At 36.6% G+C, this 131,894-nt stretch overlaps 5 protein-coding genes and 1 long non-coding RNA gene across 10 annotated transcripts in view; 4 read left to right on the forward strand and 2 right to left on the reverse strand.

Moving 5' to 3' along the window:
- The first annotated feature begins 56,838 nt into the window (after nt 1–56,838).
- Nucleotides 56,839–61,625, forward strand: LOC131602931 (ferrochelatase-2, chloroplastic-like). Of its 2 annotated transcripts, none has more exons than XM_058875157.1 (11): nt 56,839–57,077; nt 57,168–57,319; nt 57,744–58,044; nt 58,135–58,278; nt 58,449–58,550; nt 58,697–58,800; nt 58,900–59,026; nt 59,911–60,063; nt 60,569–60,669; nt 60,780–60,981; nt 61,073–61,625. In XM_058875157.1, exons 2-11 carry the CDS (start codon nt 57,222–57,224, stop codon nt 61,295–61,297), a joined length of 1,557 nt encoding a protein of 518 aa, XP_058731140.1. In that variant the 5' UTR covers nt 56,839–57,077; nt 57,168–57,221; the 3' UTR covers nt 61,298–61,625. The 2 variants fall into 2 exon arrangements, with proteins under 2 accessions (XP_058731140.1, XP_058731139.1); XM_058875156.1 differs by having other exon boundaries at nt 56,840–57,072.
- Nucleotides 61,626–61,828: 203 nt separating this feature from the next.
- On the reverse strand, nt 61,829–67,081 carry LOC131602932 (TOM1-like protein 5). Of its 2 annotated transcripts, none has more exons than XM_058875160.1 (11): nt 66,746–67,081; nt 66,514–66,568; nt 65,986–66,086; nt 65,240–65,318; nt 64,911–65,009; nt 64,707–64,820; nt 63,999–64,159; nt 63,484–63,559; nt 62,967–63,052; nt 62,400–62,558; nt 61,829–62,286 (listed from the first exon to the last, which is right to left on the reverse strand). In XM_058875160.1, exons 3-11 carry the CDS (start codon nt 66,084–66,086, stop codon nt 61,941–61,943), a joined length of 1,221 nt encoding a protein of 406 aa, XP_058731143.1. In that variant the 5' UTR covers nt 66,514–66,568; nt 66,746–67,081; the 3' UTR covers nt 61,829–61,940. The 2 variants fall into 2 exon arrangements, with proteins under 2 accessions (XP_058731143.1, XP_058731141.1); XM_058875158.1 differs by having other exon boundaries at nt 65,986–66,094; nt 66,746–67,079.
- Nucleotides 67,082–83,776: 16,695 nt separating this feature from the next.
- On the forward strand, nt 83,777–86,295 carry LOC131602933 (serine/threonine-protein kinase SRK2A). The gene is made up of 9 exons (XM_058875161.1): nt 83,777–84,085; nt 84,383–84,457; nt 84,582–84,683; nt 84,769–84,822; nt 84,927–85,019; nt 85,127–85,219; nt 85,313–85,417; nt 85,513–85,611; nt 85,825–86,295. Exons 1-9 carry the CDS (start codon nt 83,966–83,968, stop codon nt 86,155–86,157), a joined length of 1,074 nt encoding a protein of 357 aa, XP_058731144.1. The 5' UTR covers nt 83,777–83,965; the 3' UTR covers nt 86,158–86,295.
- A 1,773-nt stretch (nt 86,296–88,068) lies between these two features.
- Nucleotides 88,069–91,196, forward strand: LOC131607651 (uncharacterized). 3 transcript variants are annotated; one of them, XR_009285373.1, is made up of 5 exons: nt 88,069–88,425; nt 88,579–88,620; nt 88,787–89,162; nt 89,327–89,385; nt 90,006–91,196. It is a non-coding gene; the product is annotated as an uncharacterized LOC131607651 (long non-coding RNA). The 3 variants fall into 3 exon arrangements; XR_009285374.1 differs by having other exon boundaries at nt 89,037–89,162; nt 89,973–91,196; XR_009285372.1 differs by having other exon boundaries at nt 89,037–89,162.
- Nucleotides 91,197–106,951: 15,755 nt separating this feature from the next.
- LOC131602934 (uncharacterized) lies at nt 106,952–108,602 on the reverse strand. The gene is made up of 3 exons (XM_058875162.1): nt 108,314–108,602; nt 108,166–108,235; nt 106,952–108,080 (listed from the first exon to the last, which is right to left on the reverse strand). The coding sequence occupies exon 3, from the start codon at nt 107,854–107,856 to the stop codon at nt 107,002–107,004; it is 855 nt and encodes a 284-aa protein (XP_058731145.1). The 5' UTR covers nt 107,857–108,080; nt 108,166–108,235; nt 108,314–108,602; the 3' UTR covers nt 106,952–107,001.
- A 20,763-nt stretch (nt 108,603–129,365) lies between these two features.
- Nucleotides 129,366–131,894, forward strand: part of LOC131602935 (patellin-3-like) — a 3,361-nt gene continuing 832 nt past the window's right edge. Inside the window, exons 1-3 of the mRNA XM_058875163.1 lie at nt 129,366–130,683; nt 130,777–130,901; nt 130,997–131,132. Coding sequence (XP_058731146.1) covers nt 129,472–130,683; nt 130,777–130,901; nt 130,997–131,132 — 1,473 coding nt within the window. The 5' untranslated portion in view covers nt 129,366–129,471. The remainder of the gene's footprint in view (nt 130,684–130,776; nt 130,902–130,996; nt 131,133–131,894) is intronic.

Below are 131,894 nucleotides of genomic sequence, written 5' to 3' on the forward strand. Positions count from 1 at the left end.
GGAATGCGGACTCCCACGCGAGTTTCTTGTAGCCTGTTTAAGATCTTGGCTAAATTCTGGTCGGCCGTTTACTCGTCGTTTGTTTTCCTCGCCCCTTCACTTGGCTTGCGGTGGAAGGGTGGATTTGACCCGTCGAATTCACTATTTCCTCTGCTTTTTAGGTAAATGGCCGACGACGCCTCTTATGATGATGTCTTAGACGTATCTGACGAGGAGGAAGCGATGGGTCGAGCTCAAGAGGAGCATACCCCCGTCGTGGAGACCACTCCGAAGAAGCTCGAGGATTGGGTGGTTGTGGCGCCCAGGAGTATCGCTTCGCGTTTTACGACGCACCCCAAGGAGGTTTTTAATGTGGTCGAAGACCTTGAGCCGGACGCAGAGCCGTCCTGGGGGGCCTTTGCGCCGAAGCCACATCAAAGGATCTGTTCAGCTTACTCAGGTCCTTGTTTCGCCATGTATGAGTTTGTGTTTAAGGAGGTCGGCTTGAGGCTTCCCTTTACTCACCTACAGCGGAGTGTTTTTAGATGGTTGCAGCTGTGCCCGTCTCAGCTTCATACTAACGCTTTTGCCTTCTTAAGGGCCGTCGAGATTATGTGTGATTTTTTGGAGGTGGAGGCCACCCTTCCCCTTTTCTTTTGGATTTTCCATCTTCAGAGGCTTCGTGATCCGGATGGTAAATTTAGTTGGGTTTCTTTCAAACAGCCGAAGAAGCTGTTCGCCATCTATCAGGACTCCGTCAAACACTTCAAGAGTCGTTACTTTGTGGTTAAGCCTTATACCTCCGCTGCCGAGGACCACCTGTTCGAGATCGCTGGATATGTCAGGGATGGGGTGAAGGTGGTAGGACCTTCTGCTCGGTTTCCCTTGGAATGGGAGTATAAGCATTTCGAGAAGGGGACAAATGCTTATATTTTCAGGGATGAGGATTTGAACGAGCGAGATTTGATGGGCTATAGGAGATCCGTCTCCTTTGTTGACGGATTCAGGCCGGCGACGTGCACGCTGCCTAACGGGGATATTCTGCTTGGGGATGACAGGGAGCCTCAGATGGAGACTCGTCATATCAATGTCAAGGCTATCCTTGAGTGCGAGAGTGTCGGGGACGCCATGATTTTGCTCGGTGAGACATTTCTTGATTGCTTAATTTGTGCTCACTTTCGTTGCTAACTTTTAATTCTTTCTTGCAGGGCAAATGGCTGATTTGCACGACAAAGTTGTGAAGATGAGGGCGAAGAACAAGGCGGCCGCCAAAGTGGCCGTGAAGAGGACTCGCGTCGAAGAGATTAAGGCTGCTGCTGTGGCCACTGCTGGTGCTGGTGGTAGCTCCCCCTCCTCGGCCGGAACAACGTCAAGTGGCTCTCCGGTTGAGAAGAAGCAAAGAACTGAGGGGGTTTCGGAAGTCCATCCCCTTATCAACGACAACCCTACTGATGATGATATTGTGCTGCCCCCTTGTACTTTGCACCGGGGGCTTTTCTCGAGGAAGAATCTTCTGCTCGAGCGCGACGAGGTGAGGCATATCATCAAGCGGGACAGGGTGTCCCGGGGGAATGACTTGGCCGAGGATGTCGAGGGGATGATGAGGGTGGCCGCTCTGGCTATGGCTCTTAATGCTCAGAGGGTTTGTCCCCAGAAGGACTACGATGCTTTGCTGCACAAGTACGAAACGCTGGAGCATGAGTTCAAAAATTACAAAGATAAGTATGAGATTCAAACCCATATCGTCGAAGAGCTTTGCAAGGCGCAGGACAGAGTTAGGGCCCTGGAAGCCGAGGAGAAAAGGCTGCGAGAGCGGGTTAGTGACTTGGAGGAGTCTCACCTCCCTACCGCCGAGGAGGCTGAGGACGAGAAGGCGTTGGAGACTCGCTCTCAGCTGCTGGGCAAGGTGAGGGAGCTCGAAGTTGATTGCGTTGCCACACTGGGGGTTGGATTCAAGGCGGCTGTGGATCAGCTGCGGGTCCTTAACCCGCATTTGGTGACGACGGGGATCAGTCCGTTTAATAAGGTTGTGGACGGGAGGATCGAAGCGAACCCGGAGTTCGATGATTGCGAAGATGGGAAGGACGTCTAGGGTGGTGAAAGCAACGGGGCCGAGGACGATGATGGTGATGTTTGATCGACTTGTTTTCCGGCCTGTGCGCCAAGACTTTTGTTTGTTATGTGGCCTGCGTGCCGAAGTTTTTTGTTTGTTGGGCTATGCCCGGATAATTTTTGGGGCCTGCGTGCCCTTCATATTTGTAATATTTGGATATCACCGGCCAATTTGGTCGGCCTTTAATGCTTTACTGTTTTGATTTTCTCAATGCGTGTTTTAGAATGTTTATTGTTGCAGATTTTTGAGTCCGGATTATGTTTGTATTCCGGGGAGGTATTCCAATACTTAGGAATATTTTGTTTTTGGATTGTGCTCCGCCGAGGTTAATCTCCCAGGCGTGTAGGGTACGACCCGGGTGCATAGAGCAGGTGTGCGCTATGAGAGAGCACGAGACCGCAGTTGGGGGCCAAGTGCTTGCGGCGTGAACGTTCCCATCGCGAGCTGGGGTTCTGCCATGCAGGTACTGCCACGGTGGATTTAGGCGTAGATTCCGCCGCGTAGCCGGTTCTATTCCTCGATAGGGAGTTCCGAATGTCGCTGTCGTGGAGTGCTCGTGTTCGTACCATGACGCGAGTCCGTGCCCGGTTCCCCCTCGTGTTCGGGACGAGCGGCCGGGGAGTGTTAGGGTGTGTCTAACTGTAATAGCGTCTGAGTTTTTCATCATTCCAGGGTCGAGCAAGTTTTTCTCCGAGGAGGTTCTCGAGATAATAAGCGCCGTTCTTGGTTTTATCGTAAACTCGGTACGGGCCTTCCCAGTTTGGGGCGAATTTGCCCTCGCGTGTGTCCTTCATGTTTCTGCGGAGCACTAGGGCGCCGACTTGGAACTCGCGTTTGATAACTTTGGCGTTATGGCACAGAGCTATCTGTTGTTTCAATTTTGCTTCTCGGAGGGAAGACCCTGTTCGGATCTCTTCGACCATGTCGAGTTCTTCCCTCATAGCCTCGTCATTAAGTTCTTCCTCGAGAGGCGATTCGGTCCGCCGAGAAGGTTCTCGGATTTCCACGGGGATCACGACTTCGGTGTCGTAGGTTAACCTAAACGGGGTTTCGCCCGTGCTTGAATGGGGCGTCGTCCTATATGCCCAAAGTACACTGTGTAGTTCCTCGACCCAAGCCTTCTTAGCCTCGCCGAGTCTCCTTTTCAATCCTCGGAGGATGACCCGGTTGGCCGCTTCGGCCTGTCCGTTTGTTTGGGGGTGTTCCACCGAGGTGAAGTGCTGTTTCGTGCCGAGCTTGGCTACAAACTCTTGGAATTTCCTATCAGTGAATTGGGTGCCATTGTCGGTTATTATCGCTTGTGGTACCCCGAACCGAGCAAGTACGTTCTGTTTATAAAAACGGAGCATGTTTTGTGACGTGATCTTGGCGAGCGCTTCGGCTTCTATCCATTTAGTGAAGTAGTCTACGGCGACCACCAGATATTTGTTTTGGTATGACCCGACCGGGAATGGTCCGAGGAGGTCCATTCCCAGGTGGAGAAGGGCCAGGGTGATGATAGAGACTTAAGCTCGTTTGGGGGAGCCAAGTGCATGTCGGCGTGACGCTGACATTTATCGCATTTCTGGACATGCTCTTTGGCGTCTTGCTGCATGGTCGGCCAGTAATACCCGGCCCTGAGGGCCTTTCTTGCCAATGATCAACCGCCGAGGTGTTGGCCGCTGATCCCCTCGTGAAGTTCCTGCAGTATCTCGAGTGCTTGTGAGGCGTCGACACATTTGAGGAGAGGAATGGAAAATCCTCGCTGGTACAGCTTGTTTTCGATGATGGTGTACGAGCAGGCTCGTCTTTTGATCGCTGAAGCCTCCTTCGCGTCGGTCGGAAGTTCGTCCTTCGCAAGGAAGTTGTACACCGGGGTCATCCAACAGTGGTCGTCGCCTATGGCGAGCACTGGTAGGGGGTCGCGCTCTTGTCTATGCTCGGCCTTGATAGGATTTCCTGGATCACCGACTTGTTTCCGCCTTTCTTTCTCGTGCTCGCGAGTTTGGATTAGACGCCGGCTCGGGAGTTGTGTTCTCGGGGGATATGCTCGACTTCTGCCTTTGCGAAGCTTTTCATCCTATCTTTGACGAGCGTGAGGTACTCGACGAGCACGTCGTTTTTGGTTTGGTAATTGCCGTTGATTTGGGATGCAACGAGTTGGGAGTCGGTGTAGATCTTAACCTCCCGAGCACTCACATCTTCGGCGAGTCGTAGGCCCGCTAGGAAGGCTTGGTATTCGGCCTGGTTGTTAGATGTGGTGAAAGACAAAATTAGGGATACTTCGATGATAAGCCCTTCGTCGTTTTCTAGGATAATGCCGGCCCAGCTTCCCGAGCTGCTTGAGGCGCCATCTACGTAGATGGTCCATTTATTCTCGACGGGGGGCGGGGAGTTGGCGATTAAGGTCATCTCGGCTATGAAATCTGCGAGTGCTTGAGCTTTTAGTGCCTTTCTGCTTTCGTACTGTATGTCGAATTCGGATAGCTCGAGGGACCACTTTAGCATTTTCCCGGCCATGTCCGGTCGGCTGAGAAGTTGCTTAATAGGTTGATCGGTTCGAACGACGATGGTATGGGCGAGGAAGTAATACCTCAGCCTTCTGGCTGCTGTTATTAGGGCCAGTGCGACTTTCTCGATTTGTTGGTAACGCACCTCGGGTCCTTGTAGAGCTTTGCTGGTAAATTATACGGGCTTCTGCCCGTCGTCAGCCTCTTAGATTAGGGCCGCGCTGACTGCTTCGTTCGAGACGGCCAGGTAGAGATACAGGATCTCGTTGTCTCCAGGTCGGGAGAGGACGGGTGGCTCTGAGAGGACTTGCTTAAGATGGGTTAGTGCTTGCTCACACTCCTCGGACCATTCGAAGGTTGCTTCCTTTCGTAGTAACTTAAAGAATGGGAGGGCGTGTGTTAAGTGCCAAAATGTAGTTATTTTGTGTTTGTAAATAGTGGCACTTATCGATACTTTTTGTTAATACCGTTCGAATAATATCCCGTTTTGTGTATAAATACGTATACTTTGTGAATAGATGTATTTTCATATACTTTTATACTTTTTTATAGTTTTCTATTCATTTTGTAGGTATTGAGGAGTATTTGGAGCATGAGCAATAACGTGGCGAAGACACGGCTTCAAAGGCGCAATTTTGAGCGGCGGAATCAATTCATTCGGCGAATAAAGCTCAAAACCAAAGAATAATAAATCACCAATTTGGTTGATATGTTGTCATTGTTAGATGGGAAATTGAATAAGCTTTCCAACGCTTCGAACCGGACGAAAATCGGAGTTACGGTTCTCAAGTTACGCCATTTTTTCTAAATGTTGTTTTTTCATGACAGCATGTTGCGCGCGACGCGCGCTGTACCAGAACTAGAATTGTATAAATAGGGGGAAAATAGATTTTTTTAGGTCATGGTTGGATATTTTAGAGCTCCAATTCATCCAATAGCATTTTTTGAGTGGAAAGATGCTAGAAAACACATTGGAGCTGTCAAATGGATGATCCGGGGTTGAATATTTCATCAATCGGAGCCGACAAACCGTGAGATTTTTAGGTTTTTCTTCTTTTCTTCTCTTTGTGGTTTCATTTGTGGGTTTTGCATATATATACTTTGATCTCATGTATATTTGTTAACTATTATGTTATATAAAGCTTGCTTTCATATTTTTATGGATTATTGTCTTAGATTGTTGCTTTGTGGCTATGTGTTTGAGTTGCTATAAAGATGTAGGGCTCTAATGCTTATCTAGGATGATTTTCTATTAACTTAATTGCAGAGATGGATTAGGTTGATAATCACTTAGTGTTAGTGCTTAATGCGTCTGAGTGGTCGTGTTTGTCTGAGAGATCGACATTTACGGGAAGCTCGGATTTCTCATGTGTTGTTTAGGTGTCTGAGAGATCGTCACTTACATAATGTTGTGGGTTGTGTTGTTGACATGTGGTAATATTGATAGGTTACAAGTTGAGTATATTCGGTCAATAAGTTTAAGTTTGTGAAGAGTAGATTATATGCAATACTTGATGGTTTCTTCTATTTGAAGAATGAATTCTTTTTATGTTCATAGTTACTTTTCAGTTTTTACCGGCTAAACCCATTGAACCCAAACTCAAGAACTAAGAATCCTTCGAACGGCAGTTCAATAGCACTAATCTCTGTGGACACGATAATTTCCCGGATAAATATTTTCAAAACTTTTGTTGCTTGACGCTTTACCGCCTCAACAAAATGGCGCAGTTGCCGGGGATTGGTGTTTCTATTGAATTCGCATTGCGATAGTTTCTTTGTTTTTTAGTTTTGTGAATATCGTATATTTTGTGCATATTCTCATACTTGTATATTTTCGTATATTGATACATGTTTATATTTTCATACTTATACATGTTTGTGTGTTTGATTTTGTTCCTCTTCACTTTTGCTATTTAGCAAGGTGAAGTTGGCTAAACAAATTGAACTCGGATAGTTCGTAAATTTTAAATCTTCACTTTTCAATTTGTTTAGCCAATTAAGGATTTTGTAAATATTGTGTTTTATGTATATTTGTGTTTTACACATACTTGTGTATACTTTTGATTTTGATTCGTTTGTTAAGTGTTTGGGCAGGTCGCTTTCTTTAGGTTGTGTTTGAGGCGAAAGCATTGGTGTACCGCGGGGAAGTTACTTACCATTCGCGAAACAATAAAGGCGTCGAGATAACGACGTTAAACGAGCGCTTGTTGGGAGGCACGCCAATGGTTTTATTTTTCTGTTTTAGTTTTCTGTAAATGAGTAGTGTAGGTGTTAAGTGGTGGCGCACTTAAATTCTGTTTTTCTGAGTTGGTTCTGTTTTTCTGGTGTAGCGCGCGTCGCGCGGCCTGGGAGCTGAAGAGCTTGGTTAGGCAGAACTGCGCTCGCGTCGCGCGGTCTTAAGGGCGCGTCACGCGCTGTGTTGCTTTTGGCTAGTGAATTCTATTTAATTGTTTGCTTGACCCGCCTTTTTCTCACTTACACCAATGCTTTATAGTATAGTATTTTATAGTTTTATTTTTAATTCTTTTATTTGTGTTTAGATTCAAATTTTAGCCCGATCGCTTGGAGTCTCATTTGGTAATTATCCAATTGTGATAGATTCAACATGCCGGTTGTGCGGTAATGATTGTTCAAATTTGTACATAGTAAGGTACTCGTTTATCGCTTTCTATAGCCTAACATGTTTATGAGACTTTTCATTTGTACAATTTTCATATTACTCATTCTTTTTGCATAACTTGCTCATGACTTGAATCACAATTAGTTCCCCTTTTTACCATAAATGTGAGGTAGCTTTCCACTGTATATATATGCGAGAGACCGACATTTCTTGTTTTAACTGGATATTATTATGTTTAATCTTTCGTTTGTATTGATTTTGTGAATGCACGAAAGTGACCAAGGCACTTGTTTGATTTTGAGCACAACTACCATAGTCAAATATTCAATTCAACTTATGAGTGTGTGATCATTAGTATCCCTTTTGAGCCTTTTTGTCATTGTCCATATTGTTTTTGATAAATGCTTGTTTATGAGTGTTTGGTTCTCATTCGTGTATGGATGTTGATTCTTTGTTTTCTTGAACCCTCAACCATGACTTTTGGTTTGAATTTTTACCTTGCCTTAGAAAGTAGGGAGTATTCACACTTTGATAATATAGTTGAATTCAAGTTGGGGAGAGAATGTTTACTTACTTTTTGGTTGATTGATTATGAGGTTGTGAAAAGAAAAGAAAAAATGTGAAAAAGAAAGAAAAGAAAAAGAAAGAAAAAAGAGAAAAAGTTTGAAAAAGAACATAACAAAAAAGAGTTTGGAATAAGATTTGTGTTAATAAGTTTTGTGTTTGGTGTAAAACTTGTGATGAAGAAGAGAGTTTGATTGAAATTCCTTTGTTTGAAACTTTGTGGAAGTAATTACTCCCTTAGGTTTAGGCAAGTTTTTGTTTCGATTAACTTTAGGACTTATCATTTGTTTGTTAACCGAGCCACATTACAACCTTTAAAGCCCTTGTGATTCGTGTCGTTGCATTTTCAATACTATTTTTAGATGAACGCATAATTTTGTCTTTTGTTTGCAAGATTGTTGGATGAGTGTTCAAAGTCCTCACCTTTCGGTGTTTTTCATCTACCGATGAGTTTTTGCTATGCGTGATTCATTATTGAGCTTGTTTTGTTTTAGAATGTTTTATATGATTTTTTTTACTTAGGATTCGTTTCATTTTCATGTTCGTTGTAGGATTGTGGTAAGTGTTTACTTTGTTTGTGCGTTTTTGTTTGAACCGTGCAATTGTTTTGTTTTCTAAACTGTGTTGATTCTTGATTCTTTGGATTTTTACTTTTGATTCTTTGAGTGTTTGGCCTTGTTTGAGGACAAACAAATTCAAGTTGGGGAGAGTTGTTAACTGCCAAAATGTAGTTATTTTGTGTTTGTAAATAGTGGCACTTATCGATACTTTTTGTTAATACCGTTCAAATAATACCCCGTTTTGTGTATAAATATGTATACTTTGTGAATAGATGTATTTTCATATACTTTTATACTTTTTGATAGTTTTCTATTCATTTTGTAGGTATTGAGGCGTATTTGGAGCATGAGCAATAACGTGGCGAAGACACGGCTTCAAACGCGCGATTTTGAGCGGCGGAATCAATTCATTTGGCGAATAAAGCTCAAAACCAAAGAATAATAAATCACCAATTTGGTTGATATGTTGTCATTTTTAGATGGGAAATTGAATAAGCTTTCCAACGCTTCGAACTGGGCGCAAATCGGAGTTACGGTTCTCAAGTTACGCCATTTTTTCTAAATGCTGTTTTTTCATGACAGCATGTTGCGCGCGACGCGAGCTCCCGCGCGCGACGCGCGCTGTACCAGAACCAGAATTCTATAAATAGGGGGAAATAGATTTTTTAGGTCATGGTTGGATATTTTAGAGCTCTAATCCATCCAATAGCATTTTTTGAGTGGAAAGATGCTAGAAAACACATTGGAGCTGTCAAATGGATGATCCGGGGTTGAATCCTTCATCAATCGGAGCCGACAAACCGTGAGATTTTTGGATTTTTCTTCTTTTCTTCTCTTTGTGGTTTCATTTGTGGGTTTTTCATATATATATACTTTGATCTCATGTATATTTGTTGACTATTATTTTATATAAAGCTTACTTTCATATTTTTATGGATTATTGTCTTAGATTGTTGCTTTGTGGCTATGTGTTTGAGTTGCTATAGAGATGTAGGGCTCTAATGCTTATCTAGGATGATTTTCTATTAACTTAATTGCAGAGATGGATTAGGTTGATAATCACTTAGTGTCAGTGCTTAATGCGTCTGAGTGGTCGTGTTTGTCTGAAAGATCGACATTTACGGGAAGCTCGGATTTCTCATGTGTTGTTTAGGTGTCTGAGAGATCGTCACTTATATAATGTTGTGGATTGTGTTGTTGACATGTGGTAATATTGATAGGTTACAAGTTGAGTATATTCGGTCAATAAGTTTAAGTTTGTGAAGAGTAGATTATATGCAATACTTGATGGTTTCTTCTATTTGAAGAATGAACTCTTTTTATGTTCATAGTTACTTTTCAGTTTTTACCGTCTAAACCCATTGAACCCAAACTCAAGAACTAAGAATCTGTCGAACGGCTGTTCAATAGCACTAATCTCTGTGGACACGATAATTTCCCGGATAAATATTTCCAAAACTTTTGTTGCTTGCCGCTTTACCGCCTCAACAGCGTGCTGGGCGAATTTTGCGACGAAACGGGATAGTGCCGTGAGCATCCCGTTTAGGACTTGGATGGATTTTTTATCGTTAGGAGTGGGGAGTTCTGAGAATGCTCGACATTTATCCGGGTTGGCCTCTATTCATCTCTCGATCAAGTAGAAGCAGGGGAACTTGCCTGCCCGAACGCCGAAGGTGTACTTCTATGGGTTGAAACGCATCTTGCAGGACCTGGCCTGCTCGAACACTCGCTCGAGATGCGTGGTGTGGTCGGTGTCTTCTCGAGATTTGACGATCATGTCGTCCATATATACCTCGAGGGTGTCACCAATCTCTCCTCGAAACACCTTGTTCATCATCCGTTGGTAAGTGGCTCCGGCGTTTTTGAGTCTGAAGGGCATCACGTTGTAATAGTAGTTGCCCGACTCGGTCATGAACGCCGTGCACTGCTTGTCGCACTTTGTCATATCCCAAAATTTACCCAATATAATTCACATCTTTTAATTTATTAAGGGTGTTAAAAATTAAGAGCCGTATGGTTTAATATATCTATTATTAAACTCGATCTCTTATAAAATTCCCTTATAAATTGTTTAAAATAAAATTGAGGTGTGAATAGCAAACATGGAAATCCAATTTGTTTTGGGCCCAGTCATTCGACCCATCTGTTCTATTTTCGAGATTTTTTAGTCCGGATTGTTAATCTCAATATTGGGTTTAAATCACCTTTTTATTATTTATAAAAATTACTATTGTTAGGATTAATATTATTAAAACTATTAGTATTAATTTAAATATTAGTATTATTAGGATTTTTTTTTTCTTTTTATAATTTTTAAGCTAATTGGGTAATGGGCCCATTAGGTATAGAAAAACCTAATTTAACTAAATATAAATAATACTGATTCTAACAATTAAAGGGGGGAGAAATTTGGCTAACCCTTATGGGTGGTCACCGAGCTTTTTATTCAAAGAAAAGAGTTTGATACACGATGGACATCAATGGATTTTTTCTGATTTTTTACAGTACTTTTGTTGTTCATACTATCTTATTTTGTTTCTAGTATAAACAAAAGATGTTTCAGTAAAATAATTGCTGCACTAAGCTATCCAAACAACACAGCTTTGTCAATTTTCATCATTCTGAAAAATTGCTATCATACATCAAGAAACCCATTCAAATTCCAAGAGATATCATAATACTTTAAAGTAATTGAAACAGAGATTTTTAAAATAAGTTATCACTATCATTCTTGGGTTGCTGTGTGTTTTTTTTGTTTGTTGTTCTTGTTTTTGCAGGGAAGGAGAAAAGGAGAAGTGGTAACAAGGTCGATAACGGATTCAAAACAACAAAGATAAACTGCTCCGAAAATCACTCACCGCGACACCGCTGCACCACCAAACCGCAAACTCACCGCGACCAACTCCCTCCACTCCGACCTCAACCGCGAAGCCACCATCACAACACCTTTCCGCAGCAATCCGGCGGACCCCCATCCCCTTCGCCTCCGCGAGAGTCATGCCGGAATAACCCCAATATCCTCCGCGACGCAAAGCTTTTTTTACAACAATCCACTCCGAATAGTTTCAATTTTATTTCAGTTCATAAATTACACCTGCATATGTGTTGATAATAATCACTGTGTTTTCTGGAAAAAAGAATTCCATGAGAAAGATGAAGACGCATGGGTTCTTGTTCATCATTTGATTTCTATGGTTTTGTTTGGTTTAAATTATATTGGCATCATGAGTGTAACAGGTTGTAGTCACAGCGCGAATGGCAAGAATTATTGCTGGCAAGCATGAGAGCCTGGGATCGATTCCCCTTGGCTACAATAATTTTACCAAATTGTCTGTTTACAAATCCAGTGCTGCTCATCAATGAAAGGCTACCGTACGCCCTTACCATCTGGCCGTTAGATCTCCCACAACTCAGATCCGACGCATACAAGGATGGAGGTGCATCATGGAGCTTCAAGGGTTCACCACATAGGATTGAAGCCAGGTTATTTCATAATATTTTTTATTATTCTATTATCTAAGGATTTAGATTAATTAGTTAATTTTGTTTGATTTTCTTAATTTATTAGAATATTGAAATTAGGGTTAGGCTAATGGGTTAGGGTTTAGAATTATTTAGGATCATCCCGATTATTCGATTATGTCGACTATTCGACTTAATTAATTTTAATCAATTTTAATTAATATAAAGGTGTAAGTATTAGGGTTTGCCGAATCCCATTGCCATTTGGCAAAATATTAATCCTCAATTAATTCTCTCCTCGACCTGACTAAATCTATTAGTCGCATTAGACGAGAGATAAAAAATACATAAAATTAAAATACATTTTAATTTGCTGCCCGCGACGATCAATCTATCGATCTGAGTAACCAGCAATGCCCCATAATCCGTTAGCTATACTGACCAAATCTATTGGTCATCGCATCTAACGGTGCCATATCAAACTAGGGTTGTACGCCCAAAAACTTCAAAACACACTAAACCACGATACTACGGATTTTCATCCTTTTCAATCAGGCAATTCAAAATGTCTTTCAAATCACAACTTCTAAAACTACGATAGGCCATTCAAAAAGCCTTCAAACACCTCCATAATCAATTTTAAGGCGTACAACCCTGTGCCCGAACTACGTTGACTCTGATTCTCCCTAAGGAGATACGTAGGCACTTGGATAACCAAGGCGAGTCCCCTCCCTAAAATCTCAATTTTTCCCCTATTCAATTCCTTAGCTATTAACCTTAACTTTTAGCCAAAAAACTTGACCCTTAGATTCAAAGCCAATAGGAAAGGGTTGAGGGTGCCTAACACCTTCCCTCGACCTGATTATAATAACTTACCCCGATCTCTAAACTGCGTAGGGTTTCCTATTCGCCCTTCAGAATAGGTGGCGACTCTAAAACTTTAATTTTTAGAGCAGGTTGCTACAGCTGGCGACTATGCTGGGGATTAGTGATAACAAAACTGTAAATTATTATGCTCCTTTAGGTTTTGACAGGGTTTAGGTTTTGGCGAATCAATTATGGTTTGGCGAATTATTTTTAGGGTTTGGCTAATTTGCCAAAACTAGGGTTGTGAATTAGGATTTGGTTTTTTTTTCTCTTTATTTAAATATTTAATTTAATTTATTTTATTTATTTATGGTTTTATTTACAGTAATTATCTTTTACAGTAATTTTTAAATGTTTATTTAATTATTACCTATTTTACTGTATTTTCTGGGATATATATATTGCTGTTAAGCCTAAGCGTGGGAATTATAATAATGACCAGAGGGGAATTACATCGCCTACGAGTCTTATTATAATTTCACTCAGAGTGGGTTGAATATCCGGGAAGGTCTGATACGAGGCTTGACCTTGTTGAGGGCTGGACTTGGTATTTGGCTGATCTCTCTGGGAACCTACCCCTAAAACTCGAACCTCATGGACCAATGCGTTGTTCCAAAATCCAAGGAGACAAAAAGTCTCGGCGGCTACGAACGATCCCATGAGACCTTTTAGAACATACCAATGGGAAGGGTAGGCACCCAAAGCCGTTACGTCGAACCTATGAACCTAGGGCTTTTGTGCTTACGTGCTTATCATATATGTGCAATTTATATACTGCAAATGCCTTGCATTTTAATTTATGCAGGTATCCCTACGCGTTCCCTGGCCTGCAGGGACTCCATTTCTAAGACCATGTCCTTCATACGAAGGATACTTTCATTTATGCACGTTGATTGGCCTCTCGATGGCCATGAGACCTAGTGACTGTCATGAATGGTCACTCCGCGCCTGTATCTACGCACTCCCTAGCCTGTAGGGACTTTCCTTATATATCCTTGTATTCTTACAACTACGTGTCCTTCCCACGAAGGACATCTTCGTTTATGCACGTCAATTAGCCTCTCGATGGCCATGCGATCTAGTGACTGTCTTGAACGGTCACCCCGTGCTTACATCTATGAGTTCCCTAGCCTGTAGGGATTATATTTCTAAAAACATATCCTCTCGATGGCCATGTGATTCGGTGACTATCTTGAACGGTCACCCAGTGCTTACTCCTACGTACTCCCTAGCCTATAGGGATTTTCTTTTACATCCATGTGTTTTCACAACGACGCGTCTTTCCCCGAAGGACAACTTCATTAGCATGCGTTCGATTGGCCTCTCGATGGCTATGCGATTCAGTGACTGTCTTGAACGGTCACTCCATGCTTGTTTCCGCGCACCCTCTAACTTGTAGGGTTTGGGATTCCCATCTTTACATCTTTCATCCCTAGCCCGCAGGGATTTCATTTCATCCGATATCGTCCTTAGATAGGTTGTTTTCCGCATAGAGAACCTTCCCACGAGGGACAACTTCATTGGTACAAGTCGAACGGCCTCTCGATGGCCATGAGATTTGGTGACCGTCTTGAACGGTCACCGGCCGCTACCTTCTGCGTACTCCCTAATTTAAGGGATTTCTATTGGCGCGTCATAGCCTCTAGCTTGCACGGATTTCACTAGGGTATATTGTCATCCCTCAATCCGCCTAGGCTATCCTTAGGATTATATTCGTCGCACGTCTGCATGGCATCACATACAAGGAGTCATAAATACATAAAAAAAAGAGGAGTCTCTTGCATACGCATGCGCTTGCATTTTCATGCATTCATACATTTACATTCGCATCTTCGCCCGCATCCAAACTTTTCGTGCTAGCCGATTTCCCAAGACTCGCGAAAAAAAAAACTAAAGGATCGTAAGCTACGGAGAAAGGAGAATTAATTAATGGGAATGAGCTTGGTCTCACAAAAGGAATAAAAAGGTTGCCTTTCATCATGCCAGCCGCATGTCCATGCCTTTCCGTAGCGGGTTTGTAAATACAATAAAGGTTGTCATCGAGAAAGGATTAGTTCAACAAAAGAGTTCCCTCATAGATACACACAAGGGGTATCTAGTCATAAAAGGGGTTCATCTTAGAACATATCAAACTTACAAGGACGCTCTACGATAACCTGGGGGCAAGGATTAGTCCAACTGGGGCAATATCCTAAACAAATACGCATAACTACGACGGAGGGAATGCGACATATGTTAACTCCTCACCAAGGGGCAAAAGGGTCATAGGTGTTCTCTATCAATCTACGGGCTCTGAAGGTTACAAACGGTGATACTATCCTTAGAAAAAGCAAAAGAGGTTCAGTCAAAGGAAACTCATGAAGTTCCGATACAACGAAAACCCACCGCTAACAATTTATTCTCGACAGGTTTGACGTGCCCAAGGAAAATTCGAGGTTGCCCTCACTTCTACAAGTCTAAAGAACTAAGGAGTGAAACAAGGTCAGTGGATCTACAAAGGAGATTATCCCTAGGATCAATGGGTGTTTACCATTCTCACAATTTCAACCCTTACAACCGCTAAGTGTTACTCAGGATAGAAGTTGTACCTTCGGATTTAGCAATTCTAATGGGATGACTACACGGGTTTTGGAATCGATTCACTCGCACGCTTCTATTCTATTCTATTTCAAATTTGGGGTTATTAACAAATTTAAGGGAGAATGACGAATACAAATAACTAAGTCCAGCTAGACATATGCTTTCAAGGTAGACCGAGCCGAGGATGTACAGGCATTGTTTCAATTCTCAAAACAGTGGAGATATAAGGATGTTAATCCCTCGTCACCCCCTCGAGCCAAGAGTTGGAGTTTGTTTTTACTTTCTCAAATAAACCTTGATTTCAACCAGGGGCAGGGTAGATTTCGATTAATTCAATGGTGTGTTTTGGTTGTCAAGAGAATCAGTCAATCCAAGCAAAGATTCAAGCATAAGGATCAAGCAAAGGTTAAAGCATATCTTATTCCTCGCGTTCATCCAAGATTGAGGAAGCAATGGAGATAACATTCACAACATCTTCTTCCTCAATACATCATTCAAGATCGAGGACGTATCAAAGACGAAGCTTACAAATCAAAGTCGACATGGCAGTCACAATATTCAAAATCCAAGGATCAAAAAGGAGAATTCAAAAAGGAGGAAAGCGTCCGCTAAGTCAAAATGGAAAATTCCATAAAAGAAAACAAAAATGACTTAGGCAAAAATCAGGGCGTCCCGATGGATCAAATTCAAAAGAATTGGTTCATGCAAAAATAAGGGATACAAAGGCGAAATACAAAAGATAATCTTGTGACTGCCACATCATCGAAGCTTCTCATAAACACTTGGATCTTTACAACATTTTAGTGCTTGGATCTCTACTAAAGCTTCTGCTCAACACCAAAACTGATTCTCTTACAAACAAAGCACATTCATTGAATTAGGCGAAATTTAGGATCTGGAGAACATCAAGGAGAAAAGGGTGGTGTAACTCGGTGAACTGACTTTTATTTTTAAGATGCAACAATGTTGCGGTAAGCATGAGTCGCCACCGACTTTTATTTTGTCCAATGTTAGGAAAGGTAAAAAGTACAGAAAAAGACCTTTTGAAAAAGAAAACGGGCTCGGGGGGTAAGTTATGAAAAGGGAAGGTGTAAGCACCCTTTTCATCCGTAGTTTTCTACGGGCTCTTAATTTGCTTAGCTCATGTTTGTTTGTTTTGAAAGGAGCATAAGGACTTTAGCGTAAATGCGTAGCCTTAGTTTTTTTTGAAATAGTAGTGAAAAGATGTTCTTTTATTGAGCTAGGCAGGTTAAGAGCACTACCCTAACTACTTGGTCTTTTTCTATACTTTTTACGATTCCCAAGATTATCCATACTATATAGAAGTAGGAAATCCTAGTTATATTAGACGTGCGGGTCATCGAAGGGTCATCGAGGTCGTTTGAAGGTGTGGGTGTTGTAGAAATTGTGAGGAGTTTGTAAATCTTTTTTATTGATATTGGTGTATGGTTGAAGAAGATAAAGGGGAGATTTTGTACGGATAAAAAAAAAAGGCTGTGTAAAATTGGTTTATTGTGTGTATATGTACATGAGAGAATGAGAGTATAAGTGAGTGATATTGAGGGAGGTGGAGTTTGTACGTGAATGTTAGGATTGGTGCGGCTACTGTTAGTTTGAAGTGGGAGACGGTGGTGATACCGTAAGTGAATAGGTTAGGATTAGTTTATATAGTGAGCAAAATTAAACCTAAAACTAAAAAGGTAAAAATCAAATATATTAAAAACTTTAACTGAACATTATTGAGATAGGTGAAAAAAAATATTTGAAATTAATTGAAGAATATTTTTTATTCCATGCAAAAACTAATATGCTGGAAATATAAACAAATTATATTAAAATTTTCTTTTTTTGGATTTTGAATATTTTATGATTTTTTTTGGTTATTTTTTGAATTATAATGGGAAAATATTATTTTTAAAAAATAAATAAATTAAATACGAAAATAATGTTTAAATATTAAAAAAAACTTATTTTTGTGATTTTTTGAATAATTTAAAATAAAAATAAAGTTAGTAACAAATAAAAGGGAAAATATTGGTAAGTGAGATTCGAACTCGGGACCTCTCGCCCTTGCACCTGTTACGCTCAAATCCTTACCATCTGGCTATGTCAATTACTTGAAATAAAATGACATTTCCAAATATATGAGGGCAAATTTTGGGGTATGACAGCTGCCCCTGTTCAATCTTCTTAAATCTGAGGATGTAGATTGGCATGTGTGCCTATCGGAATCTGAAGGTGGAAGAGGATTGAACACTATAATACCCAGAAATTTGCCCTTGTTGTTGCAGGGACTTTTGTATGAGATGGGCTTAAAGATGCCATCCGGAGGTTGACAGAGAACTGTCTGAGATGGGCTTAGAGATGCCACCTAACTGAGATGCTTGTCAGCAACCTGGGGGGTCATGCTTCCCATGGTGTGTATATGATAGATCTTCAGAATGTTTGGGGTTCAAGCTTCCAAACGTATATCTGGGATAGAGATTCATAGATGTTCGGGGTTCGAGCTTCTGAAACATTTCTGTCGTAGATTTCAAATTATCCGGGGTTCAAGCTTCCGAAATATATCTGTTGTAGAATTCGGATCATTCGGGGTTCAAGCTTCCGAAACATATCTGCCGTAGATTTCAGAACCTCCGGGGTTCGTGCTTCCGGAACGTTTCTGTCGTAGATTTCAGATTATCCGGGGTTCAAGCTTCCGGAACATATCTGTTATAGAATTCAGATCATTCGGGGTTCAAGCTTCCGAAACATATCTGCCGTAGATTTCAGAACATCAGGGGTTCATGCTTCCAGAATGTTTCTGTCGTAGATTTCAGATTATCCGGGGTTCAAGCTTCCGGAACATATCTGTTGTAGAATTCAGATCATTCGGGGTTCAAGCTTCCGAAACATATCTGCCGTAGATTTCAGAACATCCGGGGTTCATGCTTCCGGAACGTTTCTGTCGTAGATTTCAGATTATCCGGGGTTCAAGCTTCCGGAACATATCTGTTGTAGAATTCAGATCATTCGGGGTTCAAGCTTCCGAAACATGGCTGTCGTAGATTTCAGAACATCCGGGGTTCAGGCTTCCGGAACGTTTCTGGCATAGAATTCAGATCATCCGGGGTTCAAGCTTCCGGAACATATCTGTTGTAGAATTCAGATCATTCGGGGTTCAAGCTTCCGAAACATATCTGTCGTAGATTTCAGAACATCCGGGGTTCAGGCTTCCGGAACGTTTCTGGCGTAGAATTCAGATCATCCGGGGTTTAAGCTTCCGGAACATATCTGGCGTAGGACATCAGAACGAGTTATTCATTGAACCATATCTGAAGAGGAATACCAGAACGGGTCGTACATTAGACCATATCTGGAAGTATGACATCAGAACGAGTTATTCATTCAACCATATCTGAAGAGGAATACCAGAACGAGTCGTACATTAGACCATATCTGGAAGTATGACGTCAGAACGAGTTATTCATTAAACCATATCTGAAGAGGAATACCAGAACGGGTCGTACATTAGACCATATCTGGAAGTAGGGCATCAGAACGAGTTATTCATTAAACCATATCTGAAGAGCAATACCAGAACGGGTCGTACATTAGACCATATCTGGAAGTAGGACATCAGAACGAGTCATTCATTAAACCATATCTGATGAAGGATGTCAGAACGAGCCGTACATTAGACCATATCTGATGAAGGATGTCAGAACGAGTCGTACATTAGACTATATCTGATGAAGGATGTCAGAACGAGTCGTACATTAGACCATATCTGATGAAGGATGTCAGAACGAGTCGTACATTAGACCATATCTGATGAAGGATGTCAGAACGAGTCGTACATTAGACCATATCTGAAAGAGCCATACTTTAGGTTGTATTTAATTTTGTTGATGATAGTTGCCCGACCGATTGGTCGACCTGAAAGATAAAGTTGGTTTTATGCAATGTCATGATGTATGTATTGTATCGTAGTATGAAACTCTCAAAATAAATGAGAATCTTCGCATGTTATGTTTGTGTTCACCATGATACAATATATGAGGCATGGAGTTAGATGCATGATGTATGGATGCAAAATGTTGTTAATGACGCCAACAAATTGTAGCAATGTTTGGCGGGGAAAATAAATCCATGTCTGTTCAGCGCCTTTGAGAGATTATTTGAATCTCGACTTGACTTCCCCAGATGAATTGAATAATAACATGTCATGCCCCTTGTACACATTGGCGTTTTAGCCAACTGAGTCAGTCGTGGGAAATTTTTCTTGCTTTTCGGAGCATTACTGAAGCATGCCTGTCGGGAGGGCTTCCTGAGATTTGTGATGTTATAAGCAACATGCCCAAGTATCATGAAATTAGGAACAATGCCCTTGATTAATCCAAGTCGGAGGTAATTTTCAACTATGCTTGGGTGCATGCCCCTGATTGTTCAACACTTTTGAGAGATTCTTCAAATCTTGACCTGATTGCCCCAGATTGACTGAACCATTACTCAACGGAGTATCCAACTGCTTTTGTGCCCCTGAGGGTGATCAGAACTTGAGGTATTCTCGCTCGAACTCAACGGAATTCTGAAGACAACTTGTCCCTTGAAAGGATTAAACTTTTCATCTGCAGCTCATGATGGAAGCTTTCCTGGTATCAAGTACTTGTTCATATGCAAAGAATGTTTAAAATGAGAAATATAATTCTAATGCAAAGTTCATGTTTGTCTTGAAGTTTTAAAGAGGAAATTTTTGAAAACATCTATTTTTGTGAAAGGTGGTGTGATACCAACTCAAGCGTTTTAGCAGAACTCCTAGGAGTCAGTTTACCGTATTCTCGTTTACAGTATGCTTTCGAATTAACCCTGCTTCAATTAGGACTTTTGAGGGTTGTAACATGGTCAGGTTCACGGTTTTTTTTTATAGAAAAAATGGATGTTTAGGCTCAAAATTTTATTGGTGCCCACCCCCTTTCGTGATGTTCTCCAACCTAAGTTCAATTAACTCGATGCGAGTATTCATCCTTCACGAGGAGTTTGAGACGATTGAGGAATCAGTGAGGTGTTTGGACAAGTAAGTCACTTTACCTTTTGTATTTGGTGTCTGATCACACGATCGATCTTTTTTTATTCTTTCGTTAAGGATCTTTTTGTTTTGCAATCCTTTCTTTTCAAGCTTTTCATTTTTTCTCTTAACTTTTGCCTGGGCAAATTCTTTTGAATTTCGGGTTTGCAGTCCAGCAGGATGCCCTAATTTTTGCCTAAGTCACTTGCTTTCAAGTTTGTTAACTTAGCGGGCTTTCTTTTCTCTTCCTTTTTTATTCATTTTTTCTTCTTTTGAACCAGTCGTATGATCCTGAGATGTCTTCGATTCTTTGGAGAGATAGTGACTGCCTCATTTCTTGCTTGATGAAGGATAACCATTGTGGTATTGGCTTTCCTCAACCTTTTGAAGGATAACCATTATTGTATCCTTAGATTCGAGCTCCTGGTGAATTTTGAACGCTCGATCAGGTTAACTGAACACTACCCTGCCCCTGGGTTACATGAGGGTTTTTCATAAAGAAAAGAAACTCCTACTTCCAGGCTCAAAGGGGTTGACAAGGGATTATCTTCCTTATATCTCCAGTATTTAGGGATTTGAAACAATGCCTGTACATCATCAACAGGGTTTTACTCGAAAGCATACTATTTGAGATTATGAGTATTATGTGTTCGTCATTCTCCCTTCAGAGTCATCATGCTTTATCACCGAGAGTTTGGTATCACAAGCAAAGAAAACATGTTAGAGCGAGAGCGAATGAATTTTTTCAAGACAAACATATCCAATGCATCGTTATTATAGTTCAAAAACAAACAAGTATTGCATATAGACAGTATTGAACAAGAACAAGAAAGATTACGCATGAAAATGCATGAGAAATTACGAATTGCCAACATTGAGGAGATTTTCTCCGTATGGACTTATTGCTTCAGAAGGTCCATTGAGTCGAAGGAGAACTTCAAATCTGGCCTGCAAGTGTGAATATGATAGCCTTTGCATCAATCAGGTCTTGTACCTTATCTCGGACTAGTTGGCAATTATCGATCGACTGACCAAGTGCCCCAGAGAAGAAATCAAACCAAGTGTTCGTATCTGAACTACAGATTACTTCTAAGAAGAAGATTCTGACGAAGCCACAAAGGAGTTGTAAGTATCAAGCTTTAGGGATTTGAGGCAGAAAATGATAAGCTCGTTGTCTGGAAACCTGTTATGCAATGATATGTATGCAAATGCATATGCAATGTTTTCAAGGATCTTTCTGGAACCCAATTTGCAACATTGAAATGTAGTTGCAGCTTTGTTGAAGAACTACGACTTCCATCTTTGAACGTCCTTCTTTAAGAATCAGGCTCACCATATCCAGTGGGTCATAGCCTCTGATTCAGGGTATGGTACTTTTGAGCTTAAAAGCATGTGGCTAAAGGAAAATAAATCCTCTTGCCCCTTGATAGGGACTGTACCCTTGAGTTTAAAGGTATCTGGCTAGAGGAAAATAAATCCTCCTGCCCCTTGTTAGGAATCTGGCTCTTGATGATGGCAACTGGAATTGCGCGCCCTAAATACTTGAGATCCTTGAAAAAGGTTAGTTAGGTGATGAGGACGAGTAAGTCCTACAAAGAGTTCAAGTTGTTAGTGTATACACAAATCCTGCAAGAAAACCAAACGGCCAGGGTATAAACAAATCCTGCGAGGAAACCAAACGGTTAGATAATGAATACAAACAAGTCACACAAGTATCCTTAGGTTTAAAGGCTTGCATGAGGTTCAAAGGTAAATACCCTCCCCACTGAAGTTTAGTTGGCTCAACCTGTCCTATATAAAGATCGGGTTCTAGGGAGCTCATATCATTGACCTTTCTCGAAGGCGCTTATCTCAGTTTGGCAATCGAATCGCCAACCGAAAAGGTCCCGAAAGTCCAGTCCATATGAGTGTAGCTTCGAGTATCAACCAACTTCAGTCGGAACCAAAGCCAGCCATCTCGCTACTTTCTAAAAGGCCAAAGTTTAGTTCAACTAAGGTTCTAGGGGCGAATTAGTGCTTAATGACACCACGCGGTAGCCAAGCATTTCCTCGAGTCGGATCCCAAGGAACACCAGGACAAACCAATATGTCACACTAACGAATGGCCATCAGATCAACCACATCAGTATACGCTGTGCAGTCTCCTTGATCTCATGCCATTTACCTAAGGTACTCAGATCCGGGTGTAGGATCTTTCACACAATAACAAACCCAAGCATAAAGCATACAAACAAACAATTAAAACATTTACAATGAACTAAGCCCTAAGGTAAACCCCTCTTAAAGACTCCCCAGCAGAGTCGCCAGTTCTGTAACTCGGTGAACTGACTTTTATTTTTAAGATGCAACAATGTTGCGGTAAGCATGAGTCGCCACCGACTTTTATTTTGTCCAATGTTAGGAAAGGTAAAAAGTACAGAAAAAGACCTTTTGAAAAAGAAAACGGGCTCGGGGGGTAAGTTATGAAAAGGGAAGGTGTAAGCACCCTTTTCATCCGTAGTTTTCTACGGGCTCTTAATTTGCTTAGCTCATGTTTGTTTGTTTTGAAAGGAGCATAAGGACTTTAGCGTAAATGCGTAGCCTTAGTTTTTTTTGAAATAGTAGTGAAAAGATGTTCTTTTATTGAGCTAGGCAGGTTAAGAGCACTACCCTAACTACTTGGTCTTTTTCTATACTTTTTACGATTCCCAGGATTATCCATACTATATAGAAGTAGGAAATCCTAGTTATATTAGACGTGCGGGTCATCGAAGGGTCATCGAGGTCGTTTGAAGGTGTGGGTGTTGTAGAAATTGTGAGGAGTTTGTAAATCTTTTTTATTGATATTGGTGTATGGTTGAAGAAGATAAAGGGGAGATTTTGTACGGATAAAAAAAAAAGGCTGTGTAAAATTGGTTTATTGTGTGTATATGTACATGAGAGAATGAGAGTATAAGTGAGTGATATTGAGGGAGGTGGAGTTTGTACGTGAATGTTAGGATTGGTGCGGCTACTGTTAGTTTGAAGTGGGAGACGGTGGTGATACCGTAAGTGAATAGGTTAGGATTAATTTATATAGTGAGCAAAATTAAACCTAAAACTAAAAAGGTAAAAATCAAATATATTAAAAACTTTAACTGAACATTATTGAGATAGGTGAAAAAAAATATTTGAAATTAATTGAAGAATATTTTTTATTCCATGCAAAAACTAATATGCTGGAAATATAAACAAATTATATTAAAATTTTCTTTTTTTGGATTTTGAATATTTTATGATTTTTTTTGGTTATTTTTTGAATTATAATGGGAAAATATTATTTTTAAAAAATAAATAAATTAAATACGAAAATAATGTTTAAATATTAAAAAAAACTTATTTTTGTGATTTTTTGAATAATTTAAAATAAAAATAAAGTTAGTAACAAATAAAAGGGAAAATATTGGTAAGTGAGATTCGAACTCGGGACCTCTCGCCCTTGCACCTGTTACGCTCAAATCCTTACCATCTGGCTATGTCAATTACTTGAAATAAAATGACATTTCCAAATATATGAGGGCAAATTTTGGGGTATGACAGGTGGGTTAAATAAATTTTGAGCCTTGTATCCATTGTTTCTTAAAACCGTGAACCAGGCCAAATTACAACATTCAAAAGTCCTAATTGAGGCAAGGTTAACCACGAGAGCATACTAAGCAGGATTCTGTTATACTGACTCCTGAAGTTTGTTAAAACTATTTCTAACCGCTACGCTTTTTCAAACATTCATTTCTAATCATCCAGTCCTAATTCATAACGGACTTCGATTCCAAAACTTGCACACGCATCACATTGGAGTTACTTCTCAGAGGGTACAACGTCATCTGTGAATAAACACTTAGCACTCAAGGCGATCTCGAAATTGGTTTAACCAAAGGCGATCATTTCTGATAAAGACTCTGGAATGGGGGAACCACATCTAGGGGGTTCTCCTAAACAGGGGCAAAATTTCAAGGATCACAGGGGCATGCAATCAAACATCCTATTCACTAGGGGGCATTCTTCCTAAGGTTCGATCAACTGGGTTCACATTTCGAAGTAATCTCAAACATGGGCATGTCAAACATGGGAAGAATTCAAATTCAAAGGATAGAACACTATGGATAACCTTCCATAACCTGGAGATCAGGGGCATACCCTTCAATCTAAACGTCAAAGCATATGACAAGGTTATTTCCCGGGGCACTTCCTTCATAGCTTGGAGATCATAGGCATCTTTTCCACTAAATAGTGGGGCAATGGATAGCAAATCCATACGGTAAACAATTCAAAGGTTAAAGGCGTGGAGAACCTCAAAAGGTTAAAGGCATGGAGTAATTCAAAGGGGCAAACTGGGGCAAGGCGCACAACAAAAGAAAAAGGTGTTCCCACATTTTACAGATCTTTCTCCTAACTACGATCTTCAAAAACAGGTATCGGGGAATCGCGCTAGCATCACACCCCATCTTATCAAACAAACCTACAACTCCAGCGAGCTATATACGCTTTGGTTATTAATAACCTATCATTGGGGCATCATGCAAGTATATATAAATCATGCATTACATACATTGGTTGATACATTACACCACACCTTTTTTAGGTAGTCTTCTTTTGGACAATTCTTACGATCCTTTATAGGAACCTCTTCAGGCAGTCTTATTTAAGACGAATCGTCATCCTTTCCAGGAACCTCTCCAGGTGGTCTTCTTTAAGACATTCTTTTTCTAAGAACCTCTCTAGGTAGTCTTTTCTAAGACATTCATCATCCTTTCCAAGAACCTCTTCAGGTATTCTTCTTTAAGATAAATCTCACGATCCTTTCTAGGCACCTCTTCAGATAGTCTTCTTCAAGATATTCTCTCTTTAAGAACCTTTCTAGGTAGTCTTCTTTAAGACGAATTATCGCCATTTCCAAGAACCTCTTTAGGTAGTCTTTTTCAAGACATTCTTTTCTAAAAAAAAACTTTTTAGGTAGTCTTCTTTAAGACAATTTGTCATCCTTTTCAGGAACCTCTTCAGGTGGTCTTCTTTAAGACATTCTACGAACCTTTCTAGGTAGACGTTTCTAAGATATTCATTGTCACTCCGAGAACCTTTTCAGGTAGTCCTTTTTAAGACATCTCTCAGCCTTTCCAGGCGGTCTTCTCTAAGGCAAATTGCTATCATTTCTAAAAAACCTTTTCAGTAGTCTTCTTTAGGACAAATTTTCATATCCATGCCAGAAACCTTTTCAGGTAGTCTTATAGAAGACATTGCTTCGTTTCACCCATTACATCAACCAACATATGCATAAGCATTATACACATACATAAACATTACCAAGCCGGCATTAGCATAGCCGAGGTATAGGTGCAAATATGGTTTAAACAAAGTTCAATGGGTTTAAGGAGATAAAGTCTTGGGATTGCATCAGCATTAGCATACATACATACGCATTAGCATTAGCATTAGCATATACATATCACGAAAAGCCCAATTTTTATTGGCAATCCAAACCATTTTAAAACCCAGTTCTCGTCTTGGCAAATCACTTCAGAGTCTAGTGCTCGCCCTAGAAAATCATTTTTAAAGTCAGTTCCCGTCTGACTGTTACCTCAAAATCCAGTTCCCGTCTGGTAGTCAGTTCCCGTCTGACTATTACATTATATCCAATTCTCGCTTGGTAGTCAGTTCCCGTCTGACTGTTACATTAAATCCAATTCTCGTTTGGTAGTCGGTTCCCGTCTGACTGTTACAACAGCCCAGTTTCCAACCCTCGTGTTGTGATAGGTGTGTTTTCCGACCCACGTGTCGTGAATATTCGACCCTCGAGTCGTGAATCTCCAAACAAGTGAATCTTTTCCATGCAGGTACGCTTGTCAGAACCATGGCAGGCAATTCCTTTGGTACAAGTAAGTTTGCTAGAACTATAGCAAATGATTCCTCTTATGCAGGTATGCTTGTCAGAACCATGGCAGGTAATTCCTTCGGTGCAGGTAAGTTTGCTAGAACTATAGCAAATAATTCCTAATGGTGCAGGTAAACTTGTCCGAACCAGGGCAAGTGAACCCAAATGGTGCAGGTGAGCTTGTCAGAACTATGACAGGTAATCCTAATGGTGTAGGTGAAATTTGTCCGAACCAGGGCAAATGATCCAAATGGTGCAGGTGAAATTTGTCCGAACCAGGGCAAATGATCCAAATAGTGCAGGTGAAATTTGTCCGAACTAGGGCAAATAATCCAAATGGTGTAGGTGAAATTTGTCCGAACCAGGGCAAATGATCCAAATGGTGTAGGTGAAATTTATCCGAACCAGGGCAAATGATCCAAATGGTGTAGGTGAAATTTGTCCGAACAAGGGCAAATAATCCAAATGGTGTAGGTGAAATTCGTCCGAGCCAGGGCAAATGATCCAAATGGTGTAGGTGAAATTTGTCCGAGCCAGGGCAAATGATCCAAATGGTGCAGGTGAAGTTTGTCCGAACAAGGGCAGATGATCCAAATGGTGCAGGTGAGCTTGTCAGAGCTATGACAAGTAATCCTATTGGTGCATGTGAACTTGCTAGAACTACAGCAAGTGATCCTTTTAGAGCTAAAAAAACTACAGAAACTTACTAGAACTATAGTAAGTGGGGGTCACAGACTACAGAAACTTACTAGAACTATAGTAAGTGGGGTCTACCAAATGGTTTCTTCAAAGGGGTTTATCACGTTAGTCCCTCAGCAGTGATCTACTTCGCAAAAACAAAGGGGTTCCACAAAGGGTTTTACAACCAGGTTTTCAAAGGGTTCATCAATTGGGTTTATCACGTTAGTCCCTCGGCAGTGATCTTCTCCAAAGACATCATCAATAACAAACAAAGGTGTCATTTCTCTTTTACTTCAACTAACATAACTAACAGTCATGCATCATTCAACTAACATATCTCATTCATACATAGTGCATATACATACATGGCTCTCATTTATTTTGAGAAGCTCACTGCATCATACATGCATCATAACATTGCATAAAACCCAGGTTGCCTTTTTAGGCCGTGATACAACTAAAACACAGTGGTCCCTTTCAAAAGCGTTTGCTCCACACTCTGAAAAATGGTATTCACCTCGGGTGGCATCTGTAAGCCCATCTCCTCCAGAACTTCTTCCCAACAAGTGCAAATTTTGGGGCATTCAATATTCAATCCTCTTCTACCTTTAGATCACAATAGGCAGACGTGCCTATGTGCCTCTTCAGGTTTAAGAAGATTGAACAGGGGCAGCTGTCATATCCCAAAATTTACCCAATATAATTCACATCTTTTAATTTATTAAGGGTGTTAAAAATTAAGAGCCGTATGGTTTAATATATCTATTATTAAACTCGATCTCTTATAAAATTCCCTTATAAATTGTTTAAAATAAAATTGAGGTGTGAATAGCAAACATGGAAATCCAATTTGTTTTGGGCCCAGTCATTCGACCCATCTGTTCTATTTTCGAGATTTTTTAGTCCGGATTGTTAATCTCAATATTGGGTTTAAATCACCTTTTTATTATTTATAAAAATTACTATTGTTAGGATTAATATTATTAAAACTATTAGTATTAATTTAAATATTAGTATTATTAGGATTTTTTTTTTCTTTTTATAATTTTTAAGCTAATTGGGTAATGGGCCCATTAGGTATAGAAAAACCTAATTTAACTAAATATAAATAATACTGATTCTAACAATTAAAGGGGGGAGAAATTTGGCTAACCCTTATGGGTGGTCACCGAGCTTTTTATTCAAAGAAAAGAGTTCTGCTAACCCTTATGTTTCAGTAAAATAATTGCTGCACTAAGCTATCCAAACAACACAGCTTTGTCAATTTTCATCATTCTGAAAAATTGCTATCATACATCAAGAAACCCATTCAAATTCCAAGAGATATCATAATACTTTAAAGTAATTGAAACAGAGATTTTTAAAATAAGTTATCACTATCATTCTTGGGTTGCTGTGTGTTTTTTTTGTTTGTTGTTCTTGTTTTTGCAGGGAAGGAGAAAAGGAGAAGTGGTAACAAGGTCGATAACGGATTCAAAACAACAAAGATAAACTGCTCCGAAAATCACTCACCGCGACACCGCTGCACCACCAAACCGCAAACTCACCGCGACCAACTCCCTCCACTCCGACCTCAACCGCGAAGCCACCATCACAACACCTTTCCGCAGCAATCCGGCGGACCCCCATCCCCTTCGCCTCCGCGAGAGTCATGCCGGAATAACCCCAATATCCTCCGCGACGCAAAGCTTTTTTTACAACAATCCACTCCGAATAGTTTCAATTTTATTTCAGTTCATAAATTACACCTGCATATGTGTTGATAATAATCTCTGTGTTTTCTGGAAAAAAGAATTCCATGAGAAAGATGAAGACGCATGGGTTCTTGTTCATCATTTGATTTCTATGGTTTTGTTTGGTTTAAATTATATTGGCATCATGAGTGTAACAGGTTGTAGTCACAGCGCGAATGGCAAGAATTATTGCTGGCAAGCATGAGAGCCTGGGATCGATTCCCCTTGGCTACAATAATTTTACCAAATTGTCTGTTTACAAATCCAGTGCTGCTCATCAATGAAAGGCTACCGTACGCCCTTACCATCTGGCCGTTAGATCTCCCACAACTCAGATCCGACGCATACAAGGATGGAGGTGCATCATGGAGCTTCAAGGGTTCACCACATAGGATTGAAGCCAGGTTATTTCATAATATTTTTTATTATTCTATTATCTAAGGATTTAGATTAATTAGTTAATTTTGTTTGATTTTCTTAATTTATTAGAATATTGAAATTAGGGTTAGGCTAATGGGTTAGGGTTTAGAATTATTTAGGATCATCCCGATTATTCGATTATGTCGACTATTCGACTTAATTAATTTTAATCAATTTTAATTAATATAAAGGTGTAAGTATTAGGGTTTGCCGAATCCCATTGCCATTTGGCAAAATATTAATCCTCAATTAATTCTCTCCTCGACCTGACTAAATCTATTAGTCGCATTAGACGAGAGATAAAAAATACATAAAATTAAAATACATTTTAATTTGCTGCCCGCGACGATCAATCTATCGATCTGAGTAACCAGCAATGCCCCATAATCCGTTAGCTATACTGACCAAATCTATTGGTCATCGCATCTAACGGTGCCATATCAAACTAGGGTTGTACGCCCAAAAACTTCAAAACACACTAAACCACGATACTACGGATTTTCATCCTTTTCAATCAGGCAATTCAAAATGTCTTTCAAATCACAACTTCTAAAACTACGATAGGCCATTCAAAAAGCCTTCAAACACCTCCATAATCAATTTTAAGGCGTACAACCCTGTGCCCGAACTACGTTGACTCTGATTCTCCCTAAGGAGATACGTAGGCACTTGGATAACCAAGGCGAGTCCCCTCCCTAAAATCTCAATTTTTCCCCTATTCAATTCCTTAGCTATTAACCTTAACTTTTAGCCAAAAAACTTGACCCTTAGATTCAAAGCCAATAGGAAAGGGTTGAGGGTGCCTAACACCTTCCCTCGACCTGATTATAATAACTTACCCCGATCTCTAAACTGCGTAGGGTTTCCTATTCGCCCTTCAGAATAGGTGGCGACTCTAAAACTTTAATTTTTAGAGCAGGTTGCTACAGCTGGCGACTATGCTGGGGATTAGTGATAACAAAACTGTAAATTATTATGCTCCTTTAGGTTTTGACAGGGTTTAGGTTTTGGCGAATCAATTATGGTTTGGCGAATTATTTTTAGGGTTTGGCTAATTTGCCAAAACTAGGGTTGTGAATTAGGATTTGGTTTTTTTTTTCTCTTTATTTAAATATTTAATTTAATTTATTTTATTTATTTATGGTTTTATTTACAGTAATTATCTTTTACAGTAATTTTTAAATGTTTATTTAATTATTACCTATTTTACTGTATTTTCTGGGATATATATATTGCTGTTAAGCCTAAGCGTGGGAATTATAATAATGACCAGAGGGGAATTACATCGCCTACGAGTCTTATTATAATTTCACTCAGAGTGGGTTGAATATCCGGGAAGGTCTGATACGAGGCTTGACCTTGTTGAGGGCTGGACTTGGTATTTGGCTGATCTCTCTGGGAACCTACCCCTAAAACTCGAACCTCATGGACCAATGCGTTGTTCCAAAATCCAAGGAGACAAAAAGTCTCGGCGGCTACGAACGATCCCATGAGACCTTTTAGAACATACCAATGGGAAGGGTAGGCACCCAAAGCCGTTACGTCGAACCTATGAACCTAGGGCTTTTGTGCTTACGTGCTTATCATATATGTGCAATTTATATACTGCAAATGCCTTGCATTTTAATTTATGCAGGTATCCCTACGCGTTCCCTGGCCTGCAGGGACTCCATTTCTAAGACCATGTCCTTCATACGAAGGATACTTTCATTTATGCACGTTGATTGGCCTCTCGATGGCCATGAGACCTAGTGACTGTCATGAATGGTCACTCCGCGCCTGTATCTACGCACTCCCTAGCCTGTAGGGACTTTCCTTATATATCCTTGTATTCTTACAACTACGTGTCCTTCCCACGAAGGACATCTTCGTTTATGCACGTCAATTAGCCTCTCGATGGCCATGCGATCTAGTGACTGTCTTGAACGGTCACCCCGTGCTTACATCTATGAGTTCCCTAGCCTGTAGGGATTATATTTCTAAAAACATATCCTCTCGATGGCCATGTGATTCGGTGACTATCTTGAACGGTCACCCAGTGCTTACTCCTACGTACTCCCTAGCCTATAGGGATTTTCTTTTACATCCATGTGTTTTCACAACGACGCGTCTTTCCCCGAAGGACAACTTCATTAGCATGCGTTCGATTGGCCTCTCGATGGCTATGCGATTCAGTGACTGTCTTGAACGGTCACTCCATGCTTGTTTCCGCGCACCCTCTAACTTGTAGGGTTTGGGATTCCCATCTTTACATCTTTCATCCCTAGCCCGTAGGGATTTCATTTCATCCGATATCGTCCTTAGATAGGTTGTTTTCCGCATAGAGAACCTTCCCACGAGGGACAACTTCATTGGTACAAGTCGAACGGCCTCTCGATGGCCATGAGATTTGGTGACCGTCTTGAACGGTCACCGGCCGCTACCTTCTGCGTACTCCCTAATTTAAGGGATTTCTATTGGCGCGTCATAGCCTCTAGCTTGCACGGATTTCACTAGGGTATATTGTCATCCCTCAATCCGCCTAGGCTATCCTTAGGATTATATTCGTCGCACGTCTGCATGGCATCACATACAAGGAGTCATAAATACATAAAAAAAAGAGGAGTCTCTTGCATACGCATGCGCTTGCATTTTCATGCATTCATACATTTACATTCGCATCTTCGCCCGCATCCAAACTTTTCGTGCTAGCCGATTTCCCAAGACTCGCGAAAAAAAAAACTAAAGGATCGTAAGCTACGGAGAAAGGAGAATTAATTAATGGGAATGAGCTTGGTCTCACAAAAGGAATAAAAAGGTTGCCTTTCATCATGCCAGCCGCATGTCCATGCCTTTCCGTAGCGGGTTTGTAAATACAATAAAGGTTGTCATCGAGAAAGGATTAGTTCAACAAAAGAGTTCCCTCATAGATACACACAAGGGGTATCTAGTCATAAAAGGGGTTCATCTTAGAACATATCAAACTTACAAGGACGCTCTACGATAACCTGGGGGCAAGGATTAGTCCAACTGGGGCAATATCCTAAACAAATACGCATAACTACGACGGAGGGAATGCGACATATGTTAACTCCTCACCAAGGGGCAAAAGGGTCATAGGTGTTCTCTATCAATCTACGGGCTCTGAAGGTTACAAACGGTGATACTATCCTTAGAAAAAGCAAAAGAGGTTCAGTCAAAGGAAACTCATGAAGTTCCGATACAACGAAAACCCACCGCTAACAATTTATTCTCGACAGGTTTGACGTGCCCAAGGAAAATTCGAGGTTGCCCTCACTTCTACAAGTCTAAAGAACTAAGGAGTGAAACAAGGTCAGTGGATCTACAAAGGAGATTATCCCTAGGATCAATGGGTGTTTACCATTCTCACAATTTCAACCCTTACAACCGCTAAGTGTTACTCAGGATAGAAGTTGTACCTTCGGATTTAGCAATTCTAATGGGATGACTACACGGGTTTTGGAATCGATTCACTCGCACGCTTCTATTCTATTCTATTTCAAATTTGGGGTTATTAACAAATTTAAGGGAGAATGACGAATACAAATAACTAAGTCCAGCTAGACATATGCTTTCAAGGTAGACCGAGCCGAGGATGTACAGGCATTGTTTCAATTCTCAAAACAGTGGAGATATAAGGATGTTAATCCCTCGTCACCCCCTCGAGCCAAGAGTTGGAGTTTGTTTTTACTTTCTCAAATAAACCTTGATTTCAACCAGGGGCAGGGTAGATTTCGATTAATTCAATGGTGTGTTTTGGTTGTCAAGAGAATCAGTCAATCCAAGCAAAGATTCAAGCATAAGGATCAAGCAAAGGTTAAAGCATATCTTATTCCTCGCGTTCATCCAAGATTGAGGAAGCAATGGAGATAACATTCACAACATCTTCTTCCTCAATACATCATTCAAGATCGAGGACGTATCAAAGACGAAGCTTACAAATCAAAGTCGACATGGCAGTCACAATATTCAAAATCCAAGGATCAAAAAGGAGAATTCAAAAAGGAGGAAAGCGTCCGCTAAGTCAAAATGGAAAATTCCATAAAAGAAAACAAAAATGACTTAGGCAAAAATCAGGGCGTCCCGATGGATCAAATTCAAAAGAATTGGTTCATGCAAAAATAAGGGATACAAAGGCGAAATACAAAAGATAATCTTGTGACTGCCACATCATCGAAGCTTCTCATAAACACTTGGATCTTTACAACATTTTAGTGCTTGGATCTCTACTAAAGCTTCTGCTCAACACCAAAACTGATTCTCTTACAAACAAAGCACATTCATTGAATTAGGCGAAATTTAGGATCTGGAGAACATCAAGGAGAAAAGGGTGGTGTAACTCGGTGAACTGACTTTTATTTTTAAGATGCAACAATGTTGCGGTAAGCATGAGTCGCCACCGACTTTTATTTTGTCCAATGTTAGGAAAGGTAAAAAGTACAGAAAAAGACCTTTTGAAAAAGAAAACGGGCTCGGGGGGTAAGTTATGAAAAGGGAAGGTGTAAGCACCCTTTTCATCCGTAGTTTTCTACGGGCTCTTAATTTGCTTAGCTCATGTTTGTTTGTTTTGAAAGGAGCATAAGGACTTTAGCGTAAATGCGTAGCCTTAGTTTTTTTTGAAATAGTAGTGAAAAGATGTTCTTTTATTGAGCTAGGCAGGTTAAGAGCACTACCCTAACTACTTGGTCTTTTTCTATACTTTTTACGATTCCCAAGATTATCCATACTATATAGAAGTAGGAAATCCTAGTTATATTAGACGTGCGGGTCATCGAAGGGTCATCGAGGTCGTTTGAAGGTGTGGGTGTTGTAGAAATTGTGAGGAGTTTGTAAATCTTTTTTATTGATATTGGTGTATGGTTGAAGAAGATAAAGGGGAGATTTTGTACGGATAAAAAAAAAAGGCTGTGTAAAATTGGTTTATTGTGTGTATATGTACATGAGAGAATGAGAGTATAAGTGAGTGATATTGAGGGAGGTGGAGTTTGTACGTGAATGTTAGGATTGGTGCGGCTACTGTTAGTTTGAAGTGGGAGACGGTGGTGATACCGTAAGTGAATAGGTTAGGATTAGTTTATATAGTGAGCAAAATTAAACCTAAAACTAAAAAGGTAAAAATCAAATATATTAAAAACTTTAACTGAACATTATTGAGATAGGTGAAAAAAAATATTTGAAATTAATTGAAGAATATTTTTTATTCCATGCAAAAACTAATATGCTGGAAATATAAACAAATTATATTAAAATTTTCTTTTTTTGGATTTTGAATATTTTATGATTTTTTTTGGTTATTTTTTGAATTATAATGGGAAAATATTATTTTTAAAAAATAAATAAATTAAATACGAAAATAATGTTTAAATATTAAAAAAAACTTATTTTTGTGATTTTTTGAATAATTTAAAATAAAAATAAAGTTAGTAACAAATAAAAGGGAAAATATTGGTAAGTGAGATTCGAACTCGGGACCTCTCGCCCTTGCACCTGTTACGCTCAAATCCTTACCATCTGGCTATGTCAATTACTTGAAATAAAATGACATTTCCAAATATATGAGGGCAAATTTTGGGGTATGACAGCTGCCCCTGTTCAATCTTCTTAAATCTGAGGATGTAGATTGGCATGTGTGCCTATCGGAATCTGAAGGTGGAAGAGGATTGAACACTATAATACCCAGAAATTTGCCCTTGTTGTTGCAGGGACTTTTGTATGAGATGGGCTTAAAGATGCCATCCGGAGGTTGACAGAGAACTGTCTGAGATGGGCTTAGAGATGCCACCTAACTGAGATGCTTGTCAGCAACCTGGGGGGTCATGCTTCCCATGGTGTGTATATGATAGATCTTCAGAATGTTTGGGGTTCAAGCTTCCAAACGTATATCTGGGATAGAGATTCATAGATGTTCGGGGTTCGAGCTTCTGAAACATTTCTGTCGTAGATTTCAAATTATCCGGGGTTCAAGCTTCCGAAATATATCTGTTGTAGAATTCGGATCATTCGGGGTTCAAGCTTCCGAAACATATCTGCCGTAGATTTCAGAACCTCCGGGGTTCGTGCTTCCGGAACGTTTCTGTCGTAGATTTCAGATTATCCGGGGTTCAAGCTTCCGGAACATATCTGTTATAGAATTCAGATCATTCGGGGTTCAAGCTTCCGAAACATATCTGCCGTAGATTTCAGAACATCAGGGGTTCATGCTTCCAGAATGTTTCTGTCGTAGATTTCAGATTATCCGGGGTTCAAGCTTCCGGAACATATCTGTTGTAGAATTCAGATCATTCGGGGTTCAAGCTTCCGAAACATATCTGCCGTAGATTTCAGAACATCCGGGGTTCATGCTTCCGGAACGTTTCTGTCGTAGATTTCAGATTATCCGGGGTTCAAGCTTCCGGAACATATCTGTTGTAGAATTCAGATCATTCGGGGTTCAAGCTTCCGAAACATGGCTGTCGTAGATTTCAGAACATCCGGGGTTCAGGCTTCTGGAACGTTTCTGGCATAGAATTCAGATCATCCGGGGTTCAAGCTTCCGGAACATATCTGTTGTAGAATTCAGATCATTCGGGGTTCAAGCTTCCGAAACATATCTGTCGTAGATTTCAGAACATCCGGGGTTCAGGCTTCCGGAACGTTTCTGGCGTAGAATTCAGATCATCCGGGGTTTAAGCTTCCGGAACATATCTGGCGTAGGACATCAGAACGAGTTATTCATTGAACCATATCTGAAGAGGAATACCAGAATGGGTCGTACATTAGACCATATCTGGAAGTATGACATCAGAACGAGTTATTCATTCAACCATATCTGAAGAGGAATACCAGAACGAGTCGTACATTAGACCATATCTGGAAGTATGACGTCAGAACGAGTTATTCATTAAACCATATCTGAAGAGGAATACCAGAACGGGTCGTACATTAGACCATATCTGGAAGTAGGGCATCAGAACGAGTTATTCATTAAACCATATCTGAAGAGCAATACCAGAACGGGTCGTACATTAGACCATATCTGGAAGTAGGACATCAGAACGAGTCATTCATTAAACCATATCTGATGAAGGATGTCAGAACGAGCCGTACATTAGACCATATCTGATGAAGGATGTCAGAACGAGTCGTACATTAGACTATATCTGATGAAGGATGTCAGAACGAGTCGTACATTAGACCATATCTGATGAAGGATGTCAGAACGAGTCGTACATTAGACCATATCTGATGAAGGATGTCAGAACGAGTCGTACATTAGACCATATCTGAAAGAGCCATACTTTAGGTTGTATTTAATTTTGTTGATGATAGTTGCCCGATCGATTGGTCGACCTGAAAGATAAAGTTGGTTTTATGCAATGTCATGATGTATGTATTGTATCGTAGTATGAAACTCTCAAAATAAATGAGAATCTTCGCATGTTATGTTTGTGTTCACCATGATACAATATATGAGGCATGGAGTTAGATGCATGATGTATGGATGCAAAATGTTGTTAATGACGCCAACAAATTGTAGCAATGTTTGGCGGGGAAAATAAATCCATGTCTGTTCAGCGCCTTTGAGAGATTATTTGAATCTCGACTTGACTTCCCCAGATGAATTGAATAATAACATGTCATGCCCCTTGTACACATTGGCGTTTTAGCCAACTGAGTCAGTCGTGGGAAATTTTTCTTGCTTTTCGGAGCATTACTGAAGCATGCCTGTCGGGAGGGCTTCCTGAGATTTGTGATGTTATAAGCAACATGCCCAAGTATCATGAAATTAGGAACAATGCCCTTGATTAATCCAAGTCGGAGGTAATTTTCAACTATGCTTGGGTGCATGCCCCTGATTGTTCAACACTTTTGAGAGATTCTTCAAATCTTGACCTGATTGCCCCAGATTGACTGAACCATTACTCAACGGAGTATCCAACTGCTTTTGTGCCCCTGAGGGTGATCAGAACTTGAGGTATTCTCGCTCGAACTCAACGGAATTCTGAAGACAACTTGTCCCTTGAAAGGATTAAACTTTTCATCTGCAGCTCATGATGGAAGCTTTCCTGGTATCAAGTACTTGTTCATATGCAAAGAATGTTTAAAATGAGAAATATAATTCTAATGCAAAGTTCATGTTTGTCTTGAAGTTTTAAAGAGGAAATTTTTGAAAACATCTATTTTTGTGAAAGGTGGTGTGATACCAACTCAAGCGTTTTAGCAGAACTCCTAGGAGTCAGTTTACCGTATTCTTGTTTACAGTATGCTTTCGAATTAACCCTACTTCAATTAGGACTTTTGAGGGTTGTAACATGGTCAGGTTCACGGTTTTTTTTTTTTAGAAAAAATGGATGTTTAGGCTCAAAATTTTATTGGTGCCCACCCCCTTTCGTGATGTTCTCCAACCTAAGTTCAATTAACTCGATGCGAGTATTCATCCTTCACGAGGAGTTTGAGACGATTGAGGAATCAGTGAGGTGTTTGGACAAGTAAGTCACTTTACCTTTTGTATTTGGTGTCTGATCACACGATCGATCTTTTTTTATTCTTTCGTTAAGGATCTTTTTGTTTTGCAATCCTTTCTTTTCAAGCTTTTCATTTTTTCTCTTAACTTTTGCCTGGGCAAATTCTTTTGAATTTCGGGTTTGCAGTCCAGCAGGATGCCCTAATTTTTGCCTAAGTCACTTGCTTTCAAGTTTGTTAACTTAGCGGGCTTTCTTTTCTCTTCCTTTTTTATTCATTTTTTCTTCTTTTGAACCAGTCGTATGATCCTGAGATGTCTTCGATTCTTTGGAGAGATAGTGACTGCCTCATTTCTTGCTTGATGAAGGATAACCATTGTGGTATTGGCTTTCCTCAACCTTTTGAAGGATAACCATTATTGTATCCTTAGATTCGAGCTCCTGGTGAATTTTGAACGCTCGATCAGGTTAACTGAACACTACCCTGCCCCTGGGTTACATGAGGGTTTTTCATAAAGAAAAGAAACTCCTACTTCCAGGCTCAAAGGGGTTGACAAGGGATTATCTTCCTTATATCTCCAGTATTTAGGGATTTGAAACAATGCCTGTACATCATCAACAGGGTTTTACTCGAAAGCATACTATTTGAGATTATGAGTATTATGTGTTCGTCATTCTCCCTTCAGAGTCATCATGCTTTATCACCGAGAGTTTGGTATCACAAGCAAAGAAAACATGTTAGAGCGAGAGCGAATGAATTTTTTCAAGACAAACATATCCAATGCATCGTTATTATAGTTCAAAAACAAACAAGTATTGCATATAGACAGTATTGAACAAGAACAAGAAAGATTACGCATGAAAATGCATGAGAAATTACGAATTGCCAACATTGAGGAGATTTTCTCCGTATGGACTTATTGCTTCAGAAGGTCCATTGAGTCGAAGGAGAACTTCAAATCTGGCCTGCAAGTGTGAATATGATAGCCTTTGCATCAATCAGGTCTTGTACCTTATCTCGGACTAGTTGGCAATTATCGATCGACTGACCAAGTGCCCCAGAGAAGAAATCAAACCAAGTGTTCGTATCTGAACTACAGATTACTTCTAAGAAGAAGATTCTGACGAAGCCACAAAGGAGTTGTAAGTATCAAGCTTTAGGGATTTGAGGCAGAAAATGATAAGCTCGTTGTCTGGAAACCTGTTATGCAATGATATGTATGCAAATGCATATGCAATGTTTTCAAGGATCTTTCTGGAACCCAATTTGCAACATTGAAATGTAGTTGCAGCTTTGTTGAAGAACTACGACTTCCATCTTTGAACGTCCTTCTTTAAGAATCAGGCTCACCATATCCAGTGGGTCATAGCCTCTGATTCAGGGTATGGTACTTTTGAGCTTAAAAGCATGTGGCTAAAGGAAAATAAATCCTCTTGCCCCTTGATAGGGACTGTACCCTTGAGTTTGAAGGTATCTGGCTAGAGGAAAATAAATCCTCCTGCCCCTTGTTAGGAATCTGGCTCTTGATGATGGCAACTGGAATTGCGCGCCCTAAATACTTGAGATCCTTGAAAAAGGTTAGTTAGGTGATGAGGACGAGTAAGTCCTACAAAGAGTTCAAGTTGTTAGTGTATACACAAATCCTGCAAGAAAACCAAACGGCCAGGGTATAAACAAATCCTGCGAGGAAACCAAACGGTTAGATAATGAATACAAACAAGTCACACAAGTATCCTTAGGTTTAAAGGCTTGCATGAGGTTCAAAGGTAAATACCCTCCCCACTGAAGTTTAGTTGGCTCAACCTGTCCTATATAAAGATCGGGTTCTAGGGAGCTCATATCATTGACCTTTCTCGAAGGCGCTTATCTCAGTTTGGCAATCGAATCGCCAACCGAAAAGGTCCCGAAAGTCCAGTCCATATGAGTGTAGCTTCGAGTATCAACCAACTTCAGTCGGAACCAAAGCCAGCCATCTCGCTACTTTCTAAAAGGCCAAAGTTTAGTTCAACTAAGGTTCTAGGGGCGAATTAGTGCTTAATGACACCACGCGGTAGCCAAGCATTTCCTCGAGTCGGATCCCAAGGAACACCAGGACAAACCAATATGTCACACTAACGAATGGCCATCAGATCAACCACATCAGTATACGCTGTGCAGTCTCCTTGATCTCATGCCATTTACCTAAGGTACTCAGATCCGGGTGTAGGATCTTTCACACAATAACAAACCCAAGCATAAAGCATACAAACAAACAATTAAAACATTTACAATGAACTAAGCCCTAAGGTAAACCCCTCTTAAAGACTCCCCAGCAGAGTCGCCAGTTCTGTAACTCGGTGAACTGACTTTTATTTTTAAGATGCAACAATGTTGCGGTAAGCATGAGTCGCCACCGACTTTTATTTTGTCCAATGTTAGGAAAGGTAAAAAGTACAGAAAAAGACCTTTTGAAAAAGAAAACGGGCTCGGGGGGTAAGTTATGAAAAGGGAAGGTGTAAGCACCCTTTTCATCCGTAGTTTTCTACGGGCTCTTAATTTGCTTAGCTCATGTTTGTTTGTTTTGAAAGGAGCATAAGGACTTTAGCGTAAATGCGTAGCCTTAGTTTTTTTTGAAATAGTAGTGAAAAGATGTTCTTTTATTGAGCTAGGCAGGTTAAGAGCACTACCCTAACTACTTGGTCTTTTTCTATACTTTTTACGATTCCCAGGATTATCCATACTATATAGAAGTAGGAAATCCTAGTTATATTAGACGTGCGGGTCATCGAAGGGTCATCGAGGTCGTTTGAAGGTGTGGGTGTTGTAGAAATTGTGAGGAGTTTGTAAATCTTTTTTATTGATATTGGTGTATGGTTGAAGAAGATAAAGGGGAGATTTTGTACGGATAAAAAAAAAAGGCTGTGTAAAATTGGTTTATTGTGTGTATATGTACATGAGAGAATGAGAGTATGAGTGAGTGATATTGAGGGAGGTGGAGTTTGTACGTGAATGTTAGGATTGGTGCGGCTACTGTTAGTTTGAAGTGGGAGACGGTGGTGATACCGTAAGTGAATAGGTTAGGATTAGTTTATATAGTGAGCAAAATTAAACCTAAAACTAAAAAGGTAAAAATCAAATATATTAAAAACTTTAACTGAACATTATTGAGATAGGTGAAAAAAAATATTTGAAATTAATTGAAGAATATTTTTTATTCCATGCAAAAACTAATATGCTGGAAATATAAACAAATTATATTAAAATTTTCTTTTTTTGGATTTTGAATATTTTATGATTTTTTTTGGTTATTTTTTGAATTATAATGGGAAAATATTATTTTTAAAAAATAAATAAATTAAATACGAAAATAATGTTTAAATATTAAAAAAAACTTATTTTTGTGATTTTTTGAATAATTTAAAATAAAAATAAAGTTAGTAACAAATAAAAGGGAAAATATTGGTAAGTGAGATTCGAACTCGGGACCTCTCGCCCTTGCACCTGTTACGCTCAAATCCTTACCATCTGGCTATGTCAATTACTTGAAATAAAATGACATTTCCAAATATATGAGGGCAAATTTTGGGGTATGACAGGTGGGTTAAATAAATTTTGAGCCTTGTATCCATTGTTTCTTAAAACCGTGAACCAGGCCAAATTACAACATTCAAAAGTCCTAATTGAGGCAAGGTTAACCACGAGAGCATACTAAGCAGGATTCTGTTATACTGACTCCTGAAGTTTGTTAAAACTATTTCTAACCGCTACGCTTTTTCAAACATTCATTTCTAATCATCCAGTCCTAATTCATAACGGACTTCGATTCCAAAACTTGCACACGCATCACATTGGAGTTACTTCTCAGAGGGTACAACGTCATCTGTGAATAAACACTTAGCACTCAAGGCGATCTCGAAATTGGTTTAACCAAAGGCGATCATTTCTGATAAAGACTCTGGAATGGGGGAACCACATCTAGGGGGTTCTCCTAAACAGGGGCAAAATTTCAAGGATCACAGGGGCATGCAATCAAACATCCTATTCACTAGGGGGCATTCTTCCTAAGGTTCGATCAACTGGGTTCACATTTCGAAGTAATCTCAAACATGGGCATGTCAAACATGGGAAGAATTCAAATTCAAAGGATAGAACACTATGGATAACCTTCCATAACCTGGAGATCAGGGGCATACCCTTCAATCTAAACGTCAAAGCATATGACAAGGTTATTTCCCGGGGCACTTCCTTCATAGCTTGGAGATCATAGGCATCTTTTCCACTAAATAGTGGGGCAATGGATAGCAAATCCATACGGTAAACAATTCAAAGGTTAAAGGCGTGGAGAACCTCAAAAGGTTAAAGGCATGGAGTAATTCAAAGGGGCAAACTGGGGCAAGGCGCACAACAAAAGAAAAAGGTGTTCCCACATTTTACAGATCTTTCTCCTAACTACGATCTTCAAAAACAGGTATCGGGGAATCGCGCTAGCATCACACCCCATCTTATCAAACAAACCTACAACTCCAGCGAGCTATATACGCTTTGGTTATTAATAACCTATCATTGGGGCATCATGCAAGTATATATAAATCATGCATTACATACATTGGTTGATACATTACACCACACCTTTTTTAGGTAGTCTTCTTTTGGACAATTCTTACGATCCTTTATAGGAACCTCTTCAGGCAGTCTTATTTAAGACGAATCGTCATCCTTTCCAGGAACCTCTCCAGGTGGTCTTCTTTAAGACATTCTTTTTCTAAGAACCTCTCTAGGTAGTCTTTTCTAAGACATTCATCATCCTTTCCAAGAACCTCTTCAGGTATTCTTCTTTAAGATAAATCTCACGATCCTTTCTAGGCACCTCTTCAGATAGTCTTCTTCAAGATATTCTCTCTTTAAGAACCTTTCTAGGTAGTCTTCTTTAAGACGAATTATCGCCATTTCCAAGAACCTCTTTAGGTAGTCTTTTTCAAGACATTCTTTTCTAAAAAAAAACTTTTTAGGTAGTCTTCTTTAAGACAATTTGTCATCCTTTTCAGGAACCTCTTCAGGTGGTCTTCTTTAAGACATTCTACGAACCTTTCTAGGTAGACGTTTCTAAGATATTCATTGTCACTCCGAGAACCTTTTCAGGTAGTCCTTTTTAAGACATCTCTCAGCCTTTCCAGGCGGTCTTCTCTAAGGCAAATTGCTATCATTTCTAAAAAACCTTTTCAGTAGTCTTCTTTAGGACAAATTTTCATATCCATGCCAGAAACCTTTTCAGGTAGTCTTATAGAAGACATTGCTTCGTTTCACCCATTACATCAACCAACATATGCATAAGCATTATACACATACATAAACATTACCAAGCCGGCATTAGCATAGCCGAGGTATAGGTGCAAATATGGTTTAAACAAAGTTCAATGGGTTTAAGGAGATAAAGTCTTGGGATTGCATCAGCATTAGCATACATACATACGCATTAGCATTAGCATTAGCATATACATATCACGAAAAGCCCAATTTTTATTGGCAATCCAAACCATTTTAAAACCCAGTTCTCGTCTTGGCAAATCACTTCAGAGTCTAGTGCTCGCCCTAGAAAATCATTTTTAAAGTCAGTTCCCGTCTGACTGTTACCTCAAAATCCAGTTCCCGTCTGGTAGTCAGTTCCCGTCTGACTATTACATTATATCCAATTCTCGCTTGGTAGTCAGTTCCCGTCTGACTGTTACATTAAATCCAATTCTCGTTTGGTAGTCGGTTCCCGTCTGACTGTTACAACAGCCCAGTTTCCAACCCTCGTGTTGTGATAGGTGTGTTTTCCGACCCACGTGTCGTGAATATTCGACCCTCGAGTCGTGAATCTCCAAACAAGTGAATCTTTTCCATGCAGGTACGCTTGTCAGAACCATGGCAGGCAATTCCTTTGGTACAAGTAAGTTTGCTAGAACTATAGCAAATGATTCCTCTTATGCAGGTATGCTTGTCAGAACCATGGCAGGTAATTCCTTCGGTGCAGGTAAGTTTGCTAGAACTATAGCAAATAATTCCTAATGGTGCAGGTAAACTTGTCCGAACCAGGGCAAGTGAACCCAAATGGTGCAGGTGAGCTTGTCAGAACTATGACAGGTAATCCTAATGGTGTAGGTGAAATTTGTCCGAACCAGGGCAAATGATCCAAATGGTGCAGGTGAAATTTGTCCGAACCAGGGCAAATGATCCAAATAGTGCAGGTGAAATTTGTCCGAACTAGGGCAAATAATCCAAATGGTGTAGGTGAAATTTGTCCGAACCAGGGCAAATGATCCAAATGGTGTAGGTGAAATTTATCCGAACCAGGGCAAATGATCCAAATGGTGTAGGTGAAATTTGTCCGAACAAGGGCAAATAATCCAAATGGTGTAGGTGAAATTCGTCCGAGCCAGGGCAAATGATCCAAATGGTGTAGGTGAAATTTGTCCGAGCCAGGGCAAATGATCCAAATGGTGCAGGTGAAGTTTGTCCGAACAAGGGCAGATGATCCAAATGGTGCAGGTGAGCTTGTCAGAGCTATGACAAGTAATCCTATTGGTGCATGTGAACTTGCTAGAACTACAGCAAGTGATCCTTTTAGAGCTAAAAAAACTACAGAAACTTACTAGAACTATAGTAAGTGGGGGTCACAGACTACAGAAACTTACTAGAACTATAGTAAGTGGGGTCTACCAAATGGTTTCTTCAAAGGGGTTTATCACGTTAGTCCCTCAGCAGTGATCTACTTCGCAAAAACAAAGGGGTTCCACAAAGGGTTTTACAACCAGGTTTTCAAAGGGTTCATCAATTGGGTTTATCACGTTAGTCCCTCGGCAGTGATCTTCTCCAAAGACATCATCAATAACAAACAAAGGTGTCATTTCTCTTTTACTTCAACTAACATAACTAACAGTCATGCATCATTCAACTAACATATCTCATTCATACATAGTGCATATACATACATGGCTCTCATTTATTTTGAGAAGCTCACTGCATCATACATGCATCATAACATTGCATAAAACCCAGGTTGCCTTTTTAGGCCGTGATACAACTAAAACACAGTGGTCCCTTTCAAAAGCGTTTGCTCCACACTCTGAAAAATGGTATTCACCTCGGGTGGCATCTGTAAGCCCATCTCCTCCAGAACTTCTTCCCAACAAGTGCAAATTTTGGGGCATTCAATATTCAATCCTCTTCTACCTTTAGATCACAATAGGCAGACGTGCCTATGTGCCTCTTCAGGTTTAAGAAGATTGAACAGGGGCAGCTGTCATATCCCAAAATTTACCCAATATAATTCACATCTTTTAATTTATTAAGGGTGTTAAAAATTAAGAGCCGTATGGTTTAATATATCTATTATTAAACTCGATCTCTTATAAAATTCCCTTATAAATTGTTTAAAATAAAATTGAGGTGTGAATAGCAAACATGGAAATCCAATTTGTTTTGGGCCCAGTCATTCGACCCATCTGTTCTATTTTCGAGATTTTTTAGTCCGGATTGTTAATCTCAATATTGGGTTTAAATCACCTTTTTATTATTTATAAAAATTACTATTGTTAGGATTAATATTATTAAAACTATTAGTATTAATTTAAATATTAGTATTATTAGGATTTTTTTTTTTCTTTTTATAATTTTTAAGCTAATTGGGTAATGGGCCCATTAGGTATAGAAAAACCTAATTTAACTAAATATAAATAATACTGATTCTAACAATTAAAGGGGGGAGAAATTTGGCTAACCCTTATGGGTGGTCACCGAGCTTTTTATTCAAAGAAAAGAGTTCTGCTAACCCTTATGTTTCAGTAAAATAATTGCTGCACTAAGCTATCCAAACAACACAGCTTTGTCAATTTTCATCATTCTGAAAAATTGCTATCATACATCAAGAAACCCATTCAAATTCCAAGAGATATCATAATACTTTAAAGTAATTGAAACAGAGATTTTTAAAATAAGTTATCACTATCATTCTTGGGTTGCTGTGTGTTTTTTTTGTTTGTTGTTCTTGTTTTTGCAGGGAAGGAGAAAAGGAGAAGTGGTAACAAGGTCGATAACGGATTCAAAACAACAAAGATAAACTGCTCCGAAAATCACTCACCGCGACACCGCTGCACCACCAAACCGCAAACTCACCGCGACCAACTCCCTCCACTCCGACCTCAACCGCGAAGCCACCATCACAACACCTTTCCGCAGCAATCCGGCGGACCCCCATCCCCTTCGCCTCCGCGAGAGTCATGCCGGAATAACCCCAATATCCTCCGCGACGCAAAGCTTTTTTTACAACAATCCACTCCGAATAGTTTCAATTTTATTTCAGTTCATAAATTACACCTGCATATGTGTTGATAATAATCTCTGTGTTTTCTGGAAAAAAGAATTCCATGAGAAAGATGAAGACGCATGGGTTCTTGTTCATCATTTGATTTCTATGGTTTTGTTTGGTTTAAATTATATTGGCATCATGAGTGTAACAGGTTGTAGTCACAGCGCGAATGGCAAGAATTATTGCTGGCAAGCATGAGAGCCTGGGATCGATTCCCCTTGGCTACAATAATTTTACCAAATTGTCTGTTTACAAATCCAGTGCTGCTCATCAATGAAAGGCTACCGTACGCCCTTACCATCTGGCCGTTAGATCTCCCACAACTCAGATCCGACGCATACAAGGATGGAGGTGCATCATGGAGCTTCAAGGGTTCACCACATAGGATTGAAGCCAGGTTATTTCATAATATTTTTTATTATTCTATTATCTAATGATTTAGATTAATTAGTTAATTTTGTTTGATTTTCTTAATTTATTAGAATATTGAAATTAGGGTTAGGCTAATGGGTTAGGGTTTAGAATTATTTAGGATCATCCCGATTATTCGATTATGTCGACTATTCGACTTAATTAATTTTAATCAATTTTAATTAATATAAAGGTGTAAGTATTAGGGTTTGCCGAATCCCATTGCCATTTGGCAAAATATTAATCCTCAATTAATTCTCTCCTCGACCCAACTAAATCTATTAGTCGCATTAGACGAGAGATAAAAAATACATAAAATTAAAATACATTTTAATTTGCTGCCCGCGACGATCAATCTATCGATCTGAGTAACCAGTAATGCCCCATAATCCGTTAGCTATACTGACCAAATCTATTGGTCATCGCATCTAACGGTGCCATATCAAACTAGGGTTGTACGCCCAAAAACTTCAAAACACACTAAACCACGATACTACGGATTTTCATCCTTTTCAATCAGGCAATTCAAAATGCCTTTCAAATCACAACTTCTAAAACTACGATAGGCCATTCAAAAAGCCTTCAAACACCTCCATAATCAATTCTAAGGCGTACAACCCTGTGCCCGAACTACGTTGACTCTGATTCTCCCTAAGGAGATACGTAGGCACTTGGATAACCAAGGCGAGTCCCCTCCCTAAAATCTCAATTTTCCCCCTATTCAATTCCTTAGCTATTAACCTTAACTTTTAGCCATAAAACTTGACCCTTAGATTCAAAGCCAATAGGAAAGGGTTGAGGGTGCCTAACACCTTCCCTCGACCTGATTATAATAACTTACCCCGATCTTTAAACTGCGTAGGATTTCCTATTCGCCCTTCAGAATAGGTGGCGACTCTAAAACTTTAATTTTTAGAGCAGGTTGCTACACACCTCGCCATGGGGATTTGGTTGTAACCTGAATAAGCATCCATAAAAGATAACAATTTATAGCCGGCCGAGTTGTCGACCAGCCTGTCAATGTTGGGCAATGGATAAGCATCTTTGGGACATGCCCGGTTAACATCAGTATAATCAACACACATTCTCCATTTTCCATTAGATTTTTTGACTGGTACAACGTTTGAGAGCCAAGTTGAATACTTGGCCTCGGAAATAAAATTCGCCTCTAAGAGGTCTTTTACAGCTTTCTCAGCAGCCTCCGCTTTCTCGGGAGACTGCCGACGCCTACGTTGAACTACTGCCTTCGCGGCTGGATAAATGGAGAGATGGTGGCAGGCGACCTCATGGTCGAGTCCGGGCATTTCAGCTGCGCTCCAAGCGAACAGGTCGGCGTTGGCTCGAAGGTCTGGGATATCCTTGCCGATCTTCACCGCTTTGTCGGGGATGTCGCCCAGCGGGACGAGCTCGAAGTCCCCATCTGGGATAGGTCGGACGGGGTGAGCTGTCTTCGGTCGCGTCTCTTCGCCATTCTTTAGTTCTTCTTCCTTAAAGAAAGCGTCGAGGTTGACTGAGCTGACGTTGGTCGGTTGATGCTGATCTTCCCGAGGAGGCTTGTCTTCGGCCCTTGGTTTCTTGTTGGAGCTGGAGGGAGGGGCGATTAGCTGCAACCCCTTCATCGACGCGTCGAATATCCTTCTGGCCGCTTCGATATCGGCGTTGATGGTGGCCACTCGTCCCCTTTTTGTGTAGAACTTCATTTTCAAGTGCACGGTCGAGGGAACGGCCGTGAGTTCAGCCAGAGTGGGGCGCCCGATGATGCAGTTGTAGAGGGTTTTGCATTCGATCACTAGAAACCTTGTCTTGACCTGTCTGGAAGCTTCTCCTTCCCCGAAAGTGACGATCAGTTCGACATAACCCCAGGGTTTGGTGGTCGTCCTGTTAAATCCCTGGAGATCGGAACCCACATATGGAGTGAGGTGCGAGTCGTCCAGTTCGAGGGTCCGGAAGAGGTGAGAATACATGATGTCGACCGAGCTTCCTTCGTCGATCAGGATCCGACGGACGTCAAAGTTTGCCATTCTTGCTCGAACTAGCAGTGGGATTGTGGCGTTTGGGGCGCCGCCGGGGAGTTCTTCCAGGTAGAAGGTGATCGGATCCGACTTCCCTTTGAACTTCTGCAGGGTAGGGCCGAGGTCTGAACTGGCGCTGATCAACTCATCAAATTTCCTCTTTACTGAGCTGATCGTGAGGGAACCTGGGTCCCCGCCATTAGAAATGACCATGGCGGTCGGGAACCCTTCCCAAGTGCTGAGGGCGGATGTTACTCTGACCGAGGGTATGAAGTCCTCTGATCGGGTGATGGATAGAGCTACTTGTAAGGGCCTATCATCTGGCGAGTTGCCCTTGTCAGAGTTCTGTTGGTCGTCCCTCCAGGAAGGTTCTCCTTTCTTTGTGTACTTCGAAAGGCGACCTTCCTTAATCAGAGTCTCGATGGCGTCTTTGAGATGTATGTATTCGTCAGTCAGATGCCCGTGGCTCTTGTGATACTTGTAGTATTTGGATTTGTCGGTCCCCGGTCTGGCGGGGTTCGACTTCGGGGGCCTGATGCTAGAGTTCTTGAAGTCGGTGTTTTTGCATTCGGCGAGGATTTTCTCGCGTGAAGCGTTCAGGGGAGTATAGTCGCTGAATCGACCGGCTGGTCCCCTGCGTTCTTTCGCGTCGAGGGGCCTGTCCTCTCTCCTTTTCTCATGTCCTCGGTGTGAACCCGAGTGGTCGTGGCTCGATCTGCGGGCAACATCATTGCTCCTCGAAGCCTTTATTGCTGCCGCTTCGCCTTCTTCGAAAGTGATGAAAGCTTGGGCTTTGTGGAGGAGGGCATTCATGGTGTGTACCTTCTCGATCTTTATAGCCTTCTTGAAATCGCTTCTGGGGAGGAGTCCTCGCTCTAGGAGGTATCTCTTCATGTAGTCGGTCGTCTGTACTTGGACGGCCTCTTTGTTGAACCTGTCGAGGTATTCTCGGAGAGGTTCGTTGGTTCCTTGGATCACAGCCTCGAGGTTTGCTTCAGACTTCGGTTGCCGACGAGAGGCTATGAAATGGATCAGGAAGAGTTCCTTGAGCTCGGTCCAGGAGTGGATAGAGTTGGGTGGAAGGTTTCTGTACCATGTCATTGCCCCTTTCCTGAGGGTGGTCGGAAAGATGCGGCATTTGATGGATCCCCGGACGACGTGATAATCCATGACGGCTTTGATGCTTCGAATGTGGTCGTCGGGATCAGTGGTTCCGTCGTATAGATCTAGGGTCGGTGGTTTTTCCATCCCTCGTGGAAGACGAGCTCTTTGGATGCTTTCGGACAAGGGGCTGTGGAAGTCTTCCTCGTCACTTGGTCCTGGAGAGGTCGAGTGTCTGTTTCGCCGGGGTTTTCCCTGTGTTTTGCCTGGGTTCTTGCGGTTGTCCCGGGGAGGGGAACGCTCACGGGGTTTCAACACAGCTTTGGAGGGGGCCCGGGAATCTCTCTCGGGAGAGAGGCTCCCAATTTCTGTGGCTTTAGGTCTCTGATTCTTTCTGCTCTTTCGTGGTGGAGAGCGAGAATATGATCTCTGACGACGATACCTTTTAGGCGGGGAGCGTGAAGAAGACGGGGAACGCCGACGATACCTCCTCGGCGGTGAGCGTGAAGAAGAATAGGAACGCGACCGATAGTGTCTCCGCGCGGGGGAACGATATCGTCGCTTACTTTCCAGCTCGTCAATGCGGTCACCTTGAAGCCAGATGAGGCGGTTGGTCTTCTGTAGTTCTTTGAGCAAGAGGACGGTTGTGGAGTCGGCTTCCTTGGGGATATCGACTTGTTCTTGGTCATCTTCGTATTGAACTCTTCGCCTCTCAGAGGTATGGGTGAATGAGGAGGTAACCTGCCCGTCTCTAGCGTCGGTTTCGTTCAGGTTTTGAGCTTGCTCCGGTCCGTTCTGGGGTTGAGGCTGCTCGTTCCCACCGTTTTGAACTTGCTCGACGTTCTGAGGTTGCTGTCTTCTGTTAGGTTGCGAGGTCTCATGCCTCGGTCTCCCTTTCCCGTCAGCGGTATGTTGTTGTCCCTCCCGCCGATGTCGATTTGTCCCCTCGGGGGCGGAACCTTGGATGAGATTGTCCAGATGGAAGGGATCAAGGTTTGGGACGTTGACGTTGTTGTTGTTGCCAGCCATGACGATCGTAGGATGGATTAACTTTGATCTTTGTTTGTTAATGAAGGGGGAGCAAGATTCCCACAGACGACGCCACGAATCTGACCTGATCAGAGTGGATCGTCACGGCAGTTGGATCTGGCTTGATGAACAAGGTGGGGGGGTACCTGCAAGGTTCTCCGATGCTAAAGTCAGAAGCTATCAGAGAGAATGAGGGTTTAAGAAGTGAATAATAGATACCTGACCCTCTAGTGAAAGAGGGTATTTATAGCCCCAGCGCTGGGCCAAGGTTTCCTAATTGAGCCAAATCCAGTTGGAGGCCCACGTGCTAGGAAACTGCCAGAACACCCTCTTCTAGGGCTGAGTCAGCAGGTGACTCACGTTCTGGGAAGAGCGTGGCGTAAGATTCGGAGGAGGTTGGCCGAATCTTTCGCTGACGCGTTACGTGGTCTTCTTGACAAGTCCGTAACGGCCACTAAGGAAATGGGCCCAAACGTGTTGGGCCTGCTCGGCTGGGTAGAAGAGCTGGGCCTGCTCGGCCCAGTCCAGAACAGCTAGAATGCCCTAAATTCTTCAAGAAACAACTAAAGGAGCTTTCTAATTCTTGATCTGATCAGGACAATGATCCTGATTATGTACCTGTCAAGACAGAAAAGTGTACTTCTGATGTAAACTGCGACAATGAAGAAATAATTCAAGATAAGTTAACTGATCCTTACAAGGAACTATATTTCTAAAGTAAAGAAGTCTGTCTATAGGAAGAAAGACAAAAGATAACTATTTTAAAAAAAAAATTGTAGTTGTTTTGAGAATATGTAATTAAAATAATATAAATTTTCATATTAAATAATTCCTATATATATGTAAATAAATTTGTTTGATCAATGTAAACAAAAAAGAATAATTTGTGCGCCAAAAAAGTAACATTAGCTACTTTCCGGTATAAATATTTGACTTATTTTACAAAATACATAGGTTCTGTTTGATAAGATATGTTTTCGAGTTTATAGTTTATGTCTTATGTCTTATAAGCTCATATGATAATTTAGACCCGTTTGATAAAGGTCTTTTCATCACGAGCTTATAGCTTATTTTACTAGCTTATTTTACTAGCTTATAGCTTATTTTCCAGACGCTATTTCAAATACCGTTTTACCTTATGTCTTATAGTTTATTATTTTTTCTTCCTTTTTTTATCCTTATTATTTTAATTAAAATTCATTTTTAACCCCTTATAATTTATTTTAATTTAAAATAAATAATTATATATTAAATATCTTTTATGTTATTTTACATTTATAAATTAATTAAACTGTTAATTTTACCAAATATTTCAATTATCTTATAAGCTATTAGTCTCAACCATCCGCCATAAGTTATAAGTCATCAATCATCAGCCATCATAAGCTATAAACTATCAACTAACTTATGAGTCAACCATTATTTTTACCAAACAGACCCATAATGATAATGATTCATTGTAACAAACAATAGCTACTTACCACATTAATATTCGATTAATTTTGCAAAATCATTGCTTTTATTAATTCAGTATTTTATCATTGATTTGAATCTAGAATGAGAATCATTGCACAAAAGAATTTACCATCATCTAAAAACAAAATTATAATTGAAACGAGGAGAGACGGTTACAATATCAGCATGATATTTATATGAGTTAAAAGCAATAAGAATAATCTAACCATCTAAGAGCAATTATAAGTTCATACTCATTCAATTCAAACAAATCCTAAATTCAAAATTGATTAGTTCACTAATATGAATTTATGGAAACGCTCTTTAGAATCAATGTGTAAAGATCATGAAAAATCAAAAACAGAATACGATGATATTGGTTGAAAACATGCAGTATTTATAATATACATAATTTAAATGAAAATAATAAGAATATAAGATAATTCTCATTCATTCCAAAATATAATATTATCTAAGAGTAAAGGATAACAAACATAAACCCTTAATCAAATTTGATCTGTGAGATAAAAAAATAAAAAATATGGTCGATTAATTCAAAGTATGATGCTAATAAATTAGGGTTCATGTGATTCTAACATGTAAAAAATTATATTTTAATAATCATGAAAATATTGATTACGATCAAAATAACTTGAACAATATTGATTAGCGTGACAGTACCAAGAACTACCATTGTTAAAGATTGGATCAAAATAATTCAAACTCTCAATTTATAATCACATATTAACGATAAACAATTGAGTCTTAATTCATATAATCTAACTTCTGGTATCAAATGTAAGTGAAAAAATTTATTAATCAATTATATGAAATTAGAACATCAACACTTATTTATTGAAGACATGGTTTGAAAATAAGAGCTGTTGTTCTTATCACCTTGATTTGGAGTCCTAAAAAGATGAGTGACCGGATCTTTCTCTGTATCTCACACTTCGGTTCACAACTTTCAATGAGAAAAGATGAAAGTTGTAGAACCGTCAGTTATGTTTCTGATTTCATAATTACATATGAGTAGAGCTATCAAATGGACTGACCCAGCCCGCTTCGGCCCGGGGCCAAAACATATAAAGGGGCTGAAGTGGGTCGGCCCAGTTATCTTATGGGCTGCTAAAAACGAGCCCAACCCAGTTATTAATAGGCCTAGTGGGTCAGTCCGATTATTTCAATATTATAATTTTAAATTTATAAAAAGATGTAATGGATAAAAGCTACATAACATAAGTTGAGAGTAATGATAAACTTAGTTAATTGATATTTAAAATATTCATTCATAAAATCAACATCTATATATATTATTCTCACGAAGATATCTATGTAAAAGTATAGAGAAACTCAATAGCATCTCTAATACTTATCATAATTTCTCTTTATCTCACAACTATTTCTTTAACCATATCATCTTGAAAGATATCTTCCCCCTCTTTAACTTTTCTTTTTTAATTGAAATACTCTTATGCAATTATACCTTAACTCTATTTTTTTCTCTAAAATTAACTAAAATTATTTTTAAATTTTGTTTTTAATGGGCCAACCCGAAGCCCGCTTCGCCAGCCCGACTTGACCCATAAAAAACATAAGTTCGGTGAACTGACCCAAAAAGATAGGATTATGTTTTTTAAAGATTTTTTGCGGTCCAACCCATGATAAAACACGAGCCGGTCCAATAAACTGAACCCATTTTAACAGCTCTAAATAGAAGACACAGCCATATAATATATAATATGGTGTAGACTAACATGGTGTAGTACCCCAACTTCACACGTATATAGTGAAGGGATATATAGTATCATGAATATTCGTAGAGGAAATTTTGATTGAAAATACCATATATGTAGGCATACTATTAAAATTTCTCATGTCAGCCTTAACCATATCTTCAAAGTATCTGGTTTGGGTTAAACTAGTGATGCCAAAGGTGGTGTGCTAAACTTGCACTCTAGGAAAGTATACGGGATAACCTAATTGTTTGAAGAAAAAAATGAGATTTGAGAGAGTTGATTTCTTGTAAAGAGTTTTCAGTGACAATAACACCGTCTATATTGACAAGAATGTAGAGAGTAAAAGATGGCGTGAATTTAGTAAAGAGAAATGATATGTATACACCTGAAATTGACATATACATTATATATTCATACGATAATGCATACTGTTTTATTTTTATTTATTATTTTAATCAAACTTGAAACTTGTGCAATTGAAAGTGAGAGTTAAATGCTACGGTGTACTATACGGTGTTACAATTGGAGTGTAAATATAACACTCCTCTTTAGTAAATAGAGATTGTCACTTTTGGTGGACCAGAAACTAGAATTTATCAATAAATAATGAAGCATGTGAAATGTGAAATCAAGCTCTTGGAGTTTGAATTAGTCCATAAATTACTTTGTTAATTTTGCAAATAAGAGATCAGTTTCCTAGTTAATTTTTTGGGCATGCACTATGTTATTAGACTGAAAGATGCCACCATTTAGAGTTGCACCGTTGGTGTCGATTTTCTTGATTGGCTAGTTATGAAAGGAGAAAGTTTTGGAGTATTAAAATTCATTCTAGAATAAAAGCTCACGGAGAATTCTTCATAAAGAAATCTCAATATGAATGAGATTTAAAATAAAAAAAAGGCATAATGTTGCTCGTATGACACTCTCTTTTTGTATAGTATGCGCAATATGTTACTCGTCATTTATGATACGATGAGTTAAGTAAATCTCAAACACTTTAAAATTTAAATCTCATACACTTTATGTTGAACAATATTTAATTTTAAATATAATTTATATCTTATTAAAAGGTTCATGCTTGTAGAGGTCTATATTATAAGCTAAAGTGAATATGCATTTTATGTGCGTGTCATCAAGCTGATGATTGATTCAACCGTGCTGTTAGAGAATATATGATGGTGCTGGTTGGTTGTACTATTTTTTTACAAGAATTTTACTCTTGTATAGGCAAGATATCTATGACTATTTAGGAGCATGTCGTGATGCAGTAGATATAGCTGGGAAGCAACAGCATAGGTCACATAATATAAATATTTAGGAGATGCTTTCATGTTTATCTACAAGCAGTTCGATGGATATGTCACTCTGCTACAAGTATTTATTTTTATTTAGTTTCATTAGTTTTATTTTATTTATTTATATTTATTAATATTATTTTAATTGATAATATTCATGTTGGATTCACGAGTATTTTCTAACTGTTGGTAAGAAAGGAGAGTCCCAAATTGTGATAAGCGGTAATAAACTTCCACGTGCGATGAGATAGACTTATAAGAAAGGGGCAAAGTTTGGTGATCTTAGGAGCGTGTTAGGCGACTTGGCACATGTTGATGTCGTATGACGTCTATTCGAGAGTCATAAACAAGATATAGTATTTAACAATATATGTCATTACATAGGGATTTGAAATGATGTGGTACAATGGTTCCCTACTTGCCTGGTGTATACACCATTTTTGATTTAGGAAATATATATCACCTCCACCTCCTAATTGCAACACACTTGATGTATCTGTTAAGTGGATTGGATATCATTCTAGCGCGTTCGATGTGGTTCTTCCAATAGGTGTGGCTAGTACCTCACATGATGTTGATGCTTGATACTTGGAGTGGTATTATAGGGCGTTACATCCTCAGTTGATTCCACCTCCTTGGGATAAGCAAAGAGCAGTGTTGGTTCCTGTATATGATGAATGACCATTATGAAATTCTGGTATCAGATATGTGATGTCGAATGAGATGTCACGTCACAAATATCTGTTGATGAAGTTTATGAAACAAGGTGGCAACAGTAACGAAAAATAGTGCAGAAAGGTAAACGACACGGGAAATTGTTTACCCAGTTCAGAACAACCTTCCTACTCTGGGGGCTACCAAGCCAGGGATGAAATCAATATACGATAGTATCAATTCGAAGTTAAACTCCCCCGTTTACAACTCCTCACTTAATCACTACCCTTCCCATGACTTCTACCGAAGACTCACCTAGTTATGAGCCCTCCTCAAATCCCCACAGTCACAACCCGTGACAAAAACACAAACAATCAAAAGTAGAAGACACTTTTCAAAGACACACAATTCTCAATGCTTAAAAGTTTATGAGAACTGACACTACTCTCCTTGCTTCACAGTTTCGAAGATTACACAACATTCAACACCTACAGGTTTGTGAATGCACAGAACATGGAACTTACAACACAACCAAAATAAGGATTCCTAGAACCCTAAAAATACAAATATCAGTTCCACTTAAAACCGTAACAAGGAGGCTGCACAAAGTCTGTTGCTTGATCTCCAAGAAAATAGGTTTTCAATCCAATCTTTCCTTAATTGTCTCCAATTATTGAGATTGTGAAAACCAACAAAATATATCTGATTGAACCGATCTTGGATACACATCAGTAATTGAATATTCCACAATATTCTGTAGCTAATAAAACAGTTGATATACTTGACAGATCATCTCCAGCAACCACGCCCCAATAAAACACGATGTCATATCATGTTGTGACATCTTGTTCAACATGTTGAGAATTATATGGTATGACATTTTATTAACATGTTTCAGTTTGGTTGGTTTTACCAAAAGGCATGTTGAGAACTATATTTTATTATTATTTTATTTCATTTAATATAACTATTTCATCAATTATTTTAACGGTAGAGATTTAGTGTCAAATTAAAATTTGACACTGTGGTGTTATTTGATTATATATATATATATATATATATATATATATATATATATATATATATATATATATATATATATATATATATATATATATATATATATATATATATATATATATATATATATATGAGATTTGTCAATTACTTATTTATATAAAAGTGGATAATTCACAATTTATCAAACAAAAAGTAGATAATTCAAACATAAAATTTCTTTCAAAAAAATTATTTTGTATTCAAGGGAAATGGTCCAAAGGAACATTTAATTTTGTAAGATATTTGTCCAAATTATGACAATGAAAGAAAAAATAATTAGTGGAAAAATAAAATAGTGGGCAGTAAAATTAGTTGGAGAAGATGAGATGATAAACAAAAAATGAAGAAGAGGTCTGTGTTTTTTTCAGTCTCACTAGTCACTCTCAACCTCAAGGGTCCCTCTCTTCCTTTAGATTTCAGATTCAAACACATTTATACCATTTTTCTACCTTTATTTGCTTCATAAACAAAGTAAAATCAAAACCCCAAAAAGAAAATTTCTTCATTCACTAGTACCTGACCCATATTCCCAATTTGTGGGAATAAGGTAAAGTTTGTTCCTTTTTCTTAATTCAATTTCTGGGTTGGGTTTTTTTAGCTTCAATTTTGTTTCTAATGACTTAAACATGTGCATTTGTGCAGTAATTGAAAGACGAGTTATTGGTGAAAGTGTGTTTTTTTAATTGTCAAGAAGCTATGAATCCTCCAATTTGTGCCCCTTCATCTTCTTCTTGCTCATATATTCGTCCCCATCCATGCCTCACTTGTTGTTCTCGAAATTTCAAGTTTCCTCTGTAAGTGTTCCTTTTGCCAATCTTTTTTTTTTTTGAACATTTTTAGTAACCAAGTATTTTACTAAGGTTATTTCTTGTTTGTAGTTTAGTTGATTTAACCAGAGGCATCATAGTTTTAAATCTGAACTATTAGCCCTAACTATTAAAAGATGGCATTTTACTGATTTGGATAGAAGCATGGTCTTGAATAGCAGAAGTTGAAGTTGTTGTTGATTCATGTAGCAGACCTCACTTAGTGCTAAGATAAAACTTCCATTTGCCTATTCATTTCAGTTTACATTCACAATTTTATGTCACCGTAACGCACCGAGAGTTCTTATAACTTCTTCCTTGTATGCAATTGTGTTTTTCTTGCTTTTTGATTATTTACTTACTAATTTTTTACTAAAGTTTTCTAATGCTCTAAGATTCTTTATTTTTATAGGCTATTGCCACAGGCAATATGTACCACTCAAAAGGCTTCGATTAATGCTAATCCGTTGAAAACTTGCATAGTTGGCAAATTTACTCCGGGTTGGTCTGAAGCACAGCCTTTGGTTTCCAAGCAATCATCACTCAACAGACACCTGTTACCTGTGGAAGCGTTAGTAACTTCAACAACTCAAGATGTTTCTGATACTCCTCTTATTGGTGATGATAAGATCGGAGTTTTATTGTTAAACCTTGGAGGTCCAGAGACTCTAGACGACGTGCAGCCTTTTTTGTTTAATCTCTTTGCCGATCCAGTAATACTCTAGCTTTAGCATAATATTCATATGATTTGAGCAAATTGTTTTTTTATCACTATTATTTACATTTTCTATACAATTATGCAGGATATTATACGATTGCCGAGGTTATTTACTTTTCTTCAGAAGCCATTGGCTCAATTTGTATCTGTTTTAAGAGCACCAAAGAGCAAAGAAGGCTATGCTTCCATTGGTGGTGGATCCCCTCTTAGACGCATGACCGATGCACAGGCATGGCACTTCCCGCCCGATAACCTTTTTCTACACTCTACAACACATATTTCAAATTTGAGTCGTTAGATATCACATTGAAAACTTTTTTAACTTACCCGATTTTGAATCGGTTATGTGTGAGAAAATTGGTTTGAGCTCTCTTATTGCTCTAATGGTTCACTATACAGGCTGAAGAGTTAAGAAAATCTCTATCCGAAAAGAATGTCCCAGCCAAAGTGTATGTTGGCATGCGTTACTGGCATCCATTCACCGAAGAGGCTATTGAGCAGGTATTTATCATCTTTATCTTAATATTCAAATTGGATAGCAATAAATAAGATTGTGCCGCCGTAAGTGATGCATTTTTAGAAATTAAGGTCCCTGTGTTATCAAAATAAGTGATCTAACAGATTTTCCTATGAAATACATTATGTAGATTAAACGGGATGGAATTACAAAGCTTGTTGTGCTTCCACTTTATCCACAATTTTCAATTTCAACCAGTGGTTCAAGTCTGCGTCTCTTGGAGAGTATATTCAGGTGATTACTATAAAAATCTACTATTATCACACATCATCATATCCAACTTATCATCTAACACTGTTATTGTATGAATTATTCATTGGTTCCATTCCATAGAGAGGATGAGTATCTAGTCAACATGCAGCACACGGTAATACCTTCATGGTACCAACGTGAAGGGTACATAAAAGCCATGGGAAATTTAATTGAAAAAGAGCTGAAGAGTTTCGATAGCCCCGAGAAGGTACCACTTCATTTATATTTAAATGACCAAAGCGTGGTTCCTTAACATTTTCATCTTATCATGTTATTCTTCTACTTCAAATGTGGATAGCTTAATTTATATGGTCACTATCAGATACTTTGGGTTAGTATAATAGAATGATGGCGGCAAATTACTCTGCTCGATTAACTTTAATGTATTTGGGAGATTGTCGAATGATATTATTATTTAAAAATAAGTGAATTAAAACAGCCAACATTTTGTTTATTCTTTATAGGTTTAATTGTGTTTTTGGTCTTACTATTATGGTCAACATCTGATTTAGACCCCCAATAATTTTGTGGTCAAATTTAATCCTCTCGATTTTTTAATTACTACAATCAAGTCACTTCATTAGTTTTTTTTCTTCTAAGTAAAACATTAAAATCCGCCATTATCTACTCAATATTCACAAATTGAACCAATTGTGCCTTTTATTCTTCTTCTACTCAATTTAGAACACCAAATTTCACTCAAAATTGGGGGGAACTTTGAGAGAGAAAAAACCTTTGAAAATTTAACCTCAAAATCCTTCAAGTCACTAAATCTGTTCTAAACCCCTAATTATCTGAGTAGAAAAAGGACTTGGGTTTTTTCGTGAAGGAAATTTGATGGAAGGACTTAATTCTTACAAGACCTGAGATTGGCACTCAAATACCGGAGATTAAATTTGTACAAAAAATTGTTAGTACCCAAACCACACATTAACCACAGTTGAGGATCCAAAAGTTCAATAAGATTTCTTTTTATCTTACTTTGGCATTAATGACAGTTTTTCCGGAAATCAAGCTCCGTTTGAGCTTAAGGTTGGGCGTCACGTCTTTGTAAATATTTGTTTTAGTCCTAGTGACTAGTTTTTATTGCAGGTCATGATATTCTTTAGTGCACATGGGGTGCCGGTTGCTTATGTGGAAGAGGCTGGTGATCCATACAAGGCAGAGATGGAGGAATGCGTGGATTTGATCATGGAAGAGCTTGCGAAAAGAAAGATATCTAATGCATACACACTTGCTTATCAGGTACTTTTTTGTTACAAACTTGTGACACAGCTTCTTGTTTAGAAGTATTAATAGATGAAATTGGTTCTTGAAGTGCGAAAATTCAAGCTTACTAATGTTTACTTAGAGGAAAACTCTATCATTTTTCGTTCTTGAACATTCCTGATTAGGATGAGACTTTTCCACCGCAAAAAAATCAAATGTCTAGATTTATAGTGAGATTTCTTTTCAGCATAGTCCTCACCAAAGTCACAATTGGAATTTCCCTATCAATTAGGACATAATATTCTGAACAGTTTGTGTGATTCAGCTGTCATTATATAAAGAAAGCCTTTTGTAAAAATAATCCTCTTTGATATGGATCTGAGGAACCATGCAAAGACTACTCAATAGCGTTCTTGCAGATGACTCATCTCTACAGTACACAATAAATCTGTATCAATCTCTTCCTATTCCCAAAATATGGCCACTGCTTCTAGATACATCCTTTTCCAAATTTCTAACTGTTTACTATATTTCTTTACAGAGTAGAGTTGGACCTGTGGAATGGTTAAAACCCTATACGGACGAGACAATAATTGAACTTGGGAAAAATGGAGTAAAAAGTTTGCTGGCTGTACCAATTAGGTAGCATCAACCTCCCTCGCTTTTTACTACTAACGTATAGTTGTCGAACTCTCTCTGACCTGGACTAGAGTAAGTGACACTTGTATTTGGTTTAACTTCTTTATTCACAGCTTTGTCAGTGAACATATTGAAACACTAGAAGAAATTGATGTTGAGTACAAAGAACTGGCACTAGAATCTGGAATAGAAAAATGGGGCCGTGTTCCAGCTCTCGGATGTGAACCCACTTTCATTTCAGACTTGGCAGATGCTGTAATTGAGAGTCTCCCGTATGTTGGTGCGATGGCTGTTTCAAACCTTGAAGCTCGACAGGTACTCTTATTAATTCTCATATTTATATCTCTATTTTATAGTTGTGTGCTTTCATTGATTGATCTAACAAGAAGTTTTGGTCTGTTGGCAGTCTTTGGTTCCCTTGGGCAGTGTAGAAGAGTTGCTGGCAGCGTATGACTCGCAACGCAGGGAGTTGCCTCCGCCGATATTGGTGTGGGAATGGGGATGGACAAAAAGTGCTGAAACTTGGAATGGAAGAGCAGCTATGATTGCAGTGCTACTTCTGTTGTTTTTAGAAGTCACCACAGGAGAGGGGTTTTTGCACCAGTGGGGAATACTGCCCTTGTTTAGGTGAATGAGATGAGACCTCCCTCCCCACTCAATGGCAATGGAATCTAGTTTTTGCATGTATATGTATACCGTTAGCATCACATATGCTGCTTATTATCGAAGTCATGCACACGGAAGGAGCAACATTTATGGATGGAAAGAGAGAAAAATAATGTATAGTGATTTACTCTTGTATGTATCTAAAGCATTTATATTTGGGTTTCATGACTTGTGATAGCTGTTGTAGCTTAAAAAGCAGTTATTGAAAAGAGACTGTCAATTATACTGTGTTGACATGAGAGATAGAGTTTAAAAAGGATGCAAAAATTCTTGCTCATTTTGTTTGCTTCCCAGCTTGTCAACACAACCAGTGTTTTGTTTTTGGTCAAATATCTATGTGACTACTGACTTTTTTAGTTCAGTTTAAACTGAGTTATATGACAATGCATGTTTAGTTGTGTTTATATGAAAAAAGTGTAGAGTGTAGAAAGTGTAGTTCTATCTCCCTTGTAAAAGAATAGAAAAGGCATTATTACAATAGCACCTGGAACATACAAAAACTTTAAGTCATGATCAATTATCTTAGAGAGCTTTCAATTTCAAATACCAAATTTTGAAGAGAACCTAGAATAAAATAAGGTTGAAAGGGAGATTCTTCTATTACGAAATCAATCACTAAAATCAAAGCTTCCACTCTGCGAGCTGCTGCCATTGCGACTGTGTAAAGAGAGGTCTCTGATGTGGCCAGCCAAAGTGCCATTGTCCTTATTATGCTGAAAATATCTTTCTCTCTCTGAGTGCTTTGAAGGTGGCGGTGGAATTGTAACAGGAGGAAGCTTTGCACTTGGAGGTGGAACCACAACAGGTACAGGACAAGCATGAGCTTCCTGAGTTGGTTCTAGTGATCGTATTAGTGGACGGTTGAGTCTCTCTTCAAGCAAACTCAATCGAGGGAACCTCTGAGGTTCAGTTTCTTCATCTTCAGGCCTTACACAAGCTTTTCCTTTGCGTAATCTGCCAGCATCAGGCATTGTTTGTCATTTGGAGATGAATGAATACTCAAATACCAAGTCTAATCCTTCTTTAAAAGGAAATAAATTTAGCACGTTCAATAACTAGCAAGTCACCTTCTGAATAATTGTTCGGGTTCTTCTTCCTCCTCTTCATCACAGTCGAAGTGATTCACGGTTGTTGTAACCTTGCTAGAAAGAAGGTCATCATGTTTATCTAGAACTTTTTGAAGCTGTTCATTCACTTCTATTGCTCGGGAAACTATCCTCTCGTCTCTACAAACAATCCAAGAAAAAGAAGTTGAAACACAAATTCACCATAGGATAAATGCATGAATGCACACACAAATGCACCAACAATAGTGTGTGAATTTTTATTTTTCCGTTATATTACTTATTACTATTTATTAATTGAAAATGGAGAACAAATTCATTTAAGATTCAGCCTATTGCTTCATCTTAGAAAATGGCAAGTCACATGAAAAAAACAGTTAATACTTTTTCGGAACAATAGCAAAACTCTACTGCATGAATTATTAATGAACAGAGGAATGACATCAAAATCTTATGGCAAACGACCAGAAGCAAAGACAAAAAAAGCCATTCACTGAAAGATTTCTAGTCGGGAAATGAAAGGAAATGTATTTTCTTTTGGCAGTAAAGAGAAACTTAAAGCAGCCTTACCGAGAAGTCATCACAAGATGCATTACCCTCTGCTTTTGAAATGAACATTGCTCAACAAGGTCAAGGGTGAATTCATCTCTTGCTCCCTGGAAAATAAATCAGTTTCAGCAAAAAACTTGAACGGGATTATTTACATGTTTTGTAAGAAAATCACAGGGCTTTTGGTTCATAAGACAAGATAAAAATTATCAAGAGAGCATCGTAGTCATTTGTCAAATACCTTCCAGTTGACAGCATATGCCTCATGATTCTTATTCTGCTGTACAATCTTGAAGAAGTTTGTGATATTTTGATGTTAATTATGTTTACTAAAAAAAGTTACTACGGGTTTTTAACACTATCTTTAGCCTCTTAACCTCATTTCTTGTTGTCAATTCAAACCCAGAAGCAAACCAAATTTGAGGCCTAAGACTTTGTTTGAACGGAGAAGTATTGCAAGACATGAATCAAGATAAAATGCAAATCATATTCTTGGAGTGTGAAATTCTAGTTTCATTATCACAGATCCTTGGCTCACCTGAGGCTGCTTGGCATCAATGGCATCAAGGACTTCTTTTAGAACTTCCAATGCATTACTAGCCTTTTGGATAATGCTGCATAACAAAATTGCAGAATAAGAGAGGTTCACAGATAACGAAAACGACAACAAAACAAATACATTTAGATGATGTTTTTCTTCCAGATCAGTTAAGGTCCACAGGTTAAGAATCATCCATGCTGGAACAAAGAAAAAGTATCAAACCGAAGACAGATTTTCATACTAATCTCCATTTATTTCATTAGATAAAAACTATGGTATTTGGATAAATCTCAGTATCCAGTTTCCATCCTCAAAATAAGTAAATAATCATTCTTATCATAATTATACCCTTTTCAATGTATTCAGTTAAAGGATGGACACTGAAGATCATTTTTATAAAACAAAATGTAAAAATGGGGTTACTGAGTGAGGGAAAATGTTATTTCCACTCAAAGGTTTTTGGAAGACCCAGTCTATATCAAGTTTTACTAAAACTGAAAGGCAATAATCACCTAGATTCAGGAACAGTGTTGCGTTCTGCTTTTTGAGGAACCCCTCCATGTCTAAGTGGGACCTGCTCCTTTTTGGGTACATTATTAGTCCTATTTGGTTCTGAACTAGGACGATTTGATTGAACAAGTTGAGCTCTTTGCGGAAATTGCACCCCGGCACTCTGTAAAAAGTAAAACACAATTTAGCATTAGCATTGAGCAGATAAATGACAAATTAGTATTGATTAATTAGAAAAATTCTATAGTTGTATATCATATACAAAGGGAAGTAGAAACATCATGGCCGTCTATAATTCAGGTATAAAACATGTTCGAAAAATATGCTCATAAGCAAATTGAAAGATTCTCAATGTCTGATTCCAATAATATTTGCAGACCACCCATGAGCTTTAATACAAAAATACAACCATTTTCGGCCAACATAATCCAAGGATCATTTATTACCACTTTACTCTTAGTACAATCTTCCCACAATATCATCACAAATAGTATACCCTAATTCAGCATATCTGCTTAGCATTTAGCACCAGCTATATCCTATTAGGATGCGAAGCCAAAAACAATGCATAATATATCAGCTTCTTCTATTTATGAGCCCTCTAGTAAAAAAGAACTTTATGTATCATCATGCAGAACCTTATATATCAAACAATGTATATTGGAACCAAAGGCAGATTTCCAGGTTGTACTTCACTTATATGCACCTACCACCAAATCATAATATGCTTTATAATACTGCGGAAACTTTCCAGTAGCACCGCCAAGGGATGTTTGAGTTGCATCTAGTAGAAGAAATATTCGCTCCCTGACAGGCAAATCTGACTGCAAGCAAAGAAAAAAAACCAAAGAGCGCAAGGAAAAATCAATATTGAGAACAGACAAAATATCACAATAGTTTCAAGAAAAAATCACCTTTTTCTTTACAATTTTCACTAGAATAGGAATAATTTCGGCATCAACCACCTTCTCATGAATGTGATTTCCTATGTTGTTCATCAACATTTCCAGCAACTAGAAATTCCACAGGTCTAACATTAGTTAGTTGAACACCAGTGCATAAACACAAATAAGGTAATAATTCAAGAAAATAAAACAAGTATCCAATCTTCTCTGTTTCGGGTACGATGAAAACTATGTGCAGCAAATTATTTTCTTATAAGTGGTGGTTCTAGGTAAAACGGTTTAGAAAAATTATGGAATATTTTAAATAGACTATTTCACAATAAGATCAGTATACTCACCATGACAGCATAAAGTTGAGTGTTGGGGTTCTTGTTACCCAATCTCTTTTTTATAGCTTTAACAACATCTTTAGCTTTCCTGAACATTCATAAAACAAAATGACGGTATTAACAGAAACACTACTCCGACCCTTGGAATATTATAGCATATTATTGAGTTCGTAGTCAAGTGAAAGACCAGCTAAGCTCAAGCATCAATCTAGATGCAGTGTTCAACAAGTACCATGAATAATAGATTTTGAATCGCAAATTAAGTTAGCACCAAATATCAGAGGTCTGATAACTAACCAAACACTTCTAGTTTAAATTTTCCTTCTGAAAAACAAACCAGAGACAAACACACGTAACACAGCTTAAATGAAAAAGAAATACACAATTTGGTAAGACAAATGTGGTAAATACAGTTAAATTAATTGGATTAAGAAGAAAAAAATTGTCATTCATGAAGATTATCTTTCAATATTAAAGAACCCACTTAGCCGATAATGCATAGTTCAAGTGGTAAGGGCATTAGTAATGGGATTATGTGAAGAACATAGGTAAGATTCCCAAATCAAAAAAATAACATAATACAACATAAAGTGCCATAACAAAAAGCCTAAATGATAGAAATTAAAAATGAAGAAAAAATTGAGGTTAGCTTCATCATATTTTACTTTTGGGGCGTTGATCAATGATCAATTAGAAAGACACAGCACTATATGTATGGAGGTAGAGAGATAGAGGGAAAGAACTCTGTGGAGTACCTTTGATCGCGGGCAACTAATTCAGAGATTTCAATATTTTTCGTCCAATCAATTTCTGCCAGTTTCTCACTTGTTGCAGCATTGACTAGCTCAGCTGCCATCTTTATTTCTACATAAAATTTAAGAATTAAACAGAATATAAACAGTTTAAATATATTTCTGACAAGAAAGCAAATATCGAACAAGGAGTTAAGTATCAACTAAAATTAAATTAGGCAGCTAATCAAATTTGATCACTAGAAGCATAGTAGGAACAGCTACATAAAAATAAAGGTTTGATTTAGGAAATTAGCAAACAAAAACTTGTCATTTTTTAATACACTCTCAAACAACCTAAGTTTTTTTTTTTTTTTTCACTAGGTGAAGTCAGCTATACATGGATCAAATGATGGAAACTGCTAATGTACTCTCACTTGTTCATTTTTCAGAAGCCCCTTATATACATGTCAGTTAAGAGAAAGAATTAAACCCTAAGTCATAATTCATCTAATTGAATATAAAAATTGACTATAATCATATATCTATTACCTCTTATTACTATAGCACAAACCTAAGTCTGAACTGCAAGCAAATCACGAACGACCTACAAAAAAAATCCAGATGATCTAATTCAGCACTAAACTCAATTTCAATCTCAGCTCAAAGTAATGGAACTGATGAAAATAAGCAAAACTTGAAATCAGAAACCTTATAATCGAAAATTGTAATATTTATCAGTATGATTTATTGAACAAGATAGAATCAGTGAAAAGTTACATACCTTGAAAAACGGATATGAAGATGGAGATTACGAGGACGAAGGCGAGGAAGCACTGATAAACCCTAAAGACATTCAACATTTCCCAGAGTGGCACACAAAATCGATTATCTTGCTGCTTTTTCTTTTAATCAGTTAAAAGCTTTTTTTGCAAATAAAATATGAATGTTTGATTTGGATTAGTTATTTTTTATCGATTGATTTGGATGTCGTTTTGTAGTAATAAGAGGTTACTATTGTAGAAGAATGAATGTAATAGTATAAGATTGTTGTAAATGAAGAAAGAAAGTGCGTCACCGGCACGAGAGATGTCGTTATCAGTGACCCCACTCATCCCAAGCTAAAGCTCATTTCCAAGGAGAAGCTGCAATTTGTTAACTTCAACTTCCACTCGTTTTGTTGACTCATGCTTTATCCTTTTGCCTCGTCACACTCGCTATCATTCAACACTCTTTCCGGCTTTGGGATTTAGGGATGGAAAAAATTTTAACCGTCCGATTGAAACTGACCGATTTTTTTTTTTTTGTGTAAATGAATCGGATTGAGTCGGATTGATTCAATTGCTTAAATTAGATAGTAAATAATTTTTAGAGAATATCTCAATTCATTCTATAATACTCTTTGACACCCGACGCAACTACATTTATGTCTCATGTTTTCGTAGATAAATTTACGGTAGCACTTTTTCCCAAAATTTAGATTTTTCTGGAGATACATCTACGAAAGTATTTTAAATTGAGAAAACTTCCAAATAATTCAGTTAAAAAAAAATTTCGTAGATGTATCTACAGAACAAATTAACATAAAATCAAAAAAATGTGCTTATGAAGATACACCTCCGAAAATAAAAAGGCAAATTTGACAACGCACATGATGTATGAGAAACCTATGGAGTGAGATAAGATATTCTCTATTTTTATTAGTATAAGATTGACGCATTATAAAAATGAAGTTAATAATATTGTCAGATTATTATCATTTTAATAATCTAATTGTAGCATTATATATTCACAATAACACAATGAAATTTGAATATTATTTAATTATAAAATTAATGACAAGTGATTATCACGTAATAATAATTTTTTTAATGATAAAAAAGATTTTCTTTATACTATTCTAAAATTTTGATAGGTTTTTAAAAAAGGATTAAAAAATAATATTTGTGAAATTATAAAAAAAAAGAAGACCATTTTTATGAATTTAGCCCAATAAATATTAAACCGATCGAACCAACTCAATTTATTCGCCAAACTGACTTAATCGAAAGTGCGTAAGTTCTAGAACTATGTTAGGCGACAATTGAGATAAATGAATATTCGAGATACAACACTCTAAACCCTAAATTCTTTATTTATAAAAACATGCGGATAAGGTGTTACACATTCTCAACACACATCTTTAGTCAATAATATTTTTTTAATATTTTTGTTTCTAATAATTTTGTTAGATTTTATTGTATTGGATAATCTTTTTAAAATTATATATTATAACCGTTATGTTTTTATAAAAAAAAATTGGTTATCGAATTGAATACTATATCTCGTCAATTAATTTGTATTTAAATTATAAATGGTAAATAGTGTGAATCTTATTGCAAAATTACAAGGTTAAAAATGTAAATTAGTTTCGAAATACTTTTTCTACCCTTGTGAACCTAACATATTTGGAAATAAAATTCACCCCCTCCCCTCCCCTCCCCTTCATATTTTGAAGCAAACATATATGTAATTAAAATTCCTCCACTTCCTTCCCCTCAGCACTTGATAAAAATCCCTCCCCTCCCCTCTATTGAACCAAAAAGATCATTAATAGAGATATAATTCATCCATCTTATTTTATAAATCTAATGAATTTTATTTTTAAATTTCGCACAAAATTATTTTAATAATTTTTTAAAACAAATTTATTTTATTTTTAAAAATCACAATGTTTTTTTGAAATTTTCTCTCTCAAATTAATCAAGCAACAAATTTGTGATAATAATAATAATAATAATAATAATAATAATTATTATTATTATTATTATTATTATTATTATTATTATTATTATTATTATTATTATTATTGATGAAAATCAATTAAAATAGTAGCAACAACACTCATATCATATATAAAATTCTTAGTTGTTACAATTCCTTTTAGAATTAGACATTATTCACTATATTCTCTAATAGTCTATGCATACGAGACAAATTCTCTCTTTTTTTTTTTTTTTGCTAAACACGAGATTGTATAATTTTTATAGAATGTATGATCACATCTTAACTTGTACACTAATTCATCATATACAAAATCATCTAACCATATGGTACATCTTATTTGGATAAATGATAAACTAGAAAGTTGACTCAATAAAAGATTTAATGGATATGCATTGTCTAATAAAAATATATTATTCTATCATGACATCTCAGTAATTTAAAAATAATAATACGACTTAATAAGACGCATGATCGTGATTAATTAACAATATAAAACTTTTTTATACTGTTAATGCATCGTCCATTTTCTCTTGTATAAAACTCCACTCAATTCCACTAGATATACCGGTTGACTTTGTCTTACAAGGAGTAATAGTTTGATGAGTTTTATAGTAGTGCTTTTTAATAATATGGTAGAAACATATAAAAAGTGAAACAAAAATGAAAAGGACTATAAAGAATGCTTCTATTAGATCCTTAGTGGCAATTCCATCATATGAAGCTTGCATATTTCTTAGAAAGAAAAACAGATAAGCTCATAGACAAATAAACTTGCATATGAAGTCTTTAATATAATATCTATTTATTCCATATTCTCATAATAATTGTTTTATTTAAGATTTGTATGATTTTTAAGAAAATAATTAGATATGTTAGTTTTAATGATAAAATTTGTATCATTTACTAAAATATCCTTATTTATTATAGATAATAGAGTAGTTGAAAAACGTGAATACTCTCTCAGTCTCATAATAAATATCTTATTTGCGCTCAGTGTAGTTCTTAAGAAAATGATTAAATGCGTTGGTAGTTTTCTATTTTATGAAATTTGGTTTAAAATTTATTGAATTTCACTAGTTTTGCTTTTAACAGCTCATGCTGATCAAGAACTTACAAGATTTTGAACTATTTTCTTGAAATTGTGTATCTTATGTACATATGCTACTTGTATTCAGACAAGTCTTTGACTATTATCGCCAAGTGGGATAAGGATAAAAAGGAATATATGACAGTTGTGTAGATAGAAGCAACATAGTTGGATTACCATGTTCATTCTTGCTTTTGAAAGCAAATGCTACGGTTACCATTGTTCGTTCAGACACTGATCAACTGTTTGAATTTGGCAATAACCGAAATGGTTAAGATTGATCAAAATTTCTTTCCCTACCTCCCTCTTTTCTAGATCACCTCCGGTGAAAAACCTAAAATACCTTCACTTCGGAAATGCATTTCCGAAACGTTTTTTTTTTTTAAAAAAATTTGTCTTATTTCGGAAATGCACTTCCGAAAACACGAAAAAAGGTGTTTTCGGAGATGCATTTCTGAAAACACCCCTTTTTTGGATTTTCGGAGATACATTTCCGAAAACACTTTTTTGGAGGGGTGTCTTCGGAGATGCATATCCGAAATATTCGAAGACCAAATTGGTCTTGAAATGTTTCGGATATACACTTCCGAAATAATTCAATAATTATTAAAAAATTAAAATCAAGGTGAATCAATACAATTAATAGGTATAAAATCAAGAATCAATAAAATGAAGGTTAATCAATAAAATCAAGGTGAATCAAAATTTCCTAAACAATTTTAAAGTTAAAAATAATTTTTAACTTATATAAATATATAATATATAAATATATAATAATTAATATATAAATATATAAATATATAATAATTATTATAAATTAAAACACTCATTTTTTTTAATTTTTATAATTATTATATAAATATATAAATATATTTATAATTAATATATAATAATTATTATATAAATATATAAATATATAATAATTTTTATAAATATATAATAACTATTATAATTATTATATAAATATATAAATTAAAATACTCATTTTTTTTATAAATATATAACAATTATTATAAATATATAAAGAAAAAATTATAACCTACTTTATAAGTGAAATTATTTTAATTTTTTTAACTAAAATTATTTTAAATTTTAAAATATGAATCAGGATAGAAATATATAATAGCTATTATTCATAACTCATAAATTATATCAAAATATATAATTATTATTATTCATTACTCATAAATTATATCAAATTTATGATATATGAATTAATTAATATCCTAAAATTAATTTTTGGGATTTTTTTAGATTTTTTTTGTTGTTTCGGAGATGCATCTTCGAATTAGTCAAAATCCCAATTTTTGGGATTTTTTCGGAAATGCACTTCCGAAGTCTGGAAAAATTTAGAAAAAAAATATTTCGGAAATACATTTCCGAAGCAGGGTAAAATGGGGTTTTCGTTGAGGTGGGTAAAGAAAAAATCTATTTTCAAACAGGTATTAGATCAACCAGGATACGCATCTAGAGACATTCATTCAACATGACCCAAACTAATAATTGTCATATATAGTTCACTTTTAAAATGATTGACCGGGTATTATTTGAGCATAACGAGTATAATTTTACCAAAACTACAACATTTTGAACCTTAGTTATCCAACTAGTTTGTTAGAAGTAAATCTGTTAGAAGTAAATCTCAGCATCTAACACAATTAGTTTAATATTGTTATATTATATACTATACTTTATTGGAATTTGGTGTAAACCAATGAAGCACGGATACTTCAAAATTCCGGTTCAATCGTATCTGATACGCTCCGATACATTGCCGATACGTATCAAAGGAGTATTCAAAATTTTTCTTTAAAATTAAAAAAAAAAAGAATTTCAATACGGCTGCCATACGCTTCCGATACACTCAGATATGTGACCTCCCAATTTTTTTCAGATTTTTTTCTTTATTTTTTTAATTTTTTAATATTCATTATTTATTCCCCATTCAATTCTTTCCTAATCTTTTCACTTTTCAAAGATTCAAATAATCTTTTATATTTCATCTGTCCCAAAATAAATGTCACATTTTTTAAAAAAATTTGTTCCAAAATACTTGTCACTTTACATTACTATTAATCTTCTAATTCCAATTGTACCATCTAATAAATACTCTTAATTTATTGTTTTCTCACCTAGTATTAATGTTATTTTGAATACACCAATAATTAATCAGGATAATTTGGTATACCATTCTCTCTTTCATTTGTTACTGTTTCTTAATATTTTATTGGGACAAATAATTTGGAACAGAGGGAGTATCAATTTTCAATATCTCATTTAATTATATTCATCATTAGTTACTACTTCCTAATATCCTAAGGTGAATTCTTATCTACCCAACTCAAAAAGTTGGGTAAGGTTACCTCCTTTGTAAAATGTTTTGAAAACAACAAATAATTGTAAAATTTAATAAATAATTAAATGTGTTAAATTATATGGTATCATGTGATTGGTTGGAGGTACACTACCCAACTTTTTATGATGGTAGAAAAGTTGTCTCCATATCCTAATAGGAAGTAGCTGTACAAGTTTTCAATTCCAATAATCTCATATAATTATATTGACCATTAGTTGCTATTTATGCCGCTAACAATTTTCAATATTGACCATCTCTCTACAAGTTGTATCGTAAACTTTTTCTTCTTCTGCTACTTTATTTTTCTACTTCTTCATACCTTCCATTTTTAAAACAGTAGAATGTCAACCACATCTTCCAAATCAAATTCAAGGTGCTATGCCAATATTTTAGATTTAATATTTTTCAGTAATATAGTTATGTATTGAAAGTTCTATTAGGAGTTTGGGTTTGTTAGACTATAATTTAACATAATATTTTATTTTAATTTTTATATGTGTATCTTAAACGTATCGGATACGTATCGTATCCAATACTCGTATCGTTTCCGTGCTTTATCGGTGTAGACTGTGCTTGACACAAAGCCAATTTGAGATTTTCATACACATTTTTTTGTTTGTTACAGGAAATTTTAGATAGTTGCATAACTATGGAGTTTTAGCATGTTGACCAAGGAATTATAGCGCTAAATGCATATGGGCATGTATCTAAAGGATGGTTTGAAAAAAATAGACTTTTAGGAATCATGACTTTTAAACACGTAGCTGAGGTGCTTAGTAAATATAATGAATTTTAAAATTATATAATGAAAAAATAAACAGAAATTTATATAGATAATTTTTGAAATATATTACAACACATTTTTGGAATCCTTTTGAAAATTTACTAATCTGGACATAATTAATCTGAATGATTGTGACTGTCGTTTTAAATTTGATGTCGTTGTTTGGCTTCAAGGATGGTTCTCCAACCAGATTCTTTCTTTTTTTGTCGCTTTAAATTTGACGTCGTTGTTTGGCTTCAAGGATGGTTCTCCAACCAGGTTCTTTCTTTTTTGATTTCCACCATGTTGCTATTGTTCCAAGGTTGTTCCTTAAATTTAGAGGAAAAAAAAACTGAAACTTAAATTTGATGTTTCTATTTAGATCACTTTTTAATGCACAAGCGATATAGATGGAAATGGCAACTTGGATATCAACATTAACACTCATACTTATGGTATGTAAGTACCCGTATCCGAATCAGTTACCCACATCTCTAATAAAAATAAATAAATCAATTATAAAATATCATAAAATTTTAAGTTTTTAACAACATTAAAAAAATTTCAAAAATCTTATTGTTGAAATATGAAATAAACTAAAGTTATACTAAAATACGTAATATTTATACATTATTTTATTTTTTTAATTGATAAAGATAAATTTTTATATAACAATATAAACTAAAATATATAAATATATATTAGGCGGGAATGAGGTGGGTGGGTACTAAGGTGTCCATATATTTTTTTCGGATATGCATTGGAAATGAGCCAAATTTCCATCCTATCACGCCCTTGCCCATACTCATTTTGTAGGATTCTATCCCATCTGTAAACTGGAAAATCGATGAAAAAGTGAAATTTATGTGATTTAAACCCCTTTTTATTTTCATTTAAATATATTAAACTATACTTCCAATCTTAAAAGAAAAAATTGAAGTTGGAATCCATTTATTTAAAATATATTAAACCATACTTTCAACTATAGAAGAAAAAAATTGATGCTAAAATCTATCGCTTTCAAATTTCAACGAATGAGATATATGAAGTGTGGAATAAGTGTTTTATACTTCTGGAAAAAAAAAATTAACGTGATATAGAAAGTATTTTGTACTTGTGAAAAAATGTTGAAGGAAGGAAATGTTGAATTGCATTATTCACGAGCTATGCGATGCTTTATTTGTAAGCTGTGTGGTCTAATGCTATTAATTAGATAACAATTTCGCTTATAAAAAAAAATTAGATAACAATTATAGTATGAAATTGGTTAATTAACATAAGTATTTAAATTAATTTATGGAATAAATAAACTAACTTTAATGTAATAAAGAGTATGAAGATAATGCAAATGTTACTTACACATATCTTACTTATAGAATTGTTGCGTAATACCGCTTGCATGATTCAACCACTGCAACATGCAAACCATGTCATTCATATCTCTTTCACATGACTCATTCAAATTCAAAAAGAAACCAATGATAAGAACAACATGCTTTATTACAAAGGTTTTTCTCTTTTTCTACATCCTTAGTATAATTTTTAGGACAAAACTTAGGTACAATTCTTTTTGTGTGGTTCTTACTATTTTTCAATAAAAATATCACAAATGTATAATTTCTTCTTACACGTATGCTAATTTTTTCTATTTTCACTCACTAAATGATATTTAAGTACATTTATCATCTTTGTGTGGTTCTTACTATTTTCCAATGAAAATATGACAAATGTATAATTTCATTAAAGCATGCCTCAACATAACACACGCGCAAACACGCATAATATATATATATATATATATATATATATATATATATATATATATATATATATATATATATATATATATATATATATATATATATATATATATATATATATATATATATATATATATATATGTGTGTGTGTGTGTGTGTGTGTGTGAGGCATTCAAGAGTAGTGTTCGGTTTGGTGTTGTCTTGAATGTCATAAAAGTTACTTCTCTTCCTAATTTGAGTTGTCTCTAATTTTTTATTTTTGTATCTTTGTAGGTATTTTTTTATAGAGTTTGTGTTGAAGAAATTTTTGAATTTTTTTGAAATAGAGATTCTAAAGTTTTATGTTGAAGAAAGTTTTGATTTTTACTGAAAGTATTGATTTTTATTGAAAGTATTGATTTTTATTGATAGAAAGTTTTGTTGAAGAAAGTTTTGATTTTTATTGAAAGTTTTGACTTTTATTGAAGTAGAGATTTTAAAGTTTTGCGTTGGAGAAAGTTTTGATTTTTATTAAAATATTGAGTGTGGGCGGCTATGATTGATTGTTTGGCAAAGGGTGAGAGTATTTGGTGTTGATTTGAAGTAAGGGGAAGGAAGGAGGATGTTTGGAGTTTTTGATATGTAGGTAGGATCATAATGCAATGGATGATTAATGTAATGAGAAGGCTGGTGTTTTATACGGAGTGTCCTCATCTTCTCTGCAATTTTTGCAGAAGGATATACGATTGGTTTTGGTTTGGAATTAAGAGAGCATGACATAATGTGAATGGAAAAAAATTCAAACCAATTTGAAGGTTTGCTAGGTAGAGGAACTGTTGCGATTGTGAGAGTATCAATAATTAAATAGTTTGATTCACTTGTGGATGGGAATATGTTGAAACTTAACAATTCTAAGATTATAATAATAATTGATTTTATCATTTGGTATAAAAAAAGTTGTGTGTTGTTTTTGAGATTTGATTGTTGTGTTTTTATAATATAATAGGTTGTTAAGAAAAAATGGTGAAGATTCGTTGCATTGGAGCTGCATATGTTGGTGGTCCAACAATGGTTGTGATTATCCAACGAAAAGTTAAATGCAAAAGTGTGTGTGAGAGAGAGAGAGTACACCTGAATATATAGTGGTCCTCGCTTTGTCTACTCCACTCTTCAATGATTTTTCATTGGAACCTGTGTTGTTCCTTTTTATTTTGACAAATATTAGAAAATTTCATCCAATCACTAATCCACAATAATATTGAGAAAAATAAATCTCCTATATAGATCTTTAATTGTAAGTGTAATGCCAAACTCTTCTATGTAATCTTTATTCGATTCACACTTCTTGAATCTTCCAGCTTCACCAATCTGCTCACAGTATTTATGTGTGGCAATCACCCCTTGATCCCGCCGATTTCTTAAGTCATAAATTGTCTAAAAGGACACCTGGAAAAAAAACCTCCTTCTTTTCATTAGAATTTGTCAGCACCAAGGACAACAACCTCAATCTTGCAAGCTTCTTGAAAATCTCAACAAAATCTTCAAGAACGATTAGTTTCAAGATGATGTCTCCCTTAATCAATTGAAAATTTCTCATTATCATGTTCTGAAATCAAAACTAGAGGTTGAAGAAGAAAAAAATTATTTGTAAGATTTTTTGAACTTTCAAAAGTGAGAGGGTGTTGATTTCACAAAATCACAATGTAGATTATGACTTCATTATGTTGTGCTTTTGAAAAATGATAACGAAAATGAATTTATATGTGTTTGAGATTTAACACAAAAATGGATGAAAAAATTCAGTTAGATTCAATTCACGAGCATTTCATCATTTGAGTCAAATGAGTAAGTAGTTTGAAACAAGATCTCATAAAGAAAAATGACCTATTTTCCTATGATTCAAATTAGCTTGAAGTTGTTATTCGAGTCGCACAACTATCTTCATCTTGAAAATGGATGGGAAGTCTATCTATTGCTACTAGTATTCCACCACTATTGTATTCCAGTAAACCAACTATTTCTCCAACAAAAGTAAGGGTTTTTTCTTTTGTTATTAATTTAAGAAGTTATTGATGCCTCCAATGCAAATGCATATTCTCAATGACGCCATCAAAAACACCGCGGGTACCTACAGAGTATCATAAGCAGTAGTCACTTTTGCATCATTGCAATGTAGCAACTCCGATACAGCTGAAGATTACCCACCAAGTTATAATTACACCTTCATTTTAAAACAACCACACAGACCATAACATGTTCTTCATTTGTGTTTGTTTCACTCATATTATCAGGACCAGTTGGAACCATATGCATCTATTTTAGTTAATAGCTTTTCTGCTCTTGACTTTTTGGCATCAGCCTCTTTAGGTATCTAGTGGTGTGAATATCAATGAAAAAATTAAAATCATAAGAAAATAGAAATCACACACTTTTAGATATTTCTTTCTATACTTTGAATGTGGCATATTATAAATTTAAAGACGTAAATAGAGCTGAAATGAAGTACATCAAGTTGATAATAGAAAACAGACACACATGTACTGCAGTCGTACCGATGCTTTTTTTTTTATTTTTTTCTTAATTTTTCAACTTATTAGACAATATCCAACTCACTGGATCGACTAATATGGTTCGAAGATCAACTCTGGCATCAAGCTGAAATCAAGTGGTTTCAGTCCTCTCCGAGACAAGTAGATACTTACAACAACTAGTTTGCATTCCATTTTTTTCATAAGCCTAACATTACTCGCTTCAGTAGCCTTTTTCTTCATCTTTTCACATTATACAGTCGATATTTCCATTCTCAGAATCCTTGAGCCTCATTAAACTCAGACAGTGAGACAACAAACCTGCTTGTGCATTTGTTTCATCTTCCCCAGTTACATCAATAACTCTGCATCTCACCTTCTTTTGAACATCACACACATGTTTCATCAATTGCAGTCTTTTAGATAAATGGCAGCCACATTGGCTGGAACGAAATTCGTTCCGCGATATATTATGACTTACGATGTAATATTTATTCCTTAGCAATAAGTTACCCCCGGTTAATTTCTGGACCAGAGAAAATACTTTTCAAATCAATTAATAAAATTAATGTATTATTCTCTTTTCTTAGAATATTGGCTTGGGAACAAAAGAATGCACCATGTTACCATGGGGGTGCTTGGAAGAATTTATTTAGGATTATCCTATTTAATGTCACAAATACTTAGGCAAATGTTTGGAAGGGCTTATATAAATAGCTCACAATATGACTCCAAGTTATTTTTCAGCTTATGTGAAGTTTACACTTCTTCCTACGATATATTACAATGGAATACTTATTCCTTAGTTGTACAATATCTCCTTTTAACTTCTAGACCAGTGAAAAACGTTTTCAATTCAACAAAATTGTTGCATTATTCTCTTTTCTTAGAATATAGTGAGATCAAGACAAGGGAACAAAAGAATGCATCATTGAACCATGGGGTGATTGAACGCAAGCGAAAGAGACATCACATATTCACTCAAAATCATAATATGGTAGGTGTATAGATCTTCTCACTTATAAAGTGCTCAACCTCCACTTTTGTAAGCAATGTGGGATTTCCAACTCACACTTATATCACAACAGGAGGAAGAAAATCCGAATAAATAGGGAAAAGTTGGGTGCCTATCTCACTATTTCTGACACCCAATGTGCTAAATTTGGCTCTGAAGTTGAGTTTAGTGGTGACTCCAACCCAACTTATTTATACGATGATACAACGAAAAAGCTGCTGAGGTTTTTTTTTTAATATGTTTTTTAATTGTTAAAATATGTTTATGTTTAGTCTTATAAATATCATCTCTTTGGTTTTTTATGGAAGGACTCTTATCTTATGTAATAAGTACTAACTACCAAATAAAAACAAAGCCAACGCCTTTGAGGGACTCTTAATTGTAACTAATACAAAATTTTGCATGCACCATAATTTGATTGAATACTCGGGGTCTTGGACATGTTCATAGTATTATTCATTCTAAAAATCACTTTCAACAATTTTTAAATAAAGCTCTATAGCCTATTATATAGTTTTGATTCAACGGTAGGTAGTTGTCCATAATTTGATGCATTAAGCTTTACACACTCAAAAATTTACAAGCAATCGACACCAAACAGAGAATTGCAGATAACAAACTTCAACTCTAGAACCATTAATTCATTGTTTGTATTCTAGATACCAAGCTTGACAACAGTCTTTACAACCAAACTTTTCTCCTAAAGTTTAAGAATAACACATGCTAGACCTTGAAGATTTCTATTTCTCCCTTCATGAAGATCCTTCATAAAGATCAAGACATGTTTTGGGTTAATAGGTCATTTTAAAAATTTATTTTATGCGACAAAATTCCATTGGTATATGCCATTTGGGATAAATTACCCCCAATTTTACAAAGGTAGCCTAGGCCTCACCTTATTTTATATAATAATGATCTTAAGGAGTATACTAAAAAACAAAGATAATAATTTCTAAATAACTCTCATATTTCAACTAGGAAAATACTGTTTGCTATGAAGACCGAATAAAAGAAATACAAGACTTACAATAACCCCCACCCCTTGATTCTGTTAAAGTGCCATTTATGTTTGTTTAGAGTTGCTGTAAATTCCATCTGTAAATTTATGCAGATTCAGGGGTATAAGCGATGCAATCATTTTGTTTGGTATGATGAAAAGATAGGCTGTAGAGCAAAAGACATGATTTCAACATTGAACCAGAGACTTAATATTGCAAAGCTCAAAATCGATGCAGGGAAGATCCAAGAAGCTGAATTGAATAGAAAGATCCGAAATTTGAATAAGGAGATCAAGTATTTAAAGTTTTCGATTGTTTTGATTGCTTTGTTGGTAGTACCACTAGTGGTAGGATTTGTAATAAAGTAGGATGACAAATGTTGTTCAATGTTTAGGGTTTAGGATTTGTATCAATTTGTTCAATGTAGTGTTGTCAGATGTTCCAAATGTATTAGTTTGGTTATCAATGAGGATATCAATTTATTTATCAATGAGAATATGAGTTTGTTTATGTTCATTACAGACTAATATATGTTCATTACAATATATGTTACATACGAGACCATTGTTACATACCAGTATACAATATATGTACCATACTAGACCAATATATGTTCATTACAGACCAGACCATTGTTAACTCAATACAGGTCATTATTAACTTACATGAGAGTATAAGTTACATATAATTAGACATTTACATGACAGTATAACTTAGAGACCTACATAACTGAATACAGACCTATATAATTCAGTACAGACCTATATAATGACAATATAATGCTTTCATGGCAAAATGTACCAAAATAACAATAACACAAATTAACTATAATACTTGTTTATTAAGCATAATACCATAACAACATTACAAGTTAACCATAATACTTGTTCCTTGCTGGTTAACACAAAAGGTACTTCAAAAGTTACAACTTAACCAACTTAACCAAATACCAAACTTAACCAACTTAACCAAATACATAACTTAACCAAATACACAAAAGGACTAGTTTCATTACAACTTTTACAAAATACCAAACCTAACCAACTTAACCAAAAGGTACATATAGTACTTGATCAAAACGACAACCTAAACAAAAGGAACTTCTAATCACTACTACCGAGATGGTTGGGTAGCCAGTGGTGCTTGTGATGACTTTCCAATCTCAACTTCATTTGGCTTTGGTTTCTTCTTTTGTCCACCCTTTGCAATCATCTTTTTGTCCATCATTTGGTTTCTTCTTGTTTCCACCTTTTGGGATGGCTCTATCAGCAGCTCTCTTTCCTTCGCAGCTTCTTTTGTTGTGTCCCATTCCTCCACACTTATGGCAAGTGACTGTTGCAAGTTTCCTAGGAAGTACATGTTGACTTCTTGGTTCATTATTAGCCTTGTTTCTCAGTTTATTGGGATGACCTATGGCCCTTTTCATAACTGGTGAGTTCATAGTGGATTGGTCAACCAAAGGCCACAATTGTGAACCATTAGTAGGGTAAATAATCTGTGAAGTTTCCTCCACACTTATGGCAAGTGACTGTTGCAAGTTTCCTAGGAAGTACATGTTGACTTCTTGGTTCATTATTAGCCCTGTTTCTCAGTTTATTTGGATGACCTATGGCCCTTTTCATAACTGGTGAGTTCATGGTGGATTGGTCAACCAAAGGCCACAATTGTGAACCATTAGTAGGGTAAATAATCTGTGAGTAAATATTCTTGAAAGTGTTCTTCCTACAATATCTAGACATATATAGTTAGACAGACATATTCAAACACACATTTATTAAGACACATATATGCTAAACATTTACTTGTAATAATCAGATACACAGTCTTCAATTTTTTTCTTATTTTGCCAAATACATGTGATAAAATGACTACAAGGGATTCCAATTAAATCCCATTTCCTACATGCACAAGTCTCTTGTTTGAGATTATCATGTTCCTCATCAATACCACTCTCATTAGGTGTATGCAACACATCATAATCATCATCCTCATCAGAATGTCTAGCTTTATCATGATCCTCATCACATTGTATGACGGTTGTCCGACCCAAATCCACATTTTACTCCACATTTTCATCATTGTTAGCATGATCACTAAACTGAAATTCCTCCTTAGAAAAGCTACCTAACTCATTGCCAACAATATAGTCATCATCATCATCATCATCATCATCTTCTATTCCAACATCAACATGTTCAGTCTCAGCCTCAACATCTTATCTGTCAGCTTCATTCCCATTTATATCACGATCACTTGTAACTTCATTCTCAGCCATATCATTATCACTTGCAACTTCATTCCCAGCCACATAATTATCATTTGCAACTTCAACATCAGTATCAACCTCATCCTCAACATAATTTGGACCATCATCCTCATCATAATCATGTACTATCTCTGACTCATCTATAACTTCTACTGAGTGCTCAACATAAAAATCCACCAAGTCAAATCCTTTTAAATCCTCAACTAACTTAAGAACATCACCATCATAGTTAAAGGGTCTCATACCACGACTAAAGCTATACTTGGAGTTCCAATACCACATGCACTTGATATTCCTATATCCCTCGTTTATTATCAATTTTTCAAACTGCATATATGGTATGTAATATGTATCCCACACCCAATCCATTTCATACACTAATCCATCAACATACCATTTAACAGGATGCTCTACTAACTTTCCTATATGATGAATTCTCAGCTTAATGCATTGACTTTGAGATGGTCTGAATAACAATGTTTACAATCAGTGTATTGTCTAAAAGAACCAGATAACAAGATAAAATCAGACGAGGAGAAAGGGAATCATGACATACCTCACACAAAATCTGACATATTTTTTGTTCTTCGATGAAAGCGGAATGGGTGGAATCGCTCATGTCGTTACCGTTCCTTGGGTCTAGAACTTTGAAAATGGTTTTTGGGTTCTTCGATTGAAGGATGAGAGTTCAAGCAACGTTCCTGGGTTTGAGAGACTTAGGGTTGAGACGTTAGGTTGAGAGAGTTTGGGTTAAAGCATTTGGATTTGATTGAACGAAGTTGAGGGACGGAGCACAAGAGAGGACTTAGGGTAAGAGATGATTATAAAACATTTTTAGCAATTATTTTTTAGAAATTTAAGATTTTCAAAAAATATTTTTTAATTAAAAATAATTACATAATGATATCAAAATAGAATATATATATATATATATATATATATAAATATATATATATATATATATATATATATATATATATATATATATATATATATATATATATATATATATATATATGATCAAATGATATCAAAGTGTCAAAGTTTAATTTGACACAAAATCTCAACCGTTAAAATAATTGATCAAACGATGATACTAAATAGCCTATTTTTTAGAAAAAAACATGCTGTGTATTTTTTTTTATTATTTTATTTTATTTAGTATCAGCGTTTGATCAATTACTTTAACGATTGATATTTAGTGTTAAATTAAACTTTGACACCTTGGTGTCATTTATTTCTATCCCATATATATATATATATATATATATATATATATATATATATATATATATATATATTAAGCAAATAAAAATATAAAACAGTTTTGCCTATTATATTCAATAAAGAGACTAGTACCATTCCATGTCACATGATCTGTTTTAAAATAATTATTATTCTAAGTGCATTGTTCTTTCATTTAATTTAAATTTTGCTTATTTTTAAAATAATAATTAATTATATTAATATTTTTAATCAAAGGAGTTAAATTTACTAAAATAAAATTATTGTGTAATTATTTTATTAATATCAAATAATGGAACAATTAAATGTATCACAAAATAATATTAAATAATAGTTAGGTGCAACTTCAAAATCATGAATAGGAAATTCATTTAGTAAAAAATTCAATACAATTCTTTAAATATGGTTTATACTTTTTTTCAATTCAAATATGTAAGGAATTGTACGTAAGTTTTCTCCATTCAATTAATCATCACTCCCTCAATCTCAAAATAAGTGTTGTACTTGATACTTTCACACCGACTAAAAATAAAAATAAATAAAAGAGGGATGATAACAATTTTGTTAAACTATTTTAGTTAAATATTAGTGTATTCAAATTAAGATTAAATTAACAGTGGAGTCGTTGGCGAGTATTAAGGAAAAATCGCAATTTTAGTAAAATAAAAGCAAAAAACGAAAAGAAGAAGAAGATAACTTATGAAAACGACAATGAGATTGATTGAAGAATGAACAAAAAAAAGTGTCCCTTTACTCCTTTAACAAAACAGATCCAATCCAATTCACTGTTCGCATCAAAATCCACCCAATTTTTTTATTTTTATTTTATCAACCCAAAAAAACAAAAATTTAATTCAACTTTGATTTTGGATCTCAACACACTCCCACGTGTTCTGTAATTCTAAATAAATTAAAATATTAAATATCTCTTTTTCCATTATTAATTATATTTGGATTTTTATATATATATATATATATATATATATATATATATATATATATATATATATATATATATATATATATATATATATATATATATATATATGGTGAAACTGAAAGAACCGGTTTTTCAGTGAAAGATACGATTTTTTTCGATACCCTTTTGATTAGAGGGAAAAATAGTACCGTGATTCTAGAATAAATTGCATGCTCATTTGAGTTTGAGTTTAAAGTTTGAATCTTTTTCATCATCCACTACCGTAGTAGTAGTGTTGTTTTTTGGAGTGGAAGATTTTGCTATGGAGAGGTACGAGGTTGTTAAGGATTTGGGAGCTGGGAATTTTGGTGTGGCTAGGCTTTTGAGGAACAAGGAGACTAAGGAGCTTGTTGCCATGAAGTACATCGAGCGTGGTCACAAGGTGATGTTTTTGTTTTTAATACTTTTGTGTCTGTTTGATCTGTTTTTAATTGATAAAAAATTTCCGATTTATGATTATGATGTTTTGCATTTGGGATAATTGTTGAATGGTTTATTAGTTTGGACTTTGATTTGTGAAATTGAAGAGGTGTTACAAAAATTCAATTGAAAATTTTAGCTTTTAGATATGATTAGTTTCTGTTGTGTTGTTTTGAATTATGCTAAATGGCTTTGAAAAGCTATTATTTTGAAATCTGGGATTGAAAGTTTTTTTTTTATTTTGCTTCTGTGATTTCAGATTGATGAGAATGTGGCAAGAGAGATTATCAACCACAGGTCTCTTCGGCATCCGAATATAATTCGCTTTAAGGAGGTAAGGACTATATTTGTTTGTTTATCTGTTGGATTTGGATCAGTTTGTATTGAGGATAGTGTTAATTGATTGAGAGTTGTTAACTGTTATTACTTCAATGGGGTTATGACTTATGATTGTTTAGGTGGTTTTGACTCCTACTCATTTAGCAATAGTGATGGAGTATGCAGCTGGAGGTGAACTCTTTGAGCGGATATGTAGTGCTGGACGGTTTAGCGAAGACGAGGTTAATAACTTGACGGTTTTGCAGAATTTTTGGCTTTATTTCAAAGTTTTTCATGTCTCGTTTGTTTTCTTCTTTGATTATTCAGGCCAGGTATTTCTTTCAGCAGCTGATATCTGGTGTCCATTACTGTCATGCTATGGTTGGTATCATCATTCTTGATTTTTGACAAAATTTATTTAGGACTTTGCGTATTCAAAAATATACAAAGTGAGAAGAATCTAAGCTTTTACTCTCCTTTTGCAGCAAATATGTCATAGAGATTTGAAGCTGGAAAATACACTTTTAGATGGAAGCCCTGCACCTCGCTTGAAAATTTGTGACTTCGGCTATTCCAAGGTACTGTAATGAATGAATACTACCGAGTTTTAAAGTTTTGACAATAGGAGTAGTTAGTCTTTCGTTCCATGTTTGTATCTCTTAAGTGTTTCTTGTTTGTGGTGTAGTCATCTTTGCTTCATTCCCGACCCAAATCAACTGTTGGAACTCCTGCTTATATAGCACCAGAGGTTCTTTCTAGGAGGGAGTATGATGGCAAGGTATAACTGGTTCTGCATAGTTTCGTACTTTTTTCATGTTTGCGTCTATTTTTCTGTAATCGTGCTAATGTTGTATTCTGAAAATTGTTTTAGTTGGCTGATGTGTGGTCGTGCGGCGTAACCCTTTATGTCATGCTGGTTGGAGCATATCCCTTTGAGGATCAAGATGACCCGAGAAATTTTAGGAAAACAATTCAGGTACGTTATCCTTCTGTTACAACACTGATTTTCATTTTTGTTTCATGTTATTATCTCATCATCTTATACATCTCCATTTGTTTCTTCTTCTGCAGCGCATAATGGCTGTTCAATACAAAATCCCTGATTATGTTCACATATCTCAAGATTGCAAACACCTTTTATCTCGTATATTTGTTGCAAATCCATTAAAGGTACGTTATTATATAAGCTATAAGTTGTTTGCATAAGCTATTATGGAGAGCTTAGAGCGAGCTTATAGGCACGTCATAAGCTGTGTTCATAAACTATTCAAACAGTTTCACAAGTTTTTATAATAGCAAATAAGTTCAAATAAGTTGATCCTAACAAATCCAGTGCTGATCAAGCTAACTACTAGAACTTATTATTCTCGCCGTTGTCTACAGAGAATTTCTCTCCGGGAAATCAAGAACCATCCATGGTTTTTAAAGAATCTTCCAAGGGAGCTAACTGAATCAGCTCAAGCTGCGTACTACCAGAGAGGCAATCCAAGCTTTTCTATTCAAAGTGTGGACGAGATAATGAAAATTGTGGGAGAGGCGAGAGAACCTCCTCCGGTATCTAGGCCGGTCAAAGGCTTTGGCTGGGAAGGCGAGGAGGAGGAAGAAGAAGTGGAAGAAGAAGAAGTGGAGGAAGAGGAAGATGAAGAAGATGAGTATGACAAAAGGGTGAAAGAGGTTCATGCAAGTGGAGAGTTTCAAATCAGTTCAGAAGTGTAATTGATGTTATAAAGTATTAGTATTATTTTGTGGTACAAGTCAGTTATTTATGTGTACTATAATGTATAATTGGTTTTGAACCTGTGTGAGGAAATTTGACTTGTCACATTGTTCATGTATAATAATATTTTTCAGTTACCTGTTTCTGTCATGGCAAAGATATACATTGCATGTGGATTGTTGGAGCAGGCCAAAAACAAGACATGTGAAGTGCTTAGTGATGAGAAGTCACTTGATTAAATTTATACTATTGTTAAATAAGTTTGTTTTTTTTGGTTCGAGTAGTCTAATTGATGTAAATTCACCATTTATATGTGAATGAGTGGAATCTCGGGGTAAGGATTCTCTACCTTTATGGAGGGAAAGGTAGAGTAACTTTAGGCAAAATAATGAATAAGATAAAAGATAGATGATATTTATTTTGGAGGGAAAAAGATGTGAGAGAAAGTAAAACATGATAGAGAGATAGAGAGAAAGTTAGAGAAAGGTAGAGAATTGAAAGTTAGAGAATCCAATCCCGGAATCTCGCTGGTTTGAACCTGCACCTTAACATCGTCCTTGCACAATTTCAATTGAATTAGCTTGACGAGACGAGATATTATTGTTATTATTGTTAAATAATAGTACATCATTGATTAATGAATTGTGATTTATATCAAGATTATCTCTTGATAAAACATGGTTAATTTATCTTAGTGATGTGTCACCAATGCTATGGATTTAAATTTTAAAAGCAATTGGTATATATAATTTTTTCTACTTTTAAATTTAATTAATTATATTTAATATTTTTTACATCAAGTAAAATTTTCTACTTTTAAATTTAAATAATTATATATAATGTTTATAATTTCATGAATTTAAACTTTAGTATTTTTAGGGTATTTAGTATTGTTTGATATTCTTTTTTTTTTATACTTTATAAAGTAAATTTAAAAGAATAGAAAGAAGAAAAAAAACAGTAAAAGATATATTAAACAAAAAGTCATTAATAATATATTAGAATTATAAAGTGACTTTATAATTTATGACAAATATTTTGATAAAATAATTTATAATTAAAAAAAGAGCATGCTTATGTGTCAATTTTGTTACTACTTTCTAACGATATTTATTTAGGTATACTTTTAACGACAATTTATTTAAGACGCGTAACAAACTTCAGAGTAATAATTGCTAATTATTCATTTTTCTATATTTTGGAGTATAGATTTATCTCTAAGTAATCTCACTATTACGACTAAATAGATAAACAATTAATTACATCTTAATTGACACGAATTGAGAGAAGTGAGAACTACTCCCTCTTTCAAAATAAAGATAGTCTCAAAATACCAAATTTATTAATCATAACGGTGACATGTGATAAAACGCGATGAGGGGGTGTGGATCCGGAAATTATTGCCATTACTCGGAGCAGACACCGACACACGGAGGGAGCACCACCGTCGTGTGAGTGTGATTGGCAGTTACTATCTCCTGATTTCCTGAAACAGCATGGGAGTATGAATTACTCAACCACATTGGTTATTGTTTTTATCAATTTACGCGCAATGTTGTCAGAACTTCCACGCCACATCCACGTGATGCAAACTTGTTGTCACTCATTGCCCAATCATTTGGGTGCATTTATTATCTATCCCATATTGTTAATGGTTATAAGTTACGCCTAGGGGTGGACAAGGACCCGCGGCCCAACCCAAACCGCACAAAACCGAAAAAAATGGGTAGAGATCTTCTCCATTTCTTAAAAGAAATGGAAGACTCCATTACTATAGTTTTGAATATATAAAATTAAATAAATGTGAAATAAATGTCACATGTCAATGAAAATACGTGTTATTTATATACAAAACTATAATAATGGAGAAAATGGAAAGACAGAAAAATGGAGAGGATCCTGACCCGAAAAAAATAATGACTTTGGGCGGGTGCTAATGGGCCGGTGGGTTGACGGGTTATAGATACGGTTTGAATCGGATTGAGATGGGCGGGCCCGGGTAGCAAAAACCAAACCGTGGGTACCCTCACCCGCCCAAGGAAGAGAGTTATGTAAAACTAAGTCGTTTTGCGCTACTAGGTTTACTCTCAATCTGTTTCACTCTCAGTCGTAGCAAGCAAATGAAACAAAAACGAATCCCTAGCTCTCCTTTCCCTGTCACGTAAGAAAACACCACCATCAACCACCATCAACCACCACCACTCTTCTTTTGGCATTCATTCTACTATTTATGTTTGGGTTCTCATTTTTGTTGTTCTTGTCTATAGGTAAAGATTTAGGTTAGGGTTTTCTAATAGTTTCATTTTAATTTTCGTTCTTCTTGTCTACAAGTAAAGATTTAGGTTATAGTTTTCTAACATTTTCAGCCCAACTCTGTTAGCTGTTTTCTGATTCAGATATTAATGTTTTGTTTCGGACAGATGGAGCGTCAACAAAATAGTAGCCAAAGATCCACAGAGCCTGTAAGTGTTATTAACTTTTTGATTTGTGTGTTAAAATCAAAGCTTCTTACTTTATTCAACTTTGTGTGTTTTTGTGTGTTAATATCAAACAATCTTAGGTTTAGGTTTCTTTTATTCAACATGAATGTGTTTTTTGTTTCATGCTATTGTTATATTTTTCTTTCAGGGGACCAAACCAGTTTTATTTCCTTCATGTTGTTATGTTCTTCATTGTGTTGTGTATGTGAAGTTGGTGTTTATTGTTGTGCTGGTGGTTGGAGTGTTGAGTGGAAATGGGGAGTTGTGGGTTTTATTGATGGCGGTGTTGGTGGGAACAAAACAATTGGCTTTTTGTGTTTTTGGGTTTTGAAGGTGATAATGGGGATGTTTGGTTTGAAAAAGTTTGATTTTTAAATTTGGGTTTTTGGGTTTTGAAGGTGATAATGGAGGTGAAGGTGGTCAAGAAATTCAGGTTCCAGTATTCAAAGAGTATGGTCTGATTGAACTCAGAAGATCCACACACGAGTTCAGCACGACTTAATGCTCCACGATTTCTGCTAAGAGTAAGTTAATAAGCCATTTTGTTTTAGACCTCAATTTGGTTTATGAGAGATTGCGTGAGTAATAGGAGTTGGAGACTAACAAGCACTTGCCCTTCATAAAGTTTAAATCGTTAACATGAGATCAGGTGTTTATCTTTTGTAACTTTTACCTTTTTTAAATGTAGGTTTGAGGTTACTTGACTTGATAATTTTGGAGGGTATATCAGAATTGAAGTACTTGCAGGTAACTGTTGACTTGGTTTGTTGATAACCATGTGTATTACAATATAGAAATTTCAAATTGTTCTATATTGTGTTTGAAATTTTTAAGTTGTTTCTATGTTCTATATGTTGTATGAGAAAGAGTTACTTACATTTTGTATGCAAATGCCATGATCTGTTCCATTACAGTTTGTATATAAACTGATTTTCAAACTATCAACCTTTTATTCCCTTAACCAATTTTTTCTAAAAACCATGTTTTCAAACTGATTTTCATCACTAAGTTTTCAAACCATGTTTACAATATATAGATCAAATATAGTAACACCCTAGTTTATTATACGTGTCTGTGCAAAATAGTAAAGCTAAATTATTTTATTATTCTTTTTTTAACTCTCATTAATGTATGACATATACTTTTCTAAACTCTCTGAAACCATTAACTTTCATTCATTTTCTACTTCTAAACCTTCATAGCCATTTATTTGATTTTAACTCAACTTGGAAATTATGATACATCAGTATAATTGTGTTAAAAACTTTAGGGAATGTTTTCTAACAAAATCTTAACTAATTTATTATTTATTCATTTTGAAAATTTATATGTAGTGTTTACTATAAAGGTTTATCATGATATGGTAGACAGTGCTTACTATGTTGCTCATGAGGTACTATGACGGAGTTATGACAAGGAAATAGTCATTTGGAGTGGAGGCATCATATTTTATATTTTCTTTAGTGGTGTATCACCTTTCTGGGCTGGTAAGATCAACTTGTATTTTCAAAATGTGATACTATATTTATAGTTTTTGGTTGAGATTCTGATTTAAAAATTAACACATATATGTGTGGTTAATTTTCTTAACTGGATTGGAAAGGGAATATTTAATGTCATATTGGAAGGAGAACTTGACTTTGTTAGACAATCAATATTCAGACAGTGCAAAAGATCTAGTCAGGAAGATACTGATTTATGATGTAGTCATTTAGATTTAAGTTGAATTTTGACGTATGTTGAGTTTATGTTGAATTTAAATTGTAGTTCAAAATGTGTTATTGGGCTCAACAAAAAATCAACCCAATAACCCGATTAAACCGCTTGTCGTAACCCGCGGCCCATCATAACCCAACCCGACCAAACCGATTAAGAAAATGGGCGGAAATGGGTTTATATTCTTCAACCGCGGGTTCGGTTGGGTGAGGTTTTTGGGCCCGAAACCGCCCAACCCGGCCCGTTGTCCAACCGTAACTTACGCCCAATAACAACCTCGCGTTTTATTTTTATTTACTGTAGAAAATAAAAACTACCCACTCCTTCATATAATACTCTCTCGATTCCATGACGAGTGGTCTATTTAGAATAAAATGATGTTTTAAAATAAATGAGTCATTTCAATTTTTAATGCACTTTTTTCAATTTTATTTTCATAAACCATTTATAATAGAGGTGTTGAAAAAATTATTCAAAAGTGATGTGGATTAATATGTGTGTGCCCATGTATATTACTTTGCAAAATTTTATTGGTTGTTGTGATTGTTTAAAATGGTGGGATTGGATGTTGAATTTTATTAAACAAAATCATTGTAGTGAGTAAAACTTAAATGAGTGTTGAATTATTATGTAGAAGAAAGAGAAGATGATGTGGAAAATAAAAAGTGAAAAAAAGAGGGTGTTGAATATGCAAAGTTGCAAACCATTGTACATAGCTTAATTACTCAAAATTTCACAATTCTCAATACACGATACGGGTATTATAGTAAAAACTTTATTCTCTTACTTTTATACACTTTTTAAATCTGTATTAAATGGTGGGCTGAGTCACTAATTGTGGAACGGAGTGAGTAAATATTAGTAATTCAGTTTATTATTTCACATAGATTAAAAAAATTGAATAAAAATAAAAGAAAAGTAATATTTTTATTAAAGCATCTTTATCATGTACTACAGCTGTTCCTTTATATAAGAGACAATTCATTTTTTATGTTCATTCAATAATCAATGTATTTGGTATTGTATATTGACTAGATACATTAAATATTCAATGAATCTAAAAAGTGAGTTGTCTCTTATATAAAGGAACGGAGGTAGTATATGATAAATCTTTTATTAATTAAATGATAAAATTAAAAAAATATATTAAAAATTAAAATGAAATTATTTTTTAAAAATATTAATTTATTTTAAATAAATCACTCATCGTAGGATGGAGAGAGTATCGAATCGACACTTATTTTAGATTTTATGTTATGAACTTGGCTTAGATCCAATTAATAATAAATGTATTATTTAAGTTCTACGCGGTTCTTAAAAAAGTAATTAAAGATATAAATTTTAATAATAAAATTAGTATTATTTAATAAAATACATTTATTTAATATAGTTATTGAAGTAGGTGAGAATCATGAAAGTTAATAAATACTAAAAAAATAAAAAATGTTATATTGGTATTTTGAAAAGAAATTTATTTTGAGACATACAAAAGTTGAAATGGAGACACTTATCATTAGGGGTGGCAAAATGGGTTGTGACTCACACAGCCTCCATAAAATGGCGGGTTGGGTTGAAATTTTGAGTCCGCTGTCCACCATAGTCCGTCCCGTCAAAATTCGCCGTCCGTCAATGCTCGACTCGCGAAAGCTCGTAGTCCACCAAAGCCGGCACTACCCATTCTTTAAGCATATCCCGTAATTTCAATTTTTGACGGTTTTATTTTATACATTTATTTGTGAATAACATTTTTTTAAGTAAAGTTTGTTAAAAAGATGTTTTATAAAAAACTGTTCTAAAAAATAAGTGAAAAATTTAATTGAAAGGTAAAAAAAACATATTAATCTACTAAAAAAAAAATAGGCGGTCAAACCCGCCACTTTGACGGGGCGAGCTTGATTTTTATGCCCATTTCTACTTGGTCTCATTTTTTGGGGGGCTTAAGGTGGGGCGGACGACCTGTTTTGCCACCTCTACTTATTATGAGACGAATGGAGTATATAAGGAGTGCATATGTTTCATTCTAAAAACACACCAAAAACTTATTTTGGGTTTTTCCTTCCTCACTCTCATAACTCCGCGTCTTTCGAATTGTCGAAGCGCCAACTTCTCCCTCTTTCTTTCTACTCGTTGAATTTTCCGAGTACTTTCTTGAATTCTCTTTACAAAATAATGTTAATTTCTCCTCGTTTGAATTGAGAAATTATCAAGTATAATTTTTGGATCCTCTAAAGAGAGTTATTCTAATTTCTCTTTGTTTGAGAAATCCTTTTGAGTGGTCAAATGACCATTATCGAATTCTCTTTGGAAAATTGTCGAATTCTCTTTGGAGAATTATTGAAATTTTTCTTGGTCTGAGAAATTATTACGACTAATCGTTAAACCAGATACTACGATGATATTTATACCATATTTGAATGGTCTTAGTACCATCTAATGGTGTATTTCTAGACCGATTATCTACCGTGCAAGTAGTAGTCGTACATTATAGAACTGGGTTGTTTTATCCTGGAGGCGGTGTGGTAGTTCGACTGCTTTGCATAATTTTGAGCAGTGCTGCGAAACATCTTAAAGAGAGCGACCTATTCTGCGATTCGACTCGATAATTTCTTCGGTTGAAATTTTTTAAAATCGTGAAACAATATATACAATTCTTTTCCTTAGGGCATAGGTTAAACTTTTACTATTTTTAAATGAAAATATGATAAGTGTATTTGAATATCATTTAGAGATTAAAATTAAAAAAAATTATATATGTGTAAGAGAAAATTATACACTTATCTTATTTTTATTGAAAAATACTATAACTTAATGAACTATATATAAGTTTATCCATTCTAATATTCCTATGTTTATTTATGACGATCATTTAGTGTTGGTTTGAGAATAATTATTATGAATTTTTTAACAAATTATAAAACGGAAATCATTAGGGGTGTTTATTGATTCGGTAAATCCGAACCAAACCGTAATCAAAACCAAACTATAGTGTTTGTGTCGAACATTTTTTCAGTTCAGGCAAGAGCCGAACCAACCCAATGAAATTTAATGACAATTGGTTTGGGTATCGGATTTTCAATTTTTTACTCGCAAATCCAACCCAAACCAATCATAATTAATTACCATGAAAATTACTACCAAGCATTCTACTTCAACAAGAAAAAAGTGAAATGTTATATGTGTATAAGTTATGATATTTTAATTAGTTATTAGAAAATTATTAGTGTATTGTGGTAATTGAGCATAGAGTTATGAAACACATTCATTATCATGCTAACTCAAGTAATTAATTATAGATTCAAAAGCATTCATGGTAGATATTGTTCGTGCTAGATATTTTTAATCTATTAGAAAAAAATGTTAGTTTAATATTTACAATTAAACACCATTAATACTATTTATTTATATTATTATAAAAACTTAATTTTCATAAATAAATTATTTTTTTCAAATATTTTTACATTGTTTATCTACCCGATCAATCCAACTCAAACCAACCTGTTGTTTCTCGGTTTGGTTTAGGCTTTATCGCAAAAATTTACAAATTCAATTTATATAATTTTAATCATTTTAGATATCAAATTCTCTCAAAATCCAACCAAACTGACCCACCAACACCCATAGAATTCATGATTAGGAATCCTATCATAGACCAATTCACATGAGTCTTAAATTCCTATTAATTACAAGCAAGAAGTTTAAATCACCTTGTCCTAAAATAATGAGCTATCTATTTTCGCACCATATTTTGTTCATTTAGAATCATTTTAAATTGAGATATTTTCGTTGCCTTAGATTTAACTGCTCATCAAAACTGGTCCAAAGATAAGGCAAGCAAGGCCATTGACTAGAACTTCACTATTTTAAATTAAAAACTAAACCTCCAAATAAATTGTTACTAATCTATTATCCAAAGTTTTTAGTGGTCAGCAGTTCAACCCTCACTTCTTAATTCTTATATTACGAAGTCTTATTCTTATAATTTTTTCCTATTTTTTAATCATTATCATGGTTTGCATTTTCATCAATGATATAGGTCATTGATCTAAGGATACTTTTATGATAGAAATAATTCTTTATTTTAAACTTTCATAAATATATATTTTTTAAATATAAAACATAATTAAATTTAAATAGTTATATCCTTGTTTCATTTTTTTTTTTTTTGAAAAAATTACGGATGATTTTGATATTTATCTATTTTTGTTTGGTTATTAATTTTTCTTACAAAGATCTAATATTTTTTCGACGTAAATATAAATATACTTTAATAAATAATTTTAAATTAAGCTTTTAAAATATTACTTGTATTTTAATTTAATTTTAAAAATATATAAACATAATAATTATTTTATGGGTAATGCTAACTTTAAGAAATCCACTTATAAATTTTTTTTTTGAAAAAATTAATTTGAACTTTTCATTAAAATCAGTGCATAATTTTCAAAATATTGTTTCTTCAATTAGTTCTTAACTTGTGCCCCTAAGCACAAGTTAGCATTATCCTTATTTTATTATGGGTCTTGCTAACTAGTGCTCTCAGGGCAATGGTTAAGCATTCCAAAAAAAGAAAATATTTTATAAAAAATTTAATATTTCAATTTTCAAGACATTAAATATGCAGATTACCGAGATAAATTTACTATTTTAAAAGTCTTAACCATTGCCAGCAATGGTTAGCATTTTCCTTTTATTATATATCTCAAGAATTACATAAAATTAATGAATTTAATTCACGCTAGATTAAATTACATTTTTAGTCCTCCAATTTTATCTGATTCACAAAATTAGTCCTCCTATTTTAAATTCAAATAATTTTAGCCCCCATATTTTAAATTTTAAGAGTTTTCTCTCACATTTTTTTATAAAAAAATGATGAGATTTTTTGTCTTTTTCACTTTAGGTATAAAGTATATACGATGATTTGTAATGTCTCACAACTAATTTGTTATGTAAAAGTAGAAACAGAGAGACTAAAACTAAAAATTTAAAATAGAGGATCAAAACTGTTTAAATTTATAAAAAGAGACCAAAATTATTTAAATTTAAAATAAGAGGATCAATTTCGTAACTGTAATTAAGCCTTCATGCTATTAAGATATTAAAAAGTATCATGAGATTTTTTAATCTTATTAAATAATTAAATTTTTAAATTTGATATGTTTTAGAAAATTTCTTTAGCCACCTCCCTATGGGGGTCACCCCCAGTGAAAATCCCAAATTACCCCTGCTTCGGAAGTTCATTTCCGAAAGCGTCTTTTTTTGAAAAAATTGACTTATTTCGGAAGTTCATTTCCGAAAACATTATTTCGGAAGTGAACTTCCGAAATACTGCGATTTCTGCAGATTTATCAAAACACTCCCCCTCTCCCAATCATTTACCCTAAATCAAAACAAAAAGTGGCAAAGGCGAAAATTTGTGCAAACAGAATTCCAAAGCTGCATCAAGGCTCCAATCACACTGCTAAACAACATTCAAAAGCCCTCAATCCTAACACTTTGTAAGTTTTGAAATTTTTAGATCTATTATTCAAATGCATGTTATTTAGGGTTTTAATTGCATAAATGATATATGGTTAGGTTGTTAGTAGTATTTAGGTTGTTTAGAAGCATTTTAATTTGGTTTGAAGTTTGGTTAAGGGGTCTGCCATGGTGCAGAAAACTCCATCGCAGGGGTGTTTCGGAAGTTCATTTCCGAAAACACCTCCATCCCAGTTTTCGGAAATGAACTTCCGAAATGTATCAGAAGTTCAAATTTTTTTGTTTTTTATTTTGTCTCGCATATTAATCGATTTCAATTGTTTACAGGAACATGTCAAACAATCAACCAGCACGCAGGACTGCGTCTTCTAGAGAGGGTAGGGAGTGTCTGTTTTAATTTGCAAGTACTTTATTTTTAACGCCTTTGTTTATTGTGCCTGTTTCTTTGAAGTTTGTGTCCCTTTCTTCTTTTATAAAAGGAGGTCTCATGGACCTTTCTTTCTTCATTTTTACGCAGGAATGGGTGGCGCTAAGGGAAGAAAGGGTTCTTCAAAGAAGGAGGTGAAGGAGGTGAAGGAGGTGAAGGAGAAGAAGAAGGTTTTGACTGGTTCTGCTTCTCGTCCCCTGGGGGTCCATGGCTCGGACGTGCAGACTCAGTCTTCAGGCGTGATCAACGCTGATGGTTCTGATACTGAGTGGGATAAGGATTGGTATAATTATCTTTATTCGGAGGAGTTCGCTCGTCGGGAAGAATAACGTGTTTTTATTTTGTTTGATGTGTATTTTGTAACGCTCGTCGGGCAGAATAACGTGTTTTTGTTTTGTTTGACGTGTTTTGTTTTGTTTTGTTCTGATTTCGGATTGTATCGCACAGTGTTTTTGTATTGGATTTATCATCTTAGTTTTTGGATTGTTCTGATTTCAATATGTAGATTCTTGGATTTCATCGCCGCTGTTAGGGTCATGCTTCGAAAAATAAAGACTTCTAAGTTCGATGAAGATAAGTGAACGCTGAAAGATTAATGAAAGCATATGTCTTCGGGACTTAGACAAAATTCATAGAATATGTATTCAAGTATTACTACTTAGCGTGTTTTTTAGTAGTGTTTGTTTAATACACTGCCACGCGTCGAAGATGGACTCAGGCGGGAAGATTTGAAATTCGAAGACGGTTTCGTAACCGTTCAACAACAGATGGCTTCGCTGGAAGTTCTGATGAGAAACGTGGCAGCAGATTAGTATAGGACCGTTAAGGTCGAAACTAGTATAAATAGGAGTCTTAGTGTTAGGATTCTGTGTGTTCATTTTGTACAAATCACTCACATATTTACTCAAGTATCAAGCGTTAAGAGAAAGAGTTCGCTGAGAAAATGTACGTATGACACCACCATTTTAATACATGTGTATTATCTTTTTGTTTTTATCTTTCAGAATTACTGCATTTCGTTTACTTCTTGCCATTTACGTTTCTGCATCTTTACTTTAACGTCATTTACTTTCGAATTACTTTCATGCTATTTACTTTCAAAGTCTTTTATATTTCTGCAGTTTAAGATTCTTTACGTTTCAATTGTCCTTTTAATTTTTTATGTCATGTCACTTCGTTGAAGTCACATTTATATGTAACAAAGTGATTGTCAAGACTATTTGTTCTGTTAATCGAACAACGCTTATTGAAGAAGACAAATAATGAATATGGTTCGAACAAACATTGATAACAATCTTCTTGACTATGTGTCCTAGGATCAATCTAGTCGATCCTGCAAGTAACCAAATCATATTTATTATAGTTTGGAAGACTAGCGGTTGTTTACCGGAAATCACCGTAAACAAATTGGCACGCCCAGTGGGACAGTGTCAAGCAGATTGTTTTAATCAATTGCTTTATTTTTGTCTAGACAATATCAAGATCTTGTATGAACCTTAGGAACGGTAAATTAAAGAACAGTGCACAACCGATTCCCAAACGAAGGTACAACAGGAAAATGGTCGTTACGGCCAGTGCAGGGGGTAATCAAGATCCCCCACAAGGTTCAGGATCAGGAGCGGCAAATTCGACTTCTACTCAAGAAACACGAGATGCAACGGGTCCAAATGGATCGAGACCTGCAGATAATTCCCAGACTATGCCTGAAAATAATACAGCACCCTCAGGGACTGTTCCAGTTTCAGTGTCGACAACCGCACCCTCATCCACAAGCGCAGAGGACGTATTGTTTGCCTCGACAAATGCTGCAAACAATTTATTTGGTCAAGGCACGAACTCCGCTTTCGAATGGAGACCAAATAATCCATACGGAATGCCATACCCATATGGAACAGGCGTACGAGGGGCAGGACATATATATGCCCCAACTAACAATGCGACATTTTCACCAAATGTTAGTTCAGTGGGTCGAAGTGCACATAACACTGGTTTCTCTACCCAGATGCCTCACTTTACCACAAATAACCAAGCAGCATTTCGACAAGAAATGGATGCAAGCAACCATGATATGGTAGGGGTTTTGGCCAGAGAATTGACTTCAGTTTTAAGCCCACTAATGGCAAATGTTACTACTACGAATAGAGAAAACATGGAGACTTTCCAAAAGATATCATCTCAGATGAATCGAATGGCAGAATTCATGGGAGTAACGCCACCTAAAAGGAAAGACAAACAGCCTTCGAATCAAGAAGAGAGGCCCATTTTAGAACGTGTACAAGACATAGTTCCATCATCTAGGACGGCTACTAGGGATGTAGGCCCCTCACGAAGAACAGAGGTGTTCGAAGGAACTCCAATAATTAACTTAGAAGCTTCAAATCAAAGAACTGTCCCCGTCCGACAAGAAACGGAGGAGGAGCAACCCAGATTAAGGATTGTGGGTAGGAACGAACACCCAGATGAGATTGTTCAAAGAGTCAGAAGAGAAAATCTGGCTACAGAAAATAACTTAACTGCCATGATAGAAAGGGTTATGGCCAACAATGGCCTTAGTACTGGACTTAGACGTCCAAACTATACATCCCCTATATCAGATTATATCATGCAAACAGAATTGCCTAGGGGCACTAAGGTACCCAAATTTACAAAATTTTCAGGCGAAACGAACGAGTCAACGGTGGAACATATTGCTAGATATTTGACGGAAGCAGGAGACTTAGCGGGAAACGAGGATTTAAGGATCAAATATTTCCCTAGTTCACTGACAAAAAATGCCTTCATTTGGTTTACTACTTTGCCACCAAATTCGATAGATGCATGGGCATACTTGGAAAGACTTTTCCATGAGCAATTCTACATGGGCCAAACTAAGATAAGTTTGAAAGAATTGGCCAGTGTTAAAAGAAAATTCACAGAAACAATTGATGATTATTTAAATAGGTTCCGTCTGTTGAAATCAAGGTGTTTTACAACAGTCCCAGAGCATGAACTTGTTGAAATGGCTGCAGGTGGTCTAGATTATTCAATAAGAAAGAAACTAGATACCCAATACCTTAGGGACATGGCCCAATTAGCAGATAGGGTTCGACAAGTCGAACGCCTGAAGGCAGAAAAAGCTAGGGCAAATAAAAGTTATAAGAAAGAAAGAGTGGCATACGTCGAAGCCAAGGATGCTGAGAATGAGTCTTTCGATGACTCATATAGCCCTGAAGAAGTCGAAATAGACTTGGCTGAATTGAAAGAAGCGCCACCTTATGCTTGCAAACTGCTAAATCCTGCCAATGGAAAAAATCCAGTAGAAAACGATAAGAATGATAGGTTCCCTAAGAAAACTTATACATTCGACATTACCAAGTGTGATGAAATATTTGATTTATTGGTAAAAGATGGCCAAATGATACTACCTCCAAATTCAAAAATTCCTCCGTTGGAACAACGGAAGAAAAGAGGTTTTTGTAAATATCATGGGTTTTTAGGCCATAAAACTTCTCAATGTTTTCTTTTCAGGGATCTAATTCAAAATGCTCTCAATGATGGAAGGTTGAAGTTTGCTGACAAGACCAAGAGTCATATGAGGGTCGATACCAATCCCCTAAACATTGCTGACGCCAGCCTCTGCGAGGTAGAAGATATCAACATGGTGGAGGTTTCTGAAATCGAGGTTGTGGAGACTAAAGCAATGTTCAATGGAAAGCAGGCTACTGAAAGCCTAAATAGTGACATAATCTTCAATACTGATGTTGAAGAATCTTCCAAGGCAGAAATAACTGAAGCCTCGAAGGAAGAAAACAGCGAGGCCACTGAAGACCTCAGGATGAAACTCCAGAAAATCCAGATCTCTGAAGTTCCTCCAGCAGCGGTTAACATGGTTAGCGCCAGACGACCAGTGTCTGAATTTGGCGAACTAGAGACATGGCTGACGAGGAAAAATGGGGGCATCGAAGTTCCTCCAAGAACCGAAAGCCTCAAAGAATATCTCTGGAATTGCCACGAGAGAAATGGTGGTAAGCAATGGATGTGTCCAAGGTGTTCGATCATGCTGAATCGAAGGGTCGAAGCCAACTTCGAAAGGGTTCGACGCGAAAGGTGGGAACACCCAGGAAGAGAGCCAAATCCCCTACTACAACTGTACCCAAAGATGGAGGAAAGCTTGGTAGGATTTTTGGTCAGATGCCACAAAGAAAACACTGAAGTTGCTCTCTGCCCAAGATGTGGGGCAGTCTATGACGAAATGCTAGCACGATCATTCGAACGTGTGTATTGCTACATGAGTCAAGAAACTCAGGGGTTGCGTCCCAACCTGTACGGTTTCGACATTTGGACTCCAACAAAGAGGCCTGATAGCCCACATCCTAGGACTCGAAGGGTGACGTTCAAAGTCCCTGCAAATGCACCCAGGGATAGGTGGGTACAAGCTGATGCAAGAACCAACAAATGGCGAAGTTGGGACCAAGGTGGTAGAACTGCAATGGCATATAGGAAACAATTTCAAAGATCAAATCGAGAGGCGTATCGGTTGGAGAATTATAAAGGAAAAAATCCTATGTCTCGGTCCCAGTGGAGAAGGCATCAGAGAATAAAAAAGGCTCAGAAGGAATACAGGCCAAGAGAAGCTGGAGACTCTAGTAGCAACCAAGTCCCATACCAGGGGGCAAAGTCGAACAAACCTCCGGTGGAACGCAGACTATTCGAAGCTGAAAAACTCTTGGATGAAGAAGACAAGATGCGTTCAAATTCTTGGAAAGAAGAGGATAGAATGACAAATGATTTTGACTCTGATGGAGTGTCATCTATAAACTTGAATTGCAATGTTGTCTCGGTACTCCCTCACGAGTTTAATCAGGAAACTGAAGTAGAAGACTGTGAAGAGGCTGATATCGAAGAAATGGCAAAACACAGACCCGTGTGTTACTATGTGCTGAATAACGGTGCAGTAGAAGAACAGAATGCTTTCTTCGAAAGGCCTGATGAGGGTATGCGAAATCATTTGAAGCCACTCTATATCAGGGCTAAGATTGAGAACGTGGGCATAAATAAAGTCCTAGTTGATGGGGGAGCAGCAGTGAACCTAATGCCTCAATACATGCTAAAAAGAATTGGTATGTTCGATACGGATATAAGGCCACATAACATGGTTTTATCTAACTACGAAGGCAAAATAGGACAAACTCTGGGAGTTGTTCAAGTCAATTTGACAGTAGGCTCAGTTACCAGGCCAACCATGTTCATGGTTATACCAGCAAAGGCAAACTACAACCTTTTGCTTGGTAGGGAATGGATTCATGGAGTAGCGGCTGTACCCTCAACCATGCATCAGAGGGTGACAATTTGGAGAGAAGATGGTATAGTGGAGAATATCGAAGGTGATCAGAGTTATTACATGGCTGAGGTCAACCAGGTGAACAAAAACAACTTCGACAGGAACTTGGCAAACATAGGCCCTTGTCATGCTGCTGAAGAGATGTATACCCCAAACAAAAATGCAATGTACTATTTGACTTTACACCCAAATGGATTCCAATGGGATAGGGAGATCATGGATGGTCCACCAGATCCAGCACCATCGGAGAATTATCCAGCAGTACGGCCAACGGGCTGGGACGATGACATTAATCATGTCTGAGTCTGCGTTCTTCGAAAAGATTTCGGCCTATGTGGCCGAGAACAAAAGAAAAACGGCTCTCGAAGCCGAACTATCAAATACAAAGATAGATACAGTCCTAACCAAAGAAGGAATATCAGAATTGGAAATACGTACGAGTTTCGAACTCCCTGAAGATACGGGTCCAGTTGAAGAGATCATAGGAGAAGAACCAAGTCAAAGGTTAGATGCAATATACGACGAAGAACCGTTGGGATTTGAAAAAGACCCGATGGCGTCGAACATAAAGATGTTGGCCCAAGATCCACTTGAAGAAGTCAATCTTGGAGACAATGATCAAAAGAGAATAACATATATCAGCGCGAAACTAGAACCAGAATTGAAAGCAACGGTCATCAAAATGTTGAAAGACAATAGAGATTGTTTTGCTTGGGATTATGATGAGATGCCTGGTCTCGAAAGAGACTTAGTCGAATTGAAATTACCAATAAAAGAAGGGAAGAAGCCAATAAAACAAACTCCCAGAAGATTCGCGCCAGAGATTCACTCGAAGATTAAAGCAGAGGTCGAAAGACTCTTACGGTGCAAATTTATCCGAACTACAAGGTATGTTGAGTGGATTGCTAATATAGTACCTGTAATTAAAAAGAATGGCTCATTAAGAGTATGCATAGACTTTCGCGACCTTAATGCAGCTACTCCGAAAGACGAGTATCCCATGCCTATAGCAGAAATGCTAGTAGACTCGGCCGCAGGTTTTGAGTATTTGAGCATGTTGGATGGATATTCGGGATACAATCAAATTTTTATAGCAGAAGATGATGTATCCAAGACAGCATTTCGTTGCCCAGGAGCAATAGGCACTTACGAATGGGTTGTGATGCCTTTTGGTTTAAAAAACGCAGGGGCAACTTATCAAAGAGCAATGAATTCTATATTTCACGACTTCATAGAAACATTCATGCAAGTGTATATAGATGACATTGTGGTAAAATCTACCTCGGGTATGAGTCATCTCGATCATCTGAGCCAATCATTCGAAAGAATGAGGAAATATGGCTTGAAGATGAACCCCCTTAAATGTGCTTTCTTTGTGCAGGCAGGCGATTTCTTGGGTTTCGTAGTCCACAAAAAAGGGATAGAAATCAACCAAAACAAGACAAAAGCCATTATGGAGACCAAGTCTCCCTCCACGAAGAAAGAATTACAATCATTGTTGGGTAAGATAAATTTCTTAAGAAGATTTATCTCTAACTTAAGTGGACGCACGCAAGCTTTCTCACCTCTACTTCGGCTTAAGCAAGGAAAATTCGAATGGCGTGCTGAACATCAAGAAGCTTTCGATCAGATAAAGCAATACTTGACTTGTCCACCAATTCTATCTCCCCCAAATGGGAAGAAGCACATGCGCCTATATATTTCAGCATCAGATAAAACAATAGGCAGCATGCTTGCCCAGGAGGATGAGAATGGCATCGAAAGAGCCATTTATTACTTAAGTAGAGTACTCAATGATGCAGAGACTAGATATACTGATATAGAAAAACTCTGCCTTTGTTTGTATTTCTCCTGTATCAAACTCAAGTATTATATAAAGCCAGTTGATGTTTACGTTTCATCTCATTATGATGTTATTAAACATATGTTATCTAAGCCAATACTACATAGTCGAATTGGCAAATGGGCTTTAGCCCTTACTGAATATTCATTAATATTTCAGCCTCTCAAGGCAATGAAAGGTCAGATTGTGTCAGACTTCATTGTCGACCATGCGGTGGTTGAGAATCATCAGCATTGTGTAGATTTGAAACCTTGGAAGTTATATTTCGATGGTTCAACGCATAGAGAGGGAACTGGTATTGGAATGTTGATAATTTCTCCTGATGGAATTCCAACAAAGCTCAAGTATAAAATCGAAGGTCCATCATGCTCCAATAATGAAGCTGAATACGAGGCTTTAATTGCTGGACTTGAGGCTTTGTTAGAATTGGGGGCAACCAGAGTCGAAATTAAAGGAGACTCCGAATTGGTCATCAAACAATTGACAAAGGAGTACAAGTGCATCAAAGAGAATTTGATCATGTATTTTATCATCGCAAATAGGTTGCTCAAGAAATTCGAATACGTGGAATTAAAACATGTACCAAGGGTGAATAACCAGGAAGCAAACGACTTGGCTCAATTAGCTTCGGGATATAAAGTATCAAAAGAAAAGTTGGAAGAGTTGATTGAAGTAAGAGGAAGAGCAATGTTTACTAAACTTTCGCCAAGTGATCTGGAAGATTCACAATTGGGTTATGCCAATAAAGAACAATTCGAGGTACTAAATATAGATTCATTGGCTGACACAGATTGGAGGAATCCAATTATTAACTATCTGAAAAATCCTTCGACGGATACAGACAGAAAAATCAAGTATAGAGCCCTGTCATATTTTCTGATGGGAAATGAATTGTTCAAGAAAACTCCTGAAGGGGTATTGTTGAAATGCTTGGGAGAAGCAGAAGCATACTTGGCTCTGTCGAACGTACATAGTGGGGCATGTGGTGCACATCAAGCAGGGCACAAAATGAAATGGCTCTTGTTTCGTTATGGGATGTATTGGCCTTCGATGCTAAAGGATTGCATAGAGTTCGCGAAAGGGTGCCAAGAGTGCCAAGAACATGCAGGTATCCAACACGCTCCAGCAAACGAACTAAGTACAATAGTAAAACCATGGCCTTTCAGGGGATGGGCACTAGATTTGATTGGAGAGATTCACCCCAAGTCATCCAAAGGGCAAAGATACATTTTGGTAGGAATAGACTATTTCACAAAATGGGTTGAAGCAATACCACTGGCAAATGTGGATCAAGAGGCGGTGATTGAGTTTATTCAGAAACACATTATATATAGATTTGGAATCCCAGAAAGTATAACAACTGATCAGGGATCAGTCTTTACTGGACGAAAAATGCAAGATTTTGCCAGAGAAATAGGTTTCAAGTTATTTACTTCTACACCTTATTATGCCCAAGCAAATGGACAGGTTGAAGCAGCAAACAAAATAATAATTGGCCTTATCAAGAAGCATGTAGGAAAGAGACCCAAGAATTGGCATAAGACTTTAGATCAAGCACTTTGGGCTTGTCGAACATCTCCAAAAGAAGCTACGAATACAACTCCTTTCCAGTTGACGTTTGGACATGACGCAGTACTTCCAATTGAGATATGTTTGCAATCAGTAAGGATACAAAGACAAGCAGACATTCCTCCCAACGTATACTGGGAGTTAATGATGAATGAGTTAGTAGATTTGGACGAAGACAGACTTCGAGCACTGGAAATGATAAAAAGGCAAAAGGAAAGAGTGTCCAGAGCTTATAATAAAAAGGTGAAAGGTAAAACTTTTGTTAATAATGACTTAGTCTGGAAAGTTATTTTACCTATAGATCGAAAGAATCAGGCACTTGGTAAATGGTCCCCACATTGGGAAGGACCCTTTCGAATCTTAAAAGTATTCTCGAACAATGCTTATGAAATTGAAGAATTAGCAGAAGATCATAGGATCTTGAGAGTAAACGGGAAATATTTGAAGAGATATAAACCAAGTATGCACGAAGTAAGGATTGCAAAGACGTAGATACCCAGGGTACTACGAAAAGCCAAAATGGTCAGGCACCAAAATGGCTTCACAATCAGGAAGAATTATGGAAAGAAAAATCAAAGAAGACACCAAAATATTCTTTTTCATTTCAAGCATGGGAGTACATTCATTACAAAAAGATCCAAAGAATAGGATCTGAAGTTACAAAAAGAAGGAAGGCATAAATATATATAAAAAGATTAAACCTAAGGTAAAAACTTGCTAGTCAATCCTTTGGTTTAAATTGTCCAAAGACAACACGGGAGAAGGTTCAGCCTCGAACATATCCATGGCTCCAGAATTACGCATCCTTCTCACTACGCCTTTCTTAAGAAAAATGTAGCTAAGGAGTCTCCCGTACGGAAGACAAGTCACAACCCCTCGACGGTCAACACCGGCAGAGACAGCTTTAACAAGTCCCTTGAAGATCATCAAAGGGATGTTAATTTTCTTCCCTCGAAGACCACAGAGGATAAACTCCAAGTCTTCAACCATGATGTTGTTTTCGTCAATCCGCCGAGGTTGGAAGTTCCCCACGAGCATCTGGTGCCAGATCCTGATGACTTTGGCACTGAAGCGGTCATTGTCCATAAGAGTTCTCAGCATGAGATGAGTAGTCATGCTGAAACTGTTGTCATCAAAAGTTTCACCAGAGTTATTGCATTTTATCAGATTGGCAATAGTGGTGGGAGTAATGCTGAGACGAGCGTGTCGAATAACAGAATCAATGGTGGTCCTACCTTCAGGATCTATGCGTAAAGACGCATTCATCCAGAATTCTGCCACCATGTTGGGGTAAATAGCACCCTCCAGGACTTCCTCAAAGTAGAAGTCTAGTTCCTGGTTAACAAACAGGGTTTCGATGGTGATGAAATGGCGAACAAGTTCATCCTCAGAGAGTCTGAACTCGCCTCTAATGAGGGCTTTGATGTCGTTAAAGAAGAGAGGTTCAGCCATTGTAAGGTAAGAAAGTTGTTCTGAAAGAGAAGTTGTGTGTTTTCTTTTTTCTGTGTTTAGTTTGGAGAGAAAACGCATGAATGAGAAATAAAGGTGATATTGGACCCTTTATATAGAAGGGGAATACTGAAGGGTGGGTTTTAATTGCCAATGAGTGATTGGACTGCGGTTGGTTTTCCAAAGAAAGAAGTTATGGCTTCCGCCGTTTCCCGCCCTTGGAAGTTGAGAAGTAATCATTAAACTGATGCACGCACGTCTGAAAACCGACGTTTTGGAGAAAGTGACGTCACTTTTAATAATGATTATGGCTAGAAGAAGTGGAAACGTCAAGTCTAGAGGCAAGAGTGCTGCGAAGGATGTTCAGGTTCTACATGTTGCATTTAATAAAAGCACTGTAGGAAATCTAAAGATATATCTTGACAAGAAATTGAAAGATTTGCTAAATCAACAATGGCAAATATGATAGAGATAAAAGGGAGTCAAGCGTACAAATATTATATGTCTACAGTGGCCTCGATTACAAAATAAAGGTGCAATAAGTAACAAGATCGAAAACATTTAGTTGAAATCCTCAGGGAGATCCTTTTTGATCTTCAAATATTGAGTCTCCCATGAAGACATGCGAAGTTCAATTAGTGCCCGGTGTTTCTTCAACCTTTCGATTTCTGGCACTAACTTTTGTGCAGTCTCGAAATGTTTCATTCCTGACTGCACCACTTCGAGCAAGTCTTGTTGATTAGACTTTTGTAGGACTGCTTGACAACTTTCAGCCTCCTTTATCTTGCCCTCGAGTACTTTGATTTCTTGTTTCCAAGAGCCGATTTTCTTCTCATAATCATCAATGGCCTTCTGATTTTCTGAATGTTTGAGCCTGAGGGCCTCACCTTGTTTCGTTGCGTCCATAGCAAAATTCCATGAAGAGTCATGAGAGGCCTTTGTCTCAGATAACTCTTTTTCGACATTTTGCCTTCGAAGGATGTTAGCTTGGAGTTGCTCGAGTAGAGAGCCCAGCAGAACAATTACCTCTGAAACTTCTGTGGAAACTTGAAGCAAATCTACTTTCTTTAGAAGTTGATTTAAGTTGTGGCTCTTAATAGGGTCCCGGTTGAGAACATCTACAAGATTGACCCCAAAGAATCTTTCTTTTATTTGTCGAAGAAGACTGGGAATATCTTCCTTGTCACTAGAGTCTGCAGTAACAGCTGTTGAGACATTAAGCTCCGGAGGCGAAGGAGTATTCACATTCATAATGGCCTTTAAGAAACTGAGAGGATCAGTTTGCTTAAGTTGTTCAAGCTCTGAAGGAGTAAGCTTTGCAGGGGCAGGCGTCGAAGTTGTCTCAGGAATGGTTTTTGCGTCAAGAGTTGAAGTTCCATGAGAAACTGGTTTTTCAGGCTGAGAAATCTCTTCCATAGCATCTTTCTCCGACGCGGAATCTTCGTTGTCATGTGATTGCTGGTTCACATTATCGCTGCCTGAGAATGGATGATCCTCTTCCAAATTTTTGCCTTGATGGGTAGGTGGGGATTCGTCAGTAGAGTGGCTTTCTTCGACTGGTTCATTAGGCAATATGGTAGCAATTGGCCTAACGTCTTCAAAGACTGGTGAAAGAACACGAGTTTGATTTTGAGAGGTACCTATGTTAAACAGAGCAAAGTTATTCAAAAAAAAAAATAAACTTTTGAGGAGTTTAGTTAACGAAAGTTAAAGTTTGACAACTACCATAAAGTTTGTCAACATCAATGGTGAGGCCAGGGTCTTTAAAACCGGAAGTAGCAGTGCCAGCATCATCCTGCAATAACAAGGTAAAGTGTCAGTACAATTATTTAGTTAAAATCACAAGATAATATGTGGGACAAACCCAAAGTACCTTGGGTGGAATATTGTCTGGACTTGAATTATGGCTTTCCACAACGAAAGCATTACTAGCAGCTTTCAAAGGAGACTCTTCAGAGGACGCTTTATCACCAGGAGAAACAGCTTTGGAAGGACTTGCCTTTCTCCCTTTTCTCGAAGGGGTAACAGCTTTGTATTTTTTCTTCTGTCCTTGTCTAGTTTGAGGAGGGGATTTATCTTCGCCATCCGAACCAGTGGTCGAAGAAGCTTTACGCTTCGAACCCGTTGGGGGTTTCGAACTCTGGCAAGTGGAAAATGAGAAAGATGAGTACTAATCACATATTGTACAAGATTGAGAGTATGAGATAAGTATGTACCGTGGGCTTCTTATCAGTGACGAGGGAGTCACTCCCACTTGGTTTATTGCTTTTAGATGTCCCAGAGTCTTTTGGGGCAGAAGCTTCCTTAATCTTCCTCCTTCGTGCAACAGCTGTAGTTGAGACTGAAATCAGTATATCAATAAAGAAAAGATAAGTCAGTCGAAAAGATTGCCTTAATCCAGACCTTCAGGTATTGGAGTCAGGACACGAACATGTTTAAGATCTATATGAAGATGTCCTTTGAAAGTATCCAAGGTATGCTTAGTCGGAACCACTCGTTCAGCGCGTTTTTTGGTACTCTCTTGAAGAATTTTGAGAGCATTCCCACACACGAACCAGTCTGGGAAAGGAGGACTTAGAGCCACACCAAAATCAGCACTTGGTAGTGGGGGGAATTTTGGAGGATTGAGTTTGAAAGCCACTTCATAACGTAGTTCTGGTCGAACATACGAGGGCAATTTCAACTTATTTAGTTTGGCGGAAAACTTTTCGCGCAAAGTAACTGCAGCCTCACGAACAGTCCGACTAAGATCATCAGGCCTATAGATAGTTTCAAAGAATTTTTGAAAAGCTTGGATTTCTTTAATATGAGTGGAAGTACCTTTTTGGAAGTTCTCCTGCACATCATTGAAAGCTGCAGTTAGTTCCTGAGCAAGGCTATCAGCATCAAAAATTTGAGAGCTATAATACTCTGTCCACCATTGATGAAAATCTGGTGTAGAGTAAAAAGAAGGTTCAAAAGGAATAGGAGAAAGATTGGTGACGTCAACGTATTTGTCGATTTTTTGTTCACATTCCTCTTCAGTCAAATACAAAGTGTGGAAACACATATGGTTCCTTTTCTCATATAAGCACTTGGGTGTTATTTGAGTTAGCCCAAATTGTCTTGAGACCAAATTCGGTTGATAGCACATGAGGATACATTGACCCTTTGATGGTCGAAGACGGTGGGAAAACAATCTTGGAGTCAGAAAGGCTTCCCAAATTTCCATAGATTCAGTTTGTTGATCCTGAGATGTTGGTGGAAATTTTCGAGTAAACCATTCAGGACCTATTGTTCTGTGTACAAATGGGGCCATAGAAGGATCGAACTGGTCACGCCGAGCAAACATCATCGAATACGCCAGGAAATGTTCATGAAGCTTTCCCATTTCTTCTTTTGGAGTTAGGTAAGCTAACCTGGTCCCCTCTATAGTTCGATTTTTGATTATGCTATCCTCCTCATTGACATCTCCTCGAAAGGGAAGATGAGTTTCGAATGTAGCATTAAGCCACAGTTGCAATAGCCAGAAAGGACCAGCGTAAAGTAAACTACCAGATTTGAAATTCTTGGTAAGGTTTGCAGCTTCACTAAGGTTTTCATAAAGAGACCCTAGAAGTAGTTGGCTGAGGTTGAGCTTTTTCCCAGCATGCAATTGATTAGCCATGCAAAGGTACCTTTTCGCAACTTGGATAGACCTTGAACAGAAGGCACATCGTGAAAGCCATAATGCTAGAAAAGCAATATGCTCTTCATCAGATACTGTCGCTTCAGTGGTAATATGATGCTTCTGGATGAATGCCGTATAAGTGACTTGCGAATCGTTAAAACCAATAGTGTCATTATCCATTTCATTGGGGTCGAAGGTTTCACCAGTTGGTCGAAGTCCTGTAATAGCGGCCACGTCGAAAAGCGTGGGGGTAACCATTCCACATGGGAGATGGAAGGTGTTGTGAGAAGCATCCCAAAAATGAACCGCTGCTACTAACATGGGTTGGTTGTATTCTAAACCCGTTCTTGACAGTTGAATCAAATCGTATATTCCTAATGTTTTCCAGAAGGATCCTTTTTGTTTCTCTACCCTTTCTAGCCAGGCATAGTACAAGTCAGGATCTTTGGCTAAAGGGATTGACCTAAACACTTTTACAGAATTGGTCATATAGTTTAACCTAATTTTGTTTAAAGCTAAAGGGATTGCGGTTGAAGTTTCCTCAATATTAGCAGATTTGCCTAAAGGAGAGCGACCGTCTTCATCTATCTTAACTTTGCTAACTAATGGTCTAGTCTTGTAGTAAGCAGGAAAAAACTTATTCATAGATTGGATACTTTCACTCGGTAACGGACCCATAAAGGCAAGAGTTTTTTCAGAGAGTTCAAAGGGAATGATTACCTGGGAAGCGTAAATAGCGCGTATCTCTTCAGTGTTAGGGTTTGGAACGAACTCTCGTTCCCCAGAACGTGTTGTTGATTGGAGCTTCAAAGCGGGTTGAAGAACATTTGAAGATGAAGCCATGAAGAAATTTTTTGATTAAAAGAACAAGATTCTAAAAAGAGTGAAGATGTTTCAATTTTTTGGTGAAGAAGATGAATGAAAGGCGGTATAGAGACACAAGATCAAGTATTTAAAGGTTTAACGGAAACCTTTTTAAATCTTTTGGGTAAAGCCCGAGAGACACGTGGCGGCTGGTGATTTAATCCAACGGCGGTCGAATGAGTTAGCTTCACTCCTAGTATGTAGGAGTAATGATCAGGAAGTAAGGTTAAAACGTGGGAATGTAAGTTATGAGAAGACATCTTTGAAAATGACAAGACGTTTCGGAAACAGTGTTATCAGTGATTATGACGCTAGTCAGCAGTCTTGGAACTTTCAAGGATCATAAAAACGAAATCTTATAATGACAAGAAACGCCTATTTCTGTTGATTCTCGAAACAGGCATTTATTGGGGGCAATTTGTTAGCTGAAGATTTCGTTTTATGTTGTTTATCCTTCGAAGGAGTTGAGAATCGAAGGAAAGATGGTTACTGATGGCCATCCCTTAAAAAGTAAAAGAATGGCTACTGATGGTCATGCTTCGAAAAATAAAGACTTCTAAGTTCGATGAAGATAAGTGAACGCTGAAAGATTAATGAAAGCATATGTCTTCGGGACTTAGACAAAATTCATAGAATATGTATTCAAGTATTACTACTTAGCGTGTTTTTTAGTAGTGTTTGTTTAATACACTGCCACGCGTCGAAGATGGACTCAGGCGGGAAGATTTGAAATTCGAAGACGGTTTCGTAACCGTTCAACAACAGATGGCTTCGCTGGAAGTTCTGATGAGAAACGTGGCAGCAGATTAGTATAGGACCGTTAAGGTCGAAACTAGTATAAATAGGAGTCTTAGTGTTAGGATTCTGTGTGTTCATTTTGTACAAATCACTCACATATTTACTCAAGTATCAAGCGTTAAGAGAAAGAGTTCGCTGAGAAAATGTACGTATGACACCACCATTTTAATACATGTGTATTATCTTTTTGTTTTTATCTTTCAGAATTACTGCATTTCGTTTACTTCTTGCCATTTACGTTTCTGCATCTTTACTTTAACGTCATTTACTTTCGAATTACTTTCATGCTATTTACTTTCAAAGTCTTTTATATTTCTGCAGTTTAAGATTCTTTACGTTTCAATTGTCCTTTTAATTTTTTATGTCATGTCACTTCGTTGAAGTCACATTTATATATAACAAAGTGATTGTATTTGTTCTGTTAATCGAACAACGCTTATTGAAGAAGACAAATAATGAATATGGTTCGAACAAACATTGATAACAATCTTCTTGACTATGTGTCCTAGGATCAATCTAGTCGATCCTGCAAGTAACCAAATCATATTTATTATAGTTTGGAAGACTAGCGGTTGTTTACCGGAAATCACCGTAAACCCTATTTAAAAGCTTCTCACCCATTTTTCTTTCAAAATATCCCAAATCATTTTCGATCCCAGGTCTTCTTCTTTGCTTTAACGTTTTCTATCTCTTGTTACTGCTTTCATCACAATGTCTCGCTGCGGTGGAGGAAATCATCCCGAAAATCTCCGGAGTCAACCATCTCCTGCACATTCTCAACAATCATCCATCAATGCTGCAGGATCAGGCCGTGGTGGTGGTGGCCGTGGCTCTCGCGGTGGACGTACCTCCAATCCTTCTTCCTCCGGACATCCACCTCCTCTGTCATATGCTCCGGCCCCGGTTACCTCTCCTCCGTCTGTTGTTGCAGCTCCGGTTGTTCGTCCATCTGTTTCAGCGCCGTTTGTTCCATTTGTCGCAGCGCCGGTTGCTTCCTTGAGTTCGGCTCTGATCTCCATCGAGAGCCTGACTGCCGAAGTTAAACAGAAGGCTACTCTAGAGTCGGCTCCGTCGTCTCAGAAGGAAAATTGGGAAGGAAAATTCAAGTTCGTGCTAATCATTTTCAGTTGCGAGTGGCTGATAAGGATCTACACCACTATGATGTAAGTATAGTTTGCTCATAAGTTTTTTGTTGTTGTTTATTATGTTGGTAAGTTACAATGTGGTATGGATTTCTAGAGGATCAGGACTTTCTAACCTGTTGCAGCGTCTCCTCCATCGTCTTCATCCGATTAAATAAAGCGAATCGTTCTTGTTTGTTATTTTTCTTCTGTCCAGACCTTTTTTCGGAAGTGCATTTCCGAATTCCTCCAAGGGGGGTGAGTTCGGAGATGAACTTCCGAAACACCACATTTTCTGAAAATGTAACTTTATTTCGGAGATGCATCTCCGAAATCAATATTTTATATTAAAAAAAACACGTTTTCGGAAGTTCATTTCCGAAAACACCTTTTTTTCAAAAAAAGTACCTTTTCGGAAATGAACTTCCGAAACAAGGGGTAGTGTTGTAAATTCACCAGGGGTGAGCAAGAAGGTTAGGAGGTGGGTGAAGAAATTCTCATGTTTTAAATTACTTTATACTATAAAAATAATAATTTAAGGAATTTATTGATGGTTTCTTTTATTTTTAAATTAAAAAAGTATATAAATTTTACTAATATGTATTTTTATTTTTCAAAATATTAAATTTCAAAAAAAATATTTATTTAAAATTTTACCTTAAACCTCTAAATTTCTTGAACCGTCCAAGTTGTTCATATTTTCTAAATTAAGACAATAATTATATTCTTTCAACGTATAATTGATGTCTAAATCATTTTCATATTCGCAATAAACTTGAGCGTTTAAAATAGAAAATTAAATAAATAATACTTTTAATTATTTAACTTTCAGCAAAGAGCCTACATGATATCTATCATTTCACATTCTTAACGACTACTTATGGTTTATTTTGTAAGACTTCAAAAAAAAAATTTTAGCTTTTTTTTTTTGACAAAAGAAAAATCAACTCATATCATTAATAAGTAAAGGTTCAATACAAGGAGGTGTCAAATGAAAGAAACTACGCCTAGTCCAAGAATCGGCCGCCTTCGTTATGGCGTGAGCAACCGAATTCGCTTGGCGCTTTACAAACTTTACCTCAAAGTTAGGACAATTAAACAGCAAACTACGAATAGAAGAAATAATAGCACTAAAATCAGAGGAGCCAAAAGACTCCATACGAATAGCATGAACCGTATTTTGAGAATCACTCTCAAAGGTAACATTCTCTAGATGAAGATCAATAGCAAACTGAATAGCTTCTTTAAGAGCCACCGCTTCCGCTTCTAGAATTGGGAATGAAACAAAATCCCAAGCTGCTCCAGCATAAACAAAATTGCCCATGTGGTCTCTAATACACCAACCTCTATTAGTGGTACCTCGATTAACATTAAAACCCGCATCAACATTGCATTTCAACCTACCAACTACCGGCGGATTCCAATTCAAAACAGGCTGATGAATTTGCTCCCGGTCGCTACTTTCTTGAGCTAAAAACCAATCTTGCCAACTACAAAAAGCATGCAACCCGAGTTTAGAAGAAGCATCACTCTCATTATTCCAAATCAAATTATTACGGTTTCTCCATAAAATGTCTATCAACATAGCGGCTCTCCCCGCCACCTTACTATCCTCCCGACTACATATATCCATAATGAGCGAAGACGCGTCATGAAAAATATTAAAACGGGAATCAACAATATGAGACAAACCTGCAGTACGCCAACTCTGATTAGTAATACTACACCCGAAGAATACATGCCAAGAGTCTTCCACATGATGATTACAAAACGGGCACTCCAACGGACAAGAAACATGATGTTGTTGCAACCTTGATCTAGTTGGTAAACAATCCCTACAAATCCTCCAGAGAAGATGTTTCACTCTGGGCGGTGCCTTTTTAGCTTTTAACTTTTAATTTTTTCAACTCACATTAATAAAAAATTCTGTTTAATAATTCTCTTTTAACTTTTAGTTTGGGTCTGTTTGGTAAAAATAGCGGTTGACTGATAAGCTAGCTGATAGCTTATAGCTTATGACTGATGGTTGATGACTGATGACTTATAGCTTATAGCGGATAGTTGAGACTGATAGCTTATAAGCTAATTGAAGTGTTTGGTAAAATTAGCGGTTGAATTAACTTATAAATGTAAAATGACATAAAAGATATTTAATATATATTTATTTTATTTTAAATTAAAATAAATTAAAAGGGTTAAAAATAAATTTTAATTAAAATAATAAGGATAAAAAAAGAAGAAAAAATGATAAGCTATAAGACATAAGCTAAAACGCTATTTGAAATAGCGTCTGGAAAATAAGCTATAAGTTAGTAAAATAAGCTATAAGCTCGTGATGGAAAGACCATTACCAAACGGGTCTAAATTATCATACGACCTTATAAAACATAAGACATAAGCTATAAGCTCGAAAACATGACTTACCAAACAGAACCTTTGTAGTTTTTTTTACTAACTTTTAGTTTTTCTTTCAAAAGCTATTTCAAGTAATTTGTAGCTTGTGTTTTTTCTTTAATTTATACCCTTATTATTTTAACAAAATAATCCCTCCAGCCATAATTATAAGCGAAAAATTCTCTTTTTAGGTTTATTGAGTAATGAATCTATCTGGTCTACATACAAAACCAGATACATTCAGTATTCAATTAACATAAAAAGAGAATATTTGCTTATAAGTATGGCCGAAGGGAGTATATTATTACCCTTATTAATTAAAATGTCATTTTACAAACATTCATGCTAACTTATCAGCTATTAGTCACCAACTATAAACTATCAACTATCAGCTACTAGTTAATTAATCCGTATTACAAAGAAATAAGGTACAAGAGTGCTCTAGTAATACACAGACCTAAGGTCATAAATTTCATATTAAAGACTCTTAATTAGGAAGAAAAGGAGTGGGAAGTATGAATTAGGTTCATAGGTTCAGGTAAACCCGAATCAAGCTGCAACCCAAACCAAACTATAGTGTTTGGGTTGAACATTTTTTCAGTTCGGGCAAGAACCGAACCAAACCAATGAAATTTAATGATAATTGGTTTGAGTATCTAATTTTCAATTTTTTACCCGCAAACCCAACCCGAACCAATCATAATTAATTACCATAAAAATTACTACCAACCATTCAACTTAAAAAAAAAAAAAAAAGTGAAATCTTGTATGTGGATAAGTTATGTTATTTTAATTAGTTATTAGAAAATTATTAGTGTGGTAATTGAGCATAGAGTTATGAAACACATTCATTATCATATTAACTCAAGTAATTAATTATAGATTCAAAATCCTTTATGTTACATATTGTTCATATTAGATATTTTTAATCTATTAGATAAAAAGTGCTAGTTTAATATTTATAATTGAACACTATTAATACTATTTATTTATATTATTATGAAAAATTAATTTCTATAAATAAATTATTTTTTCAAATATTTTTTCATTAGTTATCTACCGGATCAATCCAACCCAAATCAATTCGTTGTTTCTCGGTTCGGTTCGGTTCGAATTTTATTGTAAAAATCTACAAATCCAATCCAAACCAATTCATATAATTTTAATCGGTTTGAATATCAGATTCTCTCAAAATCGAACCAAACCGATTCGCGAACACTCCTAATGAATTACATAGAAAAGGAGTGATAATAATTCATTAAAGACTCTTTACTTTTACTAGTTTGCCATTTTCTTTCAATTTTAGTAAAAAATCTTTAAAAATTAAATTTGAGATGTTTATTCCTTAACCATTAATTGAGTCAAATTTTCTAAAAAAAATAAAATAAAAATTTTAATTTTAATTTTAATACATTTATTATTATTAATTACTCCATCTATTTTTTATCATATTTCATTTTGAAAAAGTTTTGTAACTTCAACGTAGAATTAAATTTTCTCTTCTTAAAGTGTTCCTATACTCTCTCTTTTTTCTACAATATTTTCAATTAATATTGTATTTCAATGTGCAACGACGTTTTCAATATTGTATTTTAATGCATTAGTTCAACATTTAAATCATGAATTTTCAAAAAATTTCTTCTATAGGAAAAAAATAGTGGATTTTATTTAAGACTTTAATTTATTTAAGAGAGCAAAATTATAAAGTAAATAATAAGAGAGAAATGACTGATAAAAAACACTTATAATTAGGGGTGACAAACGGACATGCGCGACCCATTTAGGCACGTCCCGCAAAAACTCGCGAAAAAATGGGACGTGGCGGGCACAATAAAGGGTGCGGGTCTAAAACCTTGTCCCGCCCCGCGAAAAAGTGCGGACGGGACGTGGAAAGCCCGCAGGCATTGAACCTTTTAGGCTTAAAAATAGTAAAATTGTATAAAAAAGCTCATGCCCGCAAAAGCCCGCAAAAAAACAGAGCGGGGCGGAACAGAGACATTAAAGGGAGCGGACTTAAAACCTTGCCCCGCTCCGTGAAAAAATGCGGGCAAAACAGGCTTTCTCCGCGAGCCAGGCCCGTTTTGCCAGCCCTACGTATAATGACTTTATTTAAAAGAAAAAATAATGAAGTTTATTTTATTTTGAAATACTAATGTGGTCACTTAAAAAGACACGTATATTTTCAATGAAATAACTGCATGTTAAATATTCCATTATCAAATCATAATGATTAAAGGATTGGGTAATGCTGGATGTCGCCTTTGTGGAAATGTGTGCGAGACAATAATCCATGCACTAAGAGATTGTCCAAAGTGTGTCGGCATTTGGAAAAGTATTGTTCCTAGTGACATAATGATGGATTTTTTCACGTTGGACATTGAGGAATGGATCCACATGAATCTTAATTACAGCAGCAGCGGAAATAAATGGTGGGTGGAGACTTGGAGCACAGCTTGTCATACTTTATGGCAATGGAGAAATCTTGAAGAACATGATAGTGAATTTGATCGGCCTGCCAATGCCATTGGTGTTATCCTTAACAGAAAGCAAGAATATGCGCATGCCCTTATTGGCGCAACAACTTGTCATGATGGGATAGCGAGTAACAATTGCATGGGATGGAATCCGCCGGTTGTTGGGATGTGTAAACTGAATACAGACGGAGCGAGTAAAAGAAACAAGGAAGCTGGTTGTGGTGGTATCATCAGGGATCACAATGGAGCTTGGATTGGTAGTTTCTCAAAATATTTGGGGAAGTGTTCCGCTTTGCATGCTGAATTCTGGGGTGTGGCTGAAGGGTTGAAGCTCACATCATCCTTGGGATTATCTAAGGTGGAAGTGAATGTTGACTCTAAGGATGTTGTAAAAGCGATTGAAGAGGGTGTTACGGGAGATTTAGATTGTATATCTATCTTGCGTCAGATCAAGGAGAGAAGCTTGTTGCATGAGACGGTCATAGTTTCTTATGCACACAGATCCACAAATATGTGTGCAGACATCTTAGCTAATAAAGCTTGTATGGAGAAGTGTGATTCTTTCCATAGCTTTCCCCCGGAGGTTCTTTCGTCCCAAATGATGGCAGATTCGATAGGGATTAATGGTGCTCTTCTAGAGCTTGCGTAGTTGCTTTTCTTTTTTGGGCCTAGGCCCTCCATTGTATCTAAAAAAAAAAAACTAGTATATGTAGAATTTTTTTTTTTTGAATTTCACATAAAAAAGGGGCAATATTTGAACATCATTTAATATATTTACAAAATTAACAAAATTTAATAACTTCCTTAATATGTAAAAAGCTAAAGCCATTTATAATAAAAAAAAATTCTTACTCAAGAGTAAGAGCGGGAATATGTTAGGCTAGGTTTTCGAAGACCTGAGTCTGGCCTACGATAATCTTAAAAGGTCTGAGTCTGGTCTATGACCTATTTTAGACCATCTTTTTTGGCATGGTCTGACCCTTTTAAAAGTATGACATAATCTGAAAGTCTATTTAAAAGCTTGTTTCTCATTAAAGTTTTCAATTAATTCATATTACTTAAGAAGTCATATAGGCCAACCTATAAATACATATGTAAGCCGGCCTATCTAGCCTTTGTTCTAACATATAAGTATATATAGTTCAACCTATTTAGCTTTTCTTCTATATATATATATATACACACACACGCATATATAGGCCAACCAATTTAGCCTATTATTAATATATATGAAAATATAGGTCGGCCTATAAGACTTCATAGACTTTTTTAATAGCCTACGTTTGACCTATTTAATTAAATAGACTTTTGAAAAAGTCTAAGCTTGACCTTTTTATTAAATAGGACTGGCCTGACCTGACCTGGTCTTAAGTAGGCTAGCCTATAGGCTCCTATAGACCGGTCTGATATATTCCCACCCCTACTACTTATTATTTTAAACTATTAAATTGAGAAGAATTAATGGTGAAGATATGGAATAAGATGTAAGAACTTACTCTTGAAATAAGAATACCCCTCCTCATATAAAGTAAAGAAATACTTTTTAGTAAAAAAAAAATTATTCCTTTGTTCTAATGTTTGGGTTTTTAATCATAAAAAATATAAAACAAAATAGATTTAACAAGCTATGGATGATCTCATTTATTTTAAACAAAACAAAAAAAATCTTAATTCTTATTAAAAAAATTCTTTAGGCTATGATTGAGAGTTTGAAGGGGAGGAAAAGACTTCCAAAAATGAAATTTTAGAAAAATGTTGGAAAATATTTGACATTTTTTGAAAAAATAATTTTGTTTAGAATGATAAAAGAGTCATTATCATTACTAAATTTTTAATTTTCAGAATACTATAACAACCTAAAAGATATTTGGAAAATTTGTGTTAGCCCTTCAAAACCCTCCAGAACCCTCCTTCAATACAATTTTTGAGTTCTTCCATTTTATGGGATTTTTGGTGTTATGAATAAAGTCAAATCCTCGAAAACCCTCCTACCCAAAATCTTTTTAGCCTTTTCACTCAATTTTTCCTATTTTCCAAAACCCTTCCCTCCTTCCTCTTTAAACTACCAAACATAGCCTAAAGGATTGAATAACCAAATACTTGTGGGCTACAGGCCCATGTATATGACCCTGATAGCATGATTATGGACTTGAAAATTATTGGCCCGAGTCCCAAAATGCAGCCTAGCACTATGATCTCATTAACTTAGCCTAGTTATTTTTATTTGTTTAGTTACTAATGTCAAAAGAATTAAAAAAGCATTTATTTAATTCATTTAATTTTTATTCGACCAAACCTATTATAATTAGGCCACCATTACACAACTTTGCTTATAAAAAAAATTTTACCTCCAAACAAAAAATATAATAACAAAAATAAATAAATAACCAAATAATAATTAAAAATTGAAAACGACTATCTCTCTAATGGTATGTTTGATTTTAAAGAGAAGTTGTAAAGAGAGAAATATGAGAGAGAGAATAGAAGAAGAGAGAAATAGGTAAGAAGTTAAATAGATTTAAAGTATTGTTTGTTATAGGAGAAATATAAGAAAAATAGAAGAGAGAAAAATGTTGATTAAGAATAAAGTTAAAAAAATTTCCCTTATTAAAATTTAATTAAAATTTATTTATTAGTTCATATTAATTCAAAATACTAATAAGTTATTATTCAATATAAATGGATTATTTAATTACTTATTTATTTTAATCAATTAATTATTAAATCTCCTAACATGCTAATTTTTTAATAAGTGGTAATAATTTAGTTTTAGAATTTTTTTAAATAAAATAAGAGTGTAATATAATATAAAAAGACATGAGTAAAAAATTGATAAGGGTATTTCCGAGAATAGCAACGAGCCTTCCCCTTTCTTCGCTAGTTTGAGGAGAATTGAAAAGTGGGTGGGTCCCACATATTTTAATCTCCCTCTCTTGTATTTCTTAGATGCACCAAGTAGAATAAATAAGTGTTCCCCTCTCTCTCTCTCTCTCTCTCTCTCTCTCTCTCTCTCTCTCTCTCTCTCTCTCTCTCTCTCTCTCTCTCTCTCTCTCTCTCTCTCTCTCTCTCTCTCTCTCTCTCTCTCTCTCTCTAAACTCTTGCCTACCATGCAAATCCTTAAAGAAACTTCATTTCTTCCTTCTTCTATATCCTTCTGATCACTTTTTTTATAAACCATATTTTTGAATTTTCATCATGAAAAAATATAAATTTTCTGCAAAAATTTAAGAGTGTCAATAAAATTCATTAAAAGAATATCCATCAAAGAATTATTAATCTTTCTGTTTTGGAATGGGTCTATGGCTGCCGTCGGGCAGAGCCCAATCCAACGTTACTGCAATGGAGGTCCAACAAAATGATCCAAATGGTCATAGTCGTTGGAGTGCTTCTCACCCATGTGCCCCTCTAAGGACACGTAGCCAGCTGCTTTCCGGAAGAACCAGTCCTCCAACTTCCGAGGTTTACAGTATAGAAGCATCATGACAAGGCAATGACAAGGTTGCATAACCGGGTCAAATATGAGTTCCTTATTCTCAGGCTAACTTAGAGCAACAAATCAATTAGTATTAATTTACTTTAATGTGTTGTTAATTATCTTTAATATTTGCATTCATTATATTTGTATATGTGGAGAATATCTCTCTATAAATATACAGTATCATCTATCAATAAAATATAACAATTTTCTATACTTCTATATGGTATCAGATTTAACCAAAAACAAAAAACAAAAAGCTTAACAGCAACGATCCAAACCTGAATCTTCACCATGCCTTCAGTCCATACTATCCAAATCAGTGAAACTACATCAGTAGTAGTTCTCAATGCTCAAACCTCAATCAAACTCACTCGCTCCAACTACCCTGCATGGAAGGTCCAATTCAATGCTCTCATGGTCGGATATGACCTTTTAGGATTTGTTGATGGAACCAAAAAATGTCCTGCAGACACTGATGCTGACTATACATACTGGCAGCGCCAAGATCAGTTGATACTCCATGCCATCATATCCTCGGTAGATCCGAGTATCATCACCATGCTTGGTAATGTGAAAAATTCCAAACAAGCATGGGACATTCTCAACAAGATGTTTGCCAGCAAAACTCGCTCTCGCATCATGCATCTCAAAGAACGATTATCCCGTTTCACCAAAGGTACGCAATCTGTCACGGAGTACTTACAAGCAATCAAATCCATGTCTGATGAACTAGCCGTCATCAACTCTCCACTGGATGATGTTGATCTAGTCATTCATACACTGAACGGACTTGGACCTGAATTCAAAGAAATTTCTGCTGCTCTTCGTACTCGTGAGAATCCAATAGAATTCGATTCTCTCCACGACTTGCTGATCGACTATGAAAGTCACCTCAAAAGAGATGACGATATAACTCCTATAGCTTCTGTCCATGCAACATTCAAAGGAAAACCACACTATCCAACACGTGGTAATACTCCTCATCACAACAAATCATTTCAACAAAACAGATCTACTTCTTCTGGATCTTCCAAGAGAATCACTTGTCAATATTGTGACAAGGTTGGACACACGGCAAAAGTGTGTTACAAACTTCATGGATACCCACCAAAGTACAATACTGGCCCATCAGCTCATTATACTCGAACACATTCAGCCAGAAATACACCAGACTGGATCTTGGATTCCGCAGCTACTCATGATGTTACAAATCAACTTGATAACCTTCATCTGCAAAATCCCTACACTGGAACATATCAAGTCATCATTGGCGATGGATCCACCATTCCTATAGCCAACACTGGTAATATTATTATTCCCACAAAAAAATATAACTTGCACTTTCCTAAAGTTCTCCATGTTCCAAATATATCACAAAATTTATTATCTGTCTCATCCCTATGTCGAAATAATCCTGTTTCGGTTGAGTTTTTTACTAATCATTTTTTGGTGAAGGATCTGAAAACAAAGGAACCGCTTCTCAAAGGATTGCATAAAGACGGACTCTACCACATGCCACCCCTCACTACTCCAACAGCCCTTATCACCGCCACATCTTCATCCTTACCATGGCATCATATTTTTGGTCACCCCAATGAAAGAACATTGAGACATCTCTTATCCATGAATAAAATAAAAATAAGCACACCTTTACCATGCATCTCATGCAGTAGCTCTAAAAGCCACAAGCTGCCATTTACTTTTTCTAGTATAATCAACAAAAGGCCACTTGAAATTATTTTTGCAGATGTATGGGGGCCTGCACCTATTAAGTCTTTAGATGGTTATTTATATTACCTTATTTTGTTGATCATTTTACCAAATATATTTGGCTGTACCCACTCAAAAATAAATCTGATGTCTCAATTATATTTCCTCAGTTCAAAGCAATTGTTGAAAAGTTTTTTAATTTATCCATTCTTGTGTTATACTCAGATAATGGAGGAGAGTTTTTAAAATTAAAAACATTCTTATCCTCCAATGGTATCTCACATTACACCACTCCACCACACACCCCTGAACTCAATGCTACTGCAGAACGAAGACATCGACATATAGTAGAAACAGCACGTGCACTTTTGCATCATTCTAAGCTACCAACAACATTATGGTCCTTTGCTTTTCGTACTGCAACATACTTAATAAATTTATTATCCACCCCAAATCTCAATATGGACACTCCATATCAACTACTCCACCATATCACGCACAACCCTCACCAACTCCAACCTAAATCTGCGCCGTGTATATTCATCGGTTATTCACCTTCACAATATGCCTACCAATGCCTTGATCCTATCACAAATCGGATCTATACCTCTAGACATGTCACCTTCTATGACAACCATTTCCCATATAATTCCCTCATCAAACCAGCCCTAACTCCAATAAATCCTCCAACTATAAACCAAACTCCTCCACACTATATAATACCCATCCCACCTACAGGCACTACAAATACAAGTCCACAACAACAACCACCCACAATCCTTCAAGAGGCTTCCTTGAGTTCGGATACTTCATCAGGTAATGATGTCGAAACTCAACACTCTCCTCATAATAGAAATTGTGTCACTAACCAAAGTGCAGCAGCTACTAGTGAGTATCATGTGGTAACCAGATCTAAAAACAATATCTTCAAGCCGAAACGTGTGTTCAATGTTACAAACTATCCATTACCAGAGAATCTTGAGCCATCTAATGTGAGGCAAGCCATGCAACAACCGCACTGGAGACAAGCAATATCTGAAGAAATTGATGCATTAATACGCAATGGAACTTGGTCCTTAGTTCCACCGCCAAAAGGCCACAACATCGTTGATTGTAAATGGTTGTTTCGCATCAAAAGAAATTCAGATGGTTCTATCTCAAGATATAAGGCAAGACTAGTTGCAAAGGGGTTCACACAATGCCCGGGAGTTGATTTCAAAGAAACATTTGCACCAGTCGTGAGACCTCAAACAGTTAAACTCATCCTCACCATTGCATTGGGTAATGCTTGGCCCATGCACCAACTTGATGTTAACAATGCCTTTCTCCAAGGAGCTCTCAAAGAAACGATTTTTATGGCTCAACCACCTGGTATGAAAGATCAGCTTCACCCTCAATATGTGTGCAAACTTCACAAGGCAATTTATGGCTTAAGACAAGCACCAAGAGCATGGCATGATGCACTTAAATCATTCACCATCTCACATGGTTTTCAAATGAGCCAAAATGACCCTTCATTGTTCATTTATGCTTCAAGATCAACTTTGGCTTATTTTCTAGTGTATGTTGATGATTTACTACTTACAGGGAATGATGCTAAATTCATAACAAGCTTCATTATGTCTCTCTCAAACCGGTTCTCACTCAAGAACATGGGAACACCTCACTATTTCTTGGGAGTTGAATTCATCCCCACGACTACGGGCTTATTCTTATCGCAACATAAATTTATTCGAGACATTCTTGAAAAATTTGAAATGACAGGAGCAAAACCGTCCCCGACACCTCTTTCTCAAACAGCCACTCTAAGCTTGCATGACGGAACCCCGACAACAGATTCCACACACTACAGAAAAGTCCTTGGATCACTTCAATACTTAAATCTAACAAGGCCAGATCTTTCATTTGCCATCAACAAACTCTCACAATTTATGCACAAGCCAACCACATTACATCTTCAACATCTTAAGAGAATGCTTCGTTACTTGAAATCCACAATGAATTATGGTATTATGCTGCGCAAACCAACTTCTCTCAACTTACTTGCCTACACTGATGCAGATTGGGGTGGTAATGCTGATGATAGAACCTCAACCTCTGCATACTTAATATTTTCTGGTGGCAATCCGATCTCGTGGACATCAAAAAAGCAAAGGTCAGTAGCTCGATCGTCCACTGAAGTAGAATATCAAGCAGTAGCAACAGGAGCAACTGAACTTATGTGGCTCCTCAAATTAATCAAAGAATTACGGGTACCAATTCAGCAACCTCCAAGGATTCTATGTGATAATATAGGGGCAACCTATCTATGCGCAAATCCTGTCTTTCATACTAGGATGAAGCATATCTCAATGGACTACCATTTTGTTCGAGAACAAGTTCAAGCTAGCACTCTACAAGTTTCTCATGTCTCTACAAAGGATCAACTAGCTGACATCCTCACAAAACCTCTTGCCACACAACAATTCAAAAATCTCACATCCAAGATGCAAGTTATCGATGGAAACTTGCTCTTGAGGGGGCGTATAGGAGCATCATGACAAGGCAATGACAAGGTTGCATAACCGGGTCAAATATGAGTTCCTTATTCTCAGGCTAACTTAGAGCAACAAATCAATTAGTATTAATTTACTTTAATGTGTTGTTAATTATCTTTAATATTTGCATTCATTATATTTGTATATGTGGAGAATATCTCTCTATAAATGTACAATATCATCTATCAATAAAATATAACAGTTTTCTATACTTCTATATACAGGCAGTTGACGCAGTCATCTTGCCCTACCAATGTAAGATCCTAGTAGTCTTCTCTTTTAGGCCTGAGAATCCAGCCCAAAACAAAAGAACTTAGTCCAGCGCTGGGGGAACTATAGATACCTTCTTTCATAAGAGGGTCAAATATTCAATTCCCTATCTCTACTTCGTACTTGCTCTCTTCACTTTGAACCTCACTTAGACATCGGGGTGTCTTGCAGGTACACCCACTTCTCTACTGGACCGACCATAAAATCAAGTGTTGCATGACATTGAAGATCCTTCTGATCCCGGTAAGATCAGTGGCATCGTATGTAGGAATTCTTTGCTTCCTTGTCTTTTCCAGAAATAGACTAAAGCATATTCACTCTGAAACCTACCGATCCTCATAGCCAGCCAACAATGTCAATACCTTCGCCCCCACGGGCAATCTCAACAACAATGGGACAGTTGGTCCCGAATAGGGTGATCCTAAGGACGGACAGACTGACTTTTTCTCTTCTGAGGATGCAGGGCACAATGTTGCCCAGCAGCAACATATCCCTCTCGACGATACCTATCAAAAGATCCCCATGCTGCTAAACACAGACCCGACCACAATGGCTCTATTTGTGGCGATCAACTAGACTAACTTCCTCATCTTTTAATAAAGCCAGCGGATTGCGATACTAGAGACTAAACACCGATCACGCTCCCCGAGGAGATACCGATCCAAGTCTCATACTCTGTCCCTACGACCACCGTTCACGTTCTCCTCGGCGGAGTCTCAGACAGATGAGTCGCAGAGTCTCTCTTCGAGACCAGTTGGTCTTCGCCCTCGGCTGGAAAGAAGCTTTCTCTTTCAAGTATTTGCACTAATGCTCGAAGACTTTCACATACACCTAACTCGTAGGATGAAGTTGCGACAAAGCCACTACCAAATGCTTAATAACTTCCATCTTAAAATCAGTGAAAGGTAACCGAGCACTCAGGATCGAGAAGAGACATTCGTAAAAAGGAAATGTGCAATCGCCATATTTAATCATTTTCATTAGGGGTTCATACACCCTAATCCGAAGATGTACTCACATCAAGAAAGACTCCATAAAGATTACCATATCTGGAATAAACATAAATAGTTGAAGAATAAGAAGAGTCAACCTTTGAAGATCAATCATTCTCCGTGATTTTTTACTCATGATTTACTATTTTTTCCAGACACACAAAAGAGAAATATAAAAAAAGGAGGAGGTAACAACAAACTTGGAAAGATAATTCATAGAAGTGCGAAGCTAACTCTTCAAGAATTGTATGCTAACATGTAAAATAAAATAGACTTTATCAACTCTCTAATTCACTCACATGCAATACTCAACTGCTTAATTTCTCATTGGTCATAATGAGGATACCTCTAAAAAGACGTTTGAGTCATGGTGCATTAAAGGTGCAAATTCTCAAGAATTGAAACATTTACTCTTACTCTTTTAGGATAATTGAAAGGGCAACCGCCCACCGAGATTAATGTAACAAACCTTTGCATTGCTATACAAAAGCAAGGGCTTAGGGGGCAACTGCTCTGGGCCAACCATATTCACCCATGAATGATCACTCTAAAAAAGTTGCAATCCTTCTAGAACCTTCTCAGCATACGAGAACTGCGCTGCAGATAAGTAAAGAGGATCCGAACTCTAGATACATCCAACAACTCTCTACAATTCACGCATATTAAATAATTGGTTGCTATACCCTTTCACATATATATAGAAATTGCGCACCAGTTCAAATATTCAATTTCAATTCCCTCTTTTCCATCACATACTGACTTGAGCATTGAGGTGCTAACTTTGCAGGCCCGCCCCCTCTCAGCTGTATCGGAAGCTCGGATCCGTCGTTATCTTTGATCTTCATTCCATTTATGGTTTCAATCTGGAACACCTTTCAAGTATCTGAGCCTTCCTATTGGAGTTAATCATAGATAAATGAATTTTGGTAACCCGTGGTTGATGTAGAGTTGAATACACAATTCAAATGAAATAATCGATATTTTTCTATTGGTGGTCGAATCGTTCTTCTAGGTATAAAAAAAAAATTAGAGATCGAGGTTTAGGGTTTTAATTTGCATTGGTCCTCTGAAAATTTGTGCAGGAAATTAGGTAACAAAGCTTAAACGCATTTTTGATTAGATCCATGGCTAGATGGGCAAACCTTGTAGAATAGGTATACATGCTTATTTGATTTGGCTGAGAACAAATAAGCTCTACTTATTAAAGTGTTGCATAGTAGAAGAGGAGAATTGGAACATCAAATGCAAAAGAAGTCTAAATGAAGAGAAAAGAAAGCTTGAGGGGATATTAAAAAAAAATCAGAAAGAATTGTCTTGAAAGATAAGTGGCTCTAGTGTAAAAATCATATTCAATAAATGAGGTGTATTCATTAATTTTAAAGGATAGTGCAAGAGAAGGATTGAGGAATTATGCAGCTGCTTGGAGTTAATTGATCCTGACTTAAAGTATCGACTTTGATTTGGAGATTATGGCAAAATAAAATTCCAACTAAAGACAATTTATTCAAGAGATGAGTATTGAATGAATCACAAATTCCATCTTCGTTTGGATGCGAAAAACAAAAAAATTTCATCATACAAATTGTGGTGAATGTCCAAAATTTGTTGAGGTTTGAAATGCCATTCTACGGTAGCTGAACTCGTTTTTCATAATTCAGCTTTGAAAAACTTTTCACAGTTTGGAGAACTGTTAGACAGTGGAAGGTTGGAACGAAAAGGTATTCGGGAACAAGGATATCCGTTGGAACTTATACAAATGCTGTTTTGAAATTGGTTATAGTGTAAGGTGGCCGGATTTAATTATTCCCTTAATCAATGGATATTAAATTAAATCCGTCCAGATGCTTATAATTCTAACGGCCAATTGAGAGCAGAACTATGCATATCTGTCGACTTGGTTGCATTTCAAATTGTTTGTTCGGTCAACTTCATTTTAAAGAAATTCTTGTCTTTCAATTTCTTCTAAAGGTCAGAGCTCATGTGTGACTTGGTAGGAGATTCTAAGCTGTCTGGTACTTAGTTTATGTTGGTCATTGCTGGCTTGTTTTAGCGTCCTGTTGTGTATCTGTAATGTCATGTAAGAGCTGTTGGAAATCAGTAGGGTCTAGCTTATTATTTACTCAAGTACTGATGTATGTTCCATGACTTGTAACACATTGGCATGCCTTATGCCTTTTATCTATCTAAATAATTTGCATTTTGTGAGAGAATAAATCTATCTATCATAATGAAAACAAATAGTATTATAACGGTCGGATGAAGCAGAACAGATAGAAACAGCAAGTTATTCACAAGTGCCAACTTAGCATAACAAAGCAAACAAACAAACCAAACTCCCAACGCATCTTTACTTTTCAGTTTCATCAACTTTTTACGTTACATTTCTTTTTTACTATGCTTATGACCGTTTTCCTCATATTAAATATCATATTATTTTCGATAATAAAAAAAAGCAGGCCCATGGAATTGAACCTTTGGATGATTGAAAGTAAAATACATTACTGGGCGATAAAAGCGCCGATAATTTGACCAATCACAAACATTCATGCTAGCTTCTCTTTCTTTCTTTCTTTCACACGTTTGTGTTTTGCAACTACTACTACTAGCTGGCTCCACCTTCCTACTACTTCCAACCTGGCACAACACCACTACTCTTTCTTCTCTTTATTATATATATATAATCTACATAACTGCTTTCCCTTAAACCCACCTTTCACATTCTTCTTCATCATCAATTATCCAACATGTCTCATGACCAAACACCCCCACAAGCTGAGGAAGTTCTTGTTGTTGCTAATGAGAATGTTCCACAGCCTGAAAAAACAACTACAATACCCTTGGAATCAGAGCAACAGGATCAACAACCGCAACCTGAGAAGAAAAATAACTTAGTTCCGGTTGTTGAATCTGTCACTCTAGAGACTCATCTCTCCAAACCCAATACCGATGATACTGACAAAGATGAAACCACCAAAACTTCTCAATCTGATCTTCTAGAGAATGAAAACAAGCCACTCCAAGAGCTTAAGAGTCTTGTTCAACAAGCACTCAACAACCATGAATTCTCCAAACCATCCACAAAAGAAGATAAACCACCCACCACCACCACCGTAGCAGCTGCACCCGAAAATGTTACCCCTGCAGAAGAAGAGCCTGTACAACAAAAGGACAAGGAGGAAGTTCCAACAAAGAAAGAGGAAGAAAAAGAACAAGATAAGAAGGAAGATGAAGTGAAGGAAACCGTTGTGGAAAAAGAACAAGAAGAAGGAGATAAGAAGGAAGAGAAAGTGAAGGAAACTGTAGTAGCTGCTGTGGATGAGGATGGAGCAAAAACTGTAGAAGCTATTGAAGAAAGCGTTGTTGCGGTTTCTTCCTCAGTTCCTGTTCCGCAAGAACCCGTTGAATCGAAAGCTGAATCGAAAGATGAAGCTACATTGCCATTACAACCAGAAGAAGTATCCATTTACGGGATACCACTTCTTGCAGACGAGCGAAGCGACGTGATCCTGTTAAAATTTCTGCGTGCAAGAGATTTCAAGGTGAAAGAAGCTTTCACAATGATCAAGGACACAATTCGCTGGAGAAAAGAATTCGGAATAGAAGAGTTGTTGGATGAGAAATTAGGTGATGAATTGGAGAAAGCTGTTTACATGCATGGATTTGATAAGGAAAATCACCCTGTGTGTTATAACATATATGGTGAATTTCAGAATAAGGAATTGTATAAGAAAACGTTTTCTGATGAGGAGAAGAGACAGAATTTTCTTAGATGGAGAATTCAGTTTCTTGAGAAGAGTATTAGGAATTTGGATTTTAACAATGGTGATGCATGTACTATTGTTCATGTCAATGATCTCAAGGATTCTCCTGGACCTGGGAAATGGGAACTTAGACAAGCTACCAAACAAGCCCTTCAGTTGTTTCAAGACAATTACCCTGAGTTTGTGGCCAAACAGGTAATTTACATTGTTTATTCATGTGTTTTGATGTTATGTTTTGACAACATTGTTAATGTGTTTTTCTTTTTCTTTTCTATTTTGGTTTTTTAGGTGTTTATCAATGTGCCATGGTGGTACTTGGCTGTGAATAGGATGATAAGCCCTTTTCTTACACAAAGAACCAAAAGCAAGTTTGTCTTTGCTGGGCCTTCAAAATCAACTGAGACCCTTTTGAGGTGAAAACATATATTAAGGATACAAAATTTATATTTTGGTTTGTTTTATGTTTGAATTTTGAATAATTTTATGTTTGGCATTTTTGTGATTTCAGCTACATAGCTCCAGAGCAACTTCCAGTGAAGTATGGTGGATTGAGTAAAGATGGTGAATTTGGAAATTCAGATGCTGTTACTGAGGCTACAATAAAGCCAGCATCAAAATATACTGTGGAATTTCCTGTTACTGAGGTTGGTTTTTCTTTGTGTTTTTTTAGGATCCAATGAGTGAAACATAGTAGTAGGAATCTTTCATAGGATTCTTCTCTTGTCGATACTTTCTGCTTTGTTGTTTGCTTTAATTTCATATTATATGCAACAAATTGTGCAGGCCTGAAGAAAATTCAGTACCAAATGAGAAATTAGTAATTTAGGAAATAAATAAAACAAACATAAAAAAAAAAGTAAAATAAACATAAAAGTAGTTTCTTTTGTTAGCTGTGAGCATTGTAGTGTATGGACCACTTTGATGCTTTTGTTGATTGAATAGGTTGTACAACAAACACTAGGTGACCTTGTAAAAATTAGAGTACCTTTAAATTTACCTTGTACCATGGTTTAAATTGTGGTCAATCATGTCACTACCATTCTGTGATTGCAGTCGCTGCAAAGCCTATTTTTTTTTTTTTAAAATCATGGTATCCGGTCTTGCCGACTAATCCAAAGGGACCAATTTCACCGTCCACCTGCAGGGGTTCCGCTTAAAGCTAGAGCTAGCTCTGTATGGACCGACCCCACATGAATTGTTTGCACCTAACATGATTCGAACCTGAGACCTTGAGAAGAGCTGCAATGCCTATTGAAGTGTGAAAATAATTTTTAATTTTAACAAGTTATTTAATGTGGCATTGTTGGGTTGCTATTTCAGTCATTTTTGTTTAAATTTTTTATTAAAAACTTAAGATCTTAAGATCACATTCAATTGCGGTGCAATGCTGCTATGGAGGCTATATT

Source organism: Vicia villosa, linkage group LG5 (genome assembly GCF_029867415.1).
Source record: "Vicia villosa cultivar HV-30 ecotype Madison, WI linkage group LG5, Vvil1.0, whole genome shotgun sequence".
NCBI lineage: Eukaryota > Viridiplantae > Streptophyta > Magnoliopsida > Fabales > Fabaceae > Vicia > Vicia villosa.

Excerpts from the sequence above, each read along its gene's own strand:
- LOC131602931 (XM_058875157.1), top strand. The coding sequence starts at position 57,222 with ATGAATCCTCCAATTTGTGCCCCTTCATCTTCTTCTTGCTCATATATT. Across the intron at positions 57,320-57,743 it reads CGAAATTTCAAGTTTCCTCT|GCTATTGCCACAGGCAATAT; the intron begins GTAAGTGTTCCT and ends TTATTTTTATAG. Across the intron at positions 58,551-58,696 it reads CCGAAGAGGCTATTGAGCAG|ATTAAACGGGATGGAATTAC; the intron begins GTATTTATCATC and ends TACATTATGTAG.
- LOC131602932 (XM_058875160.1), bottom strand. The coding sequence starts at position 66,086 with ATGGCAGCTGAGCTAGTCAATGCTGCAACAAGTGAGAAACTGGCAGAA. Across the intron at positions 64,160-64,706 it reads AAGCATATTATGATTTGGTG|AGTGCCGGGGTGCAATTTCC; the intron begins GTAGGTGCATAT and ends TACTTTTTACAG. Across the intron at positions 63,053-63,483 it reads TTGATGCCAAGCAGCCTCAG|GGAGCAAGAGATGAATTCAC; the intron begins GTGAGCCAAGGA and ends TTTATTTTCCAG.
- LOC131602934 (XM_058875162.1), bottom strand. The coding sequence starts at position 107,856 with ATGGAAGAGATTTCTCAGCCTGAAAAACCAGTTTCTCATGGAACTTCA.
- LOC131602933 (XM_058875161.1), top strand. The coding sequence starts at position 83,966 with ATGGAGAGGTACGAGGTTGTTAAGGATTTGGGAGCTGGGAATTTTGGT. Across the intron at positions 84,684-84,768 it reads GACGGTTTAGCGAAGACGAG|GCCAGGTATTTCTTTCAGCA; the intron begins GTTAATAACTTG and ends TTGATTATTCAG. Across the intron at positions 85,418-85,512 it reads ATTTTAGGAAAACAATTCAG|CGCATAATGGCTGTTCAATA; the intron begins GTACGTTATCCT and ends CTTCTTCTGCAG.